Here is a 144,179-nt window from a genome sequence, read left to right on the forward strand (position 1 = left end):
GGCCTCTGATGATTATTATTCCGACGATTACTATTACGACGAATATTACTAAGCCATCTGAGGCCCAGCTGATGCATTTAAAATGAGCAAAAGGGCATATGCCAAATCACTGTACGTTTACCAAGAATAATCATAAAATTCTTAACCGCATGATACTAACCTTTGACTGTATTCTGTCTGCAATGACCATAACTGCTTTTTTAAGAATCAAAATATCACTTCATTACTATATATAGTGCCAATAATTGTCCTAATGATTATTTACCATTATCCTCACTGTATAGGTAGATAGCAATGTATGTGGCACCGTTTACATACACTGCCCTTCAGAGGTTATGACCGTTTGTATCAAACGAGATGTAATTAGCAATACTCAAATGCAAAGCTTCAGTGCCAATTACTAACTGACAAACGGTAAAGAGATAACTAACGACCAAACCCTGTCTGGCTTTCACCCTCTCCCTGGACCTCACAAGCTTCCTTCCTTTACTGACGAGGGAGATCTTTTCCTTCCTTGCTGTCCTTCATCCTTGATCTGGGTTCATCCCATTTGCCTACATGCTTAGTAAATATAATTTATATTCTTATCACTTTATGTCGCTTCAAATCCTAATATAAACTTCTGAAGCTCATATTTCCTGGATGCATTTTTTGGTACTATTATTGTATTTAACAGTTTTAAATTGTGAGCCCATTTTGCTATCAGAGCAACACTGGCTGAGAAGTCAGTGCAGATTTTTGTACATAATTCTCAGATGAATTAGCAAATTTCTTTTGTAACAAACAGGACGCTTAGCGAAATGGGATCACTTCCTGTTCCTTTCAGAGAATCCACAGAACTGGTGTATGTATGTCTGCCTAAGATTATTTTTCATAATTTATTACTTGTCTATGTTTAGGGTGTTAGGGTAGCCATACCTTACAAACAGCTAGACAAGGTTCCTAAAGTGCATTTATTGTATTTTCTTTTTTAAGTACTTCTGTACAGAACTGTATCCCAATTTTCGTTCCTCTGAACACGTGCCACCAAAGGAGGTGTCACATGACGGATTCTTTTCGGGAGCCTGTGGTGCCATGCCACCAATAATGGCACTGCAGGTGGGTAGGCGCTGTCAAACGGGCCAAATCGTTCACTTCCCTAAACAAGCCTTTTTCTTCTTTGAAGGGTAATCACTAATGCATTTAGCCAATTTATAAACTTAATACAATATTTTCCATTTCTTATATATATTACCTGTAAGCAATTCAAACATTATGCTCAATTTAAAGCAAATTTACCAGTACTAGTTACCACAGATTTAGTTTTAACACAGTGTCCTACGTGGCATGAGCCTAGCCTGGTTCTAAAACAGATAGGCCTATTGTCTTTCAGTTTGGTCATTAAAGGAAACTTTAATTTGCAGAATAAGTAATGCAAAATGAACCCATTAGAATAAGTTAATCATAATGCGCCCATTGCGTTGACGTAAATTATGCTGCTTGCATCCTAGCTGGAGGAGAGCACTGACAGCCTATCTCCCATTCCTTCCAAAGTAAACAAATTCTGAGCTTTGGATGTGCCATTGATACTGGATACTTGTTTAATTCTTGGCAGCTAGATGCAGTAAGATGCCCCAAAATGTGCCCATGTGACAACCTTGGAGTATCACTAATCAAAGTTGTGTTACATAAGCGCATGTGCTGGCTTCACTCTGCTTCTTGCTGCCAAATTGGAGGGTGTAATCAAAATTTCACTTATATTATTGTATTCATACATAATTTGCTGGTGTAAACCTAAGGCATGGTGGAAAAATCTGGAGGGAATCTACTCAAAGATGCCAGGAAAGTGTCATGTGACTCCTTCGTAACGTGCTACCTTTCAGCAATTTGAATGCTGACAAACGCAAGCTACGTAAGATTAGTTTTCTCAAAGCTATTTAGCTATATTGTACATTTCCCTATTACAGATATTGTATGACATTGCTCTTTCGACATTCCAAACATTCCTCAAAGTAACGGACGGTGCAGATTATATATTTTTCGTATTTTTTTAAATGAACCTCAGTTTTTGTAATGACATATGTGATACCCAGTGGCATTTATTCAATAAATTTTCTAATTATAAAATCTGTGTATTTTCAATTTCTTTTGACTGTTAAGATATATATCCAAAATGATAATGACCCATGGCCTCCCATCACAGCCAGCCCACTACAATGTATATAGTTCACTACTTAGTTCAACAAATGCATAATGAGCTTTAACAGACTATGCAAATAAAGGTGAAATCTGGACCTTGTGCCATCACAAACATTAACAAATATAAAATATCCACAGGGTCAGCATGAAAGAATGAAATACTGGACATACACACACACACAGAGAGAGAGAGAGAGAGAGAGAGAGAGAGAGAGAGAGAGAGAGAGAGAGAGAGAGAGAGAGAGAGAATTTAACATTACTTGATGATGGAATTTTTGGGTACTTTGCAGGACGATGAGACCAGGCCCTAACACTACCTCCGAACAGAAGCTTAGTCTATTGCTTAAGATGTTTATTGTTACTTGTGGGGATGGGGGGGCCTGGCACCCTAAGTGAGGTTAAGAAGGTAAGATCTAGATAGGTCGGGACATGGCCGTCTAGGAAAGGTTAGGTTTGTTTTCATCTTCCAAACCCGTTTCCGTTGTTATACACTCGGACACAAGTCGCCCCTATTATCAAGTTGCTAGGCCAACACTAGATAAATAATTTAAAAGCAAGTAGCCTTAGCCTGGTTAAGTATTTGCTAATGGGTACCTAGGCCTAGGCAAGTGTCACCTGGCCTATGCCTGCCTGTTGGCCTAGCATCGCCTACACTCATCTGGCATAGACTAAGCCTACTCTAATATAGCACAACTACTATGGATTACGATACTTTTAAAATATGGCCTTGGATATTGAATATGGTTCCCTTAAAACAAACCTATAACATTCTGTTAACCAAACCAATCAGGCCTAGGCTCATTATAGGCCTAGCTTATAAAAATCATTGTCTACAAGTAACGTAACTTACATTACCTTTGTGAGATAGGCCTTTGGTTTCTGTTTTCTTATAAATCACCGTAAAAACCATGCCTATAAATTACTGATTAAGTTTTGGGCGTCTCGAACACAGGGAAACACAAAACACACTGAGAATTTTGACAAATGTCAAACTCGGTAACCAGATACTGAAGTCGTTACCTATGCAACGCCTCTTCCCTTTTAGTCTCCCCAGAACTTTAATGTATAAATACGTTCTCTTATTTCTGTATATATATCAATATATTTTATTATCTTCATCTTTGTTCGACATTTCCAATAATTTTTAACCTATTCTCATCGTCCAGTATTGCTCTTAATTAACAAAAAATATTACAATTATATTCACCTTCGTTGGGACTTTTTGAAGTCTGTAGATTTTATTGGAAAAAAAGTATAATATGAACTATAGTCTTGTATAATTCAGGTTTCTTTTTCTCTTTTCAATCCACTTTTATTCCTTGTTAAGCCGTCTGCTCTAAATTTGTTTATGGTTAAAATAACAATGTCATAAACTGCAGGAGTACAACAAACTTCTAAGCTTCCAAGCCTTGGTAGTAGTCAATACCAATTCTTCCTTTCGCCTTTTTCGTCACCTCAGAGTTTTTCATTTATAATTTTGATCTTTTGGTGTCAGTTTTATAGACATTAGGTTGCGTTCTGTGCAGAACTACAGAACTTCAACTTATTGTGACTTAGTTGAAGCTTAGGCCGTAAGAGATATGGTACCAGCTCATCCATAGGCCTAGACCATAGTTCATGCTGTGGGTCGTAAGTTGTTTCTTCTTCTTCTTTTGGCTGAATACACCTGAATTATTACTTGAACAATGCTGAACTCATACAAAATATGTTTAATTGCCAGTGTTTCAGAGGCAAAATTATTCATTTGTGCTTACAACTGCTTCCAACAGATTTTAAAGCTAACCAAAAGTATTAAACTCCATTCGTTGAGTATTTACTGGTAACATTAAACTAGTGTGTGTATATATATATATATATATATATATATATATATATATATATATATATATATATATATATATATATATATATATATATATATATACATATATATATATATATATATATATATATATATATATATATATATATATATATATATATATATATATATATTATATATATATATATATATATATATATATATATATATATATATATATATATATATATATATATATATACATTCTTCTTCTTTTAACGTGCTTTTTCCCATTTTTGTATGGGGTAAGCACGATGCCTTCTTTTGAAGGACTTAGAGGAAAACCTCGCAGTAGCACTATGAACCAAGTGTTAGGAGAGGGTGGAAAGGAAAATGGAAGAAGGAGAATATGAACGAAGGTACAATAAAAAGAATGCAAAGGGGGTGCAGCTAAAGGCCGAAGGAACGCTGCAAAGAACCTTAAGTAATGCCTACAGCGCACCGCATGAGGTGCACTGATGTCAATACCCCCTTACGAGGATAAATCAGTGCTCTAAGGATATGTGCTACTTATATTTCCTTCCTGGTCTTTATCCTTTTCAGAATTCGAAATAAAAGCTAATGATATGATGATCAAAATTTATTTTCTAAACACACTTCGTCTGGTAAATTCTAGTCTTTAGTCTTTCATTTTACCAGTGATCACAGACACTCGTTTAACTTAACCTATCCCAAATCAAAATAGTTATAGCAAAAATAATTGTGGTTTGTCTATAACGTGTACTTTACTGAACAGTAAATAGCAAACAATGCTTACAGGGTTATTGCACAGAAATCACTCTATACATAATCAGCAATGAAATTGCAATAGAGCACCACCTATTGCAAGGGAACTGCACCATGAGCTAGGCCTATTTCAATTCAATTTTCTCACAAAAATGATAGACACCAACTAATGCTGATAACATTATTTTAGAACATCAGATGAAGTAATATACCCCTTGGTATTAAATTAAAGGAAGAAACCAAGCATTCATTTTTTTTTTACAAACTTTACGCAACCCATAATGGTGGCAAAATTAAAGTTGTACATACTTCTCTGCCTTCAATTTTGCCACCAGTTTTAGCTGCTTGGGGCGCAGGTGGGTGACAAGTTGCTCACATATTCCATGGGGCGTGATTTGGTGTCAGTGGTTCGTCTCAGAAATAAACAACCAGTCAGTCTCAAAGGTACAGGCTTCTTGTTGCTCGTTATCTTGGTACTAGCCTGACACCAATCGGGGCATCGGGCATCATGTTCAGTCTCATAACCTGCCCAACAGCAGCCTTGTTCCCAGAGCCCAGTTCCTCTATTCTGAAGGTCTTCACCAGCTGTAAAGAAGGATATAAATATTATATTATCCTGCACTGATGAAAATGGGATGCAACATTGTTCTAAGATATGGTGGAAAGTATTCAGTGTTACTGAGTATAATAATGATGTACAAAACCATGAGCTCTGGAGAGAGAAAAGAAAAATCTCACCTGAATCAGCAAAATTAATATTTCCTGCTCAGCCAGCCTCCTCCCGGGACACATCCGGGCACCGTGTCCAAAGGGAACCAGAGAGAACGGATGGATCTTAGAAGAAGAAGAAGAAGAAGAAGAAGAAGAAGAAGAAGAAGAAGAAGAAGAAGAAGAAGAAGAAGAAGAAGCTCTATTCTTGTGCCTGGATAACCACCTCCCCGGTTTGAATTGGTGAGGTTCAGGGAAGACCTCTTCGTTATGACAGGCAATCACAGGAGGGGACGACACCAGAGTCTGGCGAAAAGAATCAGTTGATAAAAAGGTGAATGAGCTGTGGAAATCGTTATTTGAGTGTTTATTTAATGTTTATTTTCATCTGCATTGCATTGCGCTTCTCTGACTTCTGTTTTTTTTCATCGTGGCATGATTATTATGCTCTGGGAAAGATTTTAGAACCAAGTTAATGGGCTCCCTGGTTTGTTGCGTGAGACTGCTAGTACATTTTCAGTAGTAATACAAATAAATTAATAAATAAAGAGTAAAAAAATAGACATTGTTTGCCACAGCAGTTACTAACAAGTAGCTTTATTTTTAACATTACTGACAAAAAAAATTATCGCAAATCCCACAGAGACATGTCGTTGTAATTTGAATATGGAAAAGGTGAAAAGAATCTCACCTTAGACCCACTGCAAAGACATCTATAGTACTAGTTATAGCATCTGCAACTCACCCCGGCAGGTACTCTGTATCCTGAGAACACGACGTCCTGCGGTATAATCCGACTGTTGGCAGAAGCCGAAGGCCGTAGCCTGAAGGTTTCCTGAAGAACCGCCCGTAGATACCTTAGACCCTGCAGCAGGAGAAACACGTTGAACAGATAAAAGATGAACTCTTCATCGTTAGACCGAACTGAGCGTGGCCAAGTTGAGCTTTCTGCTTTGTATGACAATTCACAAATTTATGCCCAGTTCTCGTAGCAAGCAATATCTCATTAATATAAAAAACCAAGTCCTTTTAACCACTTACAACCATTCTTACACGCTTTCTTTTCCAACCAAAGTAACATTATTAAGATAACAGGTTATATAGGCTACTAATAGCAAGTGAATAAGATACATTACAGTATTTCAAATTACATTACAGTAAAATATTTCACGAAATTCACGGATGGTAGCCTTAAATCTTCAGTATGAACGAAAACTATAAAATGTCTACATCGAGAGTTTACACATACACACAATGTTCCAATCATTCCTGTGCTTGCAGCAAACCTTAGCATTGGAGTACTATGCAAGCACTGTGGGTTACAGTGAAACCCAAAAGCTGACAATTAGTGTAGATTATACAGGGCCAAGAATTTAATACGAAAAAATCTGAGACTTTTTTCATGATCAGAAATGAAATGGCAGACCTAAATAATAAAAAAAACAAAAAAATATTATGAAGTAGAAGTCATTTTCCCAACTAAAACGGTTGTTTTACGTCGTTAAATGAATTAAGTATAAATGTATTTTTACCTAAATCCCTTTCTGGAAATAATATTTTCTCTCTATAGAAAAAGTCTCAGAGAAACGTCATGAGATTGTGATACATTTAAATAGTATTGTTTCTCAGCTGACAAGGCTTAATAAATCTTGCTCCCGTACCTGCAAGTCGTGAGTCGCTGGTTCTATGTCCTTAATCTCCTCGTAAAGTTCCGCCTGCACGCCCTCGTCTCGAGAAAGGTAATGTATGCAGAAAGCTAAAGTGGTTGCTGTCTGAAAGGATAATAAAAATAAATGACTCTTACGAAGTATGGCATGAAATTGAGTTTTAAGTGCTACAACATGACATTCTGTTTGTAGAATGCCTTGGTTCGTAGTTAATCTCGCCAAATTTGTTCGTAGGGCCAATACACATGGCAAATTTAAAAGTGACGCATGCTGGTGGGTGTACGGCTTCACCATAACGAGCTTGCGTGACTTAGCGACTTCCAATATGCATCAATTTAGTAAAAATTGATACCCGCTTTTAACAAGGGTAGCCGCAAGATGCTAAAAGATGACAAAATGTAGCCAATCTTCATGTGACGCCGTATTATCACTAAAATTAGCTATTTTCTCAAGTTAACACTGCTAATTTTTAACATAGCAAAACATACTGTACAATTCACAATCAATTTTGCAAAGACATCACGTTCATCACATCACCTCTTTATTTTATCTGACTTTTGTAACTCACAGCATCGATGCCTCCCTGGAAGACTTCCACAAGAAGAAGAAGCACGTCGCTCTGGGAGAGACTCGACTGACTCATCAGCGCTGCTATAAATGGCTGTTGGCTGGAAAACGCCGAGGAATCTGCTGCCCTCGACCCGTAGTGGTTGGTTAACCGTTCTCTCACTAACCTGGTTATTATTATTATTATTATTATTATTATTATTATTATTATTATTTTATGGAAGGAACAAAAAAAAAAACGGGTGTTGAACTGGCGGCGTAACATAGCCACATCGAAGTATTACAATGTCTTTCACTTTGGAGAGAGAGAGAGAGAGAGAGAGAGAGAGAGAGAGAGAGAGAGAGAGAGAGAGAGAGAGAGAACTCATGCTCCACCTTACCTAACAATTGCATCCTGGGAGTCCACCAGCCTCAGAAAGAGCTTCGTGGGGAAAACTTTATGGAGGGGAAGTTTCAGAAGCGACTCTCCCAGCACCAGGAGACTCTCCTCGTTGGCCGAGATGATGGCACGGCCCTTGTCCAAGAGTTCCCCGTCGGTGTCAAGGCAGCCGAGCCTTCCGCCTAGTGCCACCACGCCCACGGCTGTTGGAGAACGAGGGATCGTCCTCAGAAGGGAGACTTTCTGCTCTCGACTCCTCGTGTGTGGGGTCCACCTTTTGATTTTTATTTATTTTTAAATGCCTTATCAAAGGATGGTGTCAGTAGGCTAACTCCAGTTAAGTCTTGTGTGGAATAATACACACACACACACACACACACACACACACACACACACAGACAGAGAGAGAGAGAGAGAGAGAGAGAGAGAGAGAGAGAGAGAGAGAGAGTATAGCTAAATTGAATCACACTAGTACTATAGCCACGACCAAGTAATATGAAGGCTGCATTATTTTGTTACGGAAACCTGACGCTGGAAAATTTTAAGAGCTGCTAAACCTATCATTAATGAATCAAGCGGTACAACTGACTGGTTTGCTAGTCACTACCACAGCGATCTAATGACATTATCTTCTTGTGTTCCCCGACAGAGTTTAGGTTCGTTCTTTAAGGTACCATTAATCAAATAATCTCAACTTGTCCTTTAGATCACTTATAAGGTCTGCAGAAAAGATCATGTGATGATAACTTGAATTTATGAGACTTCTAACAAACGACTAGAAAAAGTCACGTTTCAAAATTAAGTAATCAATATTACTATTATATATATTATTATTCAGAAGATGAACTTTATTCATATGGAACGAGCCCAAAAGGGACGCTGTCTTGAAATTCAAGCTTCCAAAGAATATTATGGAGTTTACTCGAAAGTGGTAACGAAAGGTAATGGAAAATACAGAAAGCGGGGATCAGTTATAAAAAAAAAACAGAAAAAATAACAAATAAATAAATAAATAAAAATTTAAGTTGATTATTAAAAATATATATATATGGAGAATTGTACTTCTATAAGTCAAAATGAATTCATTGCTGACCTTGCAGATACAAGACTTCGAATTGCAACGCCAAAAAAAAAGTAATAGACCAAAGGTCAACGATGAAATCTCAACTTAACCTTAGTCCTACGCCATCCGATCAACAGCTAAACAGCTGCTGTTCAGATCTGCTTTTCAGGGACATTATAGGCCTACCTTCTAAGGTGTATCGGAAGAGCAGCGGCAGAAGGTCTGGAATCACGTGACCACCGGAAGACGACGACGACGACGAAGAAGAAAGAGGGAACTGGCTTTGCAAGAGACTTATGAAGTCCTGACCAACCGAAGCCTGGGTCCCTCGGTAGTGAGTCACGACGTCTCGTTTCAGGAGGATTTGGACGCTGGATCGCAGGCGGCGCCAATCGGGTCCATTTCTGAGAATAAAGAGTATGCTGAAATAAAGATCTAAATGCATTATAATTATCATTCAGAAGAAAAACGCTTCTAATATGGAACAAGCCACAGGGCCCGCTGACTTAAAATTCAAGCTTCCAAAGAATATGGTGCTCATTTGAAAGCAATTAAACGAGACTGTAGGAAATACTGAAAGAAGAGATCAAAGATAAATTAACAAATTAATAAATAAATAGATAAAATGTTAATAAACTAATAAAAATACATGGAGACTGTTTTTATAGTAGTGTATTGCATCTTCGCTTGAACGTTTGAGGTTCTAATTGCGCATCATCATCAGGATTGACGCGAGTTGACTTCGTATGTCATGTGGACAGATCGAGTGACAATAGGTTGGTGAATGTGGTGCATAATTCGAAGGTACAGGAAGAAAAGAGAGGATAGGGATGATTAAATTACCGGCTAAATCAATTGGAAATCGGTTTATACAACATAATCTTTGGAGCGAATGCACAGTAGGGGTCAGGACTACTGTAGGCCTAGTAGGCATTTCAGAGGGAATATAACCTAACCTGACTTATCTTGACCTAATCTAACCTTTTGACACCGTGTCCTAACCTGGCCGAGGGGCTTCGCCTGCCCTGGACCCCCCTTCCCCAAAGTAATTCGTGTTCCACACTCTGCATGCCTTCCCTAATCTTTGCTTGGGCAATTGACTATAGCACAGTGACTCTCACTTACCCCGGAACAACGCCTGCCGAAGTGAACCAATGTGGTCGACTCTTCCTGTAGTGCTCCAGGATATCAAGTGGTGGCCGAACTGGTAGCGGTCCCTCGTTCTGCAAATACACGATCAGTTAGTAGAAATCACTCAAGAGAGCACATACCTCCTCTGCCAGTGTCATCCCACGAATGGATAGATCCAAAAATGTTACTGCTCGTGGTGTGTGCAAGAAGTCTGGTTACCTCTACAGGATTGCACGGTTGTTATCGCATCTTCGCCCAATCCATATGGTCCTCTTTATTACCCAGATCAGTTTTAATACAAGAAATGGAATATAGAATTTAGGCCAAGCGCTGGCACCTATGATGAAGTCATTCAGTGCTGAGAGGAAAATTTAGAGTAAAAAGGTTTGAAAGGTGTAACAGGAGGAAAACCTCGCAGTTGCATTATGGAACAATTGTTAGGCGGTGGCTGAGGAAAGTAAGATGAAAGAAAGAGAACGTGAACGGAGGTACAGTAAAGGGAATGAAAGGGGTTGCAGCTAGCGGCCGAAGGGACGCCTCAAAGAACCTTAAGTAATGCCTACAGGGCACGGCGTGAGGTGCACTGACGACCCTACCGCCCTACTGGGCTTTTAAAACGTAACTTGTATTGCAACAGGCTCCTACTAAATTATGACTATTGATTTCCATAGGTGCTTCACAAAATCTCCTCTTCTAATTCCTGACTTGGTTTATCCTCTCTGAATTAGGAATATTGTCAAATTAATTAGTGAATGGCATCTTTGTTGTATCATTTGGTATCTTGTATTTTTCTAAAAAAAAAAAAAAAAGTAAACATGGCGATAACTTGCGAGAACTTAGACTTACGTCTCGAAGTTTTCTGGTATTTCTCCTTTTTTCTTTATTATTATTATTATTATTATTATTATTATTATTATTATTATTATTATTATTATTATTATTATTAAAAGTGTATTCAGTCATATGTACAGAAAAGTAAAAAACAAAAAGTATTAACTGTCCAATATTGATAAAAATAAAAATACGACAAAACAGTAAAAATAAAAACAAAGACAAAGTTCAAAATAAATTAACACAAATAAACATAAGTAATTACACGGATAAATGGGTAATTAAAGACTAACATTATCGGTTATTAATTATAGCAGATCGCGCGTGAAAGTGACGTCAGCCCCTCACCCCACCGTCTCGGACAAATCTACACGGCCTCTGAATAGAGCGCTTACAAACTTTCTTCCCATTTATTTATATTTCACTGATACGTCTTTTTTTATAGATCCCTTACCTTGAATAGCTTCCTGGTATCCTCTGGATCGAACACAAACACCAAGTTCATCTTGGTGGCCACCTTGGAGATCCTGACGATGGGGCCGTACTTTCCGTACAGCTTCCAGCATGTCGTCCAAAATCGCTCGAATGGGTAGCCACCTAATTAGAGATACGAGAAGTGAATTTACTAATACTAATACTGCTACTACTACTGCTATTACTGCTGCTATTAATCCCGTTGAAAGGTAATGCCGTCAGTGCACCTCACGTGCTGCACTGTATGACATTACCAAAGGGTGCCTGTAGCGTCCAACCTTCGACCCCTAACTGCACCCACTTATCAGTCTTTTACTTCACCTACATCCCGACTTCCTTTCTTCAATCTTGCTGTCCAACATCTCTAGCCGTTAACTAATTATTCAGTGAAACGCCAGCTTCCTCTTGATGACCTCAAGTGAGGCCAGTCACAGTCGAATAACCACCAGCTACTTAATCCAGGTCTGGTCGTTCCCGACCCACTCCCACCCTACCTCAACCCACCCGGTGGAATCAGTCTCTGTGACTCTCGAGATTGTTAACCACTGTCTTACGGGAATGTTATTATTATTATTATTATTATTATTATTATTATTATTATTATTATTATTATTATTATTATTATAGCTGTTTCCACGGCATTTAATTTATACAGAGTCTTCTCTATTCTTCTTATTATCTTTTGCCTCAGCCTGTGTAAATTAAATGCCGCGGAAACAGCTATAATTTTTAATGCAACTGACCTCAGAGAAGGCCTCCTCCCGTATTATTATTTTACTATTATTATCACCCCCACAGAATACAATGCCCAAACAGCAAAAACGCAGCAGAGGTGAAGAGTAAAATTAACCAAATTAAATTGAATTAATAAATAAATAAGTCTGGAGGAAAGGAAACGGGAAAAAAACAATATTGCAAAAGCCACGCTTAAGAAACTATTTGTTCCACCTGAGAGTATCCCCCCGCGCCCTCCAAAAAATGCTGCTTCACACTGAATCAACAATCGCGCTCGAATATCCTATTAGTGAGACAATGGTATCAGATTCCTACAAATATACGTATTTCTGATTAATATATCCAGAATGATTCCAGTGTAAATACACATTAAAAAATATTTACAAAACTAGAGCTTCCGCGAACATGCTCGGCACTCCTTATCAACTGATTGATTGGTAAGGAATATCGACCAGGCTTCTCGAAGTTCTCGTTTTATTTATATTTTTAATTAATATATATTCACCCTGAAGTCATTGTGGGTTTCTTCATCATAAATATATTTCTGTTAATGGCCACCTCATTTTGCCCTTAGTTTACTCAATTATCCAATTTGAGAATACTTATGGTAATGACATCTCTTACAACATCGCGGTCTCCGGTGAAAAAAGTGCAATGTACTTTACATCGAAATGTGTGATCTGAATTTATCATAGCCCTTTCTGGCAACGTTCTTATGACTTTGCACCACAGACCTTTGATATTGTAACGCCAGATTAAGATAGCCTGCTAGATTAACCTCAGGTGAACGGCGAGTCTTCCTAACGAACATAATAGTTAAAGTAATTCAGCATATTCTTAAACATATGTGGAAGGGCTTCGTTGAGAATTTATTGAAATCAAAAGCGATTCCGGCGAAGAACGAACAGCCACTCACCAAAGTCGGTGAAGAGCAACCTGTTGCCGATGATCGGCAAAGCCCTGGGACCAGGAATGGCTTCGAAGGGCAAGACTTCGTTCTGGTGTTTGCCCTCCGAGGGCACCGAGAATTGTTCTTCTTCTTCTTCGCTCTTTCTGCCGATGGCGGTCGTGTGCGAGAACCTTCCCCTGTGGTGGTTTACGCAAGAGATTTTTCGAGCGATGCTGTAAAGCCTCGTCCCTGCGACAATAGAACTCTGATTTGTAACTGCGACAATGGAGGACTGTTTTGTCCCCGGGACAATGGGAGATCGTCCATCTCTTGCGTTACAGCCTAACTTTGAGGACGGCAGACCGAGTGTTTTTTCGTAAGCAGTCACAGCGTGGAGATGACGTCTCAGGAACAGCATTGTCTGAAAAATAAAGACCACCGTTGTTTCACTCTGGTATACTCTCTTTAATCGGAGTTATGATAAACTCTCGGTCAGGTATTTAAGAGTATCACAAAATCTCGGGTAACGAAATACACAGCAACATATTGTAATCGATAAGAGTTCGATGGCACTGCGAAAAATCATTTGAATATTATCGTCCTTTCTGATCGAATTAAAGTTATGTTCTGCAGTATACTTGTCTACGGCCTTTTTTTAAAATTGCATTGATGCAAATAATATTCATCATTATTCAAAAGGTGCGAGTTTTTACTAATAAAGAGGTTGCATAAATGACCACGTTTCCACTTAACAGAATGCAAAAGAATGGCCTATGTTGTTGGTACCTATAGTACTGCCAGAAGTACGATTAGTGCTAACTTTAACCCTAAATAAAATCAAAACTACCGAGGCTACAGGGCTGCAATTTGGTATTTTTGATGATTGGAGGGTGGATGATCAACATACCAATTTGCAACCCTCTAGCCCCAGTAGTTTTTAAGATCTCAGGACAGACGTACAGTCAAAGTTGGTGTAGCAGGAAATTATTCCCCCTGACTGAAATTCCCCCCGGGGAAAATTAGCCTAGGATTGATTTCGCCACGGGAATAACAGCCCAGGTTGTTTTTCCCCCGGGGGGAATTTTGGACCTGGGATATTTTTCCCCCTCTAGGCCATTTCTCCCTTAATCAGCTCAGTGGTCTGGTTAAACTAAGGTATACTTAACTTTCTACATGTATCCACCTTTGCGGCGTGTTTAGTACAAGCCCGTTGGTGATTTCCGTATAAACATAAACAAAAGACTGTGAATCAAGATAATGACCCCCACCATAAATTAATGTGACTTTTTTTTCCTAGCCAAAATTGTGACTTTTTTCCTGAGACTTTTTTTCTTATCAAAAATTGTGACTTGTTTCCACTGCTCGGACAACTGTGAAGCCTGATGGCGCCATGACTACAAGGGAAGCATAAAAAGAGTGCGATTGTCAACAGCCGAAGTGATGGTAGTTTAGTCGGGATGATAATTATCCTGTGTGGCAGGATAATTATCATCCCGGTAGTGGGGTTGGGGGAATCTTGGCCCAAAGGGAGGAATATTATCCTGGGAGGAAATTCCCGCAGGGGGAAATATATCCTGGGCCATATTTCCCCCGGGGGGAATTTCGGACAGGGGGAAATACAGACTGTTACACCTGCACAATAGTCTTCTTCTACAGAAAAATAAAACCATACAAAATATTATTCACTGATGCCTTGCATGTGGATAACAAGTTATTAAGTGTCACAGGCATCTTTTTTTTTTTTAAGGTAATGGAAATGAGACTGAGCGCACTTTTCAAATGGCGCTGTACACAAACTTCAGACTTACGACTGAAGCGCACTGTTGTCATATTTACACTCGAAGTCTATCACAGACCGCTTGCATATGTCAAAGGCATTTTTGTATAGGTTTTGTAGTTCACGTGGTCTACAGTATATCTTGGTCAAGCATATTATGATTGTATATAAAACAATACACTTGTATTCACACTTGGCTACTAATTACACTAGAGTGACTAGACCTATCTTGAAATATAACTATTGTATCCACTTGCCACTTTTGTTATGTCCGTTTTATACGTGAATTTGGAACAGACAGCAATAATGTAGAAAAGCAACTTTGTATATAATTACACCTGCGGGTACGTACCGAATAAGAAATACATTAACAAAACTTACTTTATATGAGACACATTACACGATGTTCGAGTCACAGTTGTTGGGATTCGAATAACATGTCCACGAGACGCAGACTCCCTCTCGGCCGGTAAAAAGACCTTGAATAAGTTCACAGAGGCACCTGAGGCTGACCACGCAATCACTCGCGTCACTGCCCACCACCAGATACCCACAGAAGCTAACTGATGCCACCAGGATATCTCAACAACGCCCAGTCTTGCCAAGCTTCTAGTGCTCAGGGAAAACCTCGGAACTTTTCGTAATGCATCGTTCAAGATGCATTATTTACCGTTCAGTTGTGTTTTTTTCCTATAATGTGTATTCTATTTGGTTAAAATATTGCTTGGACCGTTAAAAAAAGATGTTTTAGGCTTGACCTATAAGAAATTGTGCACGTTTGCAATAATAATGTCTACATTTCAGCTTGACATTGTGGAAATACTGTCTTTGAATCAGGAATAAAAGCAAAACCCTCGCAATTAGGGTTGGGTGGAATTTACATTATAGGGGAGTTGGAAATATATAATATATATATATATATATATATATATATATATATATATATATATATATATATATATATATATATATAGATAGATAGATAGATAGATAGATTATCAAGGGACATCCGGGAAAAGGCAGCATACATCACAACAGTTTATTTTGCTCACGGCGTTTCGCAATATCTCGTCGCCTCATCAAGGCTGCCGTTCACAAAATCACTTAAAATCTAATAAAAAACGTTAAAAAAAATAAAAATCACATGGATACAACCTACCTAAACCGAGTTAAAAAGAAACTAAAGCATCTAAAAAAGAAAGCGAGTAAGTAAAAGTCGAAGTGCAGACCCAAAATGTAAACAAACGACCAGTTATGATATGAAGAGCTGCACGGAGACTGTCTGGGTATTTAAAACCAGGGGATGGTAGTTTTCATTACGATAGGCTCTAACGTAGTCAGTTCTCCCTCTTCTTAACTGAGTTTAGTTATATACGCCCGTCTTTGTAGTGATTTTTAAGTTTTTTTAACATTTTTACGCTTTTTTTTATAAGATTTTGCAGCCTTGGTGATGCGATGAGATAGTGCGAAACACCGTCGGCAAAATACACTATTGTGATATAGGCCTACGTGCAGCCTATTCCTGGATGCCCCCTTAATAGCTACAATGAGGCTTAAAGCTATATGACCTGTATATATATATATATATATATATATATATATATATATATATATATATATATATATATATATATATATATATATATATATAATTATTCAGGGATAAACCTTATTAATATGGAACAAGCCTACAGGGGCCATTGACTTGTGAGAGTGTGTGTATGTGCGTCTAGCGCAGACGCACAATAGACCAAATCTTATTTTTTTTTAGCTCCATAAGAGAAAGAATCCATTTGCCTTGTGATATCCTCCTTTACCAAAGTTCTAGACGACGGGAACACGGCAGAAGGCAGAGAGTTCATAAGCATGAAGGTGGAATGGTTGATGTGAATGAAATGAACGACACTTGGGTACCTGATCCCTTTGCAGCTCATGTGAGGAACCAATTCCAGATGTGAATAGTCATGTCTGGTTCTTGAGAAAGAGAGAGAGAGAGAGAGCAGTGGCTGGTCAGAGCATAATAAACAATGGACCTTTCCCTCAAGACTTATACGAAGTGCTGTCACAGTGTCCAGAACAATAGACGTTCTTTTTGTCACTGGGCACAGCGTAGAGATAAACATCAACAAACCCGATGGCATGCACAGTATATGTGCGTGTTTGTATGTTTATATGCCTGTGCGTGTGCGTCTGCACATGTGTGTGGTGTAAGAATGAAGGTAACTTGCTCTTAGGTTCATGATGGTGCTTAACGTCCCTACGGTTAGGACTTATTATTTCGACACCTCTCTTTAAATATAATAATCACCTTGGCATCTGGGTGCACTGATGCTATGCAACATACAGCTGAATATTTATAGCGAGTGTCTTCTCTCTCTCTCTCTCTCTCTCTCTCTCTCTTATCACAGATAGATAAGCTGACCAGGCCCCAACACGCAGTGAAATGTGTATCTTTCTATCTTGTCTCTAATTTATGTAGCATATTTTTAAAGGATAATATATCAGGCCATCATTTGTTCATGCTTAAATCTCGTTCATCTTTCTTTCGTCATTTTACATTAATTAAAACCTAATTTCAAATGACGTAACGTTTAACAGATATTCCATACGATTATTGGCTAATTAGGTTATCATGGCGTCGTCGACCAATCACGAAGGTTTAGAATTCCTCGGAAGCTGACTGAAAAAGTCTGACTATATAGAGTGAATAACACGATAGTCTTTGTAATGATCATAATAACTCCTGCTGAAATGGTTACTTAAAATACCTAATGCTCAGTCATATGAAAATTTAAGTGCAAATGCTGCATGGAGACCTTCGTTGTAAACATCCGTTTTCAATTAAGACCATTAAATTTTAAACGAAAACTTTGCGTCACCATTGCATCCTTTTTTTTTTATCTATTGACATCAATTTATTGAACCTCAGAAGTTATAGCTCTTTCCCAACCATTTACAAAAGTAAACAGTAGGATTAATACCGTCGAAAGAAGAAGAAGAGTTTAAGCTGGTCTAAAAACGTAGCCTCATTATTGTTCTCAATGCACTAGCAGAAAATTACGTGAGGTATATTATCTTTAAGACGTAAACTGCTCTTGATAATGATAATCAAAAGAGGATGTAGCTGACACAAGCATGTCACGAAGATTATAGACAACGTCAAACCGAGACATTTATGTGTCGGGCGACGTCCGCTCACATCAAGATGGCTTTGTGTCTAGCACAGGCTCTTGCCCGTTGAAGCTGAGGCAATTAAAAAAAAAAACACTTTCAGTTAATATCTGTAAACAGAGAAACGTTTTAGCCTTGCAATAATTTTTCCAGTGTGAATGTATTCAATTTTTCGCTGAAATGTTGTACTACAGCATTAGAGCATTTTAACATTGCCCCTCCCCCTTTTATTTAAAAAAAAATCGCGGGGAACTGAATCCTGCGAGTAAATTTTCACTGTAGCTTACTATCAGTCTTATAGTATGCGTATGAAGTCTATATACCGTTCTGTTATGCATAACAGTAGGACCGAAGTCTCAAGAAATGAAGGTAAATGAGACGTTATACGCATGACGCAGACTCAATTTTTCCAAAAGTCCTGCCAAGAAGCCATTTGACACTGTTACCAGAACTTTTCCCTCGGTTGGATGCGCTGGGACCAACGCTCTATGGCCGGGTCTTGGGAAATCTTGGGGAAATCATTTGACGTTTGTTTCCTAAAAAGGCGGTTCTCACACGGCCACAGAATTTTCTGGTGCCTTTTAGCAACTTGCCCGTCGAGTGCGCGCCAAAAGCCGAAATTGTCGGCTATATCAAAGTCGCGCATGATCATCACCTTGCCACAAGTCTGTAAGCGTCTTTGTTTACTAAAGAAAGAGACGGAGAGGCACGGATGCTCCCTGTGTTCTGTCACTAAAAAGAATATAATTTCAAGTATCGCTGTCACGAGTTATTGTGATAACCTTAATAGGAGTAACATTTAACCTTCTCTAACAGCTACAGCCAGTATGGCTTATATTAAGAGGGGATCATCCAGATTAATCACGAAGAAAAGTATAAAAGTAGGTTTCAACACAAGATGATGGTCCACCGTTCAATGACAGTAGACCAAGTGAATTTTAAGTGTTAAAACCTACGAGAAAGCATGAATAATGCTTGAATTGCAACCTCCGATGTAACTTTTATTTACTGGAGGAACAGTGTTATGAGTATGACTGCTGTAAATGTGTAAATGGCTGCTTGGTAAAAAACAGAAATATTATCAAGCCTTAAAGGACATTCTCATAAGATATCCTTTCGATGAAGCCACGAAGCCGTAATTCATTGATTAAATGACATTTGCTGTTAATCCTCACTTAATTGTATATCAAGATGTTAACACTGGAGTATTTACACTCCGTATAATTTGGTACATACGATGTGACACAATTTAAGATGTTAGACCTAGTTACGGTAAAGAAAAAAAAATATGCTGCTTGATATTTCATTCACTCACAGATGAGTGCTGCGAATTTGCAACTCACGATTTATCAATCGTTCGAGAAAGAGACGAGAAAAACAAAGCTCAACCCCCTCCCAGTTAATAGCGAAACATCTTCCTTTCCGCAATTCCAGCAAACGATTTACCAATTATCCGAAAAAGGGACGAAAAAAACAAAAGAAAAACATCCCAGTTCCAGTTGATAGCGAAACATCTTCCTTTCCGCAATTCTACCAAACGAGCGATCAATTTTCCGAAAAATGGATTAGAAAAAACTCCCAGTTCCAGTTAATAGCAAAACATCTTTCTCCTCGCAATCCCAATTAACAGAGAAGCATCTTCAGTACCGTAATTCCAGCAAACGACATGTAAATTTTTCGAAAAAGGAATGAGGAAAAAAAAAGCTTTCCCAGTTCCAGTTGATAGCGAAACATCTACCATCTTCCTTTCCTCAAATCGGGCAAACGATTAACCAAACCAATTCCCAGTTAACACCGAAACCCCTTCCTCATCGCAATTCCAGTTAACGAGAGAACCATCCTCGCTCATTCCCGCAATTCCAGCAAAAAGGCGGTCTGGAACGCGAGAGAGAGAGAGAGAGAGTTAGAGTTCCCGCCGATCTGGCAACACTTTCCCCCCCCCCCGCCGCAGAAAGTGGGAAACCAACAACATCGTCGCTTGACCGGTGGAGAAGACGCGACCGACATCGCCTGCGATATTCCGCCCGCAAATGAATATTTGGAGGCCAGTGTTGAGGAGAACGTCGCTGAGGATTTGACGAGCGCCGCGTTGTGCAATGGAGTCGCGTAATGACGGTCGTTAGCGCGGGAGAGTCCTCCATCTTCTTCTTCAGGGATGAGGCGAGAGGACGAGAGCAGCGCCGCCATGTTGGCTTCTTCCCTCCGTGTCGTCGCGCCGTTGAGACTGAAGAGGAGGTCCCGATGACTACCGCTTGAAGGAACTGTTCGATTACAGGTGATTTAGGTCGCTGGTTACCCCCGCGGTATTTTTTTTGGGGTGGTTTGAGAGATCCGTTCGGTTTATTCGGCCGCGGGAATAAATCCGAGGAAGACCGAATGGGCGGCAGCGTTAGATCTAATTGCCGAAATGAATAACGGATAAGGTATTACATCTATCCGGATTGATGGGTGGTTATTTAGGTTTATATATGGGGATTTGTTGAGTTTTATGGAAATTTAGTTTATATTTTGTTTAGTTTTTAAAAATTTGAATTTTTAATATACGGTTAGCCACGTCGGAAGTCGGTAGGCATCTATACTAATTTATATCCTTAATCTTAAATTAATCCGGCCAAGATTTACCTTTAATCCAGGCCTGTTACCCTAGGCTTGAAATACCACCCTTAATCCCCCCCTCCCTTACCCCGCATTCCCCCCCACACTTAAGGCATATCCATTTCGAAGTCATTAGGGCTCAACTCGCCATTATTAGGCCGAAGACCATTTTCGCCTTGGGACCAATTCCATGTGAATCCCCACTGGGTAACCTCGTTGGCGCACTGTAAGCATCAGGTAGGGTTCTCCGCAGCGTCCATTTTCCCCCTCCCCCCAGCTGCAACCCCATTCAGTCCATTTACTGAATCTCTGTTCATATTCTCTTTCTCCTGTAGGGGTTAGGTAGTGCTGTCTGGTCACCTCGCCTGGTGCACTGTAGGCACTGCTAAAGTTCTTTGCGGCGTCCTCTCGGCCGTCAGCTGCAACCCCTTTAATTTCTTTTTACTGTACCTCCATTCTTATTATCTTTCATCTCGCTGTCCACCTTCTCGTAACAGATATTTCAAAGTGCAGCTGCAAAAGTTTTCCTCCTGTTACGCCCTTCAGACCTACCTACTCTCAGTTTCCTTTCCAGCGCCGAATGACCTTTTAGGTCCCAATGCTTGGCCTTTGGCCTAAACTGTGTATTTCATTCCATTCTATTCTGTAATCTCTTTCTTCCGTCTTACTTTCGTCAACCCTCTCCTGGCCTGACAATTGTTACACCTTTCAGACCTTTCTACTTCCTCCTGTGACACCTTTCAGACCTTTCTACGTTCGACTTCCCTTTCAGCGCTGAATGACATCATAGGTCCCAGCGCTTGGCCTTCGGCCTAAATTTTGTATTTCAAACCGTTACCTTCAATCTTTTTGATTCTGTGTATGTCAGTGGGCAAAAAGTAACAGAGGTTCACCAATCGCCATCGGTCCTGGTCGTTTCGGCCGTAAGTCACTTGGGCCGTAACATCCAAAACTATGTAAAACGTTATGTTTTTGGTATTTACCATTATGTTTATGGCATTTACCGTTATTATTTTATGTTTTACGTACATCCCCAAGGGGCTGGTACTAAACACGGCGTTCATTTTGCACGTAAATGTGCTTACAGCCGAAACGACCTGAACTCATCGCCGTTAGGGTCAGTACCCAGTTTTAAACAGTACAAATACGGTACAGTACAGTAATAATTCCTTGGGTTTGTGGTTGAGCATTTGCATACTGATCTAAAAATCAGTATGCAAATATTTATTTTTTTTAACAAGAGGCTAATGGTTTTGTGTCTAGTATGTTGAAGATATGCTGATTGACAAAGGGCTCGTGTTAACTAATTAGGAAATTAACTAGGGTAGTTTGCAGAACCGCTGGACAACCTCCGAACAGAAGCCGAGTCCATTGTCTGATGTTTAGTGTTACTTGGGGGGGGGGGATGTCCAGAGGTGGCATGTGCTACTTGGGGGGTGTCCAGGGGTGGCACCTGTTACCTGGGGGGGTGTCCAGGGGTAGCACGGTGCCCAAAGTGAGGTTAGGCAGGTAAGTTCTGTTTAGGTCAGGGCAAGGCATTCTAGGAAAGGTTAGGTTTGTTTGTGTGTGTGGAACCGGTCCTGGTCGTTTCGGCCGTAAGTCACTTTAGGCCGTAACATCCAAAACAATGTGAGACGTTATGTTTATGGTATTTACCGTTATTATTTCATGTTTTACGTACATCCCCAAGGGGCTGGTACTGAACACGGCGCCCATTTTGCACCTAAACGTGCTTACGGCCGAAACGACCCGAATGCTGTGGAACTTGTCCCATCGTTTTACCTTTGCCCCAATTAACTGTATAAAACTGAATAGTTTATTTATTTATTTTATTTTATTTTATTTTTTATTGTTTTTTTTTTTCCTGAAAAATGGAACATTAGTGACTTTTTTTTTTTTTTTTTTTTTTTTTAAAAGAAACACATGTTAGGGCCTCAAATTTTACTAGTAAAAAAAATCAAGGCAGAGCTAAGCGCCTCCAGTACATTTGTGATTATCAGCTATTCACTTTTCAGGCTGAGAAACAAGATGGAAAGTTTTCCGTCTAAACTTCAATTAAATCCTTCCAAGATTCCTATGTTTACACATGAAAGTCAAGTAGAAATGTTCCAAATTTCTTCATTTCCAATGAACATTTGTTGTAAGTTACCCAGAATGTGACTGAAGTCTGTCATAGTGGAGCACTGTGCAGAGGGCAAAAATATCTGGTAACTCTATTCTATATTAGGCTCAGTGCTTTAAAAAAGAAAATTTGTAGTAGAAAGAAATACAGCGCTTGCCTTGTAAACAACTAAAAATTCACAAAGAATGTGTAAGAAGTAACAGAACGACTTGAAAATAAGCAAGGCAGGCACAACGTTTCAAAAGTAACATGTACCATGCATCATAAACGTGTCCCACTTGCATATAAATGGTTGGGCCTCGAAAAGAATGTATAATGAATTGGGGTCTATTCTCGTGTAGTGTGTAAAGTCCAATTCGTACCCAGCTTACAGTTCATGTAAAATTGTTAAATGGCTTTCCCCTTTTCTAAGTGACCATTCCTTGTACCATTCCCTTTTTCTCAATTCCGTTTTCTGGTAATGTGTAGCAATTTTAAGGCCAGTGTTTTTTCTTAATTTTCTTTTTAATCTGGCTGTGCACCATGACAAGAAATTTGTATTGCTTTGGATTGTGGGAATAACCAACTAACTCTGAGTAGAGAATAAGGGGGCTAAGCTAGGTCTGGTAGCATTGTCCATGGTTTATGTACTTCTGACATCAGTGCTCATTTCTCGTCCCCATCATGATCTGGTAACACTGTTCACTCACTGGACACACCTCAACTTCCCCTGCCTTGAGTGCTATAAGAAGTAGTGTGAAGTGATTTAGTTTAAGTCCAATTAAAGTGTGAAAACTTGAACTTGATTATTGGTAAAAACTAGCTTCATATTCTTAATGGCAACACTAATTATTCACACTGATAATCGTCGCCCTGGATGCAGTTTTAGTTGAGAGTGTGCGTGTAATAGAGCACTGAGTAGGAGTGAGTTACTGTCAAGAGGTGATGGAAGTTCCTCTTTGTTGTCAGTGTTTTCAGTAGGCCTACTCAGTCTGGGCTTCTAGAAAGAGCTCAAGACCTATTTTTGTAGATAAGGTCAGCCTCTTTCAGGTAGTGGTATTAAATATATTTTTTAGTGACTTGTAAATCCCAGCTGAAAGGCATGGAGTCATACATTGGATAGGCTGTCCTGCTATTTTATTCTGTGTGCATATTAGTACCTATGCAAATATAGGAAAGACGACATGAGTCATTATCATCTAATAATAAAGGTGGGTTTGAGTCTAAATTCAAAGAACGCTCGGCTTCGCTTGTGTGGTCTTTGGTTGAAGACACGCTTGGTCACCAATACTACAGTATATTGATAGGTACAATTAGTGTTGTGTTCTTTGCAAGTATACAGTAGATGCTTTATAAATAATAAAATGTATAGATTGTTGTCTGTCTTAAATGAAGATGAGGAATCGCATCATCTCGGTTAGATAAAAACGAGGAGTCACTTTTATATTTCTTCTATCGGTAGACATTTTGAAAGTGCAATTTGTAAAAAAAAAAAAATTTACTTTATAGGCATATAACAGTTACAGTTAGGTTGTAAGGGTAGGCTAGTCTGTGTGTCCACTCAAACATGGAGGAATAGAGAACTGTAATTGACAGGAATGTAGAAAAAATTTCTAAGGAAAGATATATTTTGACAATAAATTTCTTATCTTAGAGAAATATGGTCTAGTTAATGCTGCATGTTCTTTTGCAGTTCTTTAATTATACCGTACAGTACATGTTTACAAGCATGGTTGATTTTATGTAAGATTACAGTGAACCCCGGGTATTTGCGGGGATGCTTACCCCCCCCCATGAACAGCTAAAATCCGCGAATACTTAAAACCCCCCAAAAAATGCTTAGAACTGCCCATTTTGATAGTTTAAACACAAGAAAAACCCTGTAAAAATGCTTATACCTGAGTATTTTAATAGTTTTATCACAAAAAGTGCATTTATTCATGAAAATTATATGAAAATACAGTAATTAGTGAATATTTCTCAGTGAAAAATACTGCAGATGGGCGAATTTTCCGTGAATAATGGGTAGATATGTTCCGCAGAGAAACCCGCGAATGCGAGTCCGCGAATCGTGAGAACGTGAATACTGCGGGTTTACTGTATCATCAGTATAAAAAAAAAAATAGTTTGTCCCAGTGTTAATATTTCAGTAGCAGATATATTGAATGCTTTCAAATAGATAGAGTAGACTGAAGAATTTTCTACAAAATACAAATACCTAATATTGTACTCATTGGATCCACCATCTTGAATAGGTAGCTAATAAGAATGATAAATGACTTCAGGCTTTTCAATTGATAACCAGTTTGACAAATGTATAAAAAAGTGCAACCTGGTTTGGTGTATTTTATGTTTATAATTTCTTATTGTTGCAGATATCACAATGGCGAGTGGTTTGTTGTCGTTGAAGTGGAACAACCACCGAAGTACCTTTTTCCATGTCCTCTCCACTGTCAGGAGTAAGGTAAGAATTTTCTTATTTGTAGTTGCATTGTTATAGTCTACAACCAAATCATTGGTTTTTAAGACTGTCAGATTTGATTGCACTATTTAGAAGTCTGGATAGGTTTTAAATGTGTTAGTAAACAGGTGAAGTAACATTGCAGGTGATGAACTGTTGAGGTTGCAACCTGTGGTGCTAGACCATTGTATCAATTTTTCTTATCCTGGACTAATCATAGTGTAAAGGATTTGTATTGTTTTAATTTTGGGCTGTTGACTGGGATATTTACTGTACACAGTTATAGTGTTTTATTTGCCGGTCCAATTTAACTGCTGTACAGCAGATTTCATAGTTGATTGGATTTTTGTATTCCTTGATCAGGGACATCAAAGTACTTACTGACAAGTATTTCCAGGGCACAAAAATTGATTGGTTTGAACTATGAGTACCAGCCTCCACAAGCTGTAGTAGTCTGGTTATTAGTGTATAATCATTTATGCGGTGTCAGTAGTTTCTTTTCATTTGAACTTGGTGTGGACCTGAAAAAATGTTTGTTGCTTTAAAGGTCTTTCACCTCTCCTTCCAAAACAAGTCCTCATTCTAAGCTGAATGTGATAAAACTAGAATAATTGTTATAAAAACATAAATCTGGATTTTTCTTGTTTCAGGAGTCTTACTGTGATGTCACTTTAGCCTGTGATGGAAAGTTTTATCCTGTTCATAAGTTGGTGTTATCAACATGTAGTGACTATTTTGAAAGGATGTTTGAAAGGACCAATTGCAAACATCCAATAATAGTGTTAAAAGACATCCGGCATGAAGAGCTGGAAGCCCTTTTAAATTATATGTATGTAGGTGAAGTGAATGTTTTGCAAAACGAACTAGCGGGACTTATAAAAGCGGCCGAGTGTTTAATGATTAAAGGCCTTGCTGTACCTGATGAAGCCCCATCTCCGACTAAAGAAAGCAAACGGACTTATCATAGTAGTGGTGATAGCCCTCACGCGAAGAGAAGAAAGAGGGACGATGACGGGCGATTATCCTCCCACAATCAACATTTACACAGAGAAGGCAGGGAAGGTAGCCATTCTCAAAGACATTCATCGAGTGCCTCTATGTCCACCCCTTCGTCAGTAGGTCGAGTAGTTCCCCCTTCCATTTCTCCTTCCCCGTCTGTGGGAAGTGCCTCAGATGCTGTGTCTGAGGAGTGTAGTCAGAGCCAAAGTGAAACTAATGAAGCTCAAGAATCGTCAAAGCACCCTGGTGGTGAACCATCTAGTCAAAGCAAACAGTCAGTACCTGAGGTAAGGGAGATGATTCCTGACAAAAATGGTCTTGAAATAAATGTTAAAAATTGCCTTTGCATTCCATGTCCCCTTTGGTGCATGCATTGTACAATTGATGTTCAATTATAAACTAGGGATTATTTTTCTTCTAGGTTATCTTAGATGAACCTGCAGTTAAAGAAGAACCTGCAGAAATTGAAGAGGAGGTTACGGAATCAAAAGAGGATGTTGTCTCTCAATTTCCTTTTGATCCGTTGCAAGAAGGTGATTCTCGAAGTGATCCGGGAGGGGGTGGTGGTGGTGGTTATGACTCTCAGATGTTAACCTCTCAATCTCAGTCCATGGAAGATTTAGTTGCTGAAGCACTTCCAGGTTCCTCTGGTTTACAGGGGGTATGTATTAGTATTCTTGTATGATCATATTTTACATGAAAAGTTGTGACTGGGAGGGGACAGTGTTTTCATTGGCATTTCCCTTACTGGAGTATTTTGCTTGATGCAATGCATTGGAATGTTAGAGCCCAAGAAATTTTTCTTGAGTGAAAGGCAAAAATTGAAGCTAAGGTTGCTGGAAAAGCTAACAGTTAAAATGTCAAAGATAAAAAGGAACACTAACTCAGTAATAGAATGCAGAGAGCTCTGCAGCTTTCTAAAGGGACACAACAAAAACTGTTGAAAGTTGTTTGCTGAAGATGTTAAGCTTCTTGACAGTGTTCCTGTATAGGGCTGAGCTACATTGTTCTGCTTTTCACTTAAGATTAATTCCCTTGGCTGCCTCCTTTGTATCTGGCTAGTTTCTTCCTTTTACTCCATGCATTTTTCACATTTGAAATGTAAAACCTTGGATGACCCTATTGTGATAAAGAAATGCAACTCTCATCTCAAAACTAACCTGTTTTATATTCTTGTGCTTGTTGGTATGAATGAGTATTACTCTTGATGAAAGTAAAATCAAATTTGAAATTTCATATTTTTCATATCAAAAATAAGAGCCAACTAAATCATCAATTGGCTGTCAGCTTCACAGTACCACCAATAATAGGAAACGTAAATGTTCTGTGGTTCTTGGTGGTTTACACTTGTTTATGGTAATATATGGTTTTATATTACAGAACTCCCTCTGGGAGGGTGAAGGAAGTCTACAGGGCTTTCCTATGGAGGGCTACAGTGGAGAAGGGACACGACCTCCTCAGATGGTGAGTGTTCAATTTAGAGTTTACTCAAAGAGAGATCATGTGAAAGGTTTTCCCTGTCTTAAGTAGTTCTTAGTACAGTACATCTGGTTATACAGAAAAGATGTAATTGAATTGACTGGGTACATAAAATAACCCCAGCCATTTGAATAAAACTCATGCTGGATAGATAAGAGGACAGTCTTGCCTGCCCGTGCATTTCCATAATTATTAAAACTTTTTTGTGATAAGATCAGGCTGAGAGAATTGCTCAGTATTGCTGATAGTTAAAGCTTGGTTGATTTTACTGCTTTATTTTATATTAAATTTTTGACCCACAATGCTTGGAAAAAAAAAAATATTTAAAAACATTTTGTTTACATTGGTTATAATGTAGTCCATTAGATAGGAGCCCTTAAATGACAAAAAATAAAAAATATATAGTTTTGTAAAAATATCTACAATCCCTCTTATCCATCGGTATTTTTTGGGTAAAATCTGCTAATAAAAATGGAATACACTAGACAAAATTAGAGACTAATGTATACTGATTAATGAAGATTAAAGGACATCTAAAACTATCGGGGTTGATCTTAGATTAAGACCCATGAGTCAAGGGGAGTGATAACAGCATGCATGCTATCCAACATTCAGTGGTCAAAGAAAGCAGTTGAAAAGGGATTAAATATGATAGTGATAGACTAATAATAGTTTTATTTGTTTCACACAACCTCATTAATCCTACGTGCCATATTTTGGTGATGTGAAAATTTTTATTTCTGGGGACTTTTTAAGAGCAAAGATCAAGACTACTAATTCATGCTCTGTCCTCCTTACTGATGCCATCTCTGCTCCATCCTCACTTTTCCACTGGGCTGTGAATAGAGTCAGCACACATTTTCAGAATAGCTACTGTAGCTGCAGTGCTGCTCACATCCAAGGCCTTTTTATGGTTGTTTGAATGTCTTTTCCTTGAGGGTCAACATAATCACTGGCATTTTCACCTGTGCCAGTTTGATACTGTCAGATGAATTTTGTGAATCTGATTTCTTACTTAAATTTTAAAGAGTAGCATAATTTGCCTTGGAAGTAACCCCTTTGCCTTGTGTGCTACATGTTGAGGTTTTTCTCTAATTTTTTAAAACTAAAGTTAGTGTATGCTTTTGCTTCCATGCTGTGTTACAGTGAGCGTAGGGAATTGATATTTTGTTTGACTCATGCCTTGTTGTATATCCCTAGTAAGTGTCAATACATCCTTACCGTATTTATATACTAGGGTCTTCTTGGTAGACCATGTAATTCCTTCATTGGATTATTGACTTGTCTTTTCTGTCTGGCTGTATTTTCATTGTCCATTGAGTCAAGGCCAGACATATTCCCTGCAGCCGATGTTTAAGACATGACGGATGTGAGTTCATTACCACTTTTGCAGAGATGGGCATAAAAAGGGAGATTGTTGAAGATCCTGGCAGAGGCCTTCACAGATTTTCCAGGTGCTTCAGTTAGTGCTGCATTTTGTCTTGCAATATGTCACCCTGGAAAATGCTGCCTCTACACTCCATGGCCAGTAAGGATCTCTCAGCAGTGAATGGCATCCTCCCATGACGGCCTGTGAGCCACCTGCCTTTTTGCCTTGTGCTTCTGTAGCTATTGCCATGATCTGTGCCCACTCCTGGTCTGTGGGTCTAATATTAGCTCATGCTGTCTCTGTATTGCTCACTAACAGTTTCCTCTTCCTCCGGCTTGCGGAGAACTAACTCTAAGACTTGTTTTCTTGATTCAGCTTCACTGTGATGTCAATCCAGTCACTGTTGTGTTCATTAATTGGCTCTTCCCTCAGTGAGTTAATCTGCAGTGCAGGATTCTGGCTCCTTGGTACTTACTGGGCATGCTACCTGTACTTCTGCTCAAAAGGATACTCTGCTGAGGTAGGACATCATTCCCCTTCCTGGCCTAGTGGTTTTTGACTCCCATTTTTGTTACTGCCATCTGGCATGACCTTTGAAGCAGAGATATAACCTTTACTCCATAGAATTCTGAAATCATTTTCATCCTCTGAATCATGATGTCAAGAAATAATGTTGATTCCTTTAGTACACTGGGTTGCTACTGTTCAAGTGCTCATGATTGTTCTCAGGACCTTTCCAGGAGTGTTCATGGTTATTCCTTGAGGGTTGTAGCCCATAAGGTACACATTTAGTTTAGTGACCTTTAGGGCATACATTCTTCAAGAAACAGACAGATACGATGTTGGTTGGCTGCTGTTGTTAACCCCCTGTCAGGCCATAGTCTAGGTTCCTAGATTGATTAAGTCCTACACCTTCAAGCAGTAGGAAGAAGTCCTTATTACCGGTGATCTACTCAGCTCCTGCGACTCCAGGCCTTAATCCAGCAGATCCCCAGCCATCTTCAACCCCAGTATTTCTGGCCACTCACAACATGCTTCCCCTCAAAATAGAAGGTTTGATCTAGGCAGGTACAGGGATTCAGGAGAACCCAAGATCTCCAGGCTTAGTAGAACAAGGTTTTGTTCTTTGAAGTCTAAAATTGGATGAGATGTAATGTAAGTCCAGCTGTGTGGAGCGGTAAAGGACAATAGTGAGTTTGATCACACCTTGGGAGCCTTTCAGTTATTCCTCTTGCTGGACCAGTGCATGCACAAATTATATAATCTTCAGCACTTTGTCATTACTAGAACATTGCCCTTCGTACAACATAGATTAACTCCAATGACTCTTGGTCTCCTCTACTCCAGATATAGTGACAGAAGATTCTGTTGGGTGCTATGTGCTCATGTGAACTGGTGTACAGTGAATGATACTACCATTTAGCACCCTCCTGTCAGATGAAACTTGGTTATGGATGGACCTGGCAATTCCACACAGATCGTCCTCTTCCTAGGCAGGCCTTTATCCTAATCAGCTGTAAGGTGTATGCTATATACTGACAAACATAGATGAACAAGAGAGGTGCAGCCTTCCAATCTATTGATTAATATAGCACATACATTATCCAAGTAAATGACTATACCATTCAAAATCGTGTACTGTAGTAAGAGTGCAGGAGTGTTTATGGAAAAGTGAGGGAGGAATGGAGATGTCTGCAAGCAAGATGGAGCATGTGCTGGGAGTTTTTTTTACTTTCCAGTATGAGTCAGGTGGGACTGGGTTTTGCATCACTGAAATAAGGCTTGTATGGATAATGGGTTTGTGTGAAAAAAAAAAAAAATTTTACATTATAGCTGTTGATGTGACATTTGGTACATACAGTATACTGTCATGCAGAATAATGAAATTGACATTGTAAAATTTAAAGTCACATTATAAAATAGTGAAGTGCTACCTGGGTGGCAAAAATGATTATACTACCCTGATAGTTTAAATTTTTCTTGGAAGCACAGTCATGACAATTGGAATTTTTTAATGGAATGGGTTGCTCTCATAACTTTTTATAACTACAACCCCCTAGTAATTGAGATTTATTGCAAGTGTCTAAACTTTTTGTATGCCACAATTCATGTTCAGAACAAAAGTTTTTAAACCGTGGTGCGCTGGGTGTAACCGAACTGAACTTTGAAAAATCCCTTTTCCTGCTGAATCGTAGCTATGTTAAGACAGGGTCATTTCCACATGATCTCTCTTTTAGGCTTGCTTCCATATGTGTTTAGGTTTTTAATAAAATATATTTATTTTTTATGACCTCATTGGGAAAGTAAGTTTTGGTACAGTAAGAGTTGAATTATTAATCCCTAAACATGTTCATAGTCTTCTATAAAATGTCTCCATGCTGGTAGGGTTAGTACCCAGTTAGTTTCTACTGTAGGTGAATGCGTTAATTTGGCACTTTAGATTTGGTACTAAAGTACTGAAAACTGTGATTGGTTACAAAGGCTGCTGTTCTTGGTCGTTGGATAGCAGATATTCAGATCTAAGTGCATGCCTGGATCCCATTTTTCTTTTCCTTGGAGGTTTCTTACTTTAAGTCTGTATGTGAGCAATGGTGGCTGTGCATTTCCGATGATGTGCGGCTGAAATTGTGATCTGAACAAGGCTTTTAATTCAGAAACATGAATTGATCGGTTGTTATAATTAGACTAGTAAGAACAGTTTGCAATAGTTTTTTTTTTTTTAATGGGAAAATTATTTGTTTTCTTTTTTGCTTGCTTCTAAATGTCCATTTTGCGTTGAACTCTCAGCCAAGCTTTGGGGATGAAAGTCAAATAACCTCTGGAGCAGAAATTACTGATAGTCATAGTGTGTAAAGAAAAATTGATTTGCCATTCATAGTTACTCTTTTGTCTTGATAGTTGATTGCTTGGGTTAGATAATTTGGTGCCAAGGCAGTTGTTTGTAGCATTATAAACACTATTCTTGACCCCAGTATTTATTTTTTTATACAGTTGAGTTTTGGAGGACAGTGCTATGGTACTGAAAGCATATATGTATTTGTTGATAGTTTAATAGTATGCTGAGGGGAATTTTTATTTTAAGAATACCTTATTCTTTGGATTGGTTAACTCATATAATTGTTAAAACCTTGGGATGGGAAATAAATAGCTTTTTGACTCAGAATGAGGGATGGAGGTGAGCCATCCCTGGAGGGTGCGAAAGAACTTCCTTGTGACGGATTGAAGGATATTGTGAATCTTATCTTGTCTTTTGCTGTTTGCTGCCTGATACTCCTTGGGTCGTCATTACCTTGCTATTACTTGATACTGATGCTAGTTTTGAATTTTCCTTGCTCCTTGTTGTAATCACTTGGAAAATTCTCTTTGGGTTCTGGGTAATTCCTTTTAATATAATCACTTGACTTGCACATTGCAACTCATATAAATCTGTAAAGTACAATGTAGTGAAAATTGGCAATTTTACATTAACTGTGTATCATGCAGTTATTAGTGTTGGATTTCCAAATTTTATACTTGCAACAGAAAAGTTAAGACTCATCTCAGCTTCCAGTATTTAGTGGTAAACTGTAGTACTGCCTCTTTGTTTAAGACCTTGTTAGCATGCTGGGACAGATGTCAGGAGAATTGCTGGATACCACTGACATCATTGTTGCCATATCAGTTGAATGCCAGTAAAAATTTTTAGTTCCAGTAGCCTTTGAAGGTTATCAGGCTGGATTTGAATTTAGAGGGTAGCTTGATTACTGGAAGAACTGTCATATTCAGTCCTCTATTTTCAGTCAGGTTGACCTGGGGTCAGAGTCAAAAATATTCATAGAAAAACTCACTTTATAGGTTATGAAGGTTTAAAAATTCTAATGGGTTTAGATGAAGTGAGATATGGCTTTCATATTTGGAAGGTAGCATCCTTACTGGAATATCTTTCAGATCCAGCCCTTGTGCCTGGCATGTTAACTCTGAGCTGTGGGTGTGAATGCATACCACTTTGTAAACTCATTGATAATTTGATCAACAAATATATAGATCCGTTAATATGTACATGAAACGGCTCCTACCTAGATCTAGGTTCTACAGTCTTGGATTTTATAGGAAGCTGGAGGTTCTTAAAATTTCCTCCCACAAATGTAATGGATGTATTTCTCAATTAGTACTTCTTTTTAACTCTTTGAGTATCATAGGATGTATTATACATCTGGGAATTAATGCGCCACTGGACGTAGAGTAGGTCTGGGGAAAATAAAAAAAAAAAAAAAAAAAAAAATTCAAAATAGTTTCTGACGTACTGCCATGACATACTTTGCCAGGCATGTATTGTCACTTTCCTCACGTCATAATTTTGTTTTTTGAAGGTGTTTTTGCTGAAAACTTTTAACATAGATATGTGAAGTATCTAATTTGGTTTTAGTTTATTCAAGATGCCAAAAGGTGTCATTTGGGCCGTGCCCAATGGCAAAGGTGTGAGGCATCTTGATGATGGTGCTCCAAGCAGTATCTGTGATGGTGAAACATGGTGTTCTGGTTAAAAAAAATAGCGTCAAGATGCTAGTCAGAAAATAAAAAGTTTTAAAGCTTACCCCAATGTACTGCTTCCTTCAACTTGCACTTCTGAATGCTTTTGCCCTCCACTTCAAGTACAAAGAGGTAGGAAGAGGCTCACCCTTCGTCAGTTTCAGGGACACAGTGCCACTGCCCTTATGTACTACGATGGGGACCAGTGGCCTGATTCAGGCATGAAGATTCCACCCCATGCACCTTCTCTGCCCGTGGATGAATGGGCACATGCTCCTCCTTTGGCTAGAGAAGAAGCTGAGGACGACCCTAGACTTACCACTTCCCAGAGGACCCTTCATGATCCTCCTGATCGGTTGAGGCCTGGGGATCACAAAGAAGAGAAGGTTGGGAAAGGTCAGAAGCAGAAGAGGTGTCGAGTATGCTTTAAGAATGGCATAAGGCGAGACACCACCTTCCAGTGCTCCCTCTGCAAGATAGCCCTCTGTGTCCGCCGAGACTGCTTTAGGAGGTACCATACCCAGCAAAAGTACTGGTGCACTCCACCCTCCAGGTCCAGGCTTGGCCTGAGGGCCAGGCATTTTCAGTGACAGCTGCCTGCATTCCTCCTCCTTCAACTTCACTTCATCAAAATATTAGATCCTTCAACTGGAGGGGTAGGAAAAGATAAACCTGAAGGATCAAGACAGAAGGTAAGTAATTTTATTCGTAGATACGAAAGGATAAAAAGTAAGGGACATTCGTACTTTTTTGTGTGTGTGTGTTTGTGTGTTGATATGTGTCTGTCTTTGGATAGATAAATACACACACACCACCACAAAAAATTTTTGAACACCCACTTGATTGAAATCAAAATATTGTTATTAAAATAAGGAAATGAGAAAAGTTATTGCACTTACTTTCTATTCAATATTTTGACACTTTCCCATCATTTTTAAGTACTTCTCTTATTCTTTTTGGCATAGAATGAGCCAAGTCTTTGAAATGTTGATCATCAAATTTTGCAAACCAAAACCTCTGGGTAGCATCCTTCAACTTGGGCACATTTTCTCTCCTTCCCTGGCATTGAGTCGTTTCGTTTAAGCCCAGCAATTATCTATAGGATTTGGGTCTGGCGAATTGCCAGCCTATTCTATCTTTTGAATATCATGTTTCTTAAATGCTTCATTAGCATCTTGTGATCGGTGGCAAGGGGCTCCATCTTGCATAAGATTTGCATACCTAGTAGCGCCTCATAAGGAACCAGTTCATTTTCTAAAACTTAAGCATACTTCACTCCATTCATAGTTGTATTCTATGGAAGGAAAAAACTGCCACTACCTCCATATCCACTGAAACATCCCCATACCATCACATTAAGCAGGATGAGTTACAGTTTTGACTGTATACTTTGATGCAAAGTGGTTTGAACCTCTGGACCTTCATACCTTCTTGCCAGTATTGTGAATGATTTCTTTGCAGTAGTGAGAGAGGGAGACCAAGGTCTTTCTGCAAACTGTGTTGTACAGTTCTGAAACATATCCAAGTAAGATGCAGTATTCTGCCTTCAAAAACTTGCTGCCATTTTGGATGTTTCATAATCATTTGAATAAGGTTGTCTGTCTTTTCATCAGTCTTCTTGGTCTTCCAGAGCCTTCTTTCACCTTGCAGTGCAGTTTCTTAGCTGGTTTCCTTAGCACTGTGGCACCACATTAACACTGTACTTTTGAGGTGCCTAATGTCACAATCTCGGTCTTCACGACTAATTTCCAAAAACATTAAACACGCCGGAGCACAAAAAATAGCATACGAAAATTAGAAAGGCCAAGAGCAAATATATTGACATCCGCATCCTCTAACTGTTAATCCAACACTGCTTGTCTAGACCGGGAAGAGGCTGTCACTCCCAAACCCATGACAGTGCCAGATGTGTAATTGAATGAGAAACAGAGATCAATCCTGGTTGAAATTGCAAAAAAAGATCGAATGCATATTTCATCATGAAATGGGGTTGTGGTTGAAGAATATCTGTGGTGTGTGTCACATCCAGAAATCTATCAAATATTTTCTCATATTTTTTGTCAAAAATATATAAAATATAATTGAAAAGGAAATTTTATTAGCTGTATGATAAAAATTTTAAAATCCTGGCACATAAATATAAAGACATGGTATACAAATTTTAATTTTTAGCAGCACAACATTTTTTTGTGTGTGTGTGTGTGTGTTAGATAGCTTTTGATGATTTAAAGATTAAGTTCAATTCTTTGGCCAAAAAGCGAGACCAAAATGAGCTCTTCAGGATAAAATTTAATGATGCTGCAGCAATTTAAAAACTTTTCTTTGCGTAGTCTAGGGGTAAGTCGCACAGCAGTGTGAGAAAATATTTTTGTTTATCAGTATTTTCTCATGTATTTTTGTCCAAAATATATGAAATTGAAAAAGTTTTATCAGTTATACAATGAAAAGTATTTCAGATTTTCCATCACTAATAGTTTTTTGTGCTAAGATAGGTAAAGTAAGACATTATACAAATTTTCAGTTTCAGCTACTCTGACTTTATTTTTTTTATAATTTTAAACCTGGGAAGATATTGATGATTTAATGATAAAGTTCAATCATTTGCCATAAAAACAAGACCAAAATGAACTCTCTAGGATAAAAATTAACAATGCTAGAGCTATTTGGAAAAAACTTTTGCGTAACGGTTTTTTGCTGTTCACTGAGGCTTGGCGCTCACAATAACAGAAAATATAAGGGGGGGGTTGCCAAAGAGTCAAGCAATAGCTACAGTTTATGAATTTTATTCTAGCTAGTGAACAAGGTTGATTTATGATCAGTTGCATGTAAAATAATAAACACCTCTGAAAAATAAAGAGAAGCGGGGAATCTGAACGTATGTGTATGTGTGGGTGGGAGGGGGATGGCAACATGGCAGACAAGAAGGAATTGTTTTTATCACTGCGGTGGCAGAGCCGTAAGTGATCATCTTGAGTCGTTGAGTTGGAGGGGAATTTGGATAAACTTGATTGTTGTATCACTGAAATGTTTCTCAGTTGCAGTTTGCAATAATTTTAAATATAATTTGTGAAGTGCAGCGTACGAGTATTTTGGTTTCAGGAATGCATGGGTCATGGTTAGCAAGTTCCCGATTTTTCCTTTGAGTGAAATTCATGGCGATTCCCACCACCGTGTCCTTAAAGCCAGTTTCACGTTTCTCAGACCACTTTGAGAACATGCCTCTGCTGAAGCAGTTGTCCCTTGAATGTGGTAAATTCAGCAAATTCATTTTCGTGGACGTTATTCATGGTTCGTTCTGTCGTTGGTTATGTGGCTGTCTGTAAAAACTTCTAGTAAATTCGTGTAAGCTGGAAATTTTGAAGACGTCTGAAGTTTTGTAGGGCATGAATATTTTGAATACTTTTACTTGTAGCATTAAGATTAATTATGATAAATATAAGATTGAAAAAGTCATTTGCACAAAATGAAGAAAAGTCATCCTCACAAACTGCAGGTATCTTAATCAACAGACAAGACAAATTTAAACAAAGGTAAATGTCATGTATTAAGTCACAAGTGCTTTGCCTAAAACATACTCTACATTATCATATACAGTAGTACATTTTAAGGTTTTCTGTCAGTTGCTGTTATAAATCACATTGCAGTACTTATTTATTATAACAGTTTTAAAACTAAGTTTATACACACGGAAGCTGCGACAAGCCATGCAAGGTTGGAATTTTAAAGGATACAGAAAATCATGAATGTATTAACTATTTGTTTATCCACTAGTGTGTGTGCTTAACAAAATTTTGATAAAATTTGAAATGATTAAAGTTACAGTATACCAAAGAATGAGATCTACTGTACATGCCTTGATGAGATGTGTCAGTTATGTCGTCGTTCAGCCTCACACATTATTTCTCACATATTGATGAGGGGGTTTGATGATTTTTATATCATTTAGTGTTATACAACATAAAATCTAAGTTGAACCATAACTCTAAAGCATAAACCATAAATGAAGCATAAAGCTCTTAATGTTGTGCGACGTGCTACTAAGAGTGCGAAGAAACTGAAAACTTTGGTGAGGTTACCTACTGTTGTAACCCCTTATTTTGGAAAAAATCCTACCTGAAATTCATTAAATACAGTACGTACCTGTTTAGTGCATGAAGAGAGAGAAAAATGGTGCTTTTTATACAAATGCCACCAGCTTTATGATTATGATATATGAAACTGGTATTCTGGTTGTGGGGAATCAACCTAACTGCCTGAACAAGTTTTTTCATCTGTGGTTTAATCTTGAGGTTAGACAGTACATTGCCAGCTGTGGACTACCTTTTCACGTCTTGTTATTACTGGAGAATGTTCCTGGCTACCCATTATCAAGGAGTAATGAGGATCTGATGCCCACTACACGTGTACCAAGGAAAGTGGGCTAAGTACACCATTTGGTGAGGGAGGCTTGATCAGGTCAATACAACTGTTCCCATTAAAGCAAAGTTCTTGGCTCTTCTGGGCTTCCATAAGTTATCAATATCAACAGCGAAAGATTATAAGATCTCACATGTCTTTCATCAACATGGCCTGTACTTGAGTGCTTACTAAGAGGTAAACTATATTAGGCATTTGGGAATTCCATAAATTCTGTTCACAGTCACACCAAGGGAGGAACGACATTTACTGTGCCAAGTAAGGACAAGTAAAGTATTGTAAAAGATAGAGAAAGTGAAGACTAAGATTTATATACATGGGAAGTAGCAGATTAAAAAAAAATCTATTACCCAAGACAAGTGGTATTGAATGCATATTCTGCTGTTTTGATATAACTGCAGGTCAAGTCAAAGATTGTGCTTATTAATGTTGGCTACTTCTTCCTGTTGTGCTTTTTAGTTCAAGCATGGATTGTGAGCTGTTTTGCTGGTGGGGACTTGGAAATGTTGGTCTGCTTCCTCAAAAACTTTCACCCACGAGAGATGTCACTCTCAATTGAGGATGAAATTACCCATGAGAGATGCCAATTATAAGTGAATGAAACCTTGGTAGTACCAGTAAGCAGAGCAATACATGCCTAGGGAAAGGTTTATAAATCTTGAATAAGTTGAGTGTGGTGAGATGGGGATTTTTGCTTTATGGAAGTGAAGCCAGTAGGTGATTGAACAGGTTGAATAATAATTTTTGATTGAAAATAAAAGAGCTGATTAGGTGCCTTGATAAAGCAGTAGCTTTATCTGTATGTAGACTGCCCTTAAATAATAGAAAAAGGTACCCTACTTGGTCTTCCTGTCATGTTGAAATTAAAACTGGTCTTCCACCTGCTGTAAATCATTACCTCTGGCTGTCAAAAATTTGCTGGTCTTCAAAATTGCTCCTTTGCATTTGTTTGACATTATGGCTAAGCCAAGTATCTGTTGACACAGCCCCATTTTATCACTCCCACAGGGTTGTGTAGGGAGTGCATGCAAGTCTTCCATTATCACCAGGATTAGTTGAATGAGGAGAATATTAGCATGTTTCCCTTGGATACGGAAGTAAATTTGAATCTTTCTGATGTCTTTTTCTTCCACATAAAATGTTATGTGCTCTGAGAGATTGATCTTGGAATTTAAATGGAACTGCATCTGTTGTGCATTGCATTTTTAAGATTCTTGTACCTCAATAAATATTTATGTCCGAGCACCAAGCAAGTGCCCTCTGTTGGGTGAAATCAAGACATGATTTTAAAAACTGAACAAATAACATTGCTGTTACGGAGGCTGAGTTCATCTCACAATATGTTAGGAGAAAATGAGTCAGAATCTGTTGCTCACTTTTCAACATGATTAGGGACCAGGTCCTTACCCTAAACAAAAACAGGCATCATTCGAATGTAACGATAGCCTAAAACTGTGTTTTAGGATTTATTTTGTTTAAATAGTAAGATACAACCTACAATATTGTACTGAACATTGCATTAACATAAGTTCGTACCTTTCAAGGTTAGGCTGAGCATGCATAGCTATCTTGAATCATTGAATGGTTGCATTTTTGTACAAATTCTTTTTTTAACTATGGATTCCTCTCTTTCTCTTTTTGTCAGGAACACTAAATTTTTTTCTTATGTCTCCTTTTCTGTTGTAAAGGAATGGCTATATTGGAGAGTGTAGGATGTTGAGAAAAAATATATATGAAAGTTGGTGTTTTCGCTGAACATGGGACTGGACTTTTTTCGTTGAACATGGGACTCGACTGGTTTTTTCCTTAAACATGGGACTCGTGGTCGATGTAGCTGTTGGAATGAATGCTAGGTTAGGTTAGTGGCTGCTCTAGTAAAGTGTAGATTTTAACTAAGTAATTAGTTTTCATTTAATATGGATGAAGGTTCTCACTATATAGTTGAATGATTGTTGCATGGAGTTGGGGGAAATTTTTGTATGGCAGGTAATGGATTTTTTTGGAAACTAATTTTTGTAAATGCAACTGCCCATGGTAAAATTGGCAGTTTTGTAGTTTAGATTTTCTTTCTGAGTTATATCCCTTATGGAACATTGTTGGATTACCGAGTTTCCTGGCTCATAATGAAATGTTAAATCCATTATACGTAGAGGGGCTTATTGAGGTACATCTCATAACGAAAAATCTGAGTAAAAGGTTAACAAACCAGAATTAATTTATATTCATATTTATAGAAGAATATAGTTATGCATCATTGAATTGGGAGTCTGTTCTCTCTTTCTCTCTTTTTTCTTTTTTTCTTCTCTCTCTCTCTCTTTTTTTCTTTTTTTTTTTTTTCTCTCTCTCTCCCCAATTTATCTTCCATTACAAACGAATACAGTTGTTGCAATTTCAGTATTTCGTATACAACTAAGGTAAGCTGTTCATGACCCAGTTTTGATAGACTACTTTATTGAGAGGTCAGCTTTAGGTAATCCAAAAACAAGGGAGCAGTATTGTTGAAATAGATCTGGTTTATCCATTACATTTTTACAAAATGGTCATAATTCTGAAAGGTACCAGACCTAACCTCCACCTCTCCAGCTCTGTCCAGGAAATTATTAGTTCTACCTTCTGATTTTATCAGGATATTGGCGTTTTTCCTTCACTTGTAAGTGAAACGGTCGCCTGAATGTTGCTGACTTACTAATGCAGTATCTGTCATACGCACAAAGTGTAAGGTGAGTGGCTGCCATATTCCTCTCAAAACCTATCTAGTAGGTCCTTGACTTATGGTGGGGGATCCGTTCCAGCGCTGCGCTATAAGTTGATTTCTGTCGTAAGTAGGTGTTTTGCCGTTACTGGTGCTTTAATAGCGCTTACAGCACTGTAACTTGATATTGCATCAAGTTACGGTGCCATTAACTTGATGCCTACTCTTGCCGTTAGTGCCGTTAACAGCGCTTATGGTGCCATAACTTGATGCGACATCAAGTTACTGCACTGTAAAACGCCGTTAACAGCACTGAAAAAGCGCCGTGAGTTGGTGACGCACTGTACTCTGTTAGTATTTGGTATTGAATTCAGAGGACTGCATTTTCAATTACTGTATACTTCAATCAAAACTTACCCCCTAAGTATGAAGGTTACAAGTTCTTATAATTTATTGTTATTGTTTAAGCAAGGCTAGTACGTTTTAGTCATACATCTGGAAGCAAGCATGTACTGTAGTTAGTGTTATATTTATTGATATTTTTACTGCCATTAACAGTGATGTACTAATTATACAGTTATATTTGCTAAAAATCTATTGATACAATAACTCTCCCCAAATGCTCGAGTTACCAGAGTATAATTGGATGCTGATTTTGCCACAAACGCTACTAGTACATCACTGTTATGTTTTTAACTTGCTAAAGAGCCAGCTAAGCTGTAAGTTAATTGTAAATTTTTGACAATTTTTTGATCTTGTGATATTTTATTGTAGTGTGGAAATGAATTGACTGAATTTACAAGAAACAGGTGGATGTAGAACGCCAATGGCTGCCGGTAGATAGACTTGGAAGGTTCTGTTGGTGGTTTTTTTATTGCCGTGTCCTCATGTTTTGTCTTTGTTTTTAGGGAGTTGGTTTACTTAGTGTCTAGTGTTTTGAGTCAGACTCACTCACCCTGAATATGTTTTGTACTTTGGTAACAAATTGTTACTGGAGCTAGTTTGCTTTGTGTGTTAGTTACTGGTATAGCTGTATACAATTCTTTTTTGAGGTCTGAACGTTCCCTAGAACATCGTCTTTGAATTTAGATATAATAATGTTAAACATTTTAATGTGTAGAAATAGTCTGATGGAAGAGTCATTTTATAATGTTAGATCATCTGGTTTGTTTGTAATTTTCACTACTGTGGTTGTTGTGGGTTGGTAGGTTAGCTACAGGCAGTCCCTGGTTATTGGCAGGGGTTCGATTCCCGACGGTGCGATAACCAAAAATTGGCAATAATTATGCTGATCCCTGGTTATCGGCGCTGCTGTTAAGTGGGGATTGGCACCTGTAACCGGGAATCAGTACATATCAGTGCTGAAAATTCAGTTATCCTTGTCGCTAGACAAGCGCCATAAAACCGGATCGCAGGTAACCGAGGCCGCCAATAACTGGGGACTGCCTGTACTAGCTATTTTGGATTGGTCAAGCTTGTCATAGTTTAGAGTGATCCCATGGGTTTTTCACTTTTATAATGATTGATTTGAATTTCAGTACAAAATATGTTCAGTGTCCTGTGAACCATTCCCCACTTGGATTTAGGAAGTTTGTCATATTGGTTATGTGTTGCCTTTCTTATTACATTACAGCAATAATTATGCTGTAAATGTATTTTATTGTTTCATAAGGCGCATTAGTAATGCAAGCCCATCTTGTGAACAAAATAATACCCAAGTAATTGTCTTTGGCTGGCTTGGTGTTATTTCTCTCTCATCCTAAGCAGTTAAGTAGTAAGAAAAGAATATATATTCTTTTATGGATATATGGATACCTCTGAAATATAGAATTGGCTGATTGGACTAGTTTTGTGCATTTCGTTAAAGAGAAAAGAACTTTGTCATTAGGTCCTCAAAACCTATACTTTGGTTATCCTGTACTTCTGGTTAGACGTAGTTGGTTTGTTGTCAGTCTTTATGTATATTTTATCAGTGGCTACCTTGGATCCAGCCCCCATTGCCTCCGTCCTAAGTTTGGAATGTTGAACCATCCCACTGTCTGGGTCTTCTCCTTTCATAGCTTCTTTGCCACCTTGCCAGCACTGGAACTTGTCACTCAACTCACCTAAGCCAGCCTAGTCTGTTAAAAGTGATTTTTGAAGCTGAGGTCTTTGGCTTTGTGTCATGGCATTCTGAAACCTCCAAAGATAGACTATTTTTCCTCTTAGGAGGCAGGTAGCAGAGAGACAAGCATTGAATCCCCAAGACAGCTTTGTTCTCTCTCTCTGTAGCAGGGATTGTAGTAATTTTTCACTTAGGGCCAAGATCAGGATTGCTTCGTGAGGAATGCTTGTTACTCCAAGAGATCATTCTTTTAGTCACATTCTGATGACTGAAGTAGTAGTGCGTCGATATCTTGTCCGGGTTACCATTGCAAAGATCGAAGTTTGTTAAGGGAATATTGCTATTGTAAGCAGGTGACCCCATAAACGGCTCTCTCCTTGAGGATCATGCTGGTGAGATGTTGCATCAGTCTGTAGTTACGTCGTCAGCTCAGTCCTCCAATGATTGTTCTCCTAGTTGTCTCATGTTGCGCCCTGACCTGAATTACCAGCTGGGTGGCTCATCAGTGAACTCTGCTTATGAATCTACCATTTGGTCCCTCTGGTGCTTGAGACCTTTGAGCATTCCTGTTATTCCTTGTAATGATTAAAAGATCAAGATTCAATGGTCCATAGGATAACATGCTATTGGTAGAGGACTGATGAGGAAACAGCTTAGGATCAACACCCACTTGAAGAAACTACTTTTTTCTTTGAGATGCTTGGTTAAATGTTTGTTTATGTTTATGTGAGTGACCTTCCTGTCTTGGAATGTTCTTCTCAACTTTGTAAAGAAGCTTCATTCACAGAATTATGTCAGGGTAAATGGGAATCATCAAGTCATGGATACAATCTCTGTATTGCGAAGTCAGTCTACCATCCTTAGTGAGTGCTTGCTTCTGATGCAGGGTAGAGGAATGAGTTGCAGTTATGACTCCTCCCTGTGGGAATTCCTCATACGTTCTCTTTTCCCAACCAGTGCTTGTAGAAATTTCAAAGATCCAGGGGTGCTGCTCCTGCGTTCATTATCCTTCCACGGCAGCTGGGGTCATAGCCTCCTTTTTGCCAGGTCCTGTCTCTTCAGCTCCTGTTTAAATCAAAACTTATGAGCATTTCTGTACAGAGCTTTACTCTTGTTGAATTTCCAAGAATGTATGCTCATTTGCACCAGCTGTGCTACCTGAAAGTGCCAAGGCACTTGTGGTCCTATCCTTGTCAGGGTCTCCAACCTTCATGTTCAACCTATAATATACCTCCTGGTAAATGCCACGCTGAAGAAGTGGTGCTCTTGTAAAGAGCTCCAGTCCTCTGTTTTGCCTCGTCTCCATATGTTCAGCTCCTTTGATTTTGATTTTTTGTTTTGTTATATAAAGGGGTCCCATGACAAGGATTTGGGTGATAAATGTACCTCTACGGCCACTAGAGTATTTGTCTTCATCATGGACAGCTGCGTGTTAGCCTTGATGTTTGTCTCAAAGTGTACTCCAGTTTGGAAGGCCCTTATTGTCTGAAGCTTTATTCTCAGCTTTTGTTCTAGGACTGACAATACAGGGTCAGCAGTCAGTATCATCTTTCCTATATTTCATGAGGGACTTTTCAACCAAAAGGATCTTGTTTGGCTTCTGTGACCGAGCTGAGAGGACCAGTCGCTATCCAAGTCACCAGGTGTATAACAAGAAGGTGCAGACAAGGATCTCTCCCCCTCCTTGGGCAGTGTATCCTCCAGTGGGAGCTTGTCTCCAGAGACATAAGAGAACTTGCAATATGCTTGAACTATGAAGTCTGGTAGGCAAATTTCCAGGCGTTTGATACCAAGGTCAGGCATGTGGTAGTAAGTAGGCAGTCATGTAGTGAAACAGGAATGGAGGCAGTTCTAAAGTTCCCTCTTTGTAGTCCCAAAATTTTTGGAAGGATTGAGACTGCTTAAAGAGCTCTGTCAACTGTAAGGATTGGAACAGTGGAGGTTGTAATTAGGCCAATAAGGAGAGGATATTTTGTGGTGACAACTTCAAGATGCCTACTTCCAAATTCCACTCCACCCCTCTTTGAGGAAATCCTTCAGTTTTTGGGGTATAGAAAGGACCAACATTTTTAAGTCATCTACTTCAGCTAGTCAACTCTGCCACAGGTTTTTACAAGAACTTGTGCCTCATTGGTGACTTGCTCATTGAGTTTGAATTGGCACCATTTTCACCTTGACTGGTTGGTCTCGAGACAAGGTCTTCAACGAACCTTTATTATTTTCAGTCTGTCATTCTTAAGGACTGCAGATGAACTGTTGTAAATCTGACCTGACCCCGTTCATGGTTGCAACTTACTCATCCATGTTAATAGACATAAGGAACTACTTCAACCTCAGGAGGACATGATTCAGTGCTTAGTAGCTACTTAACAAATAGTTTCAAGTGTCCCCAACTGCCAACCAGTTACTGGCAAGTTTTGGTCATCTGTCTGTTTATGGAGAAGCTGGAACCTCACATCCACTCAAGAACTTATACCTCGAGCTCCAGCTTAACCAATTCCTGGAAAGCAGTAGCATTGTCCTTTGATTCTCCAGTTCCAGTAATAGACGAGGTGGTGTTAGACTTGAGGTAGTGGTGACTCAGGAAAAATGTGTGTGTGTATGTGGGGTTATTCTGGTTCCTGTTGATCCTGAGGTTCTGATGTTTTGCCAATACAAAAGCTGAAGTGTTGGGTCCCTGCACATGTACATAATAAAGAAAATGAGGACGGGGTGCTGAAAAGGCAACCAAAGATGCAATTACTGAGACCGGATCAGTGATTTGCAGCAAAGGAAAAGTTGCTACCTGCTTCAGGTAAAGATTAACGATGCAGGGGGTAAACTAGTTACCTGGTAATTAAATGTAGTCTTGTCATCAGCAGCTCTTAAATAAGATTAATAATAATGATTTTTTTTTTTTTCTGTCTTTTCTGTTGGCTACACAATTTTTTTTATGTGCTGTTTGTTTTATTTTATTTTTGTATATGGGAAATGAATTAAAATGAATAGGTAAATCATACTAAGGGAAATAAATAGCAGAGGAATTGTTAGTCAGTGGATTAGATCCAATATACTTGGTTAATTCAGTAGTTTGCTGTTACTGTATCTTGGAAACCATCATCTGTGGAAAATGGCATTGTGAGAAAATGACAGACAATGACAATTAGAATAAGTGAACCACTGCTGGATTGTGGTGGCGTTTGTTACAAAAGAACTGTGTTTGAAACTAATACGACTGTGATTTGGAGACTAACCCCCTGGCCCAGTTCCCGAATGGAGAACAACACCATAATCGAGCATGATTTCAGTGCATGAGTAAGGTTCAGTTAGATCTTTAAAATTTTGTCAAACTTCATTTGGTCCAGGTACTACTAACTTTTCAAGCCCTACACCAAAGCATATACATTAGGAGAGATAGTGAAAACATGTACATGAAATCCTGCTGCCATTTGAAATACTGTTGCATATTCTTTATGAAAAGTGTAGACACTTTGAATTTGGCAGATGTATTTAAAATTGTCATTGGAAGACTAATGCTTTGAGCTCTCTGATGTAATTCAGAACACAACTGAGAAAGCAATTGGTAACCATGAGAAAGTTTTGAGTTTCAAATAAATTTTTCAGGAAATATAAATATTTATTCATTTAGTTACATCAGCACTGATATACAATTATTACAATTATAGTATAATAATCTAAAACTCAGGTATATAAATACTTATCTCACAGTAAAATAACCTAAAGCATTCGCAAATGAGTAAAATAATCCACGTTTTGACTTCTTATGAGATTTCATGCTTATACCACTTGCCAAAAATACCTGTCAACATCATCCCACATATAAATCATCTTGATGAACAAGGCTAACTCCTTTGATGGAAATTTATTTGAGTGGTAATTGTCTTGGATCTTTTTCCTGAATCTTTGGACACCAAGCTCTCGTGGATAATGCAAAATATCACATATCCTTACTAAGTTGTTAGCAAAAATGTTTTGGTTTTACAATTGTCGTGGCAAACTCACGCATTTTAACTGAATTGCTCAATATAGTTAAATGTCTTTTATTATTTTCCTGCTATAATAAAACAAAAATATTCCTGAAATACGAGACACGTATTGTCATAAGTTTCAGCTTTTAACACAACAGTAAAATAAAATGTCGCAAATTCTTAGCGCATCCTAGCTCCTGAGGTCATATCTTGCAAAGCCTTCACAATAATTCACACATTGATTGGTTGCTATTTTGTGAGGTGATATTGGTCAAACACCAATACAGCAGGATTCTGGTGACATGTCCAGGCCACAAAGATTTTACAGTTACATGACAATACTCTAATTTTGAACAAAACCATGACTGCAGTTCTTCATCTTCCAATGGCAAAGCCTTGGTAATGGCAATTCAGGAGAAAGGTTAAGTAGTTGCCATTTATTGAGTATAGATTTGTTGGTCTGATCAGGAACAACTTTAGGGTCAAGGCCAAATTTTCTTGCCTCCAAGCATTTGTGACATCCTTGGAAGAACGTACTCGCACATTTGGAGTCATGTCCAACTGCATGACTGCCATAACTTACTTGAACAAGTTGTCAGTGATATGCAAGTATTGGAAAGGCTTTTTGGGAATTATGAGGGATTCCATTCATCAGCCTATTCACAAACTGCCAGTGGCTTGGGAGAGGAATGCACTGATGCATTCCTGGCATAGTCTAGACATCTGTGCCTCTCCTCCATTTTGTCTTGTTAGGCAGCTCCTAGTCAAGTTGTGAGCATTGGTGAATGCCAACATGACCCTCATTGCTCCTGTATGGCACCAACAGGAATTGAACCTCAACTCTCCAGATAAACCTAAGGTTCTTCAGTTCTGCGGGAAGTTTATAAGAGGCTTCATAATTCACAGGTTCCACATGCAAATTGTCCAACAAACACAGAGAGGCTTTGTGGAAGCAGTAACATCTGGAATCGTGACAGAGTGCAGGCAGGACCTATGTTATGAAAAAGTGCATGGTGGGTTTTTCTTGGCTCCTCTTCCATCACATTCTGGATTTTTGTGCTGATTGTGACATTTCAGATCGAACAAGACATTTTAGACAATGTCTCAAGGATTTATCTTAGTTTTGTAGAATCTTGTGAGGCCTCCATTTCTTTTCTGTGAAGTATCTCTGTTTTTTGACTAGATCTGTGTAGCTTTTAATTGAGCTCTATGCTTTGCCCAAGAATGTGATTTCATGACCAGAACACACAGGTCTGTTTGGTTGATTGTAGTTTTAGTCTGCTTGCAACAAACTTGGAAGTCCTGTTATCTTTCTCTTGAGACTTGATTAACCATGGCTGCAGGAAGAAGCAAATCTTTAGACTTTGGAATCTTTAGACTCGGGACTCCTGGCTCTCAAGTCTTCGTTAGGGTTTAGTCAGTTTCGTTCATTGATTCAATGTGTGAAGGTGAAAGTAGTACAGTTGTAGCACCAGCTTTCATCCTGCCTCGGAAGATGGCCAGATCTTTGCAGAAGTAACTGCAGATTTAGTTGAGACTATTCAAAATGCTTTGTTTCTCGCAAAAAGCCATGGTGATGTAGTCATTGTCATCAGTTAGCCTAATTGTGAAAGGTGTAATTTGATGCTTTTAGGTTAGCAATAATTGCATTACAGAAATCTTTATTCTTAGCCCGTGTAACTGAATACCATGAAGGTTATATGATGAGCTATACCACAGAATTAACTGAGCTAGTACGGTTCATTGTCAATTTATTTTCATTAGTTCATATGTAGTCAACTGGCGTACATACACATACAGTATGTTGTCCTGTCCCAATAGTTTTCAATTACTTTAATGAGCTGGTAGACTCTGCACGATTGATTAGCTTCATTAAATGATGTGGTCTAATTATTTTGTCGATGACTTCACCAGTGGTAGAGTTGAAATATTGTGGGTGGATTTCAAAGTCAATTCATTACCTGAAGTGTTTGTGTGAGTGAAGCCAGTGTGGGTCTACCAACAAAGGTAAGTTGCTGGCAGCATGCACACTACACCTAGCTGGCTCTTTAGGCAGTTTTTATGTACTTTTTTAATCTTACTGTATTATTATTTTTATGTCTCAGGAACTGGGAAATGTGTTGCTTTTCATAACGAACCGAGGTTTGATCTGGCAGTGTGTTGAACTGCTGAAAATAGTTAACAGTGTTCCTGGCTTTCAAAGATTACCCCAGAAAATAATTTGTGTATATGATGCTGCTGTTTGTCTTGAAGTATTGTCGTCAACACATTTCCAATCCTGTTAGCCATTTTGCTTGCTGTGCAATGAATTTGAGAATCTGGCATACTATTTTATTGATTTTTTAACTGAAAATTGAAATAAGGCAGTGCATTTTACCCAAAGGAAAAATTTTGTTTTGAAAGGAAAGCAAATCTGAATCTGAAACATAACATATGATTGTTTAACATAACCTAAATGAAACTTGATTGATAAAAGAAAATTATATGGCACTTTGTAACTTCCCCTCCCATTTGTACTTATCCAGTTCTGTGAATTCACTTCGAATTCGTGAAATGGTATTTTGCTTTTATAAAAGTGCCATGTAATTGTCTTTTTATACCATGAAATATATGAAAGACATTAAAATGGATATCGAAGGCAGGCAATTTTATACCAGAAATAAAATAATTGAAGGCAAAATATTCATGGAAGTTTATTACTGGAAGCAAATAAACATGATTGAAGAAACACCTAGAGGTACCCCTGATTGTTTATTGTGGGGCATATGTTTATTGCCAAAAATGTACAGTTTTCTGTGGAGCAAGATTTCATCTTGGTCTTTTTACATAGGCTCAGGTCTTAGGAGAATTTTGTTGTTTTAGTGTTGTTGCACTGGTGGAACATTCTTAGAGAAATCTTCTCTTTCAGGGGCGTGGCAGAAGACAGCTGTTGTCCGGGGTAGACGAAGAGCAGTCAGCCACGCCCCATAGGATTTCATCCTCGCCCTCTTATCAGTCTCCCAGGTGGCAGTCTGGTGGTTCTGGCACCTGCCATGCTTGCCCATATTGTGGGAAAACTTTCTACAAAAAGTTCAATTTAGTGACACACATTCGAATTCATACAGGTGAAAGGCCATTTGCTTGTCCTTATTGCCCATACCGTGCAAACCATTTTTCCCATCTCAAGTCACATGTTTGGAAATTACACCACAGGCCTTTAAATCGAGGTTTAAATCTGCAAGTTTAGTCAATCTTTTGAATTCAAAAGACTGAGGGAAAAGAAAAGAAAGTTTGTGTTAAGGAAAAGAGGAGAATACTAAGCAGAGAACAAGTGGTAATGGCCCTGCATTTCTTCTAGGTCGGCCAGGATGGAGGTTGGGTACCGTCACCGCCACCACAACCATCATCGGCATCTACTTCAACAGATGTGCAAAGAAAGATTCAGAGGTTGACTTGTCCCTATTGTGGCCATTTCAGTCGAGACAGTTACGATTTGAAGAAGCATATCCGCACCCACACGGGTGAGAAACCATATGCTTGCCCTCATTGTCCGTACAGAACTTCCACTAGTAGCGGCATTAAGGCCCACGTTGCCAGGCACTGGAGTGCCACTTGAGACTGATTTTGATACGTTGTCAGAAACAGCCCTCTAGGTGGTGCATCTCTTTGGACCCATGACTGGTGTTTTCCTTTCGTACATTAGTTTGCATTGCATGACATCGGCATTGCTTTCCCAGGTTTTTATATCAAGATCATGATTTTTTTTCTTGGGATGTTGGTTTCTCAGGAAATTGCTGTCAACAAGTGATCCTGTGCTTTATGATGTACTGAATCTTGACACTAGTAAGAGTAGTGACACTCGAAAATGATGGAAAAGTGTTTAGTAAATTATTGCTTTGAAATTTTGTTGGTCAGTTCTGTGTTCAAGGCATTGTTGGATTATATTTCATAAAGAGTTGTAACAAGAATGAATTAAAATTGGAAATGAAAACTACTTTTCTTTATTCCTGGTTACCTAATTTAAGGGACATAATTGGATAAAGGGTTGTAGATTGTAATGAAAATGGTAAAATGTACACATTCTCCTCTTTCTTTCTTTCTTTCTCATATCAAAGTAGAAATGAAAAATTTTTTTAAATAGTCTCTAGGAAGCCAGATGACACTGTTGTGTGTGTGACATTTCAATGTGAGAAGTAGAAAAATTAAAGTTGGTTTTTGTGTTGATATTTATATTTACACAAATTTTGGTTGCTCCAGGTATAAGAGAAGATAATGTTAGTAAATATAATTTCTTTAGCTGACTGAAATTTACACTTATATCGTAACTTAGTGTCATGCATGTTAGCATGTGCTGCCGCATATCAAGTAAGGTAATTTTTCAGTTGGAAGAAATTAACTTCCAGTGACCTTGATTTTTGTTGAATTTTTTTTAAAAAATGTGATAGTATGTGAAAAAAATGTAGATGTTTAATATTGAAAACAATTGAAATAAAGTTATACGTTTTTTCACTGATAGAAAAGTAATATTAACACAAGTTCTCAGGTAGAATTATGTCGGGGTAAGTTAGGGAAGGATCAGAAAGTTTGTGCCTGGGTGGGCGTAGAATCTGGGAGTGGATTGAGAATCTCAGGAGCAGAAGAAAAAGAGAAGAAATCCTCGATAGAAAAGCAGCTGATGAGGAAAGATGGAAAAGATGCGAGTAGGTCAAAATATGTGAAAGGTGAAAATGGAAAAATTCAAGTTTAAAATAAAGAAGGCAGTATTTTGAAAATCAAACTGATGAAGAAAATGAACATGAACTGTAGGACATCGGCTGTGCTTGATAAGACCGATGAACAACATAACAGGTAGAGAAATTCAAAGATCCCTTGGGAAGATGAAATATTGAAAGACAGATAAATCCCAGGACCATTTGGAATAACAAGTAACTCAATAAAAGATGCAGAAGAGCTTATTAGATTATGCGAAAATCATATGAAGGAAGGGATCGAACCAGTGAGTGGAAAAGAGCCTTACAGGTACAGTAAGTAAATGTAAATTGGATGCAGTGCAGTGTGGTAGTCTTAGAGGAATAACACTACTTGAGCATGCTATGAAAATACCGGAAAAGTTGCAGGAGGCAAGGTTGGAAATTTGTTACATCGATGATTGTCAGGTCAAGCTTCATGTCGCAGAGGTCAACAATGAAGGCAACTACAGAAAAAGGACCACGTCAAGAGGAATGTCAAGAAGACGGGGAATTTGGAGAGGTGTAATCGTAGAAGGTTGAGATTAACGGCTAGAAAACAGTGGGAAGATCGTATTAGGAATGATGAATTGCTAGAGAGATTTAGTTAAGCTTGAAAATAAATTATTTTACTTTTTTTTTTTTTAAAGAAATTTTGTATGTTACGTATCCTCTAAGGGAACCCAGTGAAAACATTGGTATTTTTCATCTCCCAAAAAGTTGCATTTGTCCAAGATTCACACAGAATGGAAGTGAAGTTGAAAATGGATCATAAGATTAGTCTGGCATGCCAGTTTAAGGAACGTTAATACTTCTAGTACCTCTTCCGTTGAAGAGCTTTTTGTTGATGGCACTGTTGCATTTAATGAACAGCCCATCTTTGTAGATATCAGATATCATAATTACCTCTGCATTGACACTAGAAACACTAAATGTTAGGCTAATCGCCATTAAAGTAGAGTGCACCTTGTTTGAAGTTTCTTTCAGTCCATTTCTGCAGTTCCTTGTGAAGTTACTGAAAGATAATGATGGAGGGTGTCTTCCATAGTAAGTCTAACTTGAAATGTGGGAATGGAAGCGCCAAATATATAAAATGTATAATTTGCAGATGATTGAAAAATATATTTTTTTGTACAAGAGCAAACCATTTAAGGCAGTCTTGCAAATGTTACATTATTTATCGTTGATTGATTTAAACTACTTCATACCATTGTTGGAAGTTTTCAGCTGAAAGGAAAGCAAGGAAGTACCTGGTGGTTGAAAATTAGTGCAGGTTTCTCTTATAGGTTTTGGAGAGTCTGATGATAAGATTTGGAACTTTGTTACTTGGTGTTTTGTTGAGGGTGTTGTTACTCAGTGTTTTGTTGAGGGTGTTTTCTGCTAACATCTAAGTATTGAAATCAAAGATTCCAGTCTAGATACAGGGTTATAAGGTTTCATTGTAGTCAGAAACACTATATGGTACAGTAGTCCTCACATTCCTGCCAGTACATACAATGCTGTTTACTGTTATACCGTACTAACTTGATAAGATCTCTTGTTTTCTTGGGTGCATTGTCAAAGAATTGTAAAACCTGTTGATTAAGTTTTCCCTGTACAGTACCACCTGATTTGGGTTTTTCCGTAAATTCATGGGAGTAAGCTTTAGAAAAACATTCAAGTATCAAATTATCTTAAGAGGAAAGTTGGCAGTAGAAATAAGATCTGTGTTCTCTTTTTTCCCCCATAGGGTTGTGGCAGTGGTGGCGCAATTGTCGTTCCTGTGGAGCAGAGGTCAGGGCAAGGGGTTCAGTTGAAAAATAGTGTTGTGGACTTGAACGTCTGCCTAACTTGTGGTTATAGGTCGTGGAGAAAGAGCGAAATTCGCAAACACCTTCGAACACACACTGGAGAGAAACCTTATGTGTGTACAGTCTGTTCTTATAGGTCCACTCAGAGTAGTAATTTAAAGAAACATTATCGGAAACGCCACCCTGCATTTGTCCTTGGGGTTGACAGGTCTCACAGTACTACAAAACAGGCACCTGACCATAATAAATTACCATAATTAAGTAGGCGTTTGTAGCTGTTTATACATCCGTAAGGGTTGGTTCGTTATCTGCTGTGATTGAGAAGACTGCTTGGTATATTAGTTGAGCTGTTGATTATTTTATTTTTGCTGCACTTCACGTATAAAGTGTTGGTCTGTAGCCTTAAAGAAAAATGCTGGATAGGACCTATTAGGTGGCAGCTTAGATTTTAATTGTACAGTATATGCTATGAAGAAATTCACATTAGTCACTGAAATATTTTATTGAAATTTATCAAATTCTCTACAAGTACAATATAAAATTAAGTTGGCGTACAGGTTTTAACTAAACATCTTTCAAGTCTTTCATGCACTTTGATTTCTGAAGGGTTTCTTGAATAAGTGGTTCCTTATTCCTCTTAAAGCTCTCAGTATGTATATATGCTATTGATATACCAATACAGTACTCTTGTGTATATTTGCTGCTGACTCGGACTCATTTGAACAAGAATACGAGATTACTTCCTGTTAACAGCTGATACCTGTAATCTTAGTGAAGTAGGGCATATTAGAAAATGCAAAGCAACCTAGTTTGGGCAGATGGTTGTGGAGCTAGTTGTAAGTCAAGGTCATTCTAGGTACTAAATAATTGTAGAAAGGGATACAGGCAGTCCCCGGGTATCGGCGATCCGGTTTTACGCCGCTTGTCCGCTGACAAAAATCGGGGATTTTCGGTGCTGATACATACCTAACAGAGGCTCCGATCTCCAGTTATTGGTGCCGATAAGGACCGGTTACTGACAATTTTTGCTTATCGTCACGTCGGAACGGAACCCCCGCCGATAACTGGGGACTGCCTGTACCGTTTGGTACTTGACATATGGTTAAAATATAAAAGTGGTTGCTCTGATAGTTGTTTGGGGTACTTCCAGGTAAATCCCATGTAAAAATGCAGTAAACCAACTATGTAGCAGTTTATTTTATATTTTACATCAATTTTTTGTTGGAAGATGTAGGTAGCTTTTCAGAACAACATAACCCCAATCAGTGTTAAAGTTTTTTTTTTTTTTTTTTTTTTTTTTTTTTTTTTCTTCTTCTCTGTTGATATATTCCCCATACTGTACCTTTGTTTCAGTTTGTTTTTAGAGTACTAATACAGGCAGTCCCCGGTTTATGATGGTGGTTCCATTCCTTCTCCACATCGTAAGCTGAGACACTGTCGAAAATCGTAAGAAAACCATAGAAAACCTTACTTTTAATTCTTTGGGTGTCTTAAAAATGATGTAACCTGCATTCTTACTGAGTTTTTCATAAAAAAAAACCTCCAAATTTTTATTATTGTGCTGTTTTTGAGCCATGTTTCTTCCATCGGATCAGCGTCATAAACCGGGAAATAATTTCTGATGAATATATTTGGAAAGCGTTGTAAGCCCGGAACGTCACAGTCCAAACGCGATGTAGCCCGGGGACTGCCTACATAATGAGGAGTTGTACAAATATAAAACTAGATATTAAATATTTAGTATTGATGACTTGTTTCTCTCTACCTAGTTTGTACCTGTAATCTCTCTCTTTATAGAAAGTTGATGAGCTTTGAGAGAACTCTCTTAAGCATTAGACAATAAAAAGAACTTTGCTGAAGTTGTGTTTTACTATGTTAAATAAAGTGTTTAGGCTTCACTGCAGGTTTGGTTTTCTTCTAGGATAAAGAGTTTGGTGTCCTCATGCAAATACCCATCCACCTCTCTTGCTGCACCAATCTTGAGTCCTCTGCCATACCTTATGCTTCTCTGTGTCGTCTCAACCTCAGTATGAATTATAATAGGGTACCAACTAGGGAAATGTGCTGTGAAAATATGCAGAGCACTGACAAACTGTAGCCCCAGTGAAGATGCATCTGGTCTTAGATTTTGACGGTACGTACTTGGGAGCCATGTTTAGTCGAGGAGTCAGACATATTTTTGCTGAGGGGAGAGTCACTCTGGTGATCAGGAGAAACTGATCAATTACTTATATCCATCTGTGGAGATTCAGTCTACCATTTGTAGCAACAGTCCGATGGCTTTTTTTCTACAGTATCATGTTTTATTCTCTTGACAGTCTCTCCCAGTTGCCAGATTGTATGAAAAACTAGTTCCCTTAGAACATTGTTGATTGACGGTGCAGCATCACCTAGTCCAGTTCTGGATAGCTTTAGATAAAAGAGGTGGTTCTCCCGATTAAGAAGGTCCAGGTGATATCGTTAATCCACCTATAGTGTTTCCTTTCCTTTTGACAATTCCTCCAAAAATTTGGTCATTTTCTATATAAAGACTTAGAGCGGATTCAATCTTACAGTGTTTTACAGCGCCGTGACTTGATGTTGCATCAAATTACAGGTTAATGGCAAGAATAGGCATTAAGTTAACAGTGCTTACAGCACTGTAACTTGGTGCAACAGCAAGTTAGGTCACCAAACATCAAGTTACAGCGCTGTAAGCATTGTTAAAGTGCCAATAATGGCGAAACACTGAATTCGGCGGGAATCTGCTTACAGCGTGGCACTGTAAGTTGAGGACCTACTTTATATAATTATAGGAAGCTTATTTCCTGAAGACAGATGTCATTATGTGATATGGAGTGCTGGAAAGTGCATCATCAGGTTCTCTCACCAAGAGGACCTTGTCTTTTTCCTCAGTAGTACCCACTTCCAGAAAACAAGAGGGGCAAATGTATTAAGGTACAGAGCCCCTCTGGAAGTTAGTCTTGCTTCACAAAAGTCCTGTATAGCAGTATCGATAAATCTTCCTTAGATGACACTTGAGACAGTCATCCTTTCAACCTTGGTTCAGTAAAGAGGTCATGCAAATTTTAGGGGTCATCTACTAATTATCCACGTCAGTGTTTCAAGTTTTATGTTGGTGACCTTCACCTTCAAACTGATTGCTGAGATTGGAAAGCTATGAGGATTTGTTACATTACTGTTTGTGTGCTGTCAAGGAAAATGCAGCAGACTCAATACCTATTGTCCTGGGAATTTTGGTTCCTGGATGTGGTTGAACTAACTTGAAAATAAATACAGTCGACTTTTATCTTTTCCCAGATTCTTACTGTTTTGTTAGCTTTGGCTGTAGTACAATACAAGATCTGCTTTTCCTGAGCAGAGCCCTCTTTTTGTTCCTTTTGGCTGGATGAATGATGAGGACCCAAATGTGCCACTTTTTGTATGACAGTGTCCTGTTGACCTATCTTCAAGAATTCAATTGCAACTTTCATGTTGTCGAGAGAGGTGTTCTTTAGCTGAATATTCATCAGGGTTTACATGAAGGAACATTTCTTAATATTTCGTTTGATCAGATTATCTTAATTTTGACACACATTAATGTAGGGATCATAAGTCCTACAAATATTGTTTGGAGCACAAGATCTGGGTTCAGATCCACACTCATAATAGTTTATGTGTTTCTTGTAAAGGACAGACAAGCAAGCTGCTACTCGAGCTAAGTTATCTTTTAATCTCACAACAGGGTCAAAATCCAAACTTTTATGGTTTGTAAATGTTTGTAAATCACTGTGTTACAGCCAGACTTTAATTTCACTCAAACAACAGCATTAGAAAATTTTAAACTTTATTTTCTTTACAACCGCTTCCAGTGTAAGTGCGGATGCTGGTACGGATTTAACCTGAACTAGACAATTACTGGATTGGAAATTTTCCCAAGACCAGATACTCACTGAGACTTGACCTTTAAAAATTAAATTTACAAAAAATCCCTTTCTTTAAGTTGTAAGAATTATTCCCTAAGTTGGGGAACAAATTAGGATTAGACTTTATCAGCACGAAAGTTATTTCCACCAAAAAATTAAGAAATACAGATAAGTCAGTCAGAATATTAAAAGAAGATTTTTTTGAGTTAAATTAGAAGTAAGACGTGTTCTCTCTCTTTCTTTAGGGGTATGGTGATGGTGGAGCGGTTGCTGTTGCAATGAAGCTAAGCTCAGGGTACGAGTTTAAAGTGGGAAATAACGTTAGCTTCATGAAGGTCTGTCCCACTTGCGGTTATCTGTCTATGGATGTTTGCGATCTTCGCAAACACATCCGCACGCACACCGGTGAAAAGCCGTACGCCTGTACTCTCTGTTCGTACCGGTCAACTCAGAGTAGTAATTTAAAGACTCATTATAGGAAGCACCACCCAGAGTCTGTGTTGAATAATCAAAGTTCTCGTAATCCAAATAACATTTATGATACGTAGTCCCCGTAACACTTTAAAGTGGTAATTATTCAAGTCTGAAGGCATCTAGAAAGAAGGGAGATTGAGGTTTGGTGCTCTCATAATATTAGCCAAAGGAGAGTTTTATAAAAAAAAATTTTTTTAATTAACATTTATATAAACACTTTTGTCTCATCCAGGTCAAACTGACTTTATGAATAGTGACAAAGTTTAGAAATGTGAGTTATCAGGTAATTTAGTGTTACCTTTCAGTTATCAGGTAATTTAGTGTTACCTTTCCATGTGTGATATTGAAAATATGGAAATAGATTAAGGAAACTTGTGACTGGTAAAAATAAAGATATATGAAATTGCCCTGTTGATTTTTTCTTGGTACATATTAAATAAAGGCTTATTCTCAAAGGTATTATGAAAAATTTCTCTACTTAACCCATGAAAACGTCTTCTTTTAGTTATTGCAGAAATTTCTCGTGCGTCACCATTTATTTTGTTCACTGGAATGACTCGCATTGACCCAGGTTAAGAATGCCAGTTAACTAATCTGACGCTTCCCAAGTAACAACACAGCTCAGCTTAGAAATTCTAATAAGTACTCTATACTAAGTCACCTTTGGATTGCCACTTGTAGTCTTAAGAGTTACTGAATCCTGTCAAGTAAGCCAGCCCCAGCTGTGCGAGAATTCCCTTTGCATCTGTTCTTGGCGCTGACGAAGGACATCCTGTGCATGTTGTATTTGCAGTTGTCTTGTGGTTACCAGTGATGCTGGATAGCCAGATATGGCTATGTTGAGTACAGTAAACCCCCCTTATTTGCGGGGGATGCGTACCGTGCGCGCACACACACACCCATGAATAGCTAAAATCTGTGAATATTTAAAACACTAAAAACACTAAAAACACTTAGAACTGCCTATTTTGATAGTGTAAACACAAGAAAATCCATCTAAAAATGCTTATACCTGAGTATTTTTATAGTTTTATCACAAAAAGTGCATATAGTCAAGAAAATTGTATGGAAATACAGTAATTAGCGAATATTACTCAGTGAAAAATACCGCAAATGGGTGAATTTTCTGCGAATAATAGATAAATACGTTCCACAGAGAAATCTGCCAATCGTGAGAACGCGAATACGGGGGTTTACTGTAGTTCAGTTTTTAAAGTACAGGCAGTCCCTGGTTTTCAGCAGGCTTGGTCATCGGCGATCCGGTTTTATGGGGCTTGTCTAGCGATGAAAATCGGCGATATTCGGAGCCAGTATGCACGGACTTCTGCTTTTTGGCGCCAATAATCAGGTATTGGTGTTGATACATACCTAACACAGGCGCAGATAAGTGCAGAAAATTGCTGGTTTTCGGTGATCGGCAATTTTCGCTTATCGTCACGCCGTCGGAACGGAACCCCCGCCAATAACCGGGGACTGCATGCTTTGTACTGTAGAAAAATGTTTGAATATAAGCGATCATAGGGTTTGCTTTCAGGGCTTGTATAGATATACTTTGCTGACAGTCTTGTTTGATTTTGTCTTTTGGTAATTTTTATGATCTGGGGTTGATGGACTAACTAGTGCACCTATGATTTTGTGAGGACTGCTTGCTCAGGAAGAGGATGTGATAGTATATGGCTAATTGAGTCTTCAGTCTGACAACTTTACTAATTCTGGCTCTCCAAAGTACTTCGCCATTGCTTATCACCGACTAATTCTGGCTCTCCAGAAAACTTTGCCATTGCTTATCACCACCGCTGTTAAGTGGGGATGGGCGCCGATAGCCGGAGATTGGCGCATATTGGCACCGAAAATCCAGTTATCGTCGTCACTAGACAAGTGCCGTAAAACCAGATTGCTGATAAGTATCCTACAAGGTACAGGCCTGGATCCTGTTCTCTTTACTATCCTAATTTGAGGTATGGATAGCAATCTGCAAAGCTTGCAGTTCTTGCACATCATCTCAGAGAGAGAGAGAAAAAACTGTTTTCTCTTTTGCATCTCAACCATCACAATGTAGTCAATATATATATACGTAAAAATAAGACAGGATCCTGGGTATCACGCAGAATGAACCAAGATGTACTGTAATGATGCCAAAACCAGCCTGTAGTTGCAACTTAGTCCAGAAGCTTTTATTTAGTCTGGAGGTCAGATCTGCCATCATTGCTTTCAGGAACCTCATCAGATAATAGCAGTCCACAGGGAAGATTCCTCAGTGGGGTAATCCCCTACCCTGGAAGGGTTGGGACTGATTGACAGGTCAGTCCCTTGAAAGTGGTCAGCAGACAGAATTTCTGTACTCAAAAGAGAGGACACTTTCAAAGAAAATCTAGGAGATTTTGAACGGGGTTGATCACAAAATGCAAAGATATGTGGCTGGGATGCATTAAAATAATCCCAATGAAATCAGGGAATTGCAGGGAAATGAGGTGTAGCAGAGAGGGACTAAGCAGACAGTGCTGTCAGTGATTAAGAAGGGTTCAGCTTGTGAAGTAAGACTAAAAAAAAAAAATAAAAAATAAAGGGCATACATGGATCCAACAAATATTTATTCAAGGCAAAATGTGTACAAGACTGAAAGGAAGGGAGAGATCTCATTTCACTTATAGCCACGTAAAGGGTAATTCACACTTTTAGTAAAAACAAAATGATGTCTGGACTGTGGAAAAATAAGCAGGGAATTGCTTTAATGATTTGAATAGGGTTTTAGCACTGCAGTGCCAAATTTTCCTTTTTAGACCAGTGAAGATAATCTTGGCTGTTTTGGAAACTGGTTTTGAAGTGGAGGCTTTGATGTAAAATGGGATTCAGAGAAGGTTGTTTATGAAAACTTTCATCATGCAGTATAAAGTGGGGGGATGAAGCTCTCGTGATATTAGGACAGTATTAATTTCTGGGAACCACAGTAGTCTATAATATTCTTGTAGTAATATACATTACTGTATTCTTGTGTATGGGTAGGCCTTCATGATTGCCTTTGAGAAGTAGACGCCATTACGAACGAGTTATACCCCTAACGGCTGTTTGTACACTGTATGTACAGAATAGGTGCGCAAAACAAAATTTGAACTTACGGGTGGCAAAGGGGAGCGCTCTGAAGACAATTTTAATTTGCGATTCCATTTGTTTGTATTTGAATGTTCATAAGTAAGGTGGTGTCTGTATTTTACATTCTTTATTTCTTAAAATAAGATGTAGAACCTGTCATGCATGTCGAATTTAACTCCGTGCATCTGTTGTGGACCTAAGCGAGGTGATTCTCTCTTCCCGTTAGGGTGGTTGTCAACTTGGCATTGGGGTGGCTCATGCGATGATGCCAGGGCAGCTCCGCCTTCACAGTTGCTCCCACTGCTCCTACGTTGCTCGTGACAAGCATGACCTGCGGAAGCACATGTACATTCACACCGGAGAAAAGCCTTACCCTTGCCCGTACTGTAGTTATAGGGCCCGCCAGACAAGCTGTATCAAGACTCACGTGCGAAAGCATCACCCACACGCTGCTGTATGAAAGAAGAACTCGAGGGAAATTTTCTCTTAAAACGTACACTTTTAATGGGTGTGCTGCAAATCAGTTTGACTGCGTGATTTGTATTGTGATCTTAACAAATAAGGGGTTTGTGGGAAGAAGTCAATTGACACTACTTTGATTGATTTGCTGCTGTTAAATATCTGGGGATTACTGAAATGATAATTTAAGGAAAAGACGTTACAGTACTTGCCTTTCCTCTATAGGTGGGTTATTTTTTTTTAACTCACAGGGGATGGAAGTGACAGGTATTGTATTTACAGTACTGTATATTGTTCCATATGTATCAGTGAAATAAAATCATACATTAAGTACTGTATGTGACTTTTCTGTTTGATAAATTCAGACTTCCTTTTGTTTACCATACCGTACCCAGTTATGTTGTGGTGTAACCCTGCCTCCTTTTGACAAATGTTTACCAAGAAGAAACTGACAAATCCCGCCAAAATCACAGGTAGGGATTATTACCATACTTGTACTTATTTGAATGGTCTTTGACTGCATACTTTTACTGGTTGTAGTAAAAGTATGTGTATGTTAATGTACTTGAGACGTGTGTGTTTTGGATAGTTTTGGCTTATTAACCTTCATGTGTGTCGGGGCTGACCCATTTCCTTGCTGAAAAGATTGTCTCTGTGATATTATTGACCCTAGTGGTATGGCGATGGTGGTTGTAAGAAAAGAAAGTGATTCTGTATTAGTACCATGACAAATTTTACTAAACCATGAATGAAGTTTTAAGCTTTTCCTTCCAAGTATCTTAATAAATCAAAACTTTCCCCCCTTGAAGAGGCTGTGAATGGGAGGTATATTTTTCTGGAGTGTGTGGAATTTTCTGTAGCTCAATGAAACTTTATGACCATACAGTAATTGCATATGAGAGTACTGTATGGTGACTAGTATGTCAAGAATGGAACGTCTAGGGCATGCATTGACAAGGCTCTTTATCCCTTTTTTTTCCTTAGGTGGGGGGAGGGTCATCACATGGTGCGAGGACCTACGCGGTATGCCCTGTTTGTGGACATCAGGCCAGAGACAACGTGGACTTACGGCGTCACCTGAGAGTTCACACGGGAGAAAAGCCGTTTGCCTGTCCCCTTTGCCCGTATCGGGCTACTCAGAAGAACAATCTGAAAAGACACATGGCCTTCAGGCACCAGCAAAATCTTATTTCCAAAATTTAATAAATGTCTGCACTGTTCTTGGTCTAATGGCCCTATTGGTACTGGTTACTCCCATGAAGTTGAATTTAGGCATAGATTACTTTTATTCTTCATACCATGAAATAGAAGTACGCAAAGAACAAATGCTGCTTAGGAGGTCTGATTTAGATCACCACATCATCCTGAAGTAGAAATGTGAACAGATGGAGGAAAAGTAGTGTACCACTAATACTTGTTTTGGCAGCTTACCAACCAATGACTAGACTAAGGAAGTTAAGGCAAGATGATGCTCAGGATCATACCAGTGAACTATTTCTCTCCTTTATAGGTGTCAACCATGAGAGGCAAGGCCCCGTCCAGAGGGAGGAATATGTACGTTTGTCGGTTTTGTGGCTACACTGCCAGAGACAATGACAACCTGAATCGCCACATCCGGACTCACACAGGAGAAAAGCCTTTTGCCTGCCCGTACTGTCCCCATCGCACTACTCAAAAGACTCATCTTAAAAATCATGTAGCACTACGACACAAAATTCTTTAGGCAGCTCATAAATGGCAATTGATGGAATTGTTTCCGAGAAACTAAGTGTCAAGCAGGGTAAACACCACAGACTTGGAAGTGAAATTTGACGAATGAGGAGATTTATTCTTTGGATGAAATGCATAGATGTGTGTGCTTTACAAGGATCGATAATGCAACTCAGGGAAGTAATAGATTTCCATCTTCTGTTCTAGGGAGTGGACATGGTTAATCCAGCCAGCAACAAGCACCATGAAGGGTTACATCGAAGTTCCTTACCACATCTGCCTCTTCCAGCGCCTGCTGCCTCATTTCCCGTTAGGAAATGTATAGTTCCCTTACCACATGATAAAGTGAGACGGGATTTTCAGTGTAATGTTTGTGGCTACCAAGCCATAAGTGAATCCAAGCTTACAATACATTATCGAACGCATACTGGAGAAAAGCCCTTTGTTTGTCCTCATTGCTCGCATAGATGTGCTCATAAAAGCAACCTCATAACTCACGTTAGAACACGCCATGCTGATCTTCAAAACCGCAATTGTAACTGAAGGTGATGCAGTTCATGAGTGTGTTGCTTAACAGTGCATATAGCAAGAGGTGGTTAATATAAATCAGACCTCTGTTGAGTGGTTTTATTGTGAAAAAAACTCTTCTTATCTGCAGTGTTGAAATGTAGTTTCATTCAGAGATAATTTTATTTTAATTATAGTTGGTATTTAACAGCATTTGCTTTAAAAAGTAGTGCTGATCAGTCTCCTTTTCTCTTCTAGGGAATGGACTTGACAAAGCCATCCAGTAGCCGCCATCGGGATGGGCAGGTAACGGCCAGAAAATGCTCGTCAAGAGTCTCATTATCTTACTCGATTAGAGAAGAGACCGCAAGGATCCAGGATTCACTCTCTTATATAGAAAGCGCAGGATACCCAGGATCTCCTGTTATGAGGTTGCTAGGATCATCAAGTGCAGGAGTACCCTCTCAAGAAACCAGGTCTTCCCAAGAGACTGCCAGGAAAGAGTTTATCTGCCAGACTTGTGGTTATCAGGCCATTAGTGAATCCAAGTTAACCATGCACATACGGAGACACACTGGTGAAAAACCATTCAATTGCCCTTTTTGCCCTTATAGGTCTGCTCAGAAGAGCAATCTGAGTACTCACATTAAGAATGTGCATCACTTGAACCCTGTTGATGGAAAAATCTCTTCGTTGGTTGACCATACTGAAAATTGTAGCAACTAAAGGCAAGTCAGTATTGTAGAGATTTGGAGAAAGGAGATGTAATGTAGAAGTATCTTCCATTTGAATATTAAGCAATTAATGTGGATATAGAGTTCAAAAGTACACTTGAGTTAAGGTATAGTGTGAAAATCTGTACAGTAATTTGAGACACTTGTTAAAAGAGAATTTTTTCTCCTGTTCCTTAGGTGAGTCCATGGGTAGGGAAGAGACGGGCGATCCACCAATGCCAGTCTTGCAGGTACAGTACCCACAGCAGCAAGGACATGCGCCGTCACATTCTTGTCCACACTGGAGAGAAACCTTTTGGTTGTCCAGTTTGTCCCCACCATTCAGCCAGAAAATCTAATCTGCAAATGCATGTTAGGATGAAACATGGCATTTCTCTTGATTAGGTAAAAGAACCTAACACTAACCTAAGAGTTGATGGTACAGTACTCAAAACTAAGAGAATCTTTGGAAGACTTTATATTGGGTGAATGTAACTGCAGCTGAGGTGCCTTGACATCATTTTCTTTTGAGAAGATCTTCATGTGAATGTTGGTGTTGGCGATTTGAAGATTGCTCTCTGAATGAATGTCATTCTCATTTTCATAGGTACAGAGATGGAGAGCCAAACCTAATGAAGGGCCACACTGTTGCAGCTACTGTGGCTTCCAAGCAAGGGACAAGTTGGACCTAAGGCGACACATCCGTGTACACACCGGAGAAAAGCCTTTTGCCTGCCCTTACTGTCCTCACCGCTCTGCTCTCAAAGGAAATCTCAAGCATCATATTATGAGGAGACACGTGACAAACTAGCTCAGAGTTGGCCCTTCCTATGTGTGACCTTTTATTTCACCTGAGAGGAAAGTTTGTTGTAATCTTTGGATTACAGTGGAAAACATACAGAGAAACGACCAGTGCTGATATCATACCCCTTATGTTGTCATTGGACGAGTGTTTGTGAAAGTGATGGCTGATAATTATGACAGTGTTCATTTTTGTTAAGTGGAAGTATTTTTCATCAGACAGTTTTCTCCTTTGTGCCCCATAGGTTAATGTAGATGAGACCCCGAGCGGCAGCAGATTGGCGTTGTCGGAGCCATATCATTGTTGCAGGTGGTGTGGATATAAGGCTTGGGATGCATCTACCTTGAGGAGTCATGAGCGAATTCACACAGGCGAGAAACCATTTGCTTGTTCCTATTGTCCGTATCGTTCTACTCGAAGGTCTAATCTCAAGAGGCATGTCAAATTTAAACACTATTTTGGAGTACCAGATACTGTACATGAATGAGGGACATCTTTAGAATTTTTGAGTTATTGTAAGGAAGGAGCACTTGTCAGGTTTAGTTGTTTTAATTCATTTTAATTCAGGTTTTTACTTTACCATCTAAGGTTATGAGATTTTTTCAAATAGAGACATGTACATTTTACTTGAAAATGAAATTGTCTTCAATTTACTCAGAGATATTTGTTAAAACAGAAATAAAATGAAAACTACAGAATCTTTTTTAATTACATCCTTCTCAAATATTAGAATACAAGATATAGTAAGCCACAATTACCAGGCTTTTTTTTTTTTTTTCTCTCGAATAAAAGACTTGCGAAAGTTGTAGAAGTGCCAGACCTAGATCAAAGGAGCTGCATGTTGGCAATGAGGTATCAGGCTTGGGGTGAGGTAGATAATTATTTTGAAAAGACATTTAACCAAAGTTTGTTGTAAGTTTTCAATGGCTGAATACTTAAAGTCTTTATATCATAGTCATTTTAGGTTCCTCACGCCTAACGACTGTTGCTTGCTCAAATTTAAAGTGACTGCTGTTGATCATGCTTGTAAAATCTAGTAAGCATTTACAACGTAGGGAAAAATTTAATGTTGCATATTTTGCTTAAAAGTTTTGACTAAAAGTACAGGTACACATTTTATCTTGGACAGTATTACATGTATTAATTTTAAGAAAACTTCATTTTGATGTAAAGAATAAATCACAATATGCTTCCCATCAGAAGTATTTGGATAGATGAACATTTACATTTTTTATGTAAGAAATTGAAAGCAAATTGGAGGGAGGCAATATGGCTGTGTCGCGAATATGTCGCATTACTGGCTGGATGTAGGTCATTTATTCAGTTGTTTTGATGTAGTTGTTCCATATATCCCATCTTGTGTTCTTGGAAAGATGGATGTTTAATGTATTAGTAAGCTGGTTGTTCTCGTTGGTCAGAGCACAGTGCCTGTACCTGCTTCCTCTAGTTTCTTCATTAACCCCCTTCGCCACTGGCCTGTTGCACTGCCGATAACGCTTACCGCATGAGACCGCGAGTAGTATATCAGTCATCATTTGCTCCCACTAAACTTTCTGTTATTCATATTTTTAGTTTACCAATGAATATTTTTCACACATTGGCTATATACATATATATATATATATATATATATATATATATATATATATATATATATATATATATATATAAAAGAGGAATATTTAGTGGAAAAAGTAATTGCAGAAATAGAAATAGTAGTAGAGTAGTAGAAATAAAGTAGCAGAAAAAGTAGTAAAGTATTAGTAAAATAGTACTAGTAGTAATAGCAGTATATACTAGTTTTCTTACGGAAACAGTTACTGTAGTATACATCAATGAATGTTTATGGCATTGGTAATAATAATAATAATAATAATCAATCATAATAATAATAATAATAATAATAATAAAAAATTCAACAGTAATACCACTACTACTACAACTTGTAGTAGAAAAATAATGATAATAAAAATTACATGTTAGTGTAAAAAAATGAAAGAAGTTTTCAAAAAACATAGTACACTTTCCTGTTGACAAAATACTCCTCTGCCCGAGCATTCATCCATTCACACAGTCTGTCAATATCATCATCAAAAAGAAACAAAATGCATCTAGTGGGCAGGTGAAGTCGGGTGCGCAAACAGAATCCCATTGTCACCCTCCGTGAAATCGGGGGTGGGTCTGGCGCTTGTCACAAAATGGATCTGTTATGAACTGCCAACCTTCATCGACAATGGGTTCAATGTCTTGTAAAATCTCGGTTCGTTGTCATCCTCTAAGCAACTATAACAACTATCACTATAATCATCTGACAGATCTGGCAGGTATTCCTACCAGAATCTGAAATACTATCATCCGACATCATGATACTGAAAAATAAAAAAACCTGTAAAATAACTGCAATCAAAAGGAGAAAAAGTTTAGCCTTCGAATCCAAATGGTTTACTCACAAGATCGTGACAATGTTTCATACATAACAGCTTGAGGCGCACTGGCATGTGCTGCTGGAATACCCTTATATTATCCCATATGAATATGACGTCACGACGACCATCGGACACTCATTGGCTAAATGAATAGTGGGTGGAGCTTCTGCACCTCTCTCCAGACACAATACTACGCCTGAAACCCATCCAAGGTGAAGAAAACAGCTCTGCTTTTCGAGGAGGGATGAAAGACGTATAGGCGTACGTCGCGGTCTTTTTATTACTGTACCGTAAAAGACGTACATGTGTACGTCCCGGTGGCGAAGGGGTTAAAATGCCACCGGGTGATCGGTTGGTGTATGGCTATTTTCCTGACATTGAGTCGATTCTGAAACTTGTGTGGTTGTATAGAAGGATTTGTCAAACGAGTGTGTAAACTTGGAACGGGGAGAAGTATTTGGATGACCAGATGGAAAGTGAGTCATTGCAGACTGAGAGTAAAGGACCTGCATTTCTACTCATAGGTCTCCTTGTAAGGTACACTAAGGGCTGGTGTAAGAGGTTAAAATGATATTAGACACATTCGTTAGAAAGAGATATAGATTTCACTTTGAAATAGCTAATGTTGCCTTCATAATATTCAAAGACTAGCAATGAATGACTTTGTAACGTAAGTAACACTCAGTGGCTGTTGATAAGTTAAGTTGGCCAGGAAATTGTAGTGTAATTGGATACGTAGCTGGATTGTAAGAGCTCTTGTAAAAAAGGTTTTTTCATCATGTTGAGGAAATTAACACCAGCACCATAATGAAAGTATAAACAATGTAGCTGTAAAAGTACAATGCAAATTTTTTAAGTAATTTGTACTTTTCCCAACACACACACCCTCGGTCTTTACATATGGGAAAGTTCATCCCATATGTAAAGACCTCAAGTTTGTATGTTAGAAAAATACAAATTACTTTAAAAATTTGTCATATATCACAGTAATGAAATTAAAGTTTTTGTATTCAGAGACACTTCAAGGTGTCGTGTGTAACTTCTGTCAGTTGTAAGTGTGGAACCAATTTTATTTTGGATTTGTTTATTTTGTGAGTGATGTCACTGCATTTCAAAGTCAAGCACATTAAACCTTTGAAATTTTTGGGGGTGCTTCAAGAACTTGGCTGTGGTACAACTATCACCTATTCTGGGGTATGGCCCATTAGATTAGAAATAATTTTCCTTTATTGCTTGTTTGAAATGTATTTTTATGATAGAGTGACAGTTTTGGTTTCATTTTGAAACCAAATAATTGTTTTGTTATGCAGTATCTAGAAAAATGAAAAACTGACTAATGTAGTCAGAGTTAAGCATTGAAGTTAGCCAAGAAACATTTCTTTACTTTTTGTAAATCTTTTTTAAAGGATATTTACGGAGTCCGTGCTCCATGAAAAAGTATATTTTTCCTCTTCATTGGTGTACGGTTTGCTGTATATTACTATGTATGCAGTTATTGCAAATAAAAACAAGGAAAAATAGTAAGAACTATTAATTTCCATTTTGCACTGGTCTTATAGTAATTCTTGTTGAATTCCAACTATGTACTTGCATCCCCAAACTCTCCAGATGTCATTCCAATGTTACCAGACATACAAGTATTTATGGTCAATTTGTTATCTTTATTAAGATGACATATGACATCAAAGTTTTAGGAGGCTGAAATTTGCAAAACATCATTGGAATCTCGAAGAGTTAACAGACTCTGTAATGCAGTTTTCATCATGAAACAGTTACAGAATCTTAGTGAGTAACAGGATTTCCATGTATCTGGTGTACTGCTTAATGTATCATGATGAATATATATTTGAAATTCACTTGGAGGAGAATATTATTAACAAAGTATGCAACTTGCAAGAAACAATGAAAACCTGTACCTTCATTCAAAGTCTACTAAGTTCCTCACAAAATAGGCTTTATGTAGCCTAGAGCAGAGATACAAAAGTTGATGCATTTGTCTGAAGATTGTGTGTTCATGGTTTTAAAACTGCCTCCGTTAATTAGATATTTAAAAAGGAGTGTGGGGACATCCTGAATCCTGTGAAACTCCCAGCTGAATTATAGAAGGTTACTGGTTTTCAGTGTATTAAATCATAGCCAGTGAGATTAAATGAAAAAAATTAGTAATTCTGTATTTATCAGGATGGATTGGTAAGTGTTAAGTGAATCACATTTCATCAACCCATTAGTGCAGAAAACAAATGAATATTTTGTTCAGTCATTGTATAACAGTTTCATGTTGGGATTGGAATCAAATGCCAGTTCATCAGTCAGCCCTATATAGCTGCAGATACTGCTGCTCCATTATAACACTTGATATTCTCTCTCTCTCGCTCTCTCCTATTCTTGTTAGGATTGGCCTCAGTTTTGGTATTTTTGACATCCATCGGCACAGCAAACTTCCCCATTTCCTTCATTTTTGTGTATCAACACTAACCCATTACTGTACACTAAAAGTACTTACAGTGTATGTATTGGTTTATTTTTGTATTCTGGAAAGTCTCTCTCAGCTATCTACTCCAAGGAGATTGAATACATAATACTTGGGAAATATTTTTGTACTGAAGATGGAAGATTGAGACGTATTCTTGGTTTGAGATGTAACATGGCGGTGTTTTCAAGTATTTATAACCCACAACAATAATACTGTAATAATGATTGTAAAAGCAATGTTTTATGCAACACTAGAGGTGAAAAGTAACCGTGATAAGTATTTCATTCCTCCTTTGATACAATCACTGCTGTTTGTTGCTTTGCTGTCCTTAAAAACATATTGGAAGGGGGAGAGCAAAGCCTAAACTGAAGGAGCCCTTTTCTTTTGTAGGGCAGCGATGGTGGTGGAACACCTGCAGCCACAGCAGCCGCATTACGTGTGTGCAGTGTCTGTGGAAAGATGGGATTTCGAAGGACTTACGACCTGCAGCGGCACATGCTTTCCCATGCAGCCGTACGTCCCTTCCAGTGCCCCCATTGCGAATACAGGGCTGCCCTTAAGTACAACCTGGATGCCCATGTTCGTCTGAGGCATCCAAACGAGGCAATCAGTTCTGGCGCCACGACGGCCATCGCTGCTAGGATTCCATCCACTGGAGGAAGGCCCTTTGGTGCATTAAATTTGCAACCTTCAAAAGGAGATTATAATTTAGGGGTGAAGCAGTATCTGAAACATTAGTAGGAGCAGGCAGTACTATTCTGAGGACATTTCAGGTGATTGGTTTTTTTTTTTAAGTTGAGCCGTGTAATTTCATTACTCGTCAGTCTTTCATGAAACAAATTATTCTGTTCTTCTAACAATACTACTGTTTTCCCAGCAGAATTGTTTGCAATATATGCTACATTGTTTAAGACTATTAAAGATATTCCACCACATATTTTTAATTTTCCATTTGATCAAGAAGTGCTGTAGAAGACCTTCAAAAATGTTGTCGCAAAAAGTGCCTTGCAAAACTAAGTAATATTCCATTCCTGAGGTTAAACGAACTTGGTGTAAATGTTGAAACATGGGTCCTTGTTATTTTTGGCATTGAAAGAAATGGTGCTGATAAAGCTGCCAAAGCCACAATTATTCTGACCAAATAAAAAATACATTCCTATCAAGGGCTGTTTAACATTTAAAACCCACCTTTAATAGATGACAACCCCAAAGGAATGCCATAATGAATCCGATTAGAAATTAGAATGAATCAAAACGATGAATTGGCCATTCGTCACATTAAAAGTGTGGCATATTGTGGTAATTTAACCTTATCTCCTAATTGGTCACACTTATTAACACATCGATATTGGTGAATAGCCTTCATGACCCAGTTTGTAAGCAGAGAATGCAGGCCAACACTAGCAGGTAAACACCTCGTTGAGAACTTTTAGTTTTGGACACATAACAAGCAAATTTTATATCACCCGGATCCGGCTGCGTTAGAGAGATTTTCCCCATACATAAAAGCCTCAGGTTTGTTAGTTATGAAAAATGCAAATTGATTAAAAACTTGTCATTTCAAGGAGAGCATTTTGTTACTGTTCTGGCCATCCCTATGAGAGTCAGATATTTTTTTTTAACTCATTGGGTAGCTTAAATAACTAACAGTAATAAGAACGCTAAAGAGAGACGTTTATTTAAAAAATTTTGAAAACATTGAAGTATGTATTTTTTGAAAGAATTTTTTGACTCTATACCAAAAACCATTGCTTTACAAAGGGCTAGTTAATAAGTCTTGATAAGATTTTGCATCGAACTTGGAACGAAGTAACTGTTATAAAAGTAAAATGACAGCATGCCAGTGTTATACTAATAACAGAAAAGCTAAGATCTTAGCAATCTAGTAATTGCATAAAAATCTCATAACAGCATGACGCACTAAAATGGTGAAGAAATCCACAGGTGTAAATGTAAATATATAATTGAAATATATACAAACGAGAGGTTTCGAGAACCAGCTCGATTCTTCTTGAAAACTCTCCTATGTACTATATTTCTAATATATATTTACATCACACAGCTGTAGATTTTTTCACCAATCTATTAAATATAAAAATATAGACCAGTATCCTAAGCAAGCCTTCTATGCAAAGTGATGGAAAATTTGGTGGGGTTGAGGTTAACGTGATACTTAAAAACAGAAAGTATAATCACCCCAATCTCATAAGGATCACGCCCCTCTATTTCACTGAAACAAATAACTTGCAGTGTTCTCTTGGCAATCAGAATGCTTATGATGCAACTTAGAGATATGCTTTAAACACAACACAGCAGTGGTATTTGGGGCCCACAATTATTCATAAACCTCTATCTTAACAGACTGCACTTTTTAAGTGGAAATAGGTTACGTTTATATAGACTTTTAAATTAAAAAATGGTATACAGCCAGGGAACTGTCTTGATAAACATGACAAATTGGTTACCAAATATAGTTGGAAAGTTTGCATACGGGTAATTTTGTCTTAGTGTACATAAGCCAACCTTATTACATGCCCCATGTATTATTAACATTTCTGTCACAAAAGTTGATATCTGGGCCTCTTCAGTGGGTTTTCAATTTTCTACAGAAAAAAAAAACTAAATTATCAAAGTTTTATAAAGATATCAGATGGAAAAAAGAATTGTAATACAGTATTGACCTCAAATGAGAAACAGTTGAATGCCTAATCAGCCAAGGTGTAAAGTTGTCATATTTAATCCTTGGTATTCACTTGACATGGAAAGCAAACATAAATGCCAGCGCAAAAATCCACTAAACCTCATAAGAAAGTTTATCACATTCAACTTGGGGAGCTGGGAAATCAACCCTGATGTTCACGAAATGTTGTATTTGTTTTGGACTTATATCAGCTAAATATCTCACCATCAGCCCTTGATAGTTAAGAATATTAACTCAGTGGTTTGGTTGAGCTGTTTATGATTAAAATAGTAATACACAAGACCCCAAATAAAAAAAAAAAAAAGTTATGATTTGGCCAGCAGTAGAAATTGAAGAATGCTACATGATCGCCCAAATGCCTTATTGTTATGAGCAATGGCCTTTTGAGGTGTCCCATCTGAATTTTCATCAGTTTGCCCTGTTTGGCATATCTTTTATATGTATATTTTTCAGATGTGAAGTGTAAATGAATTGCTTTTAAAAACAGGAAACTATAAGTAGCACATTGTTTGCCTGCTAATTTTGTAATTAATTTCATGGCATTTTTCATATGTAGCTTTTTTTTTTTTTTTCTTATACTGTAGACTGCCGTCCCTTTTTGTATCTTGGATCATTTTGCAGTGAAATTCAAAATAGGCAACTTTTTTAACTGGGTAAACTTTTAGGTCACTGTATTGTGGTCAGGCCCACATTCTTCACATTTTGTCCACAATTATGGGATGTATGTGCACATGCAGTCGTGCAGTGTATGCTATTGCACGCTGAAGTCAGTACTAAAGCTGCCTCTCATTGTTTCTTCAGCCTCCCAGCTGTAATTTCTTATGTACAACGTTTAGATTTACCTCTCCAGTTTTCACCTTGTTTAAGAACAAGCCCTTGAGATAAGTCCTCTAAGAATTCTGTGGCTCATTGCTCTCATTAAACTTTTATAGTCCTAGTGATAGTGATGAGTCTCAATTTCCAACAGTGTTGATACTGTATTTGGGATCTGTTTGAAGACGACAAGGTGTGAATGTTACGAGCGTTGTTGCAGCATGCTTGTACAGGCAGTCCCTGCTTACCAGCGGCATCGGTTAACGGCGTTTCAGTGTTACGGCGCTTGGCTAGTGATGCCGTTAACCAGATTTTCGGCGCCGGTAATCGGTTTATTGGTGTCAGTAAGCGGCTTATCAGCACTGATATCTGGCTAGCGGTACTGTTAAGCAGTTTATCACCGCTGATTTACAGTTAGTAGCGATTTTCAGTTAGCAGCGCTCGGCCTGGAACGGAACCCCAGCCGTTAACTCGAGACTGCCTGTAATGACCTTAGGCTGTCTTCATCATTGTCTTTTCTAACATTTTATTTGTTCTGGTTTTTTTTATATCAGACTTTTGTATTCTTTGTATTGACAATAGTTCAAAAGGAAGAATACCTCAGTATAATCCTCCTGGAAATAATCTTTTCACAAAGTACTTTCTTGTAAGAGTTCAGCTGGGTTAGGTGATGATTGTCCATGGGATGAATTTATCATCTTTGGGGACTACTTTGACAACTGCTATTTCTTTTATATTCCTAGATTGGGATGAATAATTAATAGCCCAAACGTAACCACTTTTGCTCTTCTTTGCTTGCTTGACCTACAACTTTTGGCATTTTTGTCTGAGTTGGCCAAAGCACTGTAACCAGACCAGACTTTTAACAAGTTTTTATGTTGACATAGATATAAAGTCACCTGTAGCCATTGTTAAGGAGTTTGTTTCCTTTTCATCATAGCCACTTTCATCAATACAACTGTGAATCCAACTGCTGAATCCCAGTTGCTAATGGCATTAGGGTTACCAGCTCATCTACAAAGTTACAGCCATTGTCAGTTAGAATGATTTTGACCTTTAGCAGTGTAGTTTTCAGATTTTAATCTGAACTGTACTGAGACAGCATTGGTTAACCCTACCTTGAACTTAAAATCTTGAAGGCAACTCATTTGTCAGTGAATAAACTTCCATTCTACTAAAATCTTGATATTTCACAGATACAAGTTATACATATAAAATTCAAGCCAAATGTAAATTTTCAAAGCATGGCATCTAAATCACCTACTGTATATCAGGGTTTGAACTTGACTGGGCTGACCTTTGCTTGGAACTATGTTACCGAAACTTGAGCAGAAAGGAAGTGCAATGTGTGTCATTTGTTCTTCATGCTGCCAGAGAATTAGTTAAGAGAATTGGTGCTCTGCTTTTCATTTACATTTTGTGAAATGTACGGGATGAGGCAGATATATGCTTCAGTAGAGTGTCATTAGCAGTTCTTGAAGGTTACCCCTTTAGTTCAAAGAGATTGCTACCTCTGTATTCAAATATAGTGTTGATTGGGGAAGAAGTGAGTGCTGGACTCAGATATTAGTCCACCTTAATCTCACCTTATTTCACCTCATTATTTGGTGACAGTAGTTTGAATGCATTTAGGATAGTCCCTTGATGTTGAGTTGCATAGTAAGAAGTCCTGACCTCACTCATGTTGCTGTTTCATGGAATGAATTTCTCCTGAAGGCCAATGGGGTATCAAGAATTTATTCTTGTCTAGCTGTTTTATTCAACCGAGATACCATTTGAGTAAGTGATGATGACAACTGTTATGATACACAAGGTATGGCTGCTGTAGCAGTCATTGGGATTGTAATCAAGTTGCATTTGTAATATCACCAACTTAATGCAATGTTGACTGCCTGTTCCTTCCATTATAATAGAGGTTTTTCCAATTGAAAGTTACATCTTCATTCAGTCAGAATTTGCAGATGTAAAGAAATTCTCTTGCTGTGTATGTGTGCTCAAATTATTTTTGTTGTACAAAAGCTATGCCATTAAAGGAAAACTCTGTCTTTGTAAATTTATTGTGAAATAACAGTAAAGTTGGGGGCAAGTAACTATAGTACTAATTTGAATATAGTTTTCGTATTTGGTCTGCCTTATTATAGGCAGGTTTAAGATGTATTTAAAGCCACTGTTTTTATGCACAGTATAGTTGAAAGTTGTGTAAAAAAAAAATTACAATCTCCCAGACTAGCATCATGGAGGAATTGAGCATACCCATAGTAACGGAGTTAAACAAGCAGCTGGTAGGGGAAGTTTATGATTGTAAATGTAAAGGAGCGTGAATGAAAATTACTGTTATGAGTCATTTAAAACATACTAAGTTATGAAAAAAGACCATTCATACATTCTGTGACAGCAGCACTTCTAGCTCCCTAAAATATGGACTACAGAACCATTGACTTCTAAACCTTATAAGATATAAGATTTGATTAGTTTTGTAGGAATCAGATGCATAAAGAAAATCCGCAAATTTGATTTACTCTTGTTTGTTTAAGTACCATTACTTGGATGAGGAAGACAAATCCTTCAGAACGTGGTGTTTTTTTTTCTTCCCCGTAGGATGCGAAGATAGCGGAGGGTGCTGTCATGGTGTGTGGTGGGGGGGAAGGAGGCAGCACCTTCAGCAAGTCGGCCTTCATCTGTTCCATTTGCCATAAGCCTTTCAATCACAAGGGCAACTTCAAGAAACACTACCGTACCCATACCGGCGAGAAGCCCTTCCTTTGCACCAAGTGCCCGTACAGGGCGACTCAAAAGGCCCACTTAACTGCCCACATGTTGGGGAGGCATGGGCTTTACCTACAGTCACAGCAACAGCACCACCAACCTCCAGCTTCCCAAAGTGAACGATGGGTCAATCCCCCCGACATGACGCCAAGTGACGACTCGTCCTTTGTGTCAACGACTACCTCCAGTGCTTTTGTGTGTGGATCATATGAAAAGGATTCTTAAGTTGCCACTTTTTAATATTGTCTAGGACATTATTCTTCTTTTACCACTGTACATATGTATAGAAATTTTTTTATATACGGATTTAAGTTAGAGAGATTTTTAAATAAATGCCATAGCAGTTTAATGTTGAAGGTTTATATTATAATATGAATTAAATAGAAAAGAATAGTACCATGGATGTAGCTGAAGAAATTAAATGTCTGTTGATTTCATTTTCTTGGTAATTTGACATGTCAAGACCTTATACTAGTAGGGAAAGTATTGTCCCCTAAACTTGATAATACTGTTGGATAAATTGATCTTCTGTTCAAAATTGTCTTTGTAAAGTAATTTTTTTAACATAGGAATGTGTTATTGTCATTTAGGGATATACAGGACTTGGTATTGCTAGTTTACCCTGGGCTCACAAATAAAAGTAGCCTTTGGTAACAGCAAGAAGAAGACAGTTTGGTTCTGATTTTATAGAAACTTGAATGTGTTAAATGGAGACCAGTATTTAAGCTCTGTAATTATTATTGTTGTCAGTACATATACCTCTTTGGCTGCCAATAAAAGTCAAGTTGATTTTTATAGTTTTAATGGATTCCTAAAATAACCTTGTAAGTTCGTGTAATATCAAGGGTTTGCTTATGAAGATACAGGTTAGGTGCTTGGGTAATTTTTTGTATGGGAGAACTGTGGTTGTTGGTTTTTATTCTCAGTTGCATTCATGGTTTATCCAAGCACATCAGTCGTCGTTGTGACTGGAAGGGTTAGCTTGAATTATTTGTCCTTAAGTAAGGGGGCGTTAGTTGACTTTTAGCAGATTGCAGAACCATAGGCAACTTGACCGTGTGTCATGTAGTGATAGATGTAAAGTTCTTTTGCATATTTTGTCGGAACATTGTTTTTGAATGCTTGAAGGTGTGAAGGCAGTTTATGATTTGATAGTGGAGTGAAGACCAGTTGAGGATTGGAGCTTTCTCTCATAATTTCATTTTCATTCCCTGTAATTTCAGTAACATTAAAAGACTTTGGGTGGACATGCATGAAAAAGTAGGAGGGAATTTCAAGTACTAGGCCTAGAGTGTTTTTGTTGGAATTGACGGAAATGCAGATGGTTCTCGAAAGTATGGTGTCTTATTGCCTCACAAACCTCCAATTTTATGCTATTTTTAGGAATTTGTAGGACCAGTAATTATTTTAGGGTCTTATTTCCTTTTTCTGGTTCCATACCACTTCATTTGTCTCATGTTTTCAAATATTTTCTGTGATTCTTAGCATCTAGTCACTGTTCAAGTGACATAATCATCGAAATACAGTAAGGCACTGTGACTCCCAAGCTATGAAGCCTCAAGTCTCCTTGCTGATCCCTACACACAATGACAGTGTCTTGTAATGCCCGCTCACCACAGTGCCCTGGCTAGATTGATGAATCCTGAACGGTGCTGGTTGAATATGAAAATTCTGTATGAGTTTGGAAGCCTTTGAGAAAGTACATGGGAGGGTTAGGTGAACGTTGAAGACATGATGAATAAGTGATGAGCCAAGCTTCATCGTAGCTTAAGATCACTGGAGATATGCAGTACTAGTATGAGATAGACCTTTCCATATATTTCAGGCTGCATCAAGTTTATTATGTCTTGAGTTGGTTTGGAACCTGTGATTACTCCTGCCTTTGTAGTGTACAAGCAGTTCACTACCTCTGGTACAACCCAGTTTCAGACCAAAACAAAAGACATAAAATAGTAATATTGTATTAATTGCAGTATAGCAACTATTTCCGATCTTTGACCAGTGGTTTTTTTTTTTTTTTTTTTATTGATCTGAAGATGAATATAAATTTTCAAAAACCTCTTATACTGGATGGTGTCAGTAACCTAGGGGTTGTGATGTCAGTGTTAAGACATAAATCAGTCATAAAGTACTGGATTCATCTTGCAGTGGAAGGAATAGGAAACTCCAGTGACCATTTTCAGTTAAACCATTCTACCCCTGTTGATGGCTAATTGTGAATAGGAATTTTATCCACTCGTGTTACATGTTGGTGGAGGTGAAACATGAAATTGTGTTTTAATTAGTTGCAGTGGTTGCTTTAAGAAGTGGATATTTAGCATAACTACCATTTTTGTACCATAAGGATAAAAAAACCTGCTCTGAAACACAAGAATAATTCATACGATAATATGCATCAAATTAACTGGTAATATACGTTAGGTATAATTTTATGAGTAGAACTTTTCGTCAAGTTCACCCTCAACTTCAGGATATATCCTCATTTTGAGAGGCATGAAACCAGAGATGAAACGAATGATGAATAGGTACCTTTCCTGCTCTGCCTTGAACCAGCAAAAGTAAATCGTAAAAAACTTTGAAATCGCTTTAATGCCCCTCCCTGTCCAAAGAGGAAATAAATGTGGTAATAAAAAGTTATGTCCTTTCAAAGACTTGTAATCGACAGTATGAAATACTTTTTATGTCTTCATGGGTATCCTGCAGGGGTATGCTTTCAGATTTGCAGCTCATCTGAAAGGAATTGGTAAGCAGGCTGTTCAAAGAGTTTTTTTTTTTTCTGGCAAATGCACTGTTTGTATTATATACATAACTGTTGAAGAACCAGTCGATAGGACAGATGGTTTGTCGGTTCTTGAATCAGTGTTTGTATTTAGTACAGTACAGTCTACGCAAAAATACATTCCTCTCAGAACTCTCTGTAAACATTGCTGTATTATATTTAATATGTGTATGTTGGAGTTATTGCTCATGCAGTTTGGAAGTCATGTTTCAAGTACCCATAGATATATCTGATATGAATCATGAAAAACTTGAATATTAGACAGGGAAGCTGCTTTTGAATGGGGTTTCTTCACTGAGTGGCAAAATAGAAGTCCAGGTTTAATTTTATGCCTGTATGTTCTGCAAAATCTGTGATGATGATTTGAGTTTTTCCTCCAAATATTAGTACAGTGTACTGTATATAGCTTGTTAGCTTTAATTATCATAGAAAAGTCATTATGAAGACAGTGGGTGACATGTTTTCTTCTCCTCTAGGGACAACAGCAGCTGCAGGGAGTGGTTGGTGCTGCGCTACCAATACGACTCCACCGCAATTATTTGGTGCCTTCATCATCTTCACGCTCACGCACAAGTCGCGTGTCTCAGTTTGACTCCAAAGATGGAGCTGCATCATCATCTTTGCCAGGAGCATTGCAAGATTCTGTTCCTCTTGCAAACAGCTCTGATAATCTGCTTGGAGTGCTTGCTGTGTCCCAGTCCACAGGTGAAAGATGCTCCTGGAGAGAAACAAATGACAACTCTACCGTTTACTCGTGTCCGTTTTGTCAGAAACCTTTCAGTCATAAGGGAAACCTCCGAAAGCATGTCAGAATCCACACAGGAGAGAAACCGTTTGCTTGTTTGTTTTGCCCTTATCGTGCCAATCAGAAAGTTCTTCTGCAGCTTCACCAGCAGAAAAGGCATTCTGAGCGAAACTGGCACGACTCAAAGAAGGAACTCTCTCACTGAAGTTTATTGGGTGTTCTTGCACCAGCTAGGGATTACAAAAAGGACTGACATGACAACAGTACCTAAGTTTATCAAGTGTGGCTGGTTCACTGCCACTTTTTTTTTTTTTTTTTTTTTTTTTACCAAAGTGTTACCATTTTTTTATTTACAAAATTGGTTGTTTTGTGGAATGCATTTGGAGGTTGATGTACGCTGATTGAGTTCACAGTTCCTTGATGAAGGACATGACTGTTCTGTGTCAGTGGTTTGATCAGTAAACCTCAGGTGGTTGTTGTTCGCATTTTCAAGCAGTGATCCTGGACTTCTTATGATACGAGGTTTTATAATGCTTGTCTTGTTTAGCTTTTGAATTACTGTATATGTTTCACCCACTGAGACAGGTAAAAGTTTAGGAGAGAGTCATCAGTTGAGGATTTCAGTGACAGCAAAGTGATCCTGTTTCCTTTTGAAACTCAGATTCTTGGGCAGAACTGAAGTTTGATTATACTTTCTCAGAGGAATCTTTTTCCTCATTGTTGTAGAGTGTAGGGCACAGCTAAAACTTTACATTTGGCAAATGGCTTAAATTTTTGAAAGGGGCTGACGAGGAGGGGGTACCTAGTATGGTATCTCAGAAATTTCAGACTTGTCCTGTATATAACTTAAATAAAAATTATAATGAGGCAGCTGTAATGGAAAGGATGCCTTATTTGTATGAGGAGAGTAATTTGTATATTTAGCCATAGTTTATTCCCTTGTATATTTCATGTAGTTCTCTTGATTATGTTTGTACTGTTTAATAGAAATTCGTTAGGTATGCCTTTCCCCCTTGTAGGTTGGTAAATAAATGAACATGGAGGATGTGTGCTGTTTATTGTTGAATTGATTTCATATACTAATTGCATTACTTCATATCTGTAGTAGGGTTAGTGTTTTAACTGGAATTCCATATACAGGCAGTCCGTGGTTATTGGCGGGGGTTCCGTTCTGATGGGGTGATGATAAGCGAAAATCACTGATAACCGAAAATCGGCTGTTTTCGGTTATCGGTGCCTCTGTTAGGTATGTATCGGTGCCAATATGTGATTATCCGCGCTGGTAAGCGGAAATTGGCGCACGTCGACACCGAAAATTGCCGATTTTCGTCGCTAGGCAAGCGCTGAAAAACGGGGATTGCCGATAACCGAGCCCGCTGATAACCAGGGCTGCCTGTACTTGTATATCATGAATCCTAATATAAAGAAATTTTTTCATAATAATAGAAAACATAAAGGTATTTTAACTTGTTATATTATTGTATTGTTGTATGTTATCAGATAGTCAACTTAGTCATTTTCACAATATCTACATATCAGAAATTCATTACATCAGTACTTTTGAATTTTTTAGTATATTAAACAGAAGGGAAAGACCTATTAATGGTGTTAAATAGTCTCTGGTCCTCCTCCCATACTTGTAGTTTAATGTTATAACCCCTCTTTTTTTATGTTCCATTACTAAATCTTCAAAATCATGAAAAAGCCTATCATTCTGTTTATTTCCTAATTTAAGTATATAAATATGAATATATGAGCATTTTTGTTAATCATTTAGTGAATAAACATGAACAGTTTTGCAATGGCTATATTGATTTCAGTAATTATTCAGTACTATTGCAGTCATCATTACTTGTAAATATGTAAAAGAATAAATTGATTATATGGTCATTCCTGTACAGTAGTTTGATAAAACCTGGAAACCGAAAGTGAGTTTTCCCCTTTGGGTGCTATTGGTGGTTTCAAAGTTGCAGCAAAACATTTTGCTTGAGAGGCTTCAGGAGCTGTGTAAACTCGTGTATCTAGATGAATTGGTACAATTAAAGTGTTGTAAGAAAATATGAATGTATTCCTTTTGGAATTTAGTCTTCTCATTCCAGGAGTACAAATTAATTATACTGTACCTTAGTTTAACCAGACCACTGAGCTGAATAACAGCTCTCCTAGGGCTGGCCTGAAGGATTAGATTTATTTAATGTGGCTAAGAACCAATTGGTTACCTAGCAACGGGACCTACAGCTTATTGTGGAATTCGAACCACAACAGTTGGTTTTTTAATAGTCCTTCCTACTGACGGTGGTATGTCAGACCATTGCCAGAACTTGTTCTGTTTTGTTATTGGGTATTAACAAATGCATGTGACAGCTCCGGAAGGGATCAGTCCATTTTACTATTGCTTCAGTTCTTTTTTGTTCATCTGGAGAACAGTGATGTTTTCTTTATTTCACAGTGGACTATTAGAAGCATCCTAGACAAACAGGGGAAGTCCTGCAAGAGATATTTTTAGCAATAAAAGGTGGCCATGGGTGGTTTTCCAAGGGCCCACTGTCATTTTCCAAAATAGAATGAGATCATAAAGGCCAATTATTGATGCGAATCTACATAAGATGTTAGGTTTCCCTTTCCAGGATGCAGTCAAGAATAAGGATTTTAAATCTACTCTGGAATAGTAGTATGACTGGCTGCTAATTATACCTGTGTCGGTTAATCATCTCTAACAATGGAAAAGGATCATATTAGGAATCAGAAAACTAACAATATGTGTAATATAGATGTCCAGTGAAGTTCCTTCATGGGAAGGTTTACCAAGGAATGAAGCAAATGTATCGAGTAAGGCTATAGAAGAGGGACTGAAAGTTTCTTGAAATGGACAAATGAGTTCCCTGAATGGCACAGGTCTGAGACACCTGAGTGACTGATTTTGACCTCTTGTCATCAATAAAAAAAAAAGTGAAAAATGTGCGGAGTTTCTTCAGTGCAATCAGGTTTTCTGTACAGCTCCTACAGTGTATAATCAAGGCCACTAAAAATAAATCTATCTTTCGGTGGTCTCGGTATAGTGCTGTATGAGCTGTGGCCCATGAAACTTTAACTGTGGCCTGGTGGTGGCCTATCCTATATTGTTGCCAGAAGCATGATGATGACTAACCGTAAATGAAACAAAAACTACTAAGGCTAGAGGGCTGCAATTTGGTATGTTTGATGATGGAGGATGGATGATCAAGAACCAATTTGCAGCCCTTAGCATCAGTAGTTTTTAAGATCTGAGGGTGGACAGAATAAAGTGCCAATGAACAGACGAAGCCAGCACAATAGTTTTCTTTTACAGAAAACTAAAAAGTGATGATGTTTTGATGTTGAATAAATTCTTTTTAATTGCAGTCATTAGTCATAATTATCAGTGGGTGCAGAGAGAGGATGTGTCTTCCTGAACAAAATTGTGTATGAATGTGTAAGCAGAAGGAACGGGGGGGATACTTCATTGAGGTGAAATCAGTTTGTTGTCAGCTCATGTAGAGAGAATGGTTGAACATAATGTCTTTCACAGATTGTAAGCATTTCAAGACAACTGAAATGGGTTATTTTCCTAATCTCCAAGTTTGTTTTTGATATAGGGGAACATTACCTGAAGTTCTAAAAATAAGTCTTTTCATGTGGCTATAGACAAGTTTGTACAAACATTTGTTGCCAATCAACTGGCATAGGAGTTGGTTATTTTGGTTCTAGAACCATCTTATTTGAACTTCAAAAGTTCAAGCGAAGATACAGCGCATTAATACCTTAGAACAATTCTCCTTGAATTTTATTAATTTTCTCATATTTTTATCTATTTATTAATTTTTAAAATTTATTTTCTCTTTTCTAAGAACTGAACTTGTTCTGTATCTCCTATCACCTTCTGTTACTTCTTTCTCATGAACCCCTTATTCATTGGAATCTTGAATTTCAAGTCGCTGGCCCCTGTGGGCTTGTTCCGTATGAATAGGGTTCATGTTCTGAATAATAATAATAATAGTATATAGTATATTTGTGTTCTGCATCATAAAAACAACTTTCTGCCGTGCAGATGTGGTGGAAAGATGGAGTGGATATCTAAAATTTACCAAGTACAGTAGATACCATCAAAGAAGACAAAATGTGTACCTCCTGTTTTTGAAATATTTGAAATACAGGCAGTCCCTGGTTATCGGCGCTTGTCTAGCAACGAAAATAGGTGATTTTCGGCGCTGATTTCTGCTTATTGGCACCAATACATACCTAACAGAGGTGCGGATACCTGAAAATCAGCACTTTTCGGCGGCGAAAAGACACTGTAAATCAGCGCATGCTGTCAGGATGGAACCCCCGCCAATAACTGGGGACTGCCCGTACTTGGATTCTTTGTGGAAAATCCAACCGTGAAAATGACACTTAATTGTAGATTTGCCTCTTTGCTTCTCTTTATACTTTAACGACCATAATTTTGCAGAAACCGATGCACTGCTGGGTCTCCTTCAGATGCATTTGTGAGCTGGGAAGCGTTTTAAACTTCATTTAACCCTTACTGGACAGACATGATCAGTAGAGGACAGGGGGCCTCGGATCAGTGTGCCTTGAGGCTTGATTGGGGAATGTGCTGCCCCTCTCTATCCCAGGATGTCTTTTTATTTATTTGTTCATAAATACAGACACTCCCCAGGTTACGATGGGTCCGTCCGGCTTACGACGGTCCGAGGTTACGACGCTTTTCAGATATATTCACCAGAAATTATTTCCTGGTTTACGACGCATGTTCTAGGGTTACAACGCGTCATACTCCAATCCGACAGAAGAAATATGGCTCCAAAATGGTAGAATAATAAAAATTTTGAGTTTTTTTTTTTTTTTTTTTTTTTATGAAAAAACTCAATAAAAATGCAGTTTACATAATTTTCAATACACCCAGGGCATTAAAAGTAAGGTTTTCTTAGGATTTTTGACGATTTTCAACGATTTTTCGGTTTACAACGATTTTCAGCTTATGACACGGTGTAAGAATGGAACCCCCCTCGTAAACCGGAGACTTCCTGTATACCTAGGGATTGCTGGTGGTTTTAGTTCTTATCTTTTATGATAGAATGTCAGGTATAATTGTAATTTTGCAATGAAAAGTGCAAAGAAATATATTAGAATAAACATGTACTGTATACCTAACAAAAAGGTACTGCATCTCCCCATCTCAGTAAATCTTGTAAAATATGTTACAATAAATATACTCAGAATTTGTTATTGATTTTAGTTATGATATTGTGTGATCTGTAATTATAATTTTACAAAATGAAATATAAAAAAATTATTAGAAAAACATGTATGACTTGGTAAAATGAGCATATTTTTATGCGTGTCTCAGAAAAGAGGCCCCATACAGGGTTGTAAATATTAACTTTCATCTTCTTGTGGACGGTATGGAAAAATTTTTAGACTTTTTTTTTCTCGCACCAAGTGCATTTGCATATCTTCCTCTTTCCACTAATGTTTTTTTTTTTTTCGGCAATTGGCCAGCCCTAAAGTTTGCCCGGTCGGTGGGTGTGCTTAATACAGTATACAGTCTCGGTGGGTTGGGTGGGCGGCGCTTACGTATTTTTCCAAATATTCGAACCTCCTCCTGAAGACGATATTATTACTGGAAGAATGAGTAGGACTAAATAACAGCAAACTCACGAGTCCATGCGGACGAAAAAGTTTGGTAAATAATCCACTATAATTGACCGGCAGCTAGTGGGAACTTCTACCCTTCTCAGGGAGAGAGGAATGGGTTGCTAGATGTCGCCTGACAGTGCCTACTCATTCCTCCAGTAATAATATCATCTAAAGAGGGAGGTTCGCATATTCTGAGAAATGCGTAGCCGCCACCCACCCAACCCGCCGAGACTGTATATTTAGCCTGTCCTGTAACGGTTAAGTTATAGATAAATACATCTACAGTAATAAAGAATTATTCTTGTGTAAGTTAGCAATAGACTTCAGATGTTATTTACATTCAAAGAGAAATGTAGACTAACATCTGAAACATAGTGCAATCTTTCCAACATGCATTTTTTAAAATCATAATGTAACAGTATAAGTCTGCTCTGATGTGTAATAGAAAAATGATTACATACTTTATGCCAGTTAACTGATTACTCTTGCATCAATAAAAGTTATATTTTATTTTAACTCTGTGTGCCGTTATTCAGAAGTATATTTTTATACGACTGTTGTCAAAATATGGTTGAGTGTCAGTGCCATTCTGTGCTGGTTATTCAACCCCATAGAGAGTTCCAATTCTGCATGTTTTTGGGAAGTCATACTAGTTTGATTGTAAGTTGTTTTCTGCAGACACGAAACGGGCCCCTGCTGTTCGCTTTTTCCTTCATACGTACAGGCGTACATGCTCCCTTAAGAAAGTAATTTGTCATGTAGTTGTTTGGGTAGCTGGTAGCTGGTAGCTGTAAGGAATAAAGAACGTTCAGTGTGACTAAGGTGGTGGTTTTTTCCCATATTTTTTCATTCTAGGATCTCTTAGGACTAATGAGAGGAAGGCTAGGGAGGAAACACAGCACTACCTCTGTTTTAGTTCCCACAACCACTGCGGCAGCTGCGATGCTTCCCCAGCTCGTGCAAGAGTTCAACTACACGTGCCAATACGAGTTCTGTAAGAAGGGCTTCCACTACAAGACAGACTTTATTCGACACCAGAGAGTCCACACCGGAGAGAAACCGTTTGGTTGCCCCCACTGCTCGTTTCGTTCAGCTCAGAAGGGAAACCTTAGAAGTCATGTCCTGAGATTTCATAAAACAGATCTGTAACTGAATCGTGTTGTAGTTAGATAGGTAGATGAATAGGCAATTTCTCTATGAGCTTCTTTGTAATCCAGACAGTTAAAAAGTTTTGTAAATTGTAAATCTGATTCATTACAATTCCAAGTAGTAGACAAAGACTAATTTTTAATGGAAATTAGGATTTAGTAATTTTAAGTACTACATGTATTAGGAAACAGTTGACTGAAATGCAATTTGTCTCAATTTCTGTCTGTTGGAAAATCTCACAATCCCTTGCCTGTATTTAAAAGAAAATGTATTTTTTTTCTATATACATACACAGGCTAATACCAGTTCTAATATGTAAATAATTGCCATCTGGAATCTAACATAGAACTTTGAAAGTTTGTTATACATACACAGATAAAGGAAAATTCATTTTTTTGTTCATTTTTTCAGTGCTACTTCATCACCTGTTTACTGTGCATAAGTGTTTTCTTTGTGGGTAAAGTTATCAGATCTTGCTATCATTTTATTTTTCAACACAGACCCTTCACTTAGATAATGTGCTTCATATGAGTGGTGAGTGTTTGTGTAACAGTACTGGAGAATTTCTTCATGTTCTTTTAGATTACTACAATGCAGTATGGCAATTCTAAACAACTTTATTGCAGTTATTAAAGTTACATCTGTTTGAGTCTTTTTTTGTTAGGCAAGGTTTAAGTAAGGATCATTTGATAGTATTTTAATATACTTCGTTACTTTAGTCCCATGTTTGGAAATTAACACTTATAAAAAATGTTTGTTTATTTCTTGATTGACTTGGCGTCGTAATACTACCCCTCTAAGTACTGTACGTACTGTGCTTTTATAACAATACATAAACAAGTTTTATCCTATAAACCCATCAGTCATTTACTGTTTTGTCTTATTTTAATGAATGCAGAAGTCACAGTTTAACCAGATGTGCATCAGTCAAGATCCAGAAAACCCTCTCTGTCCTTGCTTCATCCAGTCTACCGGTACAGGCAGTCCCCGGTTTTATGGCGCTTGTCTAGTGACAACAATAATGGGATTTTCGGCGCCGATAACCAAAGATCGGCGCCAATACCCACCTAACAGAGGTGCCAATCCCCGCTTATCGGCGCTGATATTCGTCGATTTCCGGTTATTGGCGAATGGGTTTGTATGAGAGACCTTGTTTTTATGTTATAAAATCACAGTTTGTTTCATAATGCAGAGCTACCATGAAGTTTGAGCAGTATTCAGCAAAATCTGGAGCGGCTTAATGATGAGCAAAATGAGTAGTTACAACCTCCATTATTGCACTTGTCACCTTGACAGATGTAAGACTCAAGTATGATAGTTTATGTATTTGGCAAAAATTGGCACCTACCAGTAATATGAGACTTGTAGACCAGTATTCAGATGGCCACATCTTGGGTCTGTGTCAACTTTGCACGAGAGTTTTTTAAGTCGGGGTGAGGTGAATGAAGATGCAGGCATTCATTACCTTGTCACAAATTAGGTATGACCTACCACAATGATCGAACTCAATGATAGCACACCTAAGTTTCTGTACTTAACATCCGTAAGGTAAAACTTAGTAAGTGGATGACTGTACCCGGTTAAGCCTATAGGCAGGTGAGGAACAAATTTTACAAACTTCAGGTACTCAGACCTTAACAAATGCTGCTACCTTTTTGGAAATTACACTAGGCTTTTGAGATAACCAGACAAAAATAGTAAGAGACCGCATTTTTTGAGGTAATCTTCTTCATCTGACCCATGCTTAGGGAGAGTTGAGAATTATTAGTCTTGAAGGCATTTGTGGTCTTCAAATACAGTAGATCCTCATGACTCTTACAGGACAGAGCCATCAGTCTGCTGTGGGACAAACATTAGACCTATTGCCATGTTGTGTTGCTGTGCCTGAGTGAAGATTTTTATTGCCAGGCAACAAAATTATTGATACAGGCAGGCCTCGGTTATCGGCGGGGATTTCCGGCACTTTTTCTGCGATTTTCGGGCTTATTGGCGCTGAAAAGTGCCGATTTTCAGTTATCGGTGCCTCTGTTAGGTATGTATTGGCGCCAATACCAAATTATCTGCGCCAATAAGCGGAAATCGGCAATTTTCGGCCGAAAATTGCCAATTTTCGTCGCTAGACAAGCGCCATAAAACCAAATTGTCATTAACTGACCCTGCCGTTAACCGGGGACTACCTGTAAACAAAACCTACTGTTTTTAAGGATGGTGCAAGTTTCAGGCCTAAGAAAATGTGCCATAACTCAAGAATATTTGTGTGTGGCATTTCTCTTTCCAAGGGCCATCCCCTGTCACCAAGTCGATAAGTGAGCACCTTAACTTACGTAAAAGCATCCAAGGAATCAGCACACCCAGCGTGGGAGGAACTAGGATAATGCCCTTCTCTACGTCGCTCATTTCTTGCCATTATGGCGTGTCCCTCAGAGCTTCTTCCCATAATGGAACTGGGCCATTCTTGGACATACTGTAGAGGATACTCAGGAACTTTCTGTCATGAACATGAACAAACTTCCCCAGTGATATTCAGGACTTGGCTGATGGACGGTTTCTTTGAAACTGCCGAATCACTTGCTATAACTAGATCCTGTCATTGGAATGGCATACACGAATAAAGGTCCTTGGTGTAGTAGCCAGAAAGCAGTCCATGTCAGCTTGAGCCTATGGGAAAGGAAAACTACTTTTTTGTATTATTACAGTATTACAGTTTTTATTATTACAGTATTATAATTTAATAGAAAATTTTTTTTAAACTGTAGGTTGGAAATTTACTATGAAAATAATCTACCATATCTCATGTGATCCTGTACGATTGTTATGCAATTTAGTAAGATTGTACTTGACTAGGTTTTACTTCTTAATTCATGGGACTGTACAGTACCTTACATTGGCTCAGAAGCTCCTTGTCAGTTTAGTAACATATGTGTTGGTTTTACAAAATTACTGTCCCAAGGTAATAAGGTACCATACTTGAGATATCATGTATAGTGAATTTACAAATTCAGGAGAGCTGATAAACTTCTCGTGAATGTGTTTGCGTGAATCTTGACTGATTGTTAAAACTTTTAAATGCTTTAAATGAAGGCTGTTGAGGTTTTGTATTTAGCCACAGATGGCGATGAACTTTTAAAAAGAATATTTGTAATGTTTTGATGTAGTTTTGTTTTGTGTTACAGTTGACCCCCGGTATTCGTGGGGGATGTGTACCACTACCCCCACGAATAGCTCAAATCCGCAAATACTTAAAACCCCTCAAAAAATGCTTATAACTGCCTTTTTTGATAGTTCCAAACACCAAAAAACCCTCAGAAATGCTTATACCTGCATATATTAATAGTTTTGTCACAAAAAGTGCATTTGGTCACAAAAATAATATGAAAATACAGTAATTTGTGAATATTTCTCTATGAAAAATACCGCAATCAGGCGAATTTTGCGCGAATAATGTGTACATATGTTCCACAGAGAAATCTGTGAATAGGCGGGGGTCCACTGTGCTTGGTTATTTTTGATGCAAGTGAATATGTTATTGTAAATACTTAAGCATTAATGGTCACTGAAAGAGTGTTTTTTTATCATGTATTTTATCTTTTAAGAGTAAAGTAGTATTTTATTGTCATGCCATGCAGTATTAAATCAGTTGACCCCATCAGTCAGTGGTTTTCTATCCTCTTTGTCATGAAATTTGTGCAGATTGGATTTTTTTCTCAGCATACAAGAGCAAGAGATGAATGTTTAAATTAAAAGGCAGCACTTAAAACGTACTTGGTTGTGTGCAAATGACAGTATCGAAATATTGTGATGTTCAGTAGTCTAACCAGATCACGCAGTGAAATTTCCTGACTCTCACGGGGCTTGCCCAAAGATTTGTTTGTGAATGACAAATGAAAATTAAGGGAAGAAGGTAAAGTAGAAGAACAAGAGGTTGAAAGATTCAAGAATACAGGCAGTCCCCGGTTAACGACGGGCTCGGTTAACAGTGATGCAGTTTTGTGGGGCTTGTCTAGCGATGAAAATCGGCAATTTTTGGCACTGAAAATCACCAGTTTCCGCTTATCGGCGCCGATACATACCTAACAGAGGCGCCAATAACCAAAAATCGCCGCCAATAACCCCTGAAAAGCGCCGAAATCGCCAATTTTCAGTTAGCGGCGTTTTTCGGTTATCATCACATCCTCAGAAACGGAACCCCGCTGATAACCGGGGACTGCCTGTAGCAAATCTTTTTCTATTTTACATACACCACTGAAACTAAACAACACACAACTGTCCATATGAAATGTAAATTTTTCAAGATTGTTTTGTTTGAAACTAGGTAATACGTCAAAGGGCATTGCAATTTTTTTTTATCAAGTTTCATGTACTTTCTCCTCATTCTGGTTGATTTTTGTTGCACGTGTAGAACAGTGCCAGGATAACAGTTAGTTATATATTCTTGTACTGTGGTTAATCTGCATCAACTTGTCTCATTAAACATTCCAATAAGTCCTGTACTTACAACCACATCCTACATGAACAAGGATGCAGCATATTTTAACGTACATATCTGCTGTATATGAATTATTATAAAATGAATGTGACTGTACAGAAAATTTTCTGAAAAGTTGCTGCTGAGCTCTAAAGTTGTTCCGAATAATGAATTTAATGCCGCTTTTGACATTTTAACTATAGGGTTTTTGTGTACAACTTTTGAACTTTTTGAGGCTATTTGTTAGATTTCCTTTCTTGGTTTTGTAAAGTGACAAGCAGCAGAATTGTTGTTGATTAATTTATCATGAAAGGTTTTCTGCAGAAATATTTTCAAGGAACTGTTACTGGTTTTTGCCACCAGTATAATTTTTGGCTGTAGGAATATTTTAGCTAGTCAGTGGCTGTGTTGCCTTCTTGCATAGGCTTGTGCAAAGTACAAGTATTGCTTACAGTAATCAGAATTGCTTCAACATTAGGATGCAAATAATGTTCTGTCATTAGTCTGCTGTACCTATAAAGTAAAAGTTTTTTGGGCAGTTTTGAAATTGACTCGTTCCTCATGAAAGTTTGCATCCTTTCAATAATGATATTGGTGATAACCTTCATGCCCTAGAAGAATTTGACCCCTCTCATATTGGAATATTAAGTGACATTATGTAGGTTACACCACAAAGTCAAAACATTGTCCCAAAAGTTGTTTGGTGGTATTTTTATACTTACATTACGCCGTTCTGATTTTATATCCTTAAAGTGTATTGAGAGAAGCTTCCCTAAGCAGCTCAAATTTATTAATGGTAAAGAATTTACCTGACAGTGGTTTCTGATTAGTGCCCCCTTTCTGTTTCCACATCCCAGGTATACGGTGATGCAGTTGCTGCATGTGAAGATACCAGTGGATGGAGAGAGCCTTTGGGATTGAGTTTTGGTCTGTCAGGTGGGCTTCGACACACTTGTAGCTACTGCAAGAAGGTTTTCGGACATAAGCACAACTACCTTAGACATCTGCGCACACACACGGGAGAGAAACCATATGGTTGCCCTATGTGTCCCTATCAGGCTTCGCGAAAAATGCACTTGGAGCACCATCTGAAGAGAAAGCATCACGTGTCTTAAAAGTCCCCAGTATCTCAGTTCATATCCTTGCTTTGAATGAGAAATTTTTGTGTAAATCGCCAAGTGGCTGCTTTTATTAATCTGTATATTAAAGTACCAAGACGATCTAAAACGTGCCACTTAGTCAAAATGAAAAAATTCAGGTCCCTTTGCAAAAAATGAAATATTGTTCAGTGCGTTTTATTGGAAGGCAGTTTTGCATTGTAAATTCTATAATCTTTTTGTCGTCGGAAAAGAACAGATGTTTTCGAGTTTATTGACCAGTGATCTTCCAATATGTTTTCAGTCTTTGATTCTTTTGTTGAACATTAGTATTCAAAATATATTTCATCGATGTTTGATTTTGTTTTAGTCACCTTTGTTGTACTTTGTGAATTTTATTGTAAATTTTGAATCTCAAGCCATCATAGTTCCTGCTATCTTATGTATTTTATAGATAAAATGAGAAAGGTTATTGTATCTGTAGAACAGTTAAAAGAGTTAATCATGATTGATGTTCTTTTGAAGTCTTATTCCGATTGTATCCCATACATCCCATGGACAGTTCAGTTCTTTAAGGGATGTTAACTTACAAAAGAAGTTGAGATAAGAGTACTGTAGTAAATCTAGAGGGCAATTTAGATTACAATGGTCCCTTGTTATGGCCAATGAAAAAAAGAATCTCTTTCCTGGAAATGAAACAGTGCTCTCAAAGATTAAGATGGAATGTTCAATGCAAGGCAGCCTATAAATACAGGATTTACAGAACAAGGAAAAGCAGGTTTTATAAAGACTGACGAGACCTGTATGTGGTCATGCCTGGGAATGCGCAAAATCATTTATATAAAGCTTATGTTCATCTATAATATTTGTAGAGAACACAAGCTTGGCGTACTGTAGTCGGTCTTGAATCTGATTTGAAAGTGAATGAAAGCACCTGAAGTGCAGTTATGGGAAAGTGCTGCACCATTATTAGGAAATCAGATTAAAAATATAACCTGAGGAAGATAGGGAGATAAAATTGCACGTGGGACATTTACTGCTGCTGCGACTGTTATGAGAGTAACTCCACTTTTGTGAAAGGCTATTATGAGGGAGGGATAGTATTTATAAGAAATTATTTCATCTTTGTAAAATATAACACTGTTGACCTTTCTTGGACATGGTTGGGATACACAGTAGTTGTTTGTCTGGTTGGTTATAGGGCTGCCATACTGTATCTGTAAGTGAGGGGAGTTGTAATTATCAGCTACCCACCTGGCAGGTGTTGTGCTAAGTTTTGGGAGAGATCTGTTGGGCAAAGCATCTGTGATAGTGGCTACAACTCACCCCTTAGTGCATACCGACACCATTGTGGTGATCGATCCAGGTGTAGTAACCCTGGCATTATGGATAGCTTTTTTCTCGGGTGTATTTAGCAATATTTATACCAAGAAATGTGTGCTATTGGAACCATTTCACTGGGTGACACAGGTCGAGCCCAGAAATAGATTTTTCCGTTGTCAAAATCCCTTTTTCATCTTGATCATAGTACCTTCACCCACCATACTTACATAATACTGAGTAATTCCATTTTGTCATAAATAAAGATTCTACACATCACTTCTTATGTGCTACTCCTGATCTACACATCACTTCTTTTGTGCTACTCCTGACTACAAGAAGTCAAGTGTGATATGTATCTTGCAAAATAAATGACTGGAAAGAAAATGCCTAAGACTGAAGTCTGGAGACCAAGGGCAATAGAGCGTTGCTTGTGAGTAGAGTTGGATGAGATGTGAGGTTGTTACGTTTGCTCTTATGTTTTACAGTACAGCGTATTTTGAAATAATGGAAAGTTTGCAGCAGAAGAGACACGTGTGTCTCAGACTGCGGCCAAAAGGAAGAGTGAATGCGTATCACCTGGATGGTGGAGCTTCCTCCCCTACCGTCGGTAGCCAGCTACCAGTAACCACCTTGTTTTTAGTTAAATGGCCCATTCCAGCTTGCGATGAAAGTAGACCCCCGTATGTAAAGACCTCAGGTTTGTATGTTAAGCAAAACACAAATTACTTTTAAAATTTGTCATTTTAGTTAACATTGTAACAGTGTTACAGGAATAGATTCTTTCATACTGTAGATTTAGAAAAAATATTTCAGTTTTACTTTGCCTTGCTTCCTGCAGATAAGATGGGCAAGTGAATGCCTTCATTTTCATGTACGCATGTGTTTAATCCTTTGGATATCCTAGGTTTCTCTTACTGCCCTCACGGGAGCCTTAATTTATGTTCAGAAACACGTTTCTTAAATAGATTTTTTAAATGTGTTAGGTATGCTAACCTTGTTAAAGTGATGTTTACGCACATGCAGTTGTACTCTATATTTGATATAGTTTTCAGTTGACTTTCACTACTTTATCAGTATGATTGTAAACTTATGAACGTATAGAAAAATTGTGCTTGGGTCTCAAAGAAGACATCTTTCTTGTAGGTGATGACGGATAAGGAAAGATGGAGAGGTGGTGTCACTCGATCCCCCATGAACATGATTACCGAAAGTGGAATTATGCGCAGTGAGCAAGGGGCCACCGTTCCCATGTGTCCGTACTGTGGTCGGACGTTTCGCCAGTCTGGGGTCCTCACAAGACACATCCGCACGCATACTGGCGAAAAACCTTTTTTGTGTCCCCTTTGCCCTTACCGTGCCAGTCGGAAAGCTCATGTGGAGAAACATTGTAAGCGCATACATTTGTCTGCGATTCCTCCGTCAGCTCCAGCAATGGCTGTTCATCCTTCTTCAGATCTTTCTCATTTGTCGACTACATAATTGCTGAAGGTAGATCACCTGCCTGTAGACTTATGTTCTTTGAATTGGATGCTTTATTTAGATAATTGTTTTTTGAAGAAAAGTAACTTCATCTACCTTGTAAGTTTCTCTCTCTCTCTCTCTCTCTCTCTCTCTCTCTCTCTCTCTCTCTCTCTCTCTCTCTCTCTCTCTCTCATCTCTCTCTCTCTCTCTCTCTCTCTCTCTCTCTCTCTCTCTCTCTCTCTCCTGACCAGTCATTCTCTAGTAGAGGTATCCTAATTTTGTTTTCCCATGTAAAACTGTCATGTGCATTTCTTGCTGGGTGAAATTCCAGTAAGCTGTTGTTCCAGTAGGTCACTAAGCTTTAAGGCTTGTATCCAAGGCATATTAAAGAGGCCTCGAAATTTTGATGCCTAACAGTTTTGTTCATTTTATATTTATGTAGAAAGAAGTTAGGGTTTTTAAACATTATTTCAGGACAACTGTTTGTCAGTAACCTTAATGACTGAATATCAAAGCATGGTTACAAAACAGTGTAAAATTAGAATGGAAAACATTTTGATAATCATTTGAAAGAGATACAGTACTTCTTTTAGGCAAAAGGTGGTAGCTGGCAGCTATCACAAGTCCAGAAACATATTGGGAAATATCGACTGGAGTTGGGAACTGGACCTAAAGTATTGGGCGGCGTGAGTGGTTTGCCAGTCTTGAAGCATGGTTTGGTTTTAGAGATAATACATTTTTCCCAAGTTTTTGATGTCTTGAAGTGAACTACTTGCCAGATTGCTGTTGGTTAGTGGACATTCACCTTAAAATGTGAAAATTAAAATCATCTTTTTGGGTTTTGTAGATTGTAAATTGTATTCTTATTCATTGTAGTATATAAATTGTACACCTAAGTATATTTTTGACAAAAATGAAAGACATTGGAAATCCTTTGTGAAAGATAAAATCATTAAATACATTTTCTGAGCCTTTGAAAGTTGGATTATTTAGAGCCTCAGTATCTTGATCGGTTGTTGATGGCCTTTTCAATAGATGCAGGTTGCCAGGGAATTGTTAAATGATATAGAAGTGAATATAATTTTTTGATATATGTCAGATTCCTGAGTAAGCTGAACTAGTTTAAGTTTTCTAGGTTGCAATCTTAGTTTTTCTTGTTTAAACATTTTGTTGCCAGAGATAAAAATAGCTGATTAGTTTCAATCATTCTAGCAGTAAGGTATGTATTTTGATATTTGGGGTTGCTTCTGAGAGCAAAAACACACTGGATTGAGTTTACTACAGGAGGGAATAAGTAATTACTGTACCATTATATTCTTCCTCATCCTAAGGTTTTAGAAGGTGGCTACTTTACTTTTCCATGCAGGCTGAGCGATCCTCGGTCATCTTGGTTTGATTGGTTACACTGAGAGATTATTAGGGGTCAGCACTGAAGCCAGCAGTTTGGTGCCAGCTAAACACGATTACCTTCTTGTGTACTGTACTATGCACTGAATATTACTGTCCTTAGGATTGTATGAGATTTAAAGAAGGATATCAAGCTTTTCACCATCCTACAAGAAATCAGGCCTCATAAAAAAAGCAGGACACAGGTAGGGGTTGTAATTGCCCTATGGGAGCCCCACATCCTTATTCCCTATAAGACCACACCATGCAGAGCTTATAAAAGGTTTCAGGAATGCTCTTCACAGCTTACTGCCCAATATTCGCTACTTTTAAGTTATGGCAAAGGATGCTCTGGCCTTTCCACAGCCTGTAACTCACTCTCTGGCACGGGGTGATCATGACGAGATGTTGTGAGGTTTGTGCTGTCCTTAATTGGCAGGAGTGGGTTTTCTGAGGCATTAGCTCTCTGCTGTCAGAGGAACCCTGGGCTTCTGGTAATATGGTCAGGTTTAAGCATCTTTCTTTCTGGGATGTACCTTCATGTTTTCCTGTGAGAATTCTTGTCATGAAGAGAATGCATTGTTAAAAGATTTGTAGGGCTTTCTGTCCTCAGTGGACTTTTATCAAATACATATCACTGACCTTTCCCTCATTTGCTTCTTTTTCTATCCACAAAAAGTGAAGATGAGGCAGAGGGCAGCACCACAGGTAGGACAGGGCCTTATGTCATAGGTTGTCTGGATTTTGACTTGGAATTCAAGCGCAGAAATACAGTAATACAGTACACAGTATGGTGTGTTATGGAAAGCTTTTGAGTTATCAAAGGGAAGTATGTTTTTATGCTGTATGTTTGTTACCCAGAGTCATTTCCAGTTTAAAAAGTGCATGTTTCTTTAGATAATCAATGGCCATTAGCATTGAGTGACAATTTACTGTGGACTCAGTTGGTATCCTTTGTCTTGAAATGATTTTGTAGGCAGTACTTGAGTGGCATGATAAGGTTTTGATGAGAAGTTGATGTCTTGAAACTGTTTGGGACTTATTCCTTAAACCTATACAGTACAGTTTCATTGTATTCAATACAGTACAGTTCTTTATTGATCGTCTGACATTCTGCAAAGGTACTTATCCATTACAGGATTTATGCAATTTGGACTTTGATTCGGATGAACAAGTACTGTTGACCTCCGCCTATTAGCGGTTCTGGATTCATGGCTTCACCTATTTGTGGATTTGTGTGCGGAATGTATACAGTATACAGTACACATTATTCACAGAACTTCCCCTATTCGCAGTATTTTTCATAGAGAAATATTCACAAATTACTGTATTTTCATGTAATTTTCGTGACTAAATGCACTTTTTTTGTGATAAAACTATTAAAATACTCAGATATAAGCATTTTTAAAGGAGTTTTTTGGTGATTGAACTATCAAAATAGGCAGTTATAAGCATTTTTAGAGGGTTTTCAAGTATTCACGGGTTTTAGCTGTCCGTTGGGGGCTGTGGTACGCATCCCCCACGAATACCAGGGATTGACTGTATAAGGTTTTATGAATTTGTATAAGTATAGACATTCTTTTCCAAACCATTGTTAATATAGACATAAAACAGCACATGGAATTTAGTATCATTAACGGAGTGGATGCAGAGTAGAGAGAGGGGGGTAGTCGTGAGAGATCCTAACCTTCCCTAGTATACCATGCCCTGACCTAACCAGATCTTACCTTCGTTACCTAACTTAGGGCGCCGTGCCCTAACCTGGCCCAAGTAACACTGAATATCCCTGTCCCCCTACTCTATATATTACCCTCATTAACAATATTTTACTGGTTTAATAGCTTGACTTATGCTTACGACATCTGTGTTAGTTTGATTTTAGCAAACAGAGTGGGATGAAAACAATTAGAGTATCAGTAACAGTTAGCCAAAATAAACTGTTCAGGGAGAGGGTAATTTCACTGTTTGTGACGAGCAGCTGTTCTGGGGATAAAGCTAAGTAAAAGATGTTTAAAAACAACGTTTCATCTTGAACATCGGTAACATGGAGACATTTTTCTTTTCAATTTGAAAATAAGCCCCCAAACTTTTGGTTTGGTATGAAAATAGTGTTGGTTATTCTACCCGTAAATCTCTGATTGAGCTAAATAAAAGTAGTGTTGTCTTGGGGTTTTACAAGCAAGCAGTATTCTTAGTGACTGGTGTTGGGAATCATCATATTATCTGCTGATCTTTCGTGTGCTTGTTGAAAATTTATACTTGAAGTACTGTATAAATTTTTAGGCATGCCTATGTAGAGATACCGTATGATTTTCCAATGTTAAAAACTGGAATAATTTAAGAATAAATTTCAGTAATATTCTTAACTGTTTGCCTAGTGTGTATAACCTTGATTATATAAGTTACAAGGATGTACTGTAATATTTAGTAAGGGTTCTCAGGGTAGCCATCTCTCTTGTAGGTAATGGCGGATTGTGAGGAACGGAGAGGAAGTACTGGTGGACCCCCCATGGACCTGAATGCCATGATGGCTGGAGTTGCAAGTTTTGAACAGGGGGCCACCATTCCCACGTGCCCTTACTGTGGCCGAATGTTTCGTCAGTCTGGTGTCCTCACCAGGCATATTCGCACTCATACTGGAGAGAAGCCCTATCTGTGCCCTCACTGTCCTTACCGAGCGAGTCGGAAGGCCCACGTTGAAGAACACTGTAGACGCCGGCATTCATCTCAAGTCTCTTCTCTTCCTGGTGGTACTCCATCAGCACACCACTTCTCAGAGCTACCTCAAACAGCAGTCGCGTCATCGGGTGTTTCACAGAAAGCTGAAGACGATTGGACGTCCATGGACTCTATGATGTGATGCCTTTGCGTGCATCGATTGGACAGTTGTTCACTGACTACCTGTACTGGTAAAGAAATTGAAAGTAAATACTGTATTTATTTTCTTATAGATGTTTGACCTTGTACTCAGCTGATGGTTTTAAATGAAGCCGTGACGTAGTGGGGCAAGATGTGGCGCTAAACATCATGTGTGGTCGTTACAGAAAGTGTAAAGATAGATTTATTGCAAAATGTGTTTTAAAGCCGTGGGCTCAATTAGAAAAGTGTCAGTTGTAAATATTTTAAGGATTGGGTAAAATGTTTTCCTGTACGGTAATGAACCAGTTCATGTAAAAAGAAAATATGTTAACTGTTCAGGTATGTGTTTGCTATAAATTTTTGTTAGGTTTTAATGTATTTTTGGAAATGCAATAAATTGTAATGAACAGAATCATGAGCTTATTACTGTATGCAGTATACTGTAGTTGGTTCTCGTGCCCTTGGGAGACAATTCTCACATGTCGACAGACAAGTCAGTTTCCTTTAACTTTTTCTTTCTCTTAGACCTTTGAAAAGTCTTTACAAAGAGTTTTGAAGGCATATTGAGATGAAATTTCAGAGATATTATGCCTATGGTGCTCTCTCTCTCTCTCTCTCTCTCTCTCTCTCTCTCTCTCTCTCTCTCTCTCTCTCTCTCTCTCTCTCTCTCTCTCTCTCTCTCTCTCTCTCTCTCATAGCAGACCATGGTACCATTCTGAAGGTAATCCATAATATGCATAATTTAGTACATAAACAAGTCAGAAGGTCATTAATTTATTAAGCAAGCTTCATAGTACAGTAAATGCAATAGTGCCTTCGTGTGAAAGGGAAAGAGAGATTAAACTCAGAGAGTAGTGGTGTTGAAACAGAGTTTTGGTAGCTGCGAAGTATGGCAGTTAGAAAACTAGTTTAAGGGTGCATGACTTGAAGTTACCATTGCATCCACACTTGAACTTCTGAGAGTCCATATTCAGCACATTGTCAGCAATGGTATTTACAGTTCTAAAGGGAGTTGTCGAAGTTGTTTTCTAAAATAATGAAGATGGCATGAAACCGCAATTATCAGCATTAGTTGGGCCCTTTAGTAACAGTAATTGATCACTGCTTTCAAACTGGAGATAGCTCTGTAAGAAACAGCTTTAATGAAAATATGCAATTGATCACTGCTTTCAGTAAGGGTTAGTAAATCTTGTTGGCTCAACTGGAACTACTATACTCTGCAGCCTGCAATTGGGGCTTGCCACACTGGTCAAGAACCACTGCCCTTGAATAAAATTTTCAATTAGTGGTGCAAATTGTAATCACTATATTTGCATAGTTGGAAACCACCATGTGGAGGAATCTTATCTTCAGGAAATCTACCTTACTACTAATTCTGATATGTGAATGATGTTCCAACAGTGATAGAGCAAAAGGTCTGAAGGGTGAGGCCATCTATAAGGTCTGATCTGAAATCCAGAAAGCCCCACTAGCAACACGTTGCATTCAGTTACATATAAATGCTGTGGGAAAAAACCATGCATGATATCATATGGCTTAATTAGTAAAGTCATAGTTTAATGAGAGTCAGCCTCACAGCCCATTGATCACTATGCACCATTTAGTGATCCCTCCAGATCTGTGCTAAGTCTAAAAGTGGCAGCACTTATTGTAGCCATTGTTCATTTTTCGTTCATGATTTTTTTTTTTTTTTTTTTCACCTGATAAAACTGTTCAGTAGAAGTGGTATGTAACTAGATCAACTTTTTGGCATATTTTCTATGAATGTCTTGGTACAGGCAGTCCCCAGTTATCGATGGGGGTTCCGTTCTGAGGGTGTGATGATAACCAAAAATCGGCGATTTTTGCGGCTTATCGGCGCCAAAAAGCGCCGATTTTCGGTGATCAGCACCTCTGTTAGGTATGTATCAACGCCAATACCCAATTATCGGCACCAATGAGCAGAAATCAGCGATTTTCTGCACCGAAAATTGCCAATTTTTGTTGCTAGACAAACGCCGTAAAACCGGATCGCCGTTAACCGAGCCTGCCATTAACTGGGGACTGCCTATATCATGTTACTGTGCTGTCTAGAGTACAGTCGAACCTCAGGTCCCTCAGGATCTAAAGAAGGAAATAATATAGATCAGGATGACTGATCAAAAGGCCTCTTAGGGCATCTGTAACCCTAAAAGAACAGATCATCTATCCAATCTTCAGTTCTCCTTTGGACATCCTATTTCACCTTTTATGTTCCACACCAGAGATTGAGAACTGGTTGTTTTATGTGACATCATTTTTGCCAGGTTTTGTTAGTATGAGTGGTTTTCACCTTTCCTAAATAGTCTCTGCTCTCTTGTGCATCTTGGGAATGTTATAAACAAGTGATATGTCCCTTTCTTCATCATTTTTTCTTCAAAATCACATCTCTCCCTCAGGAATAAGACTTTCACTGTGAATTAAAATCTTCTACAGTAGGACTGCTCTTGCAAAATTTTGCAACATGTCATTGTAAAGTTCTGTCTGAATCTTCATTTTCAATCCATTGATAAAAGATACCAACAATCGTTAGATATGATATACAGTATGCCTTCCTTTTCTTAAAATATTACCAATAATCTTTAGGTATGATGTAGTCCCTCCTTTATTAAAATACTTGGTGCCAGTTCTTTTAGATTCATAAAAATTTGTGTACAGTTCATCAAAGTTATATCGAACGTGTAAGGTCTTTTATTAAAATATTTTACTTAAATATTAAGCTTTTATGTAAAGATTTCCTAATACTACATGCCATCATAAATTGATAACAATTGACAGTATTACTTTGCATCCAGTCAAAACAGCCCATTGAATTTTGCTGTAAGTTTCATTAAGATAATGGCATATTAGCACTGGAATAGCATGAAGTCCTTCTTTTCCTGTTTCCTTTTCAAATAATTTTTCCAATATTAGACTTTTTCTAAAAGTTATGTTGTAGGTAATTTTTTGCATTAGACTGATTGGAACAATCTTCACAATGAATTTGCACATGGTGGTAATTTGCTGTAGTTTTGGAAAAACGTTTTGATATCTTTAAGTTATTATCATGAGAATTCTAGTATCATACCACTCTTCCTTTACATTGCCTAAGAGTTTGAAAGCATCTGATACCAATCCTCGGGTTGTTGCCTCAGTCACACATTTTCTAAGGTGGCTGCTTGAACTTAGTTATTTTAGAATTTTCAACATGTGAGTTATTGTAACCTTGGCCTCCCAATGGTCTTTGTTTTAGGTGAGGCCTGCGTTGACTGAAGAGGATCCCCATTACAAGGATGGTGACGAAGACCACTTCTTCAAGTTGGGCGAAGGCAGTCGCTACATGTGTAACTTCTGTCCACGGTCCTCCTTCAAAAAGGAAGATATGCGCAGGCATGTCCGTATCCACACAGGCGAGAAACCCTTCAAGTGTAATCATTGCTCGTACCGTGCCACGCAAAAGGCCCACGTCATAGGCCACATGAAAAGGAAACATAAATACTATTATTTTAAGTGCTGAATATTTTATTTTAACATCACTCCTGGAAGTAGATGAAAACTGAAACTTGTTTGACCTTTTTTTTTTTTAATTCTTGTAATTTCCATTGTACACTAGTATTAGTTTGTGTGGTCATTTGTAAATGTGTGGTGTACCAGAGTCGATGATGTACATAGATGCCTGAAGATGTTACTGAGTGTTTTGTTATTAAAGGAATTTAAGCAAGTGCTGTATTATTTCACCAAATTAAAAGAAATTAGGTTATTGTTATTACTGACAGGATAGCAAGGGCATTTCTACAATGGAAACCTGACATTTAAAGAATGTATGTGAATTAGAGACTTGTATAATCACATAAGAATTATATATATACATTGTAATATATAGATATACAGTAACTTGATTTATTTTCAAAATTTTCTGTTATTGTGGTACATGGCAGTACTGTACAGTGTTTTTATTTATTTTTTATTTTTTCATCATTTGGCCTTAGAAAATAGTTTTGGTTTCCTTTCTTCACTGTTCTGAAACTGGCCAGCATCTCTTGCTATAAATATTCAGATTTAGTTCCCAAAATTTCAGTATTCAGTATCCTATACGCTGTGGGTTTTTTGTTCCCATAGAATCCTTTGCGGTGCACTACACACATTCAGTAATTATACGACTGGACTGAGTTTTGTCCACACATGGCAGTAATGGTTAGGTCTGTCAGCAGTCTGCTATGCAGAGGGATGCCTGATGATATAATATTTTCCAGGTTTGGTTTGAGGCATGTTGTTGAATCATTGTGCTGTTTTGAATTAGATGATTTGGTTCTCTTTGTTGAACCGCCTTCATTACTTAAAGGTCTGCATTTCTGTCTTTTTGCTTGCCTAAGCTTCTTCACTTTTAGTCGTCCCTTTTTCTGTTGCAAGACTTTCATGAAAGTGATAAACAAAATACATAGTTTCATGTGGTTTTGTCTGTTTGTTGTAGAATTTTATACTGTAGCTATCATCTGTTGAAAGAGTGATTTGGTTTTAAGAATGAGAGCCATGCTCACTGTAAAACACACTGAAGGCAGCAGTACCTTTTAGGAAGCATGGTGCACAGTTACTGTAATGTGTATTGAATGTACTAAGATATGCTGATATGAAGTCAGATGTTTTGTTCCCAATTGAGCTTCCTGTTAGGAAAAATGACAGATACATAAAGTATATCATGCTCCAGCCACATTATGTTTGTGAGGTAGCAAATGGAAAGTTTCTAAACAGTTCTGTCATAAGGGATGAAGAGCAGTTTGATGATAAGAGGTGGAGCAACACAGTGAGAAAGTGGAAAGGCTGAAGATTTATGATTCCTTGCTCGTGATGAGACCACCTCAGCAGTAACAGTCTTGTCTGGTTCTCTTTTGTAGGGATGCGAGGTGAAATGGCAGCGCCCTGGAGCACCCTACATCTGCCCATACTGCCAATCGGTTTCCTTCATGAGCCTCAGTGACCTTCGCCGTCATGTGCGTATCCACACGGGGGAAAAACCTTACGCATGCTCTCACTGTTCTTATCGTGCTAAGAGGACAACCCACTTACAAGATCACATGAGGAGACGGCACCCAGACGCTTGCAGGAGAGAGTCTCTGACGACACCAACATCAGGCGTTTCAGCGTCTGACTCTGATACTATTCATTTCCAGTCAAGGCCTTAGGATTAGAGGAACCCTCAGTAAAAGACAGTTAAGAGCCAGGAAACTTAAGGATAAAGACATTTTTGAGGAAAATGATAAGACTGACAGGGATATTTCAGTGATAAGGGTAGTGCCGTAAAAGGAAAAGTGAACCCCCCCCCCCCAAGTCAGTATCTTTTGTGTTCATGTTTGAAATGTTGTGTTGTAAGAAAAAAAAGATAGATTCAAGGCGAACAAATACAAATTCTGATAATTGATAATGTTGGCACTGAAAGGTCTAGATAGTACACTAAAGTACCTCTGTACATTATTCTGTTTTCCTTTATTTTACAGAATCGAGAAATAATTTATTTTGATTTTCTTCTTGTCATTACTTTCCCCATATTCAAAGAGGGATAAACTTAAAGGCACATTGTTCGTGATTTGATACTTGTGTATTGGTTATCCCTCCGCATTTATTTTCCTTTGTGTGTAGAGTTGATTTTAACTTGTGTTTCTATTATATGAACACATTAAACTAGTATGTACAAATTAATTTGAAAATTATTTTGTTTATATATTATATAAAATACAAATCATTACTTCACAGATGCATTTTTGAGTGTTCTAAAATTTTAAAACGTCATTCAGGTCACTTCTTTCCTAAGTAACTGTTTGGCACTGGTAAAGAAAAGGGGACATTCTTTGCATGAACACACCAGCGTTTAGGAAACTTTATACGTTGCTTCATAGGTGATACAAAATCTTTGCTCCCCTATGTAACTAACAACTTGACTGTGCAATAAAAGACAACCCATTAAACAAGAACAATTACTTTTACTTCTCGGATCCCTTATACTGTATATTGCATTCACTATTACCAAGTCGTAGCCAAATTTAGAATTTTGCTTTGAACGTGAAGACTGGCAGAAAAGCATTTCTAAGGCAGTGGCTTGCAGTGTGAAGTGAAAGTTGGTTTAAAACTGCTTATGTTTATTTTTTAATCTTCCTGAGTAAAAGATCATCCCCTAATTTCAACCCTTTTTATATCACATTCATGGCTACTAGATGCCAACTTACTGCGCTGCGTGTATACAGTATGCAGTTTTGATGTTGTTGAAGAAACTGTTGTATTTATTTTCAAGGGAAAAGGTACAAGTTCATTTTATCGTACTGTTACATATAGGCTGTGTTTTCTCTTATTACCCAAGGTTCTTTCTGATTTTACTATAGCATTTTGATGTGAAAACAGTACAGTTTTAGGCATTACCAGGAGGATGCTTGTTTAAACGACTTGTTCCCTAAGTTTTTCATTTCAAAACATGCATCGGAACCAGACAATACTCATCCACATTTGAAGACTAATTTACGTACTAATAGGAGTACAGTATAAAGTACATAAAAAGTACCCATTACTGCACAGTTCCATGTCTGGGTTACCCCAGTTTTTAAAAATATATTCCTTACCTTCAGTTGGAACTTAAAGTTACAAGGAAGAAATATCCATTTGATGAAACAAGTACATTTGAAGACTAAACTCCTTCAAATCTAATAATTGAGGAAGTTTAACCCTTTGAGATTCTAATGGTGCCAGCAGATTGCTCTGGGGATGGTTTCGTTATATCTTCCAAGTTTTTATATGCAGGGACTGACATTAGTAGTAGTATGAATATATGTACAAAGTATACAAGTTAAAAAAAATATATATTACACACATACATATACAGTAAATGTTTTATTGTCTGGGTAACCTTGGAAGCAACATGCCCTCGAAATTAAAATTTTATGTGTTGACTGTCCACTTGAAGGACATGAAAGCAATTCACATCATATGGGATGCTGTCACTGCCCTTCTAGCAAAAATAATTGCAAACTTATGTGTAAGACTGAGAACAAATAGATCTATAAACTTTTGGGGGGGGGGTTAGGGAACACCTGCTATTTCTGTCCTGAATCCTGTTGATGTTTTGCATTATTTTGTCACTACCCAGGAGCTGAATTTTTTATTCACTGTTGTTTTGCCAGATGACTAGAAGTGACAAAGAAGTGAAGTGTCTCACATCCCAGTGACCTAAGCTCCTTGTTTTGGCGAACCTGCTGCTGTTATCAGTAAAGGGTCCATCTGTCATGATTCCGGTGTAACAGTTGAAGAACTGACGAAACTAAAAACAATTTTCCACGGAGACTTGCCTTTATTTTTATATGCAGCAGGGGGAATTTTTAGGAAAAGGCTAAAATTTACCTCCTCTTGTACAGAAAAGCAGATATAATTTCATGAAACAATGTTTATTCTTTATGTATGTGCAGGGGTATAAATGTGCACTGGCTAAGGAGGCTTCTAACTAAATGCCTATCTTGAACTGTGGCTTGATTATAAAGTAAGGTGGGAGAAGGAAAAGAAATGATAGGAAATTACTGAGATTTTATTTAGTGGAGAAAGTGGTCCTCTGCCCTTTAAAAGGAGAGTATCCTCATGATAACCCCATAACATTTTACAGATTAGAGAGACCGCAAAGTCACATGTGCGGATCCTCTTATGGCTTGCCTAGAGAATATTTTTGAAAATGATAGCTTAGCATTGGAGGTGTTAGGTGTTATGGCAAAGGGAAAGATCAGAGGGAACAGATATCAAATAAAAAGCAAAACTCAGTGCTGCTTGGGTTCAAAGGGATGCTTCAGGGCATGATAGAGAAGGAACCCCCACCAAAAAAAAAAAAGAAAAAGAAAAAGTTATGGATATGATTAAACCAAAGTGAACTTGGGTCATTAGCATAAGGATTCCTGGTTGGTTAAGTTAAGTCAGTCCTGCTCGTGGTTTGGCTTTGTTGGAGATACATGTATGTATACGTATATTGGTATGCAAAAGTGATCCTGAATACTTGCAAAGTGATTTCATATTAAAGCTTTAAATAACCTTTTCTTGTTTGATTGCCTATATATAGAAAAGAAAGCAACTGGAGAGTATGTTCCATTGAAACATGAATACTTATTTGCTTATAAACTGTTTAAACATCGTAAATGCTTGTATTATAGTTAGAAGTGGTGTCACACAGTTTTGGGGTGGGGATGGCGGGATCTGTGATGCCATGCCACTAAGAAAGACACCTGAAAGTGCTTATTCTCTCACACAGACCAAATTGTTTGTGCCAGAAACAGGTATTTTCCCTCTTTCAAGGGCATTGCTCAGTACTCTTATACAATTTCTTATATATTTTCATCATTAGGGCAGTCCCCAGGTTAGGGCAGGGGTTCTGTGCCGTAAGTTGGAAATTGCCATAACCCAGAAATCGTAAGAAAAATTTATATTGCTGGTGAGTTACGGCACCATAATCCAGATTTCGGCTCTGTTATGGCACCTGATTTTTTAATGAATATATTTGAAAATGCGGCATGTGTATGGTTCACCATAGGCCGAGACAGCCATAACCCCAGGGACTGCCTGTAAACATTTTATTGAGGATGCTTTTGTTACTTTTCCATAGATATTCAAGTCATGAAAGGAAACTTTTTCCTAGAATACAGTACAGTATGTAATTGCACAACCAATCACTACTATTTAGGGTTAATCATACTTCTGTTGTGTAAATTTCATTTGTATTGTTGTCAGTTAAAGGAAGGTATTGGACAGCTGTACTCCCAACTTCCTACAAAAACAAAGAGTGTGGTCTTAGGCTGCTACATTATGAACATGCACAACTTAGTTTCACCATGATTCTGGGCCGGCTCTTGTAGAAACCTAAAAGGTAAGGTGACAGAAAATGTGCATATGTGTGAACACCAGAAGTTATAAATACGTAATATACTCAATTGAGTTATGACATTTTTTACTTTCACCATACCTCATAAATGTTATTTCCATACCTGTTAAACAATGCAAGGCATAAACGACATTATCAATCAGCAAATCGAGAATTATTATACAGAATGGCAAATGACTTGCAGTATGTGTAGAATTGTAGGTAATGATGAATGGGTAAAAGTTCATGTAAGGATTAAAATTAATCTTATATTTTGTAATACAATATTGACCATGTTATACAAACAGTTGTTTTATCAGGACCTATTACTGTACCATAGAAATCAGAAGATAGATCATCCAAGACTTAATTAAGGAGAAAGTACTCATGAATCTAGGCTTAGTTACGCCCTCACTTCTTCACCTCGTGCTTTTCAAATTTGGTCTTTCATGTTATATAAAGTTATTATTATTATTCGAATGAAACCTATTCATATGGAACAAACCCACTGAGGCCATTGACTTGAAATTCAAACTTCCAAAGAATATGGTGTTCATTAGGAAGAAGTAAGAGGAGGTAAAGGAAAAGGGACTCAACATTATTTCCACCAACTGATAATTGAGGCTATCATAGATAGTACAGGTTGAGGTGACCTGTAGTGTTTTGTGATGTCCAAGGTGTTTGATTGATTATATTGATTTGGATGTTCCTGCCATTATGGCTTGTTTGTCCTCCTGGAATGGTGACTAGAATTGAACAGCATTTATCAAACCTGATTCTGTCAAGGTTAGAGTGATGAGGAGGGCAAGGAGGTGAAGTTGCAAGAGACAAAAACATAAAGTTCACAAAGAGCCCCTTTGAGCACATCATCTTTAAATGGTTGTAATTTATAACTGAATGCCAGTCTAGCATAAGTGTTATTGAATATCATTGCTTGTGCAAGCATTGAAGTAGAATCAAATGGAAACCCACCTGATAATAGGAAATGCATATTTGGATCGTTCTCGGGTGATGGTACTATGAAAATGTGCACAGAGTAATCTGAAAAAGGAGTTGATGGATTCCATTGATATACAGGCTTAAGTGCTAACACCAGAAGAGCAGGAATCTGACTGATCCATGTTTCTACATCTGCTGTTTCTACACCCACTACACCTGCTGTTGCTGTCTCACAAAGTGATCCCCTCGTTGCTGCACGAGCATTTGCTACTCTGTAGAGCATTAGTACAGCTGTTGAGTCCACATATGCTACACCTACAGCTTCCATGGTGTTAGGTGTTAATGAAGAGGTGGTTGCTAGTATGGAACCACTGGAAAACTGAATGCACCAAAGAAGAGACCAAGAGTCTTCAATCCTCTTTGTGTTTAGTTGGAAGATTTCTCGCGTATGTTAGGGTGCTGGGTCAGAATTTGCTCGAAGAAAAAAAGTCCCTGTTTACAAGCACAAGATATTTTCTTAGCATATCGCAGCCTCTTGTGCATGGGTGCTGCCCATGGACTGAAAAGCATCAGTAGATGCCTCTGCAGTGACCTCCTTCCCCACCAGTATTTCTATACTGCTAGGTTCTCAATTATTTTATGTTTTTGTATTTGTTTGTCCCAATAGCTGTACAGTAGTGCTGTGTCCGTCCACTACTAAGTGATAGGGAGTGTAAAACCTTTTACAAGCCGGTTATTTTGAAATTACTTTTTATACGTTTTTTTTATTTATTTAACTTTTGAGAGTAGTACATTAATTTATAATTAATTACTAATGAAATTAGATGAAATTGATCAGTTGATCTATCATATTAGATATACTGGCTGTCCCTGGGATACAACAGGCTCGGCTTACGGCATTCTGAGCTTACAACACTTTTCAAATATATTCATAAAAAATTGATGCTTGCGATGCTGATCCATCAGAAGAAATATGGTTCCAAAGCAGCAGAATGGTGAAAATTTGGATTTTTTTTCTATGAAAAACTCAATAAAAATAGGTTGCGTTGTTTTTGAGACATCCAAAGGATTAAAAGTAAGGTTTTCTTACAATTTTTGACGATTTTTCAGCTTACGACACGGCGTAAGAATGGACCCCCCGTCATAAACCAAGGAATGCCTGTAGTTATAAGTAATACCATTGCTAAGTGTACAGTATTAGGAACTTATTACTGTTTAGAACTAAATAGATTTTTATGTTTCTGAACTTTTTTTTGCTACATAATGGATGTACTGTACTGAAAAACAAAAGTATCGTCCCTGGAGAGGAACTTTATTCAGATTCCTTGATGTAAATGAATTTGTTTTTTATCTCAGTTTGTTGGTAAATGCTACATTACTGGAAATGTGTTAAAATTTAGCACACTGTATTGGCTAAATTCACCATGTTCATTCCAGCTTTTGCTTGCTGAGCTCTAACATAAATACCTTGTCACTGTGTAACAGTTCAGCTTTGAGCTTCAACTGAAACAAAAAAATTCGTCATAGGGAAAACCTTTGTAATAGTGCTCCAAGTGAGATATCTTAAGTGAGTGTGATGCTTAGTGATTACAAAGTGCACTTGTCACAGGCAGAGTCCTTTGAGTGTGCAAAACTAAAAGGCATATAGAGTTGTTGAAAGATGTGTTAAGTTTCCTTTGTATCCTCTGTTTAGTTGCATAGTCGTTTTGTTTTATCAACTTGATTTCAATAACAAGTGTATTTTTTCTTTAGGTGCTGAAGGAAGATCGTGTCCTGGGTTGTTGCTTCGTGTGCTCCAGATGTGAAAAAGAAAACGTCATTAGAGAGAGAAACCTGGTGAAATACAATGCTCAGGGTGATAGCAGCCATGGCTTCCAGTGCCCCTTGTGTGGTTCCTTCTCAAAGATTGTAGATCATGTATGGCATCAGTTAAAACCGGGGCAGGGCTCCTCCACTTTCTCGCAGAGGGGCATGTTGTATACCTTTTGTTTTAGAATTCATGCAGAAGCAGCTTTCAGTTGCAAGGTATTTAAACAAGATTATAACGAATGGTCTGATATTCTGGAAACAAGGCTCGTTTCTCATGAAGATAAAGTGAAAGTCAAGTACCTGACCGAAGAGAAAAATAGATGTAATGGCAACATATTACTAGAGGATGCTAATTTTGAAGTCACTAAATTTGATGAACCCATATCCCCAGTTAATTGTGAACAGATAGAGGAATTAGATGTCTGTTTGCAGGATGCAATTGCAACTGAACAAGATTTATTGCAAGGTTGTCGTGATGAGCAGGCACTAGAGGTAAAGATACAAGAGAAAAATAAAGAAGAGTTCACTGTTCTCAAAGGAGCTGCGTTTAATGCATCGCTTACAGAAAATAGTCATAATTCACCGGTGGGTACCAATTTATCAGAAGTGATATTAGATACTGGTACTGCTGCAAGCTCTCAGTCAGATGAAAACTCACATTGTGATAAAACCTGTGCATCTGGATTGTTCTCACTTGATGACAAACTTGTGATAAATACCAATAGTAATCCTGAAAAACTAAAAGATAAATATATCCCAGTGGATTCCTCTGATATACAGGCTGGCACATCTCGAAACTGTAGCCAGAAAACGGTAAATAAATCAGATTTTACCCCTCCTATAAAAGTTGTAGAAAACATTGATAAACTGCTTCGTGTTTGCATCCAGGAAATCAACCTAAATGAAGAGCCCTTGGAGGAAGACCTACCAAGCTATGAGGAAAAGAGCGCTTATGAATGTGCATCAGTGTCAACTTCTGCAAAAGCCTCAGGGTGTCCACATTTACAGGGGTTTATGAGTCCAATAACCAGAGGAAGTACCCAACCTGAGGGAACCACCATCAAGGAGGAAATTTATACTTACACTGAAGTCACAAAATATGAGGAACCTTTGTTACTTGTGGAAGATGAACAAATAGTTTTGAAAGATGAACCTTCCAGGAACCTTGACCAGGTGCAAGAAGTTAGTCATAAGAGCCGGGAATCTTTTGGAAATGAAATGAATGGTGTCAAAAAAATTGATATTGTTGAAACTTTTAAGTATGACTTAGAAAGATTTGGAAAACAAAGCTGGGATTGTGTTTCAAAGTACAGTCGTGTCATACCAGTGAAAATGATAGATGATGATGATAAAATACTGCCCCTTAGCAGGGAGGAAAGTTTGGGCATCTGCAGTGAAATAACAAAATTTGAAGAACCACTGTTGCCGTTAGAGGATGAGCAAGTAGTTTTAAGCCATGACCCTTGTTCTGGGAATCATAACCAGGTACAGGATGTACCTCTTACAAGTCGGGAAGAATTTAGAAATGAAATGGAAGGAATCAAAGATATTAAAATTGTTGAAACATCCAATTTTGAAGTAAAAAGATTAGGGACACAAAACTCCAGGAATTGTACTTTGAATGTCAAACACACCCCTCCAGTGAAAGTGATAGTAAATGGCTGCATGCAGAAAAAGTACTTTGACTATAACGAAGGATCTGTGGGAGAAAACATGCAAAGCTGTGATGAAAATACATCATCCCCTGTAAAAGTACCTGAGTTCCAAGAGTTGCAACTGGATGTGGAGGCTATAGCCAGAAGTAACAAAACTGAGGGACCCAATGTCAGTAAGGATTCTGGTACCTGTAGTGACATCACAGAATTTGAGGAGCCTTTGTCGCCTACAGAAAGGAAGCATATAAATTTAGCAGATAAACTTTGTTCTGTAAATCATGACCAGGTACAAGATGTTCCTTCTATAGGTCAGGAATCTTTTGGAAATGAAGTGAATAAAGTCAAAGGAACTGAAGGAACCACCACCAAGGAGGAAATTTATACTTACACTGAGGTCACAAAATATGAGGAACCTTTGTTACTTGTGGAAGATGAACAAATAGTTTTGAGAGATGAACCTTCCAGGAATCGTGACCAGGTGCAAGAAGTTAGTCTTCAGAGTCAGGAATCTGTTGCAAATGAAATGAAGGGTGTCAAAAAAATTGAAAGTGTTGAAATTTTTAAGTATGACTCAGAAAGATTTGGAAAACAAAGCTGGGATTGTGTTTCAAAGTACAGTCATGCCATACCAGTGAAAATGGTAGATGATGATAGTAAAATACTGCCTCTTAGCAGGGAGGAAAGTTTGGGTATCTGCAGTGAAATAAAATTTGAGGAACCACTGTTGCCGATAGAGGATGAGCAAGTAGTTTTAAGCCATGACCCTTGTTCTGGGAATCATAGCCAGGTACAGGATGTACCTCTTACAAGTCGGGAAGAATTTAGAAATGAAATGGAAGGAGTCAAAGATATTAAAATTGTTGAAACATCCAATTTTGAAGTAAAAAGATTAGGGACACAAAACTCCAGGGATTGTACTTTGAATGTCAAACACACCCCTCCAGTGAAAGTAATAGTAAATGGCTGCATGCAGGAAAAGGACTTTGACTATAACGAAGGATCTGTGGGAGAAAACATGCAAAGCTGTGATGAAAATACATCATCCCCTGTAAAAGTACCTGAGTTCCAAGAGTTACAACTGGATGTGGAGGCTATAGCCAGAAGTAACAAAACTGAGGGACCCAATGTCAGTGAGGATTCTGGTACCTGCAGTGACATCACAGAATTTGAGGAGCCTTTGTCGCCTACAGAAAGGGAGCATATAAATTTAGCAGATAAACTTTGTTCTGTAAATCATGACCAGGTACAAGATGTTCCTTCTATAGGTCAGGAATCTTTTGGAAATGAAGGGAATAAAGTCAAAGGAACTGAGGGAACCACCACCAAGGAGGAAATTTATACTTACACTGAGGTCACAAAATATGAGGAACCTTTGTTACTTGTGGAAGATGAACAAATAGTTTTGAGAGATGAACCTTCCAGGAATCGTGACCAGGTGCAAGAAGTTAGTCTTCAGAGTCAGGAATCTTTTGGAAATGAAATGAATGGTGTCAAAAAAATTGAAAGTGTTGAAATTTTTAAGTATGACTCAGAAAGATTTGGAAAACAAAGCTGGGATTGTGTTTCAAAGTACAGTCATGCCATACCAGTGAAAATGGTAGATGATGATAGTAAAATACTGCCTCTTAGCAGGGAGGAAAGTTTGGGTATCTGCAGTGAAATAAAATTTGAGGAACCACTGTTGCCAATAGAGGATGAGCAAGTAGTTTTAAGCCATGACCCTTGTTCTGGGAATCATAGCCAGGTACAGGATGTACCTCTTACAAGTCGGGAAGAATTTAGAAATGAAATGGAAGGAGTCAAAGAAATTAAAATTGTTGAAACATCCAATTTTGAAGTAAAAAGATTAGGGACACAAAACTCCAGGGATTGTGCTTTGAATGTCAAACACACCCCTCCAGGGAAAGTGATAGGAAATGGCTGCATGCAGGAAAAGCTCTTTAACTATAACGAAGGATCTGTGGGAGAAAACATGCAAAGCTGTGATGAAAATACATCATCCTCTGTAAAAGTACCCGAGTTTCAAGAGTTACAACTGGATGTGGAGGCTATAGCCAGAAGTAACAAAACTGAGGGACCCATTGTTAATAAGGATTCTGGTACCTGCAGTGACATCACAGAATTTGAGGAGCCTTTGTCGCCTACAGAAAGGGAGCATATAAATTTAACAGATAAACTTTGTTCTGTAAATCATGGCCAGGTACAAGACGCTCCTTCTATAGGTCAGGAATCTTTTGGAAATGAAGTGAATAAAGTCAAAGGAACTGAAAGTGTTAAGACTTTAAAGTTTAACCGTAAAAGATTAGGAAAACAAAACTCTTGGGATTGTGCTTCAAATGTCAAACACGATGTAGTGAAATCACCATCCATGAGGACTCGGGTATTGAAATTTACTGGTGAAAACAAGAAAAAAAGAGCTCTGTCAATGCGATGTGCATCAGAGGATTTGGAAGAAAATATGGATGGTACTAGGGTCAATTGTTACTATGATAATTGTGGCATTAAGGAAGGAAGGTTCAAATCCTCTGATAACTCATGTGTTCAGCAAAAAGCTAAAGACATTTGTGAACCTTTAGGAATTTGTGAAGTCAGCAAATACAGCAAAAAGTTAAAGGCCAATAAAGAAAAAGACTCTGTCAGAGTTACCTTGGAACCACTTTGTGAAAAACCATTAGATAAGCAAAATTTGGAGGAGCCAAGTTGTAAATACCTAGTTAAAGGGGAGTCTGAAACTGCTATGAGCATTGAAGAAGAGGATTTTGAGTATGAGATAAGGGCCTATAGCAAGTCTTTATATCAAGCTGAGGGCCAGTTTAAACCAAGGAAATTCCAGAACTCAGAAAGACGAAGTGAAGAAGAATAAGTATTTTGAAGCAAAGAGGTACTGTGAATGAAATGTCTCTGCCTTCATCCCCAAAGCCATTGGATTGGATTATTGAGAGCTCTGCATCTGTCAAGGAAAGGACAGGAAAAGGGAGTCTACAAGCAAGTTCTTCAGTTGTCAAATTTAGCACTGGATCAACAAGTTTTGTGCAGAAAACTTGCAACAAAATGTATTGAAGGAAACAAGAGTAAACTTCAAGGTTCCGAGAGAAAAGTAACTATATGCACAGACACTCCACCAGATTATCGTAGTGGTGCTCCAGGGGAGAAATTGAGCATTAGTGCTTCAAGAGGATTAGGCTCAAGTCCACCACATGATGTGGATATTTGTAGAACTGAGCAAGGTTTGGAACAATGTGTGGTGCCATCAACATCATTTTTCCCAGTTGAGGGAAGTGTAGGCTATTCTTGATCCAAATTTGGAATGCACTGGAAAGTAGGTACAATACAGAAAATATGTCTTCAGAAAATGGTAATTTTTGTAACAAAAGTCTGGATCTTTAAGATCGTTTGATGTGGAGGAGAAGGGTACATCCATTGGCCTACATAGTCCCTGTGTGACTGTATGCCTACAACTACTACCAAAACATCAGGAAGTTGTGAACAGAGCTCCGAAAATTTAAGGAGTCACGAAAAATGAAATTTTACTCATGCTTTAAGGCTATTAACAGAGTTAGCATCAGAAGATAGGGGAAATAACACAGAATGAAAAATGGGCATCCATCTAAAGCGTACTGTTGTGAATTTGGTGCAAACACTGTTAGTTATAGCTTTTATGTGTAATACAGCCAGTCCCTGGTTAACGGCAGGGTTCCGTTCCCGGCTGAGCACCAACAACCAAAAATCGTTAATAACTCACAATAGTAAATGGCGTTTATGAAGACATAAGTGCCAATCGGTGCCATGAAACCGCTTACCGATCCCAATAAACTGCTCACTGGCACCAAAAATTGCTTACCAACGCTGATAAACTGTCCATCGATGCTAATAAACTGCCTAATAACGTTGATAAACCATTTACCAGTGCCGAAAATCTGGTTAATATCATTAGCCAAGCGCTGTCAAACCGAAATGCTGTTAACCGATGTTGCCATTAAGCAGGGACTGCCTGTAGTCTTAATATCTGAAAGACCATAGATATGTAAAATGAGATGTGGCAAGAATTTGGCCATGCATCAGGGTGAATTATGTAGTGAATTTAACCAATGTTGGAGTAGCTTTCTGCTTTCACGGTTCTATTATTGCATAACAATGAAAGTACTGCTGTTATGTGCATTGATCAGCAAAGAATGTTGTTAATTTCAGGGTGTTCATGTGACATAAAAATCATTACCTTTGTTACTTTAGCCAATTATCTGAGTCTCAGTTATCAGACTCACAAAGTTTGTAAAGACCACCCCAGATTGGATCTCTGACAAATAGGAATTATGAGAGTAGGACGTATATGTATTTTATTTTTTCAAATGGTGTGAATTGTTGAGCCTTATCCAGTTTACTAACAATGTAGGTGGAAGTTGATGGGTGGGGACAGGTAAGCTGTTCATGACAAAGTGACAATAAGTCGTGCAATTATAAGAAGAGAGTTATTTTTAACTTTGCTATGATGATTAATGGAAAAGTATTCATCCAGTTATTCTTTAAACAGAAGTCTATTTTTTAAACTTTTCTCAGAATTGCATAATACGTACAGGTTTCATACACGGTATTCCTTTTAGTACTTTCTCTTTTTTCCTTTTGCCATACATCTCTTGTGACAAGATGGTATTATCTCTTTTGTGTTTTAGAGTACTTATTATATTCATGAGTACTGTTGTTGATCTATATTTTTGCCAGTTCAGTATCTTAAATATTTTATTTTCTCTTCGATATACTCGTTCATTTTTTAAATTACATTTTTGCTTAATGAAGGGTAAAGCAGGCCCAGTTTTTTCCCCCGTTTGTCTGTTTGGTAACTATATTTGGTTTGACTAGTTGCAGACTCCTAATTACGTGACTGTACCATAGCAAATGTTACATTGACGTACTGTATATATTGGGATTTGAATCTCACCACAATAATGATGCATTATTTATTTCTTTAACTTCCTAAAAGTTTTCATTTTGTCTCTACACAGTCGTATAATTTTCTAAATAGGAATTGTTCTTATTTAATTATTTTCTGTATGTGCACCCATTCTATTTTGATTTCTCCTTATGCAAATAAATGTTCAGTAGCCTTTTTCCTTGTACTGTCGTTTATCAGTCTCACCTTTCATGACACCTTACCTGCTGCTGAGGTGTGTGTAAAGGGGCCTACTTACCATTTGTACGCATATCATCCAATATTTTTATTATGAAAGCTATTTAATGGGAGTGTTGCTAAGATGAGAATGTCTGTAAAATCTTCTGCATATTTTTTCACCATTTTTGGATATTTTACAGTCTGTGGTAACACACCTTTGGGGTTCTTTGTATGTTGTTAGATGGTGCCGCTGACAGTTTATCAGTGACATCTTTCAATCTTTTGACTTCATTGGTATTTTTGCCGTCCGTAACTTTTTACTTCTTATAAAGCAAACAGCAGTCTCAAATATTTGCTACGGGTATAATGCATTAGTCAGTGTGTTGACTGTGGTGTGACTATATACAGGCAGTCCTCGGTTATCGGCGGTCTGGTTTTACGGCACTTGTCTAGCAACGAAAATCGGCAATTTTCTGCACCAAAAATCGCTGATTTCTGCTTATTGGCATTGATACTACCTAACACATGTGCCGATAACCAAAAATCTGCACTTTTCAGCGCCGAAAAACGCCGATTTTCAGTTATCATCACGCCGTCAGAACGGAACCCCCGCTGATAACCGGGGCCTGTCTGTATTGCAGTCCAAATTGTTATGTTCTTTATACCATTTTTGTGTACAGGTACTATGTACAGATATTGTTTTAATTCCTTTATTTCATGCACATCTTGTCTTTTCATATATATTAGTAAGTTTCCATAGTGTATAAATCATATATTCTACATATGGTAAATAAATACCTATCAGGGATGTACAGTAATACCTTGATCTTACACATTCCAAGTTGCGTAAATTCACAGACACGCAACATTTGCGAAATCCTCGAGAAACCCTGCAGAAGTGTTTAATTTTTGAAGTAACTTATTTTTCATGCTTGTATGTGTAAAATCTATTTGAAAAATGTATTTTTATTTTTGTATATGCATAAATTTGATAAAAGGTAATTACAATACAGCATGTACAGTTAGTATACTTTTACAATATGTGATACCCATCCGCAAAGTTACTGCACTTTTCAAAGGTGTGATACCCCTGTAGAAAGTGTTTGTTTAATTTTTAAGTAATTTATAAGTTTTCATGCTTTTAAGTGAAATGGGTATGGAAAATTTGTATTATTTATATTTTTGTACAAAATTCTCTCTCTCTCTCTCTCTCTCTCTCTCTCTCTCTCTCTCTCTCTCTCTCTCTCTCTCTCTCTCTCTCTCTCTCTCTCTCTCTCTCTCCACTCTCTCTCTCTTTGTCCACACATTTTTTACAACTTTTTTCTTTGTACGTCTTTACCTGTACCCTCTACAAACATTATGTACATGTTTTCCTTGATTGAATTGTACCTTCGTTTTGACTGTGATTTATGAAGTTTACTGAGTGACACAAAGAAAACGTCTTTTACGCTGTTAGTGAAAAAGAAAATGGCATCCCTTGATTTAGGGATAACATTAGTATACGTACGTACCTACTATAAATGCGCTAGTGTGGAAAATACAGTACCCATTACGATACTGTACAGTACTGTACTGTACATAGTCTATTTTTACATGAACCATTTATTTTTTTTTAAGAGTAATGTATTAAGCCAACTTTTAAATGAAATTACAGTAACCTTAATTTGATTTAAAAGTTAGCTTAATACTTTGGGATCATGGTTAGGGTCATATTTAGTGTATAAACTCTAGAAATAAGTATTTATTAGCATTTTTAATGACTGTACCAAACCTCGCATAAGTTTGAGGGATTACTGTAGTTAGCAGATTTGCTAATTTCGTGAAAAAATTGAACAAGTTTCTAAATCAAACATTCCCTTTGATATTGTCCCCCCTAAGAGTTACGGTATAGCAGCCAGTAAGATGAGGAAGCTGCACTAACATGATAACACAGCCAAGGTTGGTTGTTGATGGATGCCTCTTTCTGTCTTGCTTTTAGGGCGAAGCAGACACTGAATGGGTCAAGGAATGTTACAGCCTTGATTGTGGCCCCTTCTGTTATTTAATTGTTGAGGTTAAAGAGAGTTTTACAGTGTATGATCTCAGAAATATTAGATTGATGAGAGTTCCCTCATCTAGACCCCTTCAACTGGTACTTGTCAACAATCACTCCAGGTCGCATAAGATATTAAGTGAGAGCTTCTCTGCATAGTGGCTTGGAATGCTCTTCAAGGGGAAAGATTAAGAAATTTTGTCAACTGAACATCTTGGCTAACTGTACTCTTTCGTTATTTTACGCTTGAATTATATATACAAATGTCAAGTAGGTGCCCAGTAGTACTCGGCCTGACGCACTTCCGTGTCATATTTGTGTGATTGAGGAAGAAAATCATGAGTATCAAAAATATTGTACTTCTTTTATTGTATGTTGTTTATTTCTGGCTGGTTTTAGTGCTGTATGTTTTCAGTTTTGTAATTGAAGAGGCTGGTGATAGTCTTTCAGCATATTTCCAAGTGATAAATTCAAATAAACATAACTTTCAATGTCTTATTTTCATTCATCTCCAGTTCTTACTAACTATATATATATATATATATATATATATATATATATATATATATATATATATATATATATATATATATATATATATATATATATATTATATATATATAATAATATATATATATATATATATATATATATATATATATATATATATATATATATATATATATATATATATACATATATATATATATATATATATATATATATATATATATATATATATATATATATATATATATATATGAATGTCTTTTCCTGTAATACTACAGTGTAATATGAAAATAAGAAGGCCCATAAAACACTATTTAAACGTTGAAACCATATATTTCGGGCACTTGTTTCTGTGCCCCTGTTCACTGGTAGAATATGGACAGGTGGAAAGTTACAATGGTATATATACAAAAACATGAAGGTGTGGCCTTAGGCCTCCGATGATAAGGAGGTGGCGTTTCTTAAGAAGGAGGAGATTGACCAAATTCCCTAGTGGTTTTTAGCCTCATTAGCTCCCCTTTGGCGATGGATCTGGCGGTCGCGTTTCTTTGGGTCATCTTCTTCAAAAAAGGGTGCGAGGATTAAGGTGTCAATGGCGTCCGATTTCCAATGTCCTCCTGACAGGTTCATATTGTTGGTTTGATTGATGATAGCAGATTCCAGCATCTTTCTTTTGTACGGACAGCTACTCTTGAAAACCAACTCCGCCCCACCCAGTTAATGACATGCCCTGTATTTCTAATATGTAGGAAAATTCCCAACTCTCCGGCGTAACGTACTGATCTTTTGTGCTCTGTTATTCTTTATGAGAGCGATCTACCTGTCTCGCCTACATAAATGTCATGACAATTACTACACGGTATCTTGTAAACTCCGGCTTCTTCCCTTTTGTTATTTAAGTATACGTTAACGAGCTTAACTCCCGATGGATTTGGGATAATGGAAAATGAAAGGATTATCAGAACTGAGTTGCTCGGTGGCCTTTTGGATGTTTTCATCGTATGGAAGCTTTATTTTGTTGTTGAAATCTATTTGTCTGTTGTGAGTGGGACCACTAGGGAATTTGGTCAATCTCTCCTTCTTAAGAAACGCCACCTCCTTATCATCGGAGGCCTAAGGCCACACCTTCATGTTTTTGTATATATACCATTGTAACTTTCCACCTGTCCATATTCTACCAGTGAACAGGGGCACAGAAACAAGTGCCTGAAATATATGGTTTCAACGTTTAAATAGTGTTTTATGGGCCTTCTTATTTTCATATTACACTGTAGTATTACAGGAAAAGATATTCATTTTTTGCCCATTATGGAACATCACAGTTTACGCCAGTTTTTCGCTTCAACCCAGCTGTCAAGCATCTTCAGACGGTACGAACGGCTAGTACATGGGTTACACAAGAGGAAGAATCAGAGAAATTTTCTACAAGAATGCCTACAGGAACAAGTTTCTCCCAAAATGTACGGTTTCACTCAATGCTGTTGGACATCGCAAGGCCAGACCCATTTCCGGACTCCATCCGCACATTCCTCCAAGACAGAATACAAGCCACACACCAAGACATCTATGTGATTAGAAGAAAAATAAGTGAGCTAGCCACGCCACTTACGCCTCATGTGCAGGGATGATGGTATGTACAGATATCTTTCATATTTTGTGCTATCAGGTGCTATTGAGAACAGTGAGTCCCACTCCAGAAATTTGTGCTACAAATTAAAAAAGACTGATTAGGAACAGCGTATGGAATAATCTTGGCCTTCCCAATAATGTGCTGAATCTCTCTAACCATCCTCACTGCAGAAGAACAGACCGTTTTAAATCTTGGAGTTTCATTCGCTCTAAAACCTGGTCCCAGAGTAATCTTAATTTCCTAGTTGCTTTTGATAAACATTTTGCAAAAACAACTATGACAAGAAAGAGCATGTCTCAAAGGCATTTTGCTAAATGTCTTGGAGCAAAATAACAACAAAAATTCGCTCCCTAAAAGATTCCAAAATGCATTAGTTAGCTTAAGAAAAAGGGGGATATCATCATCACAAAATCTGACAAAACGGGAAAATAGTTCTGTTAGACAAGGAGACATACATCAATAAAGTTCAAGAACTTCTAAACGATGCGGAGACCTACGACAAATTAACGAAAGATCCCACAACAAATATTGCTGCTCAGTTTAACAAATCAGTTAGAACCATAGGGGCAATAAAAAGACATAGAATTACTAGAGACATTCAAGGTAATCAACCCCTCTCTCCCCTATTTTTACGGCCTCCAAAACACATAAAGATGGGATTCCTTTACGCCCCATAATATCTAGCAGGGCTCTTTCATGTACAAATTATCAAAATGGCTCGCAGACTTGTTATCACCCTTTCTAGGAACCTTCTCATCCTCCCACGTCAAACATGCAGAAGATTTCATACAAAAATTTAATAGTTTAAACATCCTCAAACAACATCAAACTGCTCAGTCTAGACGTCGATTCATTATTTACTAAAGTCCCGATTGCCGACGTGTTGTTTTTTTCTTAGAGAGGAAGTTACAACCATATGAAGACCATTTTCCTCTTGGCATAGATAAAACTTTAAAACTTATCAACCTCTGTGTAACTAACAACGTGTTTTCTTTCAATGGTAATTTTTACAAACAAAAATTTGGCTGTAGCATGGGAAGTCCCCTATCACCCCTTCTAGCAAACTTGTACATGGAATATTTCGAAACAGAACTTTTGTCGTCTATCAAACCCCATAACATGATCTGGCTTTAGATAATGTAGATGATATCTTTACTTTCTGGGACAATAGCTGGGGGACTTTAAGGAATTTTTAATAGGCTAAATTCGCTAGTTCCGACCATAAAATTTAAAACAGAATGGGAAAAGGACGGAAAACTGCCGTTCCTAGATGTACTGATCATAAGAAAACAGAACAGGTATGCATTTACAGTATATAGAAAACCCACCTTCGCTGTCTCCTACATTCATTTCTTAAGCTACCACGACGTCTCCGTAAAAATCATGGTAGGGTGCAACCTATTCCTCAGAGGACTTAGGATATGTTCAAATGAGTACCTGGATCAAGAATTTAACACGATCCGCCAACACCTAACGCAACTGCTCTATCCACCACACATTATCGAGAGGGCTATTAATAAAGCAAATAAAATATACTACAGAGGTCCCACTCACAACAGACAAATAGATTTCAACAACAAAATAAAGCTTCCATACGATGAAAACATCCAAAAGGCCACCGAGCAACTCAGTTCTGATAATCCTTTCATTTTCCATTATCCCAAATCCATCGGAGTTCGCTCGTTAACGATACTTAAATAACAAAGGGAAGAAGCCGGGTTTACAAGATACCGTGTAGTAATTGTCATGACATTTATGTAGGCGAGACAGGTAGATCGCTCTCCAAAAAGAATAACAGAGCACAAAAGATCAGTACGTTACGCTTCGAGAGTTCGGGAATTTTCCTACATATTAGAAATACAGGGCATGTCATTAACTGGGTGGGGCGGAGTTGGTTTTCAAGAGTAGCTGTCCGTACAAAAGAAAGATGCTGGAATCTGCTATCATCAATCAAACCAACAATATGAACCTGTCAGGAGGACATTGGAAATCGGACGCCATTGACACCTTAATCCTCGCACCCTTTTTGAAGAAGATGACCCAAGAAACGCGACCGCCAGATCCATCGCCAAACGGAGCTAATGAGGCCAAAACCACTAGGGAATTTGGTCAATCTCCTCCTTCTTAAGAAACGCCACCTCCTTATCATCGAGGCCCAAGGCCACACCTTCATGTTTTTGTATATATACCATTGTAACTTTCCACCTGTCCATATTCTACCAGTGAACAGGGGCACAGAAACAAGTGCCCAAAATATATGGTTTCAACGTTTAAATAGTGTTTTATGGGCCTTCTTATTTTCATATATATATATATATATATATATACATATTATATATATATATATATATATATATATATATATATATATATATATAATATATATATATATATAATATATATATATATATATATATATATATATATATATATATATATATATATATATATATATATATATATATATATATATATATATATATATATATATATATATATATATATATATATATATATATATATATATATATATATATATATATATATATATATATATATATATATATATATATATATATATATATATATATATATATATATATATATATATATATATATATATATATATATATATATATATATATATATATATATATATATATATATATATATTTTACATCTGTTTTATATTTGCTTAATATGAAGCATTTTAATTTACAATGATAGATCCTGTCACCAAAACATCACCAGATGCTGTACAAATAAAGTCGGTGATGCTTTTTGATGTGGTAGAGGAATACACAGCTGTGAGAAAAGCATTGAAGAATTCTTTGTGGTACTGCAGCATTCACCTGCACTTTTTTTTCAGTAGTTAGGCAATAGTTACTTACAATTTTGGATATTTGCTTGAAGCAAAACTGCAGAAGGGTCCATTTTGTTACTCTGTAGCTTTACAGTTCACCGAAAGATTGAAATTTATGGGCAGGGAAAGCAAGTCACATGATCTGCACAGTAGCCTGTGCAATACTGTATGTAACCGTTACTAAATTTTTATATTGGTCATGGTGATGATGATGATGTAATTTTCCTTGTCTTTTGCTACATTACGTAATACATTACTATTACGTATTGTAGCTCATTTAGTAGTGAAGTTAAACCCCTTGAAGTAAGCTATTAAAGCTGTAGACATGGGTAGTGATATTATTCCAATGAGATGGTTTAGACATGCATTGAGTGCAGGAATGGAATATTATTTTGAGAAGTGTTAGATGCAGAAGGAGCAAGGCATCAACCATTGGAAACTGTGATATCTCCTTGCCACTGTGCTGGTCAAGAATATGATTTTTAGAAATGAACATATGGTAACGTTAATGCTTACGGTAGGTATTTTGAAGATACAAGAATAAAATACATTTTCTGTTTTTAAAATGTAATCATTTTGCTTGTAAGGAATAAACATGATACTTTAGCATCTTGGCTGAATACAGTTGACACTCAGGGGGTCTGGGTTTCTGACAAGTAACAAAGTCTGTTAATTAGCAAAGACCCTATTTTGTAGCCTGGCTTTCAGTATTTTCCAGAAATCTTACGGATAACGGCAATTCCACATAATTCTTGACCCAAACTAAACTGTACTCTACATTTAACATTCAATTTAGGAGATATAGTTATAAAAAAAATATACATGATGTAATTTGGTAGCAAAGCAAAAAATATTCATAATATGTATCTGACAAGCAAGAAGTCCATTAAATTGAAGTGTTACTGTATCAGACTAAATATTAGCATGGCTACCACAATACTCCGTACATGTCTAGATTTGACACTCTCCTTTAGTATCTTTTCATTGTTAATGCCTACTAATCCAAAATTGGCCAACTGTGCATACATGTCTGTGGTGCATCAGTATATTGCGATCAGAAACAGTGAGTAAAAAGCCACGATGATATAAATGAGAGATTGTATTTTTCCAAAATACAAAATGGGTAAGACAGGGGAGCTTTTGACCACTTGCACAATGGTCCTCTTCAGCCAGCTGTTATTGTGGCTTTTTACTCATTATGCATACATGTTGTTATGCAGTTTATCCAGGACTGCAGTAATATAATAGCAATAGCTACATCTGTTCTTTGTTGACCTTACTTTTTCAATGGCAACATTATATCTAAAGAAACAGGAAATAAGAAATAGTCTTTCTATAGTGGTATTTTCAGTTCATAAAACTGTCTAACTACTTTAAAGTACTCTTTGTCACTAACTAGGTTTCGTTTGAGATTGATTGTGTTAATGCATATATATTTGTTTGTTGATTTTTCAATATTTCTTTTCTTGTTGAGTGTGTGGGAGCTTTCTGTGCAGGTCATTGTTCTCGTAGGCCTGCTCCAAGCCAAATGGTTGCACATTTTAAATAAATATTATGTTGTAATGGAGGAAAATTGACCAGATTATGAAGGGTATAACCAGTGTTTGTTGTTCTAGGCTCTGCAACCGTTGGTGTGTCCTTACTGCCATAGATCCACCTTCAAGCAGAGGAGCGATCTCAAGCGCCATATCCGTGTCCATACGGGAGAAAAGCCCTATAATTGTCCTCATTGTCCTTACACTGCCGTCAGGAGTGATTACGTCCACGATCACATTGCCAGACGCCATAGGTCCTCTGAAAGAGATTTTGAAGACATTCAGAGTTAGGATGTTAAGTATTGTTTGGATTCAAAGATTTTCTAAGTTTTCTGATTGTTTTAGCAAGTTTTTTTTTTTTCCTGTCTGTTCCATTAGATGCTTACCATTCTGAGGGCAGCATTAAGTAAGATCTCTTAATGTTACGAAGTGCTGTTCTCTGTGCAATCGTTATATGAAAACATAGTTAACTATTCCTTTTTTGGTGGAAATATTTTTTAAAGTTGCTACTGTAGATCATTCAGTCATTAATGTGTTGTGAAATTTTGTTTAAATAAAGATTTACTACAGTATTATGATAACTTATTTTCCTTTTGTGGCTAGTGATTGTCAGCTGTTGGTGTTAAGATTAGCTGAAGGTTCAGACCTGAATTAAAAATCCCTTACTGTCAGCTTTATTTAGAAGAATTTTCAGCTCACTTTCAATATGTGCATGTAGAAAACTAGAGAACTAAGGGGGGAAAGCTTCCCTGTTAACTTGTCACTTTATGTAAACAAGAACATTCTGGCTGTACAGCAATCCAATAGTATCTGCAAGTTTCGTGAAGGATTTTAAAGACAGTAAATTTAGAACTTTCTGTTTGTTTTCGGCTTTTCATGAAACTGAATTCAAGATTCTGGTTATTTTCAATCATTTGTTCTGATTCTTGTAAGTGGAATTCAATGTACTACAGTACTTGATTGGTATATTTCATTCATAGTATTCATCTGTTTGTAACTTTCAGTACAGTATTGTGTTTTTTAATACCATACGTAATGTGGCCCGTTAGTTATATATACGTAGACATAATTGTTGTTATAATTGGTCATTGCACATTGTTTAACAACTGAATCATATTGATTATCAGGTTGTGGTTTTTTAGTCCGCCAAGACAGAGGAAAGAGAGAATGGGCCAATCAAGTGGTTAAAGTCTCAGCGTACAGGATGATGTAATCTGAGAGATTAACGGTTATTCATGTGGATGACATTTGCATAAAGATTAAGACAAACAGAGGAACTATGGTTATGACTGGAGATCTTTAGATGGTGAGAAACTATTAGCAACCACTTGTTAATTTGAGACAGCGATAAATCTGCAGTAGATCGGGATGGATGACCAGCTATTTAAGAGAAGCTGAACAAGAATTGGACCTAACTGATCTTGATGTTAATTTGTTATATTTAGGACAGGTTAGGTTTAAATGATCAAATTTGGTAATCAACAATGATTCTTGATCAGCAGCAAGTGTTCAAGCGATGTCACTTTGCCAGACGTTGGATGATTAACATCTCTAGATGCTTCTAAGCATATTGAATGATTGAGAGGTTAAGAACCAGTAGGTGACGGGAAACTGCAAATCTGAAGACAACTTCGCATGGATGGCAATCAACAATAAATGCCACTGGTTGTAGATCAGCTAATGTTCTATTATTCTGAATGAGTTTTGTTAGCCCCATAACACCTACTAGTTTGTCACATGTAGTGTTTACAGTGAACCCCCTGTATTTGCGGGGGGATGTGTACCACACCCCTCCCGCGAATAGCTAAAATCCGCGAATACTTAAAACCCCTCTAAAAACACTTTCATACACACAAAAAAAAAACTAAAAATGCTTATACCGGGGTATTTTAATAATTTTATCACAAAAAGGGCATTTAGTCATGAAAATGCTATGAAAATACAGTAATTAGTGAATATTTCTCAGTGAAAAATACTGCAAATAGGCGAATTTTCCTTGAATAATGTGTATATATGTTCCATAGGGAAATCTGCAAGTCGTGAGAACACAAATAGGGAGGTTTACTGTATTGTATGAAGATCATGAATCCCAGATTTTCTGACTTAAACGATTCTTTTCCCCTCGGCAACCTCTTGAACTATACCTTTGTACTTTTTCTATGATTTGCAAAAGGTGAGTCTCATGCTTTCTTGTGGATGAGATGAGAAATCTTTTGGCCTTGGTTAATTTGCATATGCACTCCTAAAATAACCATGGGTTGCTGAGTTCTGTTTTGATACAGTAGAGTATATCCCATCCATCCCTGTAGTAAATGCTTTCCCTGGTTGTGATTTTTATTTTTAATATGAACTTGCTATAGAAGTGCAGTTATAAGCATTTCTGGATTTTTTATTATATTGATTAGAATCTACATTCTGTAGAAGCACATTTACAAGCATTTCAGGATTTTGTTATTGTAGAAAGCTGTGGAAAATGCAGTATAGTACAGTATAGGGGTTTTTGGATACTCTTTTCATTAAAGTACTTGGGAGATTTTTGAAAGGTACTGTTACATTGAATTATGATTTTGGGGGACATTATATGCAGTACTATTTAGAAATTGGACTAAATTGCAAGTGATAAGGTAAATGGAATACAGGCAGTCTCCGGTTATTGGTGGCCTCGGTTATCGGCCATCCGGTTTTACGGCGCTTGTCTAGCAACAACGATAACCGGATTTTCGACACCGATCTCCGGTTATTGGTGCTATTATTGCTGATTTTCGGTTGTCAGCAAATTTCGGTTATTGTCATGCTAGTTGGGAACGGAACCCCGCACACAAACGGGGACTGCCTGTAGTACTTTTGAATTTACAGTACAGTAGTTGCGCACTGGAAATTATGAAACACTCTTCTTCATCTTTACAACAGTCAGTTCAAAATAGGAATTACTACTGCTTTCTGCTTTTTAGTTTTGTTGCGGAACGGAAATAAGAGCTCAGAATAGCAAAACAAAAAAATTATGATACAAACCTGTGTGATGTTCTTGTAGAATATAAGTACAAAAGCTATCGCAGTAAATTATAATACAACTTAAGTGTATTATTGTACTGTTACATGACATTGAGGCATATATTCTCTTCTAGGCAGGAGGAGGAGGAGGAATCTCAGGAGACAGCAGTGAGGGTTCCTATTTGACGTGTCCTTACTGTTTCCGGTCTACCTTCAAGCAAACAAGCGATCTTAGGAGGCACATCCGCATTCATACAGGAGAGAAGCCATTCCGGTGCCAACACTGTCCGTATAGCGCTGTTAGACGGGAGCATTTGTATGACCATTTGTGGAGGAAACATAAGATTGTAGCCAAGAAGAGAACGTACTATTCTGATGCCAACAAGTAAATAATGTGATGATTTTCAGTGTTAAACGTTCTTGTAAGTGTAACAGAGCTTGACGAGGTTTGATCTCTTAGGGCTTTGTAATTGAGTCAAAATTATTTTGAAGATGTTTTTCAAGGTACTGTATCAGTTTTTATTTTGAAAATATGTGAAACTACCAGAATCCCTTTGCTGTAAAGCCTTGTAAAATCTAGTCTGAATATATATTTTGAGATCTGTAGGTTGTTTTATCTTCCTTTTTTTGGTTATGCTTTAGCATCCAAGTAAACAAATTTTTTTTTATTTATTTTGTGGTTGTCATATTGTGGTTAAATTTGGATTACTGCAATACTCAAAATAACACTGCTAATTTTATTTGAGTATTCACAGCGATGAATTTCCTTTGGCATGGGGAATACAGTTGTCAGTAAAGTAAGTCTCCACAATGAATATAGTGGAAAGTGCTGCTAGTTTGATGAAACCGTAAATTTTTGCTATGCTTAGATATGAAAGTTAAGGAAAGGCACCATGAAATTTGTGTACTTATCAATATTAGGCACTGAACATTACTTACACCTTTTCCCAAGGTTTTGTTTTGACTTTTCTGGGCTCTTGAAATAATTAGACATTACAGCATACTGTATTAATTTTTTATTGCCAAGGTGGAAGGATGATTAGATTCACCAATGATATATATTACGGAATATAGACCACATAATGAATTCAGCTTTTTTGCTGGACTGTGGTTCACGTTCAGAGTCAATTGTCATGTCTTGGCAACTACACTGGTGCATTAATAACTTGATGTATATTTGGGAGAACCCCTTGACCGGGTAGCGAAATTTGCAATTAGCCTGAGCGGTTTTAGGCTATGCTGTGCTAGACAGCAGAGATTCATAAATTAAGTAATTATTACAAAGTTATGAAAATAATAATGTGTATTTAACCCAATTTTCTCATGTTTGTAACACTTCATAACAAAAAGAAGTCAGAGATGATATGTACCCAGTGTCAAAGTTGTAGAGGCATCACCTCAGAAAGAGGTGTATAGCAGAATGAATTTCATCCTGAAAGATCGCAGTAGCGGTATTCTTTAAAATTAGACCACCTAAATCCTTTCACGTTGTAAGTTCATTCTGCATGTCTGTTGGTTAACAGGTCAGGCCTACCAGCAGTATGCTTGGGTGAGCAATTATCTGATAGCTCTTCTGCAAGACAGCTGTTATCTTATTGGTATTGATGACTTGTCAGATTGTTACTAGGCCTAAAGCTTAGTAATAATTGTCATAGCACTGGTAGAGGCATCGTATTGGTAGAGCAGTTTAACTTTAGAAGTAGTGATTGAATGGTTGCCATGTACAGGCAGTCTCCGGTTATCGGCAATCTGGTTTTATGGCACTTGTCTAGCGATGACAATAACTGGATTTTCGGTGCTGATATCCGCCTATCGGCAGAGGTACCCACCTAACAAAGGCACCAATAAGCAGTTATCAGCGCCGATATCCACTTATCGGTGCCAATCTTCGTCAATTCTGTTTATCTGCGATTTTTGGTTATCGTCATGCCATTTGGAATGGAACTCCTGTCAATAACCAGGGACTGCCTGTAGTACTTGATCCTTGAAAGGACCAAACAGAAAACCCCTTATTGTAAGAATAACATGAAGCATAATTTTTATTGCCCCGTGTTTAAACTGAAGGAATCGAGAAGAAGCAGTGGCCAAAGCAGTGTGACAAATCGCTGGCAGAATTGTGGAGTAGTGAAGAAAATACTTATACCACTCACTCTTCATTGCTTTATGCAAATTATGGAGCTTTGGCTCTCTGTTGTAGGCACACTTTCCTTTTCACTGCAAAGTATATTTTTGAATGATAATAATTAATCTATTAATTTGTTTTTGATACTGGCTGTTTGATTGTGCTGTCTGTTTAAGATGTATTGCTATTATTGTCTGTGGAAACATTACTTTGAGTAACGCTATAGCATTTAACAACTAAAAGGAAAATACATACAGTGAAAATATAAAGCACCTTGCAGACGTAGTTACAGCAGTACACTGAAAACAAAACACCATTGAAATCATGAGGAATAATTTCCTGTGAAAGATACAAAAGTGAATGTAGTAATGAGGAACAGCACCAGGAGAAGATATCTCATCAGTGGGGAGACCACAGCATCACTCACCAGGGGATGGGTGAGTAAGAAGGGGTAGTGTACCTTCTTGGAGCCACATGCTGTTTTTTGTGCGAAACATCAGTCTGTGTACCATTTTAGATTTGAAAGCATATTTTTCTTGATGTATAGACTTGTCATTAAGATCATTTAATGTACAGTGCTGTATGTGGAAATTAAATGCTAAGTAATGTATGTCCTAGGCATGTTGTGTTACTGTGTTAAGTGTTAGTTTTTCTGACACTGCAAGTGTGAAGGCTGTTGTTTGAAAATAATGGCTTGGTAATCATATTTCATTGATGATTTGTACAGAAGATGAAAAAATCAAAGAGACTTTAATGACTCAAGGTATCTGATGTTCTCTTACAGCCGTATAACGACAGGGGCCAACAAGTGCTGAAGTGTCCCCACTGCCCAGTCTCGTCCTTCAGCTGCGTTCAGAGTTTTAGGAGACACCTGCGCCTTCACAGTGGTGTGCGACCTTTCAAGTGCTCTCTGTGTCCTTACGCTGCCTCCAGGAGGGATCATCTAAATTCCCATCTCCTTCGAAAGCATTCAAATTTTCTCTCGGTGTTGCCAACTCCAAATGAACAAGTTCCTTTATAGGGTGTTCATGTACAATTTGTATATTGAATTGTTAGTAAGTTGGTTGCTGTACTCATGCCTATTTAAGTACAGTATCATGTAAAATTAATTACAGTACTGCGAGTTTTTTCTTCCTAAAACAGTAAACTGTACATACAGTATTTTATGAACAGAATAGGCGTGCAAAACAAAATTTGAACTAATGGGTGGCAAAGGGGGCCACTCTGAACACAGTTCTAATTTTTGATCCAGTTTATTTGTAATTCGAATGTTTGTAAGTAGGATGGTGTATGTGCTGTCAGTTTTACATTGTATTGATATCCTGAATCACTTAGTGACCTTTGTATTAAGTTGGACACCTTGAAGTTTATTGGACTTGTGTAACTTATGCTTGTTTAGCAAGACTCGCCATCCCCCAGACCCTAATTCCTGTAGATAACCAAACAAACCATTCATGCACAGTCTTACTGTTTCAGTACAATAACTTCAGGATCTGCAATCACTTGGACTTCAAGATTTGTACAAACACTCTTCCCAAGAACCCAAAGTCCATTTAGTTTAAGTACAGTACTATATAATGCTGGCAGTTGATCCACACATCATATTTTAGTAACCATGGGAAATTTGTTTTGTCCCATGAGGTGTTGTGGGCAGACCAGGTACTCTTTCTGACACTAGTAATATCTGAGCCACTTTGCTAGAAAACCAGGTTCATCTTTTGATTGTTCTACTAGGAGGAGATATACTCAGGAACTTTACGTTTCGATAAGGAAACTTGCCATCCTTGTAGTCTTGAGCACTGAGAGCACCCCATAAGGGTGGAATCACATGAATGTTTGTTAAAACAAGCTCTGGAATTGCCCCGTGATTTTATGTGTGGTTTAGCATGAAGCAGAGAAACTTTTCTGACAAATTCATTTTCCTTGGAAGAATTCGTACGTTTTTGTCAATGCTCTTCTGGAATACATTTTATGTATATGATTGGCAATGCATGTGCATTAGCTTTTTAATTGGTGAATATCAGGTTTCTGTAGTGTTTTACCCATCACTGTACTCTCATTTATTGTGTATGGCTGTACACATTAACAGGTCAAAAATGAATGTCACTATACATGAGTTCAATATTGTATTACAAAATAGAATGCAGAGTATAAATACATTATTTACATCAACCTCGTGCACTTTTACTAAGCCTAATTTCCATTCTGTATTTAGTAAGAAGAAAAATAGAGATGCAAGAGATGTTGCTTGCTTTATACTATAAATCTATGTGGCTTTATTAGCTTTTGAAACAAAGGTGTGTGCCTGAAAGTCAAGGTCCATTTCATTTCTGGTAATAATTAAAGATCTAGCTCAAGAACTTGAAGTCAGCGAACGTACCCAACATGCAGCCAACAAGTGAGGGGCCAAACATAAGTGTGTGCGCACACACACACACACACACACACACACACACACACCCACACACACAGACACAGACACACACACACACACTTTACCTTTATTTAGCCCAATGTATTGTTGCAAATTGTACCATTTCTGCTGTACAGTTTGTTCAGTAGGACACTGTGGTTCATTTTGGGTCCAGGAATGATTATGTTTTTAAATTTCTGTCATGTAGCTGTTTTAGTGGTGTGAAAGGTAAATAAAGACACGAAGACAGTATTGGAAGCTTTTCATAAGCCACTTTATCCCTGGAGTTTGGAATGAACTGTGGTTCATTGGTAACATTAAAAGAATACAATACCTGTACTCTATTTCTACACTGAGATAAGTTAGTCTAATTGTTTCTGTATACTGTGTCCCAAAGTTTTTCTGTATAATTTTGCAATAGGTTAATTATATACAAACTAATTTCTGTAATAGGATGTGTAAAATGAAAATTGTGAAGGTTCATTAGGTGTAAATTACATAATCTTTACAAAATGTAAAAATAGGAGGCTAGAAAAACAAAGGTTCTTCAGCACATTCACTATCAAAACAGCATGACTATCTCACTGAGCATGTACTCTTAAATACTTCATCTTAAACCCAAATGAAAATAACTAAAGGCATTATAAATCAATATTTGAATGGTTATCAACCATAGTGATGAAAAGAAGAAATGAAATGGAAATGTAGAGAATAAATTGAGTATGCAGATCTTTTGTTCCGTGGAACGTATGCTAATGTTCAGCTTAAAGGATGAAGTAAGAATAACAGTATAGTCATTTTATGCCTTTCTTTTGCTTACCTACATAGTTCACCCCCACTCAGCAAAAACAACTTGTGTAATTTGCTGATATTTTATGGCAGATGTGTTATGCTCTTGCTACCATTAACAATTAGAATGGCTTGTAAAACATTTAATTTGTATGCATCCAGGAATCCACAATTGTTTATATGAAGGAAGTTGTTGAAGTTTAGTTTTTAATATAAGTATTTAAACTACCTCTGTGTATGGAATAAGTTGATGAATCATTAGTTACTTCTGTGTTTTGTAATCCTTGTCGTTTATTGGTTCTATGCAATATAAAGATGTTTGTTTGGACATTAAAGATGTCTTCTCATTGAATGTACATCAAGTCAGTAAACAAAATTTTTTTAAATTTTAATATTGATCTTGCCTTTTATTTCCCCACATCTCTTCTCGAAAAATGGTTCAGTGAAGTTGAAAACTGATTTTTCTAATACGTATATGGCATTATACCTTTCAGTAAAACTCATGCTATTCATGTGAAAAAAAAAATTCCAAAATATTCTAAGTCAGAATAGTAATACCTAATGTTGATTTCTTTCAGGCACTTGGCCCACTCTCCACCACCGGCATCAACATTTCCTCATCCTGTTCTCCCAATTCAGGCTCTGATCTTCGATACAAGTGCCCCCACTGCCCCAATTCTTCTTTTGCTTATGCCAGTAGCCTACAACGACACCTGCGCTTGCACTCCGGGGAACGCCCTCATCAGTGCCCTTTTTGCAATTATGCGGCGACAAGAAAAGAGCATCTTTTCTCTCATCTTACTCGTCGACATCAACAGCAAGCCATTTTGTCTAGTGGGACAAACTCCGGAGGTCCACCATCTCCTCCTCATTCTCCTAAACTTTAGGTCATTTTTATGGACAAGATTCTGTCAGATGTTCTTATGCTGAAAAGTATAACTGTAAATGGTGAAAAGATAGGAAAAAATGCTCTTTAGGGGGGAAAGGGTAGACCTTGGGCGAGGTGCATTGTGAAGTGAGTATTGACAGTGTGAAACAGAAGGGCAGCAACAGCTGGTAAAAAGAATATCTCGTTAGTGATCACAGTGACATTCATGGCCAAGAGGCTAGGAAATAGATGGAGGCAGTGATTTGTGATGGAGGTAGAGGAGAAGTGCAGTCATTTGGACTAGTAAACGATATAGAAGCGGCAGGACAGTAACCAGTAAGAGCACAGATGAAGACCTGGGCCAGAAGGAAATGTCAGGCTGAAAGTACTTAATTTGAGATAAACGAGACTAGAAGGAACTCATTAGACATCTGAAATGTAGTGAACAAACTCGATGTAAGAATATTGCTGAATTTGGAGATGTGCCGAAAAGGTTAACAGCATTAATATACCCTGTAGAGCAATAGGATTTTTGCTTTATTTACCTTTGCTGCACATGTTTACTTGTGCAATTTGTCTCATGGTGATATGTTGATTTTGTTATCCCCATCTTAATTAATTTAGTGACTGGGTAAATGTCTGACCTCTTTAAAGAACATATACCAGGCTTGGAGTCGTAATCCATTTTGATGTGCAAATATGCCCTCTTAGCTTTGTGAACTTAATTTTTGGAAACTGGTATCTTATATTGTGTGATTCATGGAAGTTTTTACATCCAGAGGGAATTATATGTACAGTATATGCATTGTGTGAAATCTTTGAATTCATAGATATGCACAAGATATATTGCAGTTGTTTTCTTTACATCTATTTACACTGAAAGATAGTACAAAATTCATTACAAATACAGTACTGGTACTGTATAAGAATGCTACACCTTACTGTATGTTGATGTATATGCTAGTTTCTTTTCATGGTGGTTATTTTTATAGTTTTGTTAAATTGTTATATTTGGGGTTGTGTTGAAGAATCATTTTGCATCACAGCTGGTTAAATTATATTGATGTAAAGAGGAAGCCATTGATTTACAGATTTCATATCTTTAAATCAGCCTGAAGTTCAACCAGTTTAAACGTTGAAAATGCTGCAGTAGTGGCTAACCGGCAAGTGGCGGGGCCCTGGCAGGTGCACATCCCTTTTTGCCGTGATTCCAGTTTATGGCTGATTTCCACTGAATGAGTGTCCGACTTACCACTGCTGGATGACTGTTTTCGTGTTCCAATTTTAATTGCCTTCATTTTTCATCTTAGCGTTCGTATTTGGCGATCTTTTATTGTAACTAAGGGTTGACTGTTGCATTCAATAGTCATTGTGATGAGCCACTTCCAAATACCTTCTGATATAACTTTTCTAAGAGGAGAAACATTCTGTTGGTTCTTTTGTAACTCAATTTTCAGTTATTTGCCAAACTTCAGATATTGGTATGAATGAAGGTATCTACTACGAAATAAGACCACACTCAATGAATATCACAGTAAAATGTTCCTGTCTAATTAAAGGCAGAAAGGAGAAAAAAAAAACAAGGGATCTTCCTAATTTAGGTGTGCCTTTCCATACTTTGTCAGTTTTTGGTAAGAGGAGTGCCAAAGTTGGGTAGTGCACCTCAGTATGAAAACAAGAAAATGTTGTTCCAGAAGTACTGCTGCAAATCACTGACTCCAGTGAAGGCTTTTGTCCAATAGGTAGTCTTTATAGAATCAGTCATAAGCTGTGCTCTAGCAGAATTTTCTGACGTCTACAGAACTGTTCAGCCTGAAAAGTCTGTAAACATGGGTCATGATTAATGAATACCTGGATTTCTGTGGTTGGCTGCGCAGAGTGTTTATCAGCAGTCCCAAGTGCTTTCACTTAGACTTTAGGATTCCAGTAGCTTCAAAGCTTTTTTTTTTCTGAGAATCCTCTTCCATTCTAGGTTTGTTCAGGCTCCTTAAAGCACCATTTAAACCGAGTCAAGGACAGAAGACCAGACATCCAGAACAACATTCCTCTTCGTTCTTTCCTTAACGGGACACATGAAAAAACTTCCTGAACGTTACTCAAACATTTTCTCAACTTACAGGACTTTAAAGGAGTTACATGGAAAGAGGTGTTTATTAGTCCATCTAAAGAGACGTTTTTGAAAAAATAAATATATCAATAAGTCACAGAAGTGTGTTGACGATTTCAGTCTGTTCCTGAACTGGCCATTGTTCCAAAAATAAGATTGTCGTATGTGGAAGGAAGAGTGAGATATGAAGGAAAAACCTCTTTTTGCTCTTTAAAAGTCCTTCAGTGGTGTTTGAGTATTTCTGTTTGTTCTTTGCAACAGTATTTCCCCAGTGACCCATTTTTAAAATATATTTTTCCTTTAAATCAAAGATTTTGTTTGTTTTTTTGGTATAGAGAAGGTGCACATCCTCACTAAGGTTTTCTGTGTTCATGAGGTAAGAGATTAAAGCTGGGCTGTTTACTCTCTTTACCTTCTCACAGTAACGTGAACCTTGTGCCTGTCGTGTAGGGGTTTTTTTTTTTGCTTTAAGGCTCATGGTATCGGAATACTGTACCAGTTCTTAAACTGAGATATTCAATGAGAATTACTTAGGGTCATGTTTGCCAGGGTCACTGATTCCAACAAGAGTTTGTAATCAAACTTTAATTTACTTAGAAATGGCTGATCAAAATGTTTTAAAATCGTACAAAGTGCCACACAAAGAAGAAGAATAATAAAGAGGTAAACTCAGTCTGAATCATCGTGTAAACCTGCCAATAGCCAGAAAATTGGAAGATATTAAAATAAATAAACACTCCTACTCTGAGTATGCATGGAACAAATACCCTTGGTGACCATAGTTTATTCAGGTTGCCATGTTATGTAAATGAACTTGATAAAATGCTCATTAACCAAAGAAAAACTTGCAGTCAGAAACTGGGTAATCTTCAGACACCATCCGTATGAAGAGCAATTTAATATGGCATTTGTAGTGTTTCCGGCTTTTTATGAATTCATGCAAGTTTATAAAGTAGTTTTTAATGATTGTGACTGGTAGGGTATCTGTCTCAGAAGGTGCAAGTGAAGAGTGAGACAACATACTGTGATAAACACCATCCCTGAGTGGGACTGCTACATTGGCTAATCTGCGACTGACAGAACATTGTAAATATGAAATATATTAAATAATCTTAGGATGCTGAAATTAGCAAAGAGCATTGTAAATAAAAACAATAGTTTGTGCAATATGCAAATCAGTTTTTAAAAATGATGTTGCTGTTATTAAGGAAGTCATTGATAAAGAAAATAGTTTGCCCAGTAACCAGACAATGAAATGTACGTTTCTTCATTAATGTGAAGATTTTCTTGGGAAATACACAATCATTTTCTGTAATTATCTTTTGTGTAAGAGCTGTGTGATGCTGCAGGAATACAATCTTATACCGTGTTATTTTTTTTTTTATTAAAACTGAGGAATGGTTTTTACTGTTCCTTAGTAAACCTAATAAATATATGAGTAACAATAAACGAGGTGATGATTTTCTTTATTGTTTTTCTTTACCTATATTTGGTTCTTCCCTCTATGGTATTTCCCTTATTATACTACTTTTGTTGATAAAAAAAATTTCACGTGCTAGAAAATGGAATGAAGTAGGTGGCTGGTGTCGTTCTTTGAGTGTGGGAGCTGTAACCACCGCTCTTTGGGTTTTGATTTCCCTTATTATACTTCATTTTTGTTGATAAAAAAAATACCTTACAAACCATTATTTTTTTTACTTCTGTCAGTTGACTGAGATGCTTATCAAGGCGTGTGGATTTACAAAAACAATTATGAAGAGCTTATCAGATGTCATTAGTCATGTCGGTGAAAACTGGTAACAAGAATGACCCCATCCTTTAATATACTGTACTTCAGTTTAATACAGCATGAAACTTATGAAATCCATCTGTCTTGTAAGTACGTATGTTTTTATTTAATTATAATTCTCAGGATCCTTCCTCTTTCTGTTTTGAGTTTGTTTTGACTTCTCACCATTTGGGTTCGCTACTGTACTTATCATACCTTTTCTCTTTTTCCCTTGTTTTAGATATAAGAAGGAATTGATGTCTTTTTTTTTTAGTTAACTTACTACTTTTGCTCCTTGTATTTCTTTGCTTATGCTGTACAATTTTTTTTTATTAAATATGTTCTTCATAATGAAATGTTCTCCTCATTTTGGTTAAGTCAGGAGACTCATCATTACCCTTTTCATTCTAGTCAACTTTTTTTGTTTCTGACACTATCCTAGGAGGAGATCATGGCACAAGTCCTTTAGCCTTCTTCCAGCAAATACCCATTTTATCAAAAACGCTCAGCTTCTAATTCTAATCTGTATGTTAGCCTGTCAATCATTCTTCAGGTATTCAGTCTTATCATGGTCCCCTTAATTGTTTGGTATCTCTGTGGGTATATGTACAGAAGATATTTTAATGAGTAGCTAGTCTGAACCTTGTAAAAAGGCATGTACTTCCATGTCAGATGAGTGCTGTATGTGGGCAAAGATTTTTGGATCCAAGTCAATTGACAGATTTAATTTTTTACCTTGGACAGTGTTTCAACTCATATAGTTTTGCAAAAACTAAGTACAGACAGTCCCTGGGTTACGACGGGGATTCCATTCCAGCAGCCTGCCGTAAGTCAGAAATTGCCATAACCCAGAAATTGTAAGAAAAATCTATAGCGCCGGCAAGTTACACCAGTGTAATCTGGATTTCGGTGCTGTAATAAAAGTGCAGCGCCTGAATTTTTTTATCAATATATTTGAAAAAGCGCCATAAGTACAGATGCGCCGTAGGCCGAGACAGCCGTAACCTGGGGACTGCCTGTACAAGATGTTTTGGACTGCTCCCTTTTTCAGACAGATCCTCCAGCCAGTGATTACAAGTCAATCTTAACATTATTTCTCATATAAGGAGGTGATCTCTTATATGACTGGTCAGATGAGCTCTTTCTAACTTTATCATGTTTACCTTAGAGAGGAGTACTCCTTCCTGATGACTATTGTTGGAGGTTCCTCTGGTATAAAGAACCTCACTGTCTCTTCTAAGAGATTTCCTTGCAAGCCTGTACTGTACCTAGATTCTCTCAGTTCACAAAAGCTGACCTGACAGCAAAAGTCTCTTCATCTCCAAATGAGTTCTAGTCTCATATTATGCTTTTAGAACTAAAGGAAAATTTCCTTGGGACTCAGTATTTTAGAATATAAGACATACCAGGGGTCAGCAACCCTTTGGAGAGAGCAGACCAGACAGTTATGCAGTGTCTTGGAGGAGGGCTATGATATCAAATGTACTATAATATATTTTCTTTACTTCAGGCCATTCTGTCCAGAAGGCTGCCTTGGTCTGGAAGTTTAAAAAAACAAAGAAGTTAATGTAATACTGTGTTATTTAAACAGGGTTCCTTATTTTTCTGCGAGAATAACAGAATAAAACTAACACAACTTAAACTAGATAACAACTGTTAGATAATTAGTGTCTGTGTTAATTGGCAGGCTGGACTCAAGTCCCTTGGGGACCGGATGTGCCCCGTGGGCCGGCGGTTGCCTATACCTGAGATATACTATTTTATAATAAATTTTTCATAAAATCACACCTAGAAAAACCATACAAAAATTGGAATGCATACACTCAGATCTGTAAATTGGTGTGCAATCCTCTGATAAAGTTGAAAATATGCAGAACTTGAAAATTAATTAATCATTATTAAAATACAAGGAGAATGGTATTTTAATAATGTACAGTACTTGCATTTTATGTATTTATTTATTAATTTTTCGTTTTATTTTTTCTTTGCTAATAACTGATCTCTTCTTTCTGTATTTCCCATTACCTTCTGTTACATCTTTCTAATGAACACCATATTCGTTGGAAGCTTGAATTTCAAGTTAATGGCCCCTGGGGCTTGTTCTATGTGAATAGGGTTCGTATGCTGAATAATAATGATAATGCTCCATGGCAAAGAATGACTTATACATATGTGTTTATAAATTTCTTGTCCTCACTTTAACGTTTGGGGAATAATGCAAGTCCCCAAGACAAGGACTTTTGTCTAGCAAATACCCAGTGGCTGCATTGGACTCTTGGAATTACAAATAACATTTCTTTCATCATTTGGGTATAATATCTGAGAACATAGAGCTATTTTTCCCTCAAAATTTATTACTTCCAAGGCTCCAGATTCAACAACAAACTTGGTCCCCAAAGTATGCATAAGTTAGTGCAAAGGTTGGGACATTTTCTTTCACATAATTAGAATGACTATTGAAATTATAAGAGATCAGACCTGTCTGAATTATGAAGATTATTTTACTTGTGAATTTCTCAAATTTACTGTAAAAAAAAGGTTTTTTTGTTTTTGGAGTACTTTACCGGCATTTGCATTTTTTTTCCTTTTGGAAATATCTTTCCATTTGTTTGATGATGCAGATTTCCTTAGGTATTTTTCACAGAATATGTGTATATGCTTCCAGCTTTCAGAAAAATTGTTGCTTGCAAAGAACTGCAATTATTGATGCCAGATTTGTTGTAGAAGTCGTAAAGTATTTATGAACATTCTCTGTTCATGTAGCAAATAGTCATAAGTCTTGAAAATACATATGTTATTTATTTATATAAATATTTGATAATCTACTATTAAGTTATGGCAAATGCATAGCTCTATGAAGTTGGTTACTGAGGACATTTTCAATTAGATAATGTACAGACATTTTAACTGTCATGCTAGTGTAAATAAAAAGCATTTTGTCTTTTTTCAATAATGCAAAGTTACAGTTCCAAGTCTCTGAATTTCTTTGCCATTGGTATTTACTTTCACATAGTTGATAACTGTCTTTAGAATATTTTGTTACCAAGTACTCAAAGAAGCATCCCCCACAGGTGGGACATGATGAGAGAGGAAGCAATAATGTTCAGACTGGAGGGAGAAGATCAGCGGGTCACAGGAATCCATTGACGCCATCTGGGAAGAGTCATCAGTGCCCTTACTGCCTGTACACGACAAGCGTGACCACCAATCTGCGGAATCATATGCGGAGGCATACGGGTGAAAAACCGTTTCACTGCCACCAGTGTAGTTTCCAGACTGTTACCAGGAGCAATTTGAACAGGCACATGCTGACCCATACAGGAGAAAAACCTTTTGCATGCTCCCTCTGCCAGTATAGAGCATCTCAGAAGGAGCACTTGAATGCTCATATGTTTACTCACCGATCAAGAGAGATTGTTGATGACTTGTTATCGGGAAAGGATTGAAATGTGTTCATACATTTAGTTTCCATTCCAGAACAGTATATGTAGTATGTTCATTTCAGTCATTTGTCGTGTGATTTTTCATACCAGTAGATTTGTATTGAAGTCATTATAAACAGGATATTATTTTATATCCCTTTGAAATTATTGCTTAGGTTCTAAATACTGCTTTTTATTCAGAAATGTTCATCTTACAATAAAACTATAATGACATATGGAGTGATTTTTCCTCAGTTGAAAAATTTCATCTGTTTTTGTCCTGTATTGCATCCTCGAGATTTTTGTTTGTTATTATGCTTTCTCACAGTTCTTTGTCATGAGATCTAATCAATATTCAGCGAACTTGCACCAACTTCATAGTACAGTATATGTAGCTTAGTAGTGGCACTAGTAAGGAATAGTTTCTATATCTACTATCAGTTCTGTCAGACAACCCCAGAGCAGGGGTTGTCCAGCCATCCTTCAGACAGAATGGTTTCTTGTAATCTGTCATGTGAATAATGGCTAGACCCAGCCAATTTTTAAAAGTCACCCAATACAGTAGTGTAGAAGGATGGTCATTGCTGTAGTCTGTACAGAGAGGGAAATGCATATATTCTCTGTGCCTTTAGTAAATTTCAGTTTCTGATTTGTTTTTGTTTATGAGGAAAGTAACATTTTTGTTTCACTTGTGATTGAAGGACATGGACCAGCAACATCAGTATTATCAGGGACTGTAAAGACAAAATGAATCATTGTACAGATTCAAGAGTTGTAGGGATTTCCCTGTGACCTTAGTGATAGAAGCAATATATCCTTTGGTATAGTACTTCTTGTTTCTTCACCTTGAAGATGATCACTCTTATCCCTTGCATCAGGAAGATGCTGCAGCTCAGCCAAGGTCACACGTCACTGGTCGTTCATCACTTGATCTGTCCCATATGCTAGAGTATAGCTGAGAAGCAGGTTCCAGGCAAAGCTGATATTGCAGCACCTCTTGCCATTTCAGTTTTATCAAGACGTGGGAAAGGACCCTTTTAGATTGAAAGTTTCATTAAGTGCTTCTGACTTTTCACAGCTCCTTGCATACATGTGGAATATTGAAACTTCCTCGGGTGAACATGGAAGTTAGACTGAGGTTTCAAGTACTGCTGTAAAATGATCAGTAGGGCCATTTTTTATAAACAATCAGACAGGTACACACTTTTTAAAAAATTTACAGCCCCAAGGCTTTGTGGCTGAAGAGCATATAGCCTGAGACTGTGGAGTGTAAGATGATGTAAGCCTAAGTTAGGGGAAAATACACCCTGCTTGAACAAAGTACAAATGTAACCTGAAAAAGCAATAGTAAAGTTAGATTGGATAGGGTAGACAAAACTGAAGCAGTTAAGTGGTAAAATGAACAGTTCTCTTTAGTGAATTAGGTCTACAGCATTACATTAGCACAGGTCTAGAGAAACTTTAAGATCATGGTGGATACAGCTGCCCTACTCTTATTACTATAAATTGGTTTGAGACCACTAGGTTCATATCAGCCCTCAAAGAGTTTTTACAAAGGATTTGTTATTACATGAATGCTAAAAGTATATATAAAAGTTAATTTTAGGGAAGTTGGACAGCTAAGTTAGAGTAAGTTAAAAGGA

The 144,179-nt window shown here is 37.7% G+C and overlaps 3 protein-coding genes across 4 annotated transcripts in view; 2 read left to right on the top strand and 1 right to left on the bottom strand.

Moving 5' to 3' along the window:
• Window positions 1-2,106, top strand: part of LOC136844739 (uncharacterized) — a 5,804-nt gene extending 3,698 nt beyond the window's left edge. Inside the window, exon 3 of the mRNA XM_067113974.1 lies at window positions 1-2,106. This exon is cut by the window's left edge and continues 459 nt beyond it. Coding sequence (XP_066970075.1) covers window positions 1-52 — 52 coding nt within the window. The 3' untranslated portion in view covers window positions 53-2,106.
• A 2,498-nt stretch (window positions 2,107-4,604) lies between these two features.
• Window positions 4,605-16,226, bottom strand: LOC136845060 (cytochrome P450 302a1, mitochondrial-like). Of its 2 annotated transcripts, none has more exons than XM_067114867.1 (11): window positions 16,146-16,226; window positions 13,237-13,630; window positions 11,566-11,708; window positions 10,275-10,372; window positions 9,336-9,553; window positions 8,088-8,289; window positions 7,709-7,874; window positions 7,135-7,245; window positions 6,219-6,338; window positions 5,504-5,779; window positions 4,605-5,350 (listed from the first exon to the last, which is right to left on the bottom strand). In XM_067114867.1, exons 2-11 carry the CDS (start codon window positions 13,625-13,627, stop codon window positions 5,231-5,233), a joined length of 1,845 nt encoding a protein of 614 aa, XP_066970968.1. In that variant the 5' UTR covers window positions 13,628-13,630; window positions 16,146-16,226; the 3' UTR covers window positions 4,605-5,230. The 2 variants fall into 2 exon arrangements, with proteins under 2 accessions (XP_066970968.1, XP_066970967.1); XM_067114866.1 differs by lacking the exon at window positions 16,146-16,226 and adding an exon at window positions 15,368-15,679.
• A 3,717-nt stretch (window positions 16,227-19,943) lies between these two features.
• Window positions 19,944-118,303, top strand: LOC136845061 (uncharacterized). The gene is made up of 6 exons (XM_067114868.1): window positions 19,944-20,432; window positions 25,229-25,317; window positions 25,965-26,600; window positions 26,735-26,974; window positions 27,694-27,777; window positions 110,671-118,303. Exons 2-6 carry the CDS (start codon window positions 25,237-25,239, stop codon window positions 115,243-115,245), a joined length of 5,616 nt encoding a protein of 1,871 aa, XP_066970969.1. The 5' UTR covers window positions 19,944-20,432; window positions 25,229-25,236; the 3' UTR covers window positions 115,246-118,303.
• The last annotated feature ends 25,876 nt before the right edge of the window (window positions 118,304-144,179 follow it).

Source organism: Macrobrachium rosenbergii, chromosome 13 (assembly GCF_040412425.1).
Source record: "Macrobrachium rosenbergii isolate ZJJX-2024 chromosome 13, ASM4041242v1, whole genome shotgun sequence".
NCBI lineage: Eukaryota > Metazoa > Arthropoda > Malacostraca > Decapoda > Palaemonidae > Macrobrachium > Macrobrachium rosenbergii.

Excerpts from the sequence above, each read along its gene's own strand:
- LOC136845060 (XM_067114867.1), bottom strand. The coding sequence starts at position 13,627 with ATGCTGTTCCTGAGACGTCATCTCCACGCTGTGACTGCTTACGAAAAA. Across the intron at positions 6,339-7,134 it reads CAGCGACTCACGACTTGCAG|GGTCTAAGGTATCTACGGGC; the intron begins GTACGGGAGCAA and ends CTCCTGCTGCAG. Across the intron at positions 5,780-6,218 it reads GATACAGAGTACCTGCCGGG|ACTCTGGTGTCGTCCCCTCC; the intron begins GTGAGTTGCAGA and ends TCTTTTCGCCAG.
- LOC136845061 (XM_067114868.1), top strand. The coding sequence starts at position 25,237 with ATGGCGAGTGGTTTGTTGTCGTTGAAGTGGAACAACCACCGAAGTACC. Across the intron at positions 25,318-25,964 it reads TCTCCACTGTCAGGAGTAAG|GAGTCTTACTGTGATGTCAC; the intron begins GTAAGAATTTTC and ends TTCTTGTTTCAG. Across the intron at positions 26,601-26,734 it reads GCAAACAGTCAGTACCTGAG|GTTATCTTAGATGAACCTGC; the intron begins GTAAGGGAGATG and ends TTTTTCTTCTAG.